The 136,871-nt window shown below is 40.1% G+C and overlaps 4 protein-coding genes and 1 pseudogene across 4 annotated transcripts; 3 read left to right on the forward strand and 2 right to left on the reverse strand.

Annotated features, from left to right (window-relative positions):
* Positions 1 to 1,287: 1,287 nt before the first annotated feature.
* On the forward strand, positions 1,288 to 78,128 carry LOC139454938 (A disintegrin and metalloproteinase with thrombospondin motifs adt-1-like). Its single transcript, XM_071236535.1, has 18 exons — positions 1,288 to 1,360; positions 3,652 to 3,881; positions 4,553 to 4,646; positions 5,958 to 6,119; positions 7,082 to 7,243; positions 7,686 to 7,856; positions 8,215 to 8,385; positions 8,863 to 9,033; positions 9,476 to 9,646; positions 10,089 to 10,259; positions 64,042 to 64,212; positions 65,093 to 65,263; positions 66,144 to 66,314; positions 67,195 to 67,365; positions 68,000 to 68,164; positions 68,834 to 69,075; positions 76,673 to 76,770; positions 78,044 to 78,128. Exons 1-18 carry the CDS (start codon positions 1,288 to 1,290, stop codon positions 78,126 to 78,128), a joined length of 2,850 nt encoding a protein of 949 aa, XP_071092636.1.
* Positions 49,308 to 61,653, forward strand: LOC139455963 (uncharacterized). Its single transcript, XM_071237498.1, has 6 exons — positions 49,308 to 49,380; positions 51,504 to 51,733; positions 52,905 to 52,998; positions 57,016 to 57,183; positions 60,255 to 60,590; positions 61,412 to 61,653. The coding sequence occupies exons 1-6, from the start codon at positions 49,308 to 49,310 to the stop codon at positions 61,651 to 61,653; spliced, it is 1,143 nt and encodes a 380-aa protein (XP_071093599.1).
* Positions 78,129 to 85,293: 7,165 nt separating the features above from the next.
* On the forward strand, positions 85,294 to 87,673 carry LOC139454939 (glutamine-rich protein 2-like; annotated as a pseudogene).
* A 35-nt stretch (positions 87,674 to 87,708) lies between these two features.
* LOC139454940 (uncharacterized) lies at positions 87,709 to 89,596 on the reverse strand. The gene is made up of 3 exons (XM_071236536.1): positions 89,591 to 89,596; positions 87,759 to 88,435; positions 87,709 to 87,724 (listed from the first exon to the last, which is right to left on the reverse strand). The coding sequence occupies exons 1-3, from the start codon at positions 89,594 to 89,596 to the stop codon at positions 87,709 to 87,711; spliced, it is 699 nt and encodes a 232-aa protein (XP_071092637.1).
* A 4,796-nt stretch (positions 89,597 to 94,392) lies between these two features.
* LOC139454941 (uncharacterized) lies at positions 94,393 to 95,406 on the reverse strand. The gene is made up of 2 exons (XM_071236538.1): positions 95,368 to 95,406; positions 94,393 to 95,247 (listed from the first exon to the last, which is right to left on the reverse strand). The coding sequence occupies exons 1-2, from the start codon at positions 95,404 to 95,406 to the stop codon at positions 94,393 to 94,395; spliced, it is 894 nt and encodes a 297-aa protein (XP_071092639.1).
* Positions 95,407 to 136,871: the final 41,465 nt, after the last annotated feature.

Consider the following 136,871-nt stretch of genomic DNA (forward strand, 5'->3'; position numbering starts at 1 on the left):
GTGACCGCGGTCTGTAAATAATCGAGCCTGTACCACACAATCCAGTGATCCACACAATTGGGATACGATGACGTGCATCAACCAAGTCAGCGAGCCTGACCACCCGATCCCGTTAGTCGCCTCTTACGACAAGCATAGTCGCCTTTTACGGCAGCTATGCGTTGCTGAAGACCTATTCTACCCCGGATCTTCACGGGTCGAATGAGTGTACCAGTGTTTAACATTTTTGTAATACACAACAATTTAATTAACTTAACACAAAGATCCAACCCGTGAGTCTCATCATACACCACCTACGGAAATTAGTTTTTTTCAATTAGTCGAATTGTTTCACAATTCTATGATTTGAACAAACATGATGTCATCATCAACTGGCCCAATCAGCTTCCCCAGTCTGTCAATTTTAAAGTAGACATTTGTGGAGCGAAAAAATGTATTTAGAGTCAATTTAAGAGCATTATAATACATTTTGATAATTTACATTTACATCGTTTCAATTTTGCAATTTTGCTATAATCTCTAATCAGCCAAAAACCCTCCCGATCAAGTAAGTCGTCTCCTGTGAGGGATATTTGTTTCTTTGCAAGGACGGATTAATATCAATACATTTTTTCATGATAATCTGTATCTGCCCTAAACAACATGTGATAGCTTTCTAAGAAACGGTGCAAATACTCTCATTGACTTACAACAGACTGAAAATACATTTTGCATAGTGTAAAGATGTGTTTGATTATATGTTACAATATTCAACATTTTGTCAGGGGTGTTACTTATAAGCCAACTAATGCAAATGTTAGTCTTGTCGTGTTTATTTTATCTTCTGGATTATCCACCGAAACAAGTTCAATTTGGTGTACGAGGCTAGATAATATAGTGATGAAACTTATGGGCATTGATCAATGAAAACCAGTGATCAGACCAGCTGTTCCCAAGACAACAAACCCTGTACATTTGCTTCTTGTATGAAAGGTTTGTTTTATTGTTTAACGCTGCACTCAGCAATATTCCAGCTTTATGACGGCGGTCTGTAAATAAATAATCCAGTGATTAATATCATGAGCATCGATCCACGCAATTGGGATCGATGACATGCATCAACCACGTCAGCGAGCCTGACCACCTGATCCTGTTAGTCGCCTCTTACAAGCATAGTCGCCTGTTACGGCAAGCATGGGTCCTGGAGACTATTCTACCCCGGATCTTCACGGACAGCTTGTGTATTAGAGAGATACTTGACACATGCTATAAATCTAAGTGACTGGCATTTTTTTTTATGTTTTAGAGATGTCCGCTGCCACTCTGCTGTCGATCTTTGCGTTACTTGTAATTTGCTGGGTACAACAGACGGAAGCACAAGGTAAAGCACACCACACCACACGGAAAAGTCCATTCTTTGACATGGCACATTTCACAGAATCACCTTTGGTGAGGTTGCCTGTCCCATGACTGTAGACCCGTGAAGATTCCGGGGTAGAATAGGTCTTCAGCAACCCATACTTGCCGCAAAAGGTGACTATGCTTGTCGTAAAAGGCGACTAACGGGATCGGGTGGTTTGGTTCGCTGACTTGGTTGATGCATGTCATCGATCCCAATTGCATGGATCGATGCTCATGATATTAATCACTGGATTGTTTGGTCCAGACTCGATTATTTACAGACCGCCGTCATATAGCTGGAATATTGCTGAGTGCGGCGTCAAACAACAAACCAACCAACAGACTACTTACTTCGCGTACTAATTTTGTCAATAAGATGCAATAAAATTTTCAACAGTATTATGCATATCACTTTCAAAAGAGACGTGATTGTTGTCCTTTCATATGGATAAAGAATTACTCTTTCTGGAAAAGCTCATGTTTCTATGTCTCATGGCCAAAATAGCAGGGGGCGCTGAACGTTTTTCCAGGTGTACATACCCCATTCAAAGTTAGTGAGCACATTGCCCCAAACTCCCGTACAAGCGCACAATCACATTGAGAAGCAGTTTGTTACTTATCTAAAATTTGTTTTGATGTTTGTATTAGTAAATCGCCTCCGTGGTCTAGTGGTAGAGCTTCGATTTCCGGCCCCGTCATACCAAAGGACGTTAAAAGAGGGTACTTGTTGTTACGCTGCCTGGCGTTCGGCATTAAGGGGCTAAAACAAGGAGCGGTTGGCCCGGAGTCAGTATACTGTGTCTGAGCGGAGTATTCATGTTAAAATGCGGCATTGTATCTCAGTTGGCCAGCACTGTGAACTCGGCATTAGTCCGGATTACTACAAACACAAACACACACACACACACACACACACACACACACACACACACACACACATGCATGCACGTCGCTATATATGGCAAATAATCTTGGACGCGACGTTAACCCTTATTTCACCTCTCCATGTCTTAAAATGTTAAAATAATAAAAATCGCCTATTTTTTCAAGTTTTGTTTATTAAATGTTTTTGGTAAATGACGAACATTGCCGAAGCATGTACCTTGATAATTAATATTCACTTTGTAGATATAGCATAATAGATTGTAAAGATAAGAATAAAAAGGGCTTATTTTCCTCTTTTCACCATTTTGACATCAATAGTCTCCACTCTGTATTTATACTCTTCGAAACAAGTAGGGAATCAAATTGCGTTGCATTGTGAAGGTACAGATCACCAAGAAAGACGACAAGGATGTGTACTAAAAACAGGAACGTTTGAGATAAATTCATATTACGATTGGTCAAACATTCGCGTATATGGCGTGGCATGGTTCGAATCAATCTTCCAAGTCGTGTCCACACCTCTTATCATTTCGGTGAAACCCACGAGCACGGGTATGGTGCTGACAAACCTAGAATCTAGAATCATAATCGGGGGGAACCGGAATTCGAACCCACAACCATAGGTTTCTAGCGTTCCCAAGGGACGCAACTCTTTACAGCGAATCGCCGCGCCTTAGATGACTGGGCCACGCGTGCTACCTCCCCCCCAAAAAAACAACGAAACAAACAAATAAAAAACAAAACAAAAACAAAACAAAACAAAATAATAATAAAAAAAATAAAAGAATAAAAAAATAAATATAATATAATAAACGTCATACCAAATCAAATTGTATCTGTTTTAAGAGGTCAAACGAATTAAGTAAGTAGTTTTCCAAAAACGTAAATAACATAATCCAAACTGGAAGTACTAATAACATTATTACAAAATGCGCTAGTACCTCTGATTTAAGGTTTGAATGTGTTTTCTAAAACTGGAAATCAGATAATACAAACCGGAAGAACTGATTACATTGTAATCATGGACAAAAACTCAAATACGGTAAGAACTGATTTTACCAAACAGGAAGTAATGTAATCCAAACTGGAAGCTCTTATAACTTTCCAAGAAAATGAGCTGGAACAATTAGTGAAAATGGTTATAAGTTCGAATAAAGTAAACAAGTGTTTTCCGAAACCGAAAGTGCTTATAGCCAAAGTCATAAAGAATTATGATTCGGTGATTTTCTGCATAGCCAAGAGTGAGATCATGCAAATTGAACATACGTTTCTATCAAACTGGATTAGTCGCCTTTTACGGCAAGCATGGGACACTGTTTGTAGATATATTAACAAAAAGGTGAATGTCAGAGACAGAAAACTAACTTTTTTACGTATTTTTTTCAGCTGGTCAAGTATGCATCGTTCGGGAGGAAAACAACGTTAATGAGGACATGGGTCCAATTGTTTTCGAATTAATTCGAAAAGGAGGTTCAACTGGAACCGTCACTGTCACTTACACCTTAACAGACATATCAACAGAACCTGAAGATATACTTGGGCCAAGGACCGGATCAATCACGTTTTCTGATGGCCAGACAGAGGCGAATATTTCAGTTGCAATCAATGACGACTTGGTGAGGACTTGAGACTTATATTCTTAATCAATGAAAGCGACAAAACCCTCCAACGGCATAAATCTCTGCTAAAAGCACAGTCCGTTGTACGATTACGAAACCTGGGGGTACACTCACATGCATGAGCAAGTCAAGAGTTAACGTGAAAAAAAACCCCGGGAACATATGGCAAAAGTCCAAATTGGGAATTGCATCGAACATTAGCGAGCCTATTTCCTGGGCGTCTGGGTTAATATCTTTGCTGTAGAAACCATCTGACCAATGAAGCTGAAATTTCGTATGCTTGTTTCATATGTCTTCAGCAACCCATGCTTGTCGTAAGAGGCGACTAACGGGATCGGGTGGTCAGGCTCGCTGATTTGGTTGATGCATGTCATCAATCCCAATTGCGTGGATCGATGTTCATGATGTGAATGGCTGGATTGTCTGGTCCAGACTCGATTATTTACAGACCGACGTCATATAGCTGGAATATTGCTGAGTGCGGCGTTGAACAACAAACAAAACACATAAGATATCGGTGTTAGTTTTTAGTTCTCAGAATATATACACAGAATAAATGCAGAGACTATTTAGATATATTTACAGGCTGCCGTCATATAACGAGCAAAACATCTCACTTGCGAGCCTGTCGGATCATATAGTAGTTCGTCTTTCTTCTCTTTTTGCAGATGGGTGAAGATAGCGAACAGTTCTTAGTTTCACTGACTGGTGACATAGGTCCCGAAACGTTTACGGTTGGCATCATCTTTGATAATGACATTTGTAAGTTTCTTTGTTTTTTGTTGTTTAACGCCGCACTCAGCAATATTCCAGCTATATGACGGCGGTCTGTGTATAATCGAGTCTGAACCAGGCAATCCATTTGGTGACATCATTGACATCGATCCACATAACTGGAATACGATGACATGCATCAACCAAGTCAGCAAGCCTGACCACCCGATCCCGTTAGTCGCCTCTTACGACAAGCTTGGGATACTGAAGACCAATTCTAACCCGGAATCTTCACGGTACTGTGTGTAAGTGTGCTGTTTACCTCAATAAGCTACCAAACCTACATAGAATCATTCATATTTTCTCTTGTACTTGGGGTACATTTCTGTTGTACTTGTGACGACAATGACCCAAATAGCATGCGTAAATACCCGAGTCTGGGCAACGCAAACCAGTCACAGAATCTGAAGTTCCATCAATAAGTTGCCTCAAGCTTTTGGTGGTTGGGTGGAGGCTAAATGTAAGATCACATATTGGTAGATTGTCTTCAGAATCTAATAATCCATTTTTGGTTACAAGTTGTTGTCACAATACCAACATCAGAAAAAAATACTGAATTTGATCAGTAGTACATTTCTTCTAAAAGCAGAGTCCGTTGTACGAGTCCGATGATATCATACGAACGTCGTGAAGCAGTGACAGATATAGCTATTCTTCTTCTGGCAAAACACCCTCCGTTAAAAAAATCGAAACGTATATTGAATAAACGCCGCAGTAGTAATACTCCCGATATTTGCTCGGAAACAGTAGAATGGTGAGAAAATTGGTTGTTGAAATAATGATGCGTTGGGATACAACTACACACCATGAACATCGATCCACGTAATTGGGATCGATGACATGCATCAACCAAGTCAGCAAACCTGACCACGCGATCTTGTTATGTCGCCTCTTACGAAAGGCAACTATACTTGTCGTAAGAGGCGACTAACGGGATCGGGTGGTCAGGCTCGCTGACTTGGTTGATGCAGGTCATCGTGTCCTGATTGCGTGGATCGATGCTCATGGTGTCAATCACTTGACTGTCTGGTCAAGACTCGATCATTTACTGATTGCCGTCATATAGCTGGAATATTGCTGAGTGCGGCGTTAAACCAAAAAAGACAAAAAACAACAACCAGAAAAACAACCAACCAAACACACACACACACACACACACACACACACACACACACACACACACACACACACACACACACACACACACACACACACACACACACAAAAGAAAAATAGCTTGAAGGGTGCAATGAAGGTGATATATTGCTGGCTACTTCCTATCTCTTTGTTGCTACTCAGATTCCCCTTGGGGAGAATGGTCCAATGGTGACTGCGGCGTTACGTGTGGTCCAGCGATGAAGACAGAAACGAGAACAAGGACTTGTGTGGCATTCATTCCCGCCCGATGTCAACTACTCAATGAGACCCGAACTGTGGATTGTAATCTACCAGACTGTCCCAGTAAGTTTCATTTATACCATTATTCCCTTGAAGATTCCGGGTTAGAACTGGTCTTCAGCAACACCAAACTTGTCGTAAGAGGCGACTAACGGGATCGGGTGCTCGCTGACTTGGTTGATGCATGTCATCGATCCCAATTGCGTGGATCGATGCTCATGATGTCAATCACTGGATTGTCGGGTCCAGACTATTATTTACAGACCGTCGTCATATAGCTGGACTGTTGCTGAGGGCGGCGTTAAACAACAAAGAAAACACATTAGATATCGGTGTTAGTTTTTAGTTCTCAGAATAAATACACAGAATAAATGCAGAGACTATTTTAATATATTTACAGGCCGCCGTCATATAACGAGCAAAACATCTCACTTGCGAGCCTGTCGGATCATATATTAGTTCGTCTTTCTTCTAGTGCAGCGTTAAACAACAAACAAACAAACAAACAAACAAGCAACAATCTTCAATGCATTACAACAGTTTCCACCCATCGCCAGAAGCATATATTCTTGTGCTATCTTGTGCTATCTATTTCCAAAATACTTGTTCTTGTGTCTGTATCAAATTTGAATACCCACTTCCTTCATGTCACTGCTAGAACATATTAGACACACATACTGCGTAGGTGGACCCGTGAAGATCCAGGGTAGAATAGGTCTTCAGCAACCCATGCTTGCCGTAAAAGGCGACTATGCTTGTCGTAAGAGGCGACTAACGGGATCGGGTGGTTTGGTTCGCTGACTGGGTTGATGCACATCATCGATTACAATCGATACTCATGATGTCAAATACTGGATTGTCTGGTCCAGACTCGATGATTTACAGACCACCCTCATCTAGCTGGAATATTGCTGAGTGCGGCGTTAAACAACAAACCAAACCAAACCTAATCCAATCATGTGTGGAGACCCCTCGTTAATTTCTAATTTCAAATTCTACCTCCTCCAAAATGATCTGTTCTACAGTTATCACTCCGTGGTCCGAATGGAATGATGGAATTTGCTCAACGACCTGTGGGCCTGGCACACAGATGCAGAGGAGGACCCGGAACTGTACCGCTAATTGCCCGACTGACTTGACATTAGTTGAGACGAGAACTGCCATGTGTGAGATTTGTACGTGTCCAGGTAAGTGGAAAAAACAACTTTTGTACTAAATGATCAGCGTGAAACATGCATAATGTATAATGCAACTGAATCAGAATGTCTCAAAATGTTGATTAATAAACCTTTTGTACTAAATGATCAGAGGGAAACATGTATAATGTACAATGCAACTGAATCAGAATGTCTCAAAATGTCGATTAATATGACTAATGTATAAAGTGGAAATAACATCTCATTTAGTTGCTTTTTCAGTTTTGCTTTAAAAATACGATGTTATGATTGAACCATGATCTAGAATATGAAATGCAAAATTGGAATACAGATTTCCTCCAAGTTATTGCTAGAACTTGTGTCATCAACTGAACATATAAAACTATTCTAAGTGCATGACCTATCTAAAGCTTTCTATTTTCATACACTACATCAATGTGTGATTTCATTACGACCTTGATCTCCTTTGCAGTTATCAGCATGTGGTCCGAATGGGCTGATAATGGCGCTTGCTCAACGTCCTGTGGGCCTGGGACAAATACGCAGAGGAGGACCCGGACTTGTACCGGTTCCACCTGTTGCCCGGCTGACTTGACATTAGTTGAGACGAGAACTACCATGTGTGAGATTTGTACGTGTCCAGGTAAGTGGAAACAAAACCTTTTGTACTAAATGATCAGAGGGAAACATGTATAATGTACAATGCAACTGAATCAGAATGTCTCAAAATGTCGATTTATATGACTAATGTATAAAGTGGAAATAACATCTCAATTAGTTGCTCTTTCAGTTTTGCTTTAAAAATATGATGTTCTGATGGAACCATGATCTAGAATATGAAATGCAAAATTGGAATACAGATTTCCTCCAAGTTATTGCTAGAACTTGTGTCATCAACTGAACATATAAAACTATTCTAAGTGCATGACCTATCTAAAGCTTTCTATTTTCATACACTACATCAATGTGTGATTTCATTACGACCTTGATCTCCTTTGCAGTTATCAGCATGTGGTCCGAATGGGCTGATAATGGCGCTTGCTCAACGTCCTGTGGGCCTGGGACAAATACGCAGAGGAGGACCCGGACTTGTACCGGTTCCACCTGTTGCCCGGCTGACTTGACATTAGTTGAGACGAGAACTGTCATGTGTGAGATTTGTACGTGTCCAGGTAAGTGGAAAAAACAACTTTTGTACTAAATGATCAGCGTGAAACATGCATAATGTATAATGCAACTGAATCAGAATGTCTCAAAATGTTGATTAATAAACCTTTTGTACTAAATGATGGAAAGTGGAAACAAAACCTTTTGTACTAAATGATCAGAGGGAAACATGTATAATGTACAATGCAACTGAATCAGAATGTCTCAAAATGTCGATTTATATGACTAATGTATAAAGTGGAAATAACATCTCATTTAGTTGCTCTTTCAGTTTTGCTTTAAAAATATGATGTTCTGATGGAACCATGATCTAGAATATGAAATGCAAAATTGGAATACAGATTTCCTCCAAGTTATTGCTAGAACTTGTGTCATCAACTGAACATATAAAACTATTCTAAGTGCATGACCTATCTAAAGCTTTCTATTTTCATACACTACATCAATGTGTGATTTCATTACGACCTTGATCTCCTTTGCAGTTATCAGCATGTGGTCCGAATGGGCTGATAATGGCGCTTGCTCAACGTCCTGTGGGCCTGGGACAAATACGCAGAGGAGGACCCGGACTTGTACCGGTTCCACCTGTTGCCCGGCTGACTTGACATTAGTTGAGACGAGAACTGCCATGTGTGAGATTTGTACGTGTCCAGGTAAGTGGAAACAAAACCTTTTGTACTAAATGATCAGCGTGAAACATGCATAATGTATAATGCAACTGAATCAGAATGTCTCAAAATGTTGATTAATAAACCTTTTGTACTAAATGATCAGAGGGAAACATGTATAATGTACAATGCAACTGAATCAGAATGTCTCAAAATGTCGATTAATATGACTAATGTATAAAGTGGAAATAACATCTCATTTAGTTGCTTTTTCAGTTTTGCTTTAAAAATACGATGTTATGATTGAACCATGATCTAGAATATGAAATGCAAAATTGGAATACAGATTCCCTCCAAGTTATTGCTAGAACTTGTGTCATCAAATGAACATATAAAACTATTCTAAGTGCATGACCTATCTAAAGCTTTCTATTTTCATACGCTACATCAATGTGTGATTTCATTACGACCTTGATCTCCTTTGCAGTTATCAGCATGTGGTCCGAATGGGCTGATAATGGCGCTTGCTCAACGTCCTGTGGGCCTGGGACAAATACGCAGAGGAGGACCCGGACTTGTACCGGTTCCACCTGTTGCCCGGCTGACTTGACATTAGTTGAGACGAGAACTGCCATGTGTGAGATTTGTACGTGTCCAGGTAAGTGGAAACAAAACCTTTTGTACTAAATGATCAGCGTGAAACATGCATAATGTATAATGCAACTGAATCAGAATGTCTCAAAATGATGATTAATAAACTTTTTGTACTAAATGATCAGAGGGAAACATGTATAATGTACAATGCAACTGAATCAGAATGTCTCAAAATGTCGATTAATATGACTAATGTATAAAGTGGAAATAACATCTCATTTAGTTGCTTTTTCAGTTTTGCTTTAAAAATACGATGTTATGATTGAACCATGATCTAGAATATGAAATGCAAAATTGGAATACAGATTTCCTCCAAGTTATTGCTAGAACTTGTGTCATCAAATGAACATATAAAACTATTCTAAGTGCAAGACCTATCTAAAGCTTTCTATTTTCATACACTACATCAATGTGTGATTTCATTACGACCTTGATCTCCTTTGCAGTTATCAGCATGTGGTCCGAATGGGCTGATAATGGCGCTTGCTCAACGTCCTGTGGGCCTGGGACAAATACGCAGAGGAGGACCCGGACTTGTACCGGTTCCACCTGTTGCCCGGCTGACTTGACATTAGTTGAGACGAGAACTACCATGTGTGAGATCTGTACATGTCCAGGTGAGTAGAAAAAAACTTTTGTACTGAGAAATAATAGCGAAACATGTATACTGTACAATGCAACTAAACCACAGTCTCAACATCTCGATTTAGATGTCCAGGTAAGTAGGAAAACACTTTTGTGACAATTAATAAGGGAAAATCATGTGTAGTTCAACTTAAAGACAGTGTGGATTATTAACTAAAAAGCAACGAGGAGAGATATGCCTGAGATGTCCTCTATTTGATATTGATTTGCAGAGAGCTACCAGAAACAACTGCATGTGCAGAGTATAGAAATGTAGCACATCTGAGCATTATGTCAACATGTCGGCCGGAAACATTGTAAATGGCTCTCGTGTTGTTTCCACCTACAACTTTACAGTCACAAACCAATGGGAAATATTTTTAAAAATCTCAAGAAAATTTGAAGGGTAGTCGGGCACCATAACCTGAATGGAATTCATGAAGGTGATGTCCTCAGCCATAACGGCAAGAAAATGGTGTCTGTAATCCATCGTCAGAAGTTATGATTCGAACTTTCCAATCGACCAGAACTTGCTGCATGAACGCTCCAAACAGACTTTTCATTTTCAAGTAATTTTTATTTCATATTCAGTGATCGGCCCCTGGTGCCCGTGGGGTAATACTGGTCTGTGTTCTGTGACGTGTGGAAGTGGGACACAGATGCAGGCTCGCAGTCGAATCTGTGTTAATACTTGCACGCCCCCTGACTGTATTACACGTGAGGAGAGAACGGGCACTTGCTATATTGCGTGTCGTAAGTATTAGAAAAACCTTTAAGGGATACTTTTTTTAGTCACTGGTTCAATTTCTTACTACATTGTTTCGTTTAGTTTTTTTGCTTTAACGCCAGACTCAGCAATTTTCTATCTATATGACGGCGGTCTGTGAATAATCGAGTCTGAACCAGACAATCCATTGAGTGACATCATTTACATCGATCCACATAATTGTGATACGATGACATGCTTCAACCAAGTCAACGAGCCTGACCACCTGATCCCGTTAGTCGCCTCTTACGGCAAGCATAGTAGCTTTTTACAGCAAGCATGGGTTGGTGAAGACATATTCTTCTTGAAAGGAGCGAAATTATATTTTGTTCTCAGGAGAATGCCAAATTAATTAGTATTGTAAAGCAAAAGGACAAATCATATTACGTCACGGTCACACACTACCCCGGTCCTTGCGTATATGGTTAAGTATCATCTAAAGCCGTCTTAACACTCTGAAGTCATTCTGCAAGATAAAGAAGTTAACAGTGAACTGCCATATTTGTCGCTTACTTGAAATCCCACTTGCTACGACAGTATGTAACTGTCTATAGATAAACCCACTGTCAACAGTTTGTACATGGATAAAGTGAAAAATTGCCACTTTCATTGGAATAATTTCAAAACAACCGAAGTCAGTCACAATAAGTCTTTCTGATCTGATATCATACGAATGTTAACAGGAGCATTGTGTTCATATAAAGAAAAGCATGTTTCTGTACTAATGCATTTAGTATCCCCCCTCGTATCCCCTGTGAAGAATCGGGTTAGATTGGGTCTTCAGCAACCTATTCGTCCTGTAAGAGGCGACTAACAAGATCGGGTGGTCAGGCTCGCTGACTTGGTTGATTCATGTCATCGTATCACAATTATGTGGATCGATGTCAATGGTGTCAGTCAATGTATTGTCTGGTTCAGACTCGATTATTCACAGACCGCCGTCATATAGATGGAAAATTGCTGAGTGCGGCGTTCAACAAAAAATGTTAGATTGGGTCTTCAGCAACCCATTCTTCCTGTAAGAGGTGACTTTGCTTGTGGTAAGAGGCGACTAACAAGATCGGGTGGTCAAGTTCGTTTAGTTGGTTGATGCATGTCATCGTATCCCAATTGCGTGGATCGATGCACATGACACCAGTCACTGGATTATTTACATACCGCCGTCATATAGCTGGAATATTGCTGAATTCGGCATTAAACAACAAACAAACAAAACAAACAAATAATTTAGAATGGAATCCTTGGGGAGCCCGGATACAAATATAGGTCCCCAACAATATGTGCTTTTTGTGAATTACATTCATTGCGTAGGCAGGATCGGTGACATGGTTGACTTCAAGTCAATGTATCGCATCACAACTAATTGGATCGATGTAAATCATCAGATTGTCTGAGCCCAACTGGATTACTATGGCCTGCAGCCATATACCTGAAATATTGCAGGGTGCGACGTTAAACAACATACCCTTTACTATTTCAGCTATTGCGTGGACGGCATGGAACAGATGGTCAGGAGGATCGAGATGGAACAGTTGGTCAGGACGGTCGAGATGGAACAGATGGTCAGGAGGGTCGGCATGGAACAGAGGGTCAGGGTGGACTGGACGGAGATATGGGTTTGGGGGTCGTTACCGTTTCGGTAAGTAGAAAAATATATGATATCTTCCTCTTGAGCTTTTCAATAAGTGTAATCGCGGTCCGTTCTTCTGTGCCACCCCCTGCATATATACAATGTGCTTGCATGTATATCTGTCGATGACGAGGGTCAAACTGATGGTCGTGATGAGGACTGTGCGATCAAGACATATGATTTCTTATACATTTCGACCCGTCAAGATTTCAGGTAAAATATCGGTAAACATGCAACCTATGCTTGTTAAAAAAGACCAAATGGCTCGGCTAGTCAGGCTGGGTGACTTGGTTAATTACATGTCGCATTTCAATTACGTGGATCACTGTACTATTTAACTATTGCTGAATGCGGCGTTAATAATCAAACATACATATCTATGTTTGAGCCACAAGTAGCAGCCGCGTCAAACGAGATTTTTGAAGATTTTGTTGGAATTAGACTTGGAGTGTTGGAGGGATATCTCGATGATATGACGTCAGTCAGACAACAATGCTTGTCGTAAGAGGCGACTAAAGAGATCGGGTGGTCAGGCTCACAGACTTGGTTGATTCATCTCAGTTGCGTGGATCGATGGTCATTATATCACTCACTGGATTGTCTGGTCCAGACTCGATTATTTACAGACCGTCGTCATACAGCTGGAATATTGCTGAGTGCAGCGTTAAACAACAAACACACAAATATATCTTTAAGTAAGAACCTGCTTTGGAAAGGTTTTGGTAAAAATGAGTCAAAGATCAAAACCTGCGTGCAGGCTTTGGGAAAAGCAATTTATCATTGTCATGTTTTTGGCATAGTCATCTCAACAGGCCTGAGAGTATATATTTGTGAAACATGGTTGCACTATTTATTGTCAGTTTCTGTTGCACTTTAAATTGAAAGTCCTGTGACTGGGCATACTTGTTGGATCTTGTGAATTGTCTTGACTCAGCTCAAGCTCTGGACTTCAAATCTACGGACTGGATGTACATGCAGTGATAATATTTTTGCAGCTTTGACGAAAAGGCGATGAAAGAGCTTGCAACATCTCCAATTTAAAACCTTAAAAGGTTACCTCTCATCGTGTCTGATTGTGAAAACAACATACACCATGACAAAAACAACACAGAATGATGCCAGAATTTGTATGTGTTATTTCGTAGTTATGTATACAATACATCACCTCTTATTTGTTTGCAGGTCGCTAGACGCAACCATACCGAAGCAACTATTCTGACACACATTTAAAACTCGCTCAAACAATCCAAATAAAATGTGCTCATTAAATTACAAAGTGTCAAGTTATTAATATTCTCTAACACCAATCGAATGAGGGTGTGGGGGTGGGGGGTGGGGGGGGGGGGGGATGGGGGGGGGGGATGGGGGGGGGGGGGATGTTGTTATGACATTGGAAAAAAACTGCATCGCATTAGATGTTGTCGTGATGTTGTCTTGGACAAAACGCTTAACTGTCTCTGTTCATCTGTAAAACGGGTACCAGAGCGAACTCGGATGTCTGGCTACCTTAAATATACACAACACAACATAAGAATACTCTTCTTAAAGCAGAATCCTTTGTCCGATAACATGAGAATGTGTTTTTGAATCACTATCACTGTCGGGTGTTCGTGAAAAAGTGAGCGTATCCTGCCCAATCGGTGGAACCTTTCACATACACATGGCAAGGCTGTCTATTGTTCACCTGAAAAATGACGGAAACTTGGTGCTGTATCTTCTTAAGTATTCTATTCAATATTCAATGTCAGGGCGGCATGGTATCCTTGTGGTGAAAGTATTCGTTCGCCGACAGGACCACCTGATCAATTTATTCGCTTCTTACCAGGAATCCTCAAAGGGGTCAAATTAAAGATGCAACTTGTATGCACGTCTTTTTGATCTGTAAACCCAAAATGATGTTTGTATGACGTTTTTCATTGTTGAACACGGCCATGTGGCAGCTACATGAAAAAATAAACTGACGTCCAAAAGAAACATTACCAACTGAAAATATAAATTTCAGACAAAGTATAAATTCTTTTTCGATGAAGTCTATCTAAAACACATAACCTAAATACAACAATAGTGTCTGCAGAAAATGTGAATCGTCTGATACATGTTTGCGAGATAATACGCGAAAAAGTGAAAAACACGTGCACCACGGACAACTGCAAATGCACGTGCGGGTAAGGGCATAAAACGATTGCAACGGCAAGTCAGACATCCACAGTGATAAAAAAACACAAAAGAAATGCCACGACTCACAGTCGAACAACGTGAACGAGCCTTGGGTATTGTACAGATGGGAGCCACCCACGCCCATATTGCACGAACCTTCGGTTGCTCCCATGTTGCCGTTACCAACTTGATGCAACGTTACAGACAGACAGGGCGGACCGCTGACAGGCCAAGAACAGGCATACCCAGGGTGACCACGCCCCATGATGACCGGTACTTGCGTACCTTGCACCTCCGAAATCGCTTCCTGACAGTGACGTCATCGGCGACAAATGCCTTAGGTCACAGGGTTAGTCGACAGACAGTGGCCAGGAGACTCAGGGCTCATGGAATCAGGGCTTTTAGACCATACAGAGGACAGCTATTGACAGCGCAACATCGTCGTCTGCGATTGAGATGGGCCTGGACTGTACGACGTTGGCAACGACGTGACTGGCAGGGGGTTGTCTTCACTGTCGATTCTGTATGTTTAGGGCTGATGGATGACGTGACCTTATTGACGACTGACTTTTTCTGTGCGTCGAAGAGTGATTGCGTGTATTTAGGCATTTGGTGGTCACACACTCTACTTATGACTTGTTATTGAACGTGAGCGATTGTTTATGGACCATGATTCTGAAAGCTCGAGTTTTGTACCACACCAAACTTTGGGGGCCTCTGACGTCATTCTCGGTCGCGGTATGACTTTCATTTTCAGTGTTGATTATGTTGATATATTGATCTCCTCAATACACTTTACTTCATGCATGTATGTTTTGTTGTTTTTGAGCAAGAGCTATTTCAAACTCTGGTAAAGTTTCTTTTGGACGTCAGTCTACATAGAGTCCCATTGATCATTGGCTCATTGAATAATCACATCATGTCCATCGTCACACGCCATCTTGGTACCTAAATGCGCAATGAAAGTCAACAAACATGTCTATCGGATCTATTTAGCCACCTTGTTCGACAAAGACAGGTTGCTGGGGATAAACTCCAACCCATAACCTCCAGAGAGGTCCCTTTACAGGCCAAAACGGCGACCACGAGGTGAATTTGACCTGTCAATATATGATGATCTTGCCATGGAACTGAACGATCCCCGTCTAAACTTCCGAGGGAACTAGGTATCTGACGGTTGTCGAGCGGCCTACGCAATTTTGATGCACTTGCTGACCGCTTGGTATATGAGTAATTGAAATATTGCTGAATGTGGTAATGTGTTTGAAGCACTCCCTGAAACTACACGAGAATATACTTAACTTAAAACACATATAAAAAAGGTCAACGCCAGAGAATTATCTGCCGAAAAATATTTCATTGGACGTAAATGACCGCATATTAGAGAAAGTTATATGAATGGATAAAAACTGAAAATCAAGTGAGGACACCATGTGTTCGTGAAAAGGGTAAGGATTTACTGCCCTGTTGTAAGCAACAGCCAATCTCATAGTTTGCTTGAAAAAGTTAGTGGTTGTTGCCTGAGGCCTCACTACTCCTGCTACATGATCACAGCACTACTCCTGCCACATGATCACATCACTACTCCTGCCACATGATCACAGGACTACTCCTGCCACATGATGATCGGCCGTGAACAATCGAACCAGATGAGATGATCCTTTGTTTACAAACATTTTGTCTATAAAAAGCGACAAACAAATTTTATAATTAAAGGAAACCTCTGCAAAAAGCATTGTACGATTCCGACAATGTCATGTATTTATGAATCACTACAAATTAATGATGATACCAGATGTTAGCGCAAAGGTGATACTCACCAACATTAGTTAAACGTAGTGTCAGTTACTGTGAATTAAAAGAAGCTCACTGGATGAGTGAGGGAGTATGATTTTATGCCGCTTTCAGCAATATTCATGTTATATCACGGCGGGGGCCACCAGAACACGGCTTCACACATTGTACCCACGTCAGGAATCGAACCAGGGTCTTCGGCGTGACGAGCGAACGCTTTAACCACTAGGCTACCCGACCGTCCCTAATCTTCTCCGAGGTTACCCTGCACGCTCCCTATACTACGCCTGATATCTGGAAAGCTACACCCACTCTCAATGAACCGTGTCTATGCCCTTGCTGCAACAACTCAACCATGGATTTTCCTCATAATCAGCAGATGTGACTCTTTCCTGCTGTACCCAAAACCCTAGTACAGGCTGCAAGAAGGTGGGATCATGGGAAACTTTCACGTCAATAAACCAGTTTAGCTTTTATTACCCATTTGGATTAGTTACATTAATCGACACACCCTAACAAAGCTTAAACGCATGACTATAATCAATACATTGCACTGTCTATAAGCTCTCATAGACCATGACCATACTCTGCCTTCAGAAGCGTTGAACAGCGAAGCTGACTTGACAACTACCGTCGAGTGAGGGAGGTGTGGTTTACGCCGCCTTGAAAAGTATTTCTGTTTATCACTGCCTACTGTTGAACCGATGCTGGTCGTGGACTATTAAAGTTAGGTAGGGCAGCCTTGTATTCAGAGCGGTGACATGACTGCAATATGTGAAGAGCAGTTCGGGTGTACTGAAGGGATAATGTTTGGACTTTGCAGAAGCAGGATAAAAAAATCGTATCTTATCGTATCTCATCTCAGGTAAATGGTAAAGAGAACATCTGAAGTACTATTATGCTTTCTAAATATTTCAGAATGACTTTAACTGATATTGACTTGAACCATAATTAGCATATGCAAGAAAGATGTTTGACAGAGATTCCATACACAATCGCCCTTGTGCTGGGTTCAGATTGGAACTTAAATTTTATTCCTTCATATGTGCTTTACAACAAAATTACTGAAAGAAGTTTATCTTTCGTTTGCAAGAATCAAGATTACAGGATTTGGGTACTTTGAACTATTCGTAGCTTGATTTTCAGGATGATCAGTGAACCGTTGATGCAAAAATCAGAGTGATGGGACCTGTCCGTTTAGATATGTGAGGTTATAGAGTTTTAGAAGAGTTTGGGTGGTAGTTGTTTAATTAATTATCTGGTATGAAGTAAGGTCTAAGATTTAGATAGGTTTCTGATTTTATTTGTTCCTGGAATTTTTGGTTGAAGTTGCTGTTGCTACTGACGGCCGAGAAGTGATTTGCTAGGTTATTAGCTTTTTGAGTGGGTTTTGTTGAATTGTTTATGTTGGGAGTTTTTTTTATGACGTTTAATGCTCCTAATGGCGTGGATTTTGCGCCAAACTGTTCTGGCGTCTGTATGATGGTTAATTTCTTCGCAAAATATGCACGGTAGGATATCGGCGGAAATATTTTTCAGCTTTTTTCTTATTTTTTTCTAGCTTGTCTAGCACTGAGCAGGACATGATTAGAATATCATACCACCGCAGCCTGCACACTTCGCATCCTTCCTGTAGTCAGTAGTCTTGTACCTGTCACAAGAGCGGTAAGAAGCAGCAGGACTTGAATCCATGTCCAAACGCTTGGCAGGTGTAGCACCGGACCAGATTGGAGATGTACACCTCTACTCCAACGTTACAATAACCATCTTTGATAGATTGAGGGATAGACGTTCAGGCAAATGTGAACAGATAGGCGTTGGTCAGTTCAGTCCCACCATCCTTCTTTATGGTAAATTGTTTGACAACTGTGACAGATTGTTGTTCAGGTTCCTTGTCTTCTATGGTCACGCGAGCTCTGTCACTTACGATTTCCTTACATGAGGTCAGTGTCTTGTGCACCGACACAGCAACCTTGATATTGACAATCCCTTTTAATTTGAGCAGATTGACAGATTGACAGATCTCGGTTTCAGTGCACATTCTACAAGGAGAGAACCAGATTGAAGCTTTGTGACATGTATCTTCGCAAATAAAAATGAGACCTTTGAAAATGGTTTAATTTGATTGGTTCTTTGTCTAAAGCTTCAATAACCAAGACTGCATCCGTGGTCTAGTGGAATAGCCTCTGCCCAGAGAGCAGAAGGTCCGGGGTTCGATCCTTGTCGGGTTATCCAAAAAGATGTTAAAAGATGGCACTTGTTATTACTCTGTCTGTCGCTCGGCATTAAGGGGCTTAAAACAGGGACTCGTCTGCTCGGAATCAGTATACAGTGTTTGAGTGGGGTGTTCATGTTAAAACTGCGGCATCGTATCTCAATGGGCTAGCACTATAAACCGGCATCATTCCGGACTAGTACAAGCAGACACACACGCACACGTGTGTGCACGGTACAATATAAGTGCAATGATCTTGGACTTGATGTTAAGCCCCATTTCACCTCACCAAGTCAGATCGATTGAGCGTATGAGTATCGCCGGATTCTACATGTAGTCTTTTTTGACCAGGGTGTTGGGAGGCCATGTCAAAAGGAACAAGCGTATAGTCAACGAAGTCATCTATATACCCCGCCCATTTTAACACGTTATGGTCCCAAACCAGGTAACTGATCCAACATTTCTCTAAGCCCATGTCAAAATAGCTGCAATCGAAATTCTAAAATTAACATTTCTAAAATTCCTTAATGTCAAATGGCACCAGTTCAGTATGTGTTATATATATAGACATAGAATGTTTGCAAAGATTTAACAATTTATTTGTTATACTCCAAAAGTGAACCTGCTCTATATCAAAACTTAAATCCAACTTGTTACCATGGAAACAATGAAATTTGATTAAATTCATAAAAAGCAAAAGGCATCAGTTCACTATGTGCCTGGTAGACATGCAAAGACGTGTAAGAAAGTATTTAAAAGTTTTTGAGCTACGCTCCGGAAACGAACACCACCCTTATAGAACCTAAGTCCAACTTGTTGTCATGGAAACGTAAAAAATACAAAAAATGATAAAATTCCTGAATAGCGAAAGGCACCAGTTCAGTATTTGCCTGGTAGACATGCACAGTTTTGTAAAAAAGTGTTTAATAGGTTTTGAGTTACGCTCCGGAAACGCCACTGAAACGAACACCACCCTTATGGAACCTAAGTCATAATCGCTGCCATGGAAACGTCAAAAATAAGAATTTCTAAAATTCCTAAATAGCAAAAGGCACCAGTTTAGCATGAGTCTGAACGACAAAGTTTCGTAGAGAAATATTTAACGGTTTATGCTCCGGAAACGATTCCGGGATGCACGCGCACACGCACTGACGGACGGAACCTATTTCAATGATTGAGAGTCCCTTTCAGCAAGGGGTGTTATACTCCCTCAAATTTGACACTAAAAACTATAGATATCTTCTGAATAAAAAGAACAGTTGGAGACGTACAGAATTCGGATTCACCAGATACGCTTTCTAGGCACAGGGCTCTAAGCAAGTTCATAAATCGATACACATATATTACGAATGGGACTTCTCTCAGGAAGCACTGACTAGTCGAACCCACCCAGAAGGTTTTTGGAGAATGTGAAGATTCCCTAACTGGGAGGGGATTCCCCAACAGGGCTGTATGTCTGGCAGCAAACCTGGGTATTTCTCCCGATGTATGTTCACAGTTTTTGGCGGTAACAAACCTAAAGCACCGAGAACAATGAGAAACTTGGTACTTGGGATGCAAGCTTGACATTTCGAAAGTGAGGCCCATATAATTGCCATGTTTTTCCTGAATATTGTCAATTACATCAGTGTCTTAAGGACAGATCATTCAATGATATATGATTTCATTGCATTTATCAAAAAGGACAAGATCAAGTTTGTATGCCTGGATAGGTCTGAGGTTAATGAAACCACGCCCTCCCATTATAATTAATAAAAAAAGCGATTGGGAGAAGAGCGAGGGTGGTAGGTCTGACATGATTCTTCGCGTGAGGGTGTCAATACCTTGTTTCGTCCAAACAACAACACGAAATGATTACCAAAGGATGGGTAAAGCATAGGTTTTTGTGGCTTTGACTTTATTGCGAGCGTTCAGCTTTGAACGGCAAGCATGGGTTGCCTATTCTACACCGGATCTTCATGGGTCCGTTATATGTGGTTCATACACCTAAGAGAATGTGAAACATTATTTTGCATGTTTAGAGCATTTAGAAACGTTCTGAAATATTGTTACAGTTTATGTTTAAAGAACATTGTTATGGAGGTAGTGTAATGTTTATCAATATACGTCTGATCGTAAATCTATAGTAAATATCACATTTCTTTAAAACAAAGTTCAGTGTGTATCAACATACTTGGACCCGTGAAGATCCGGGGTAGAATAGGTCTTCAGCAACCCAAGACTGCCGTAAAAGGCGACAATGCTTGTCGTAAGAGGCGACTAATGCATGTCATAGTATCCCAGTTGCGAGGATCGATGCTTATAAATCAAAGTCTTGTTGATCCACGCAATTGAGATGCAAAGACATGCATCAAACAAGTCAGCGAGCCTGACCACCTGATCCCGTTAGTCGCCTCTTACGACAAACACAGTTGCCTTTTTATTAGAAAATTAACTTCGAACTACAGGGTTGTCATCACAATGTGAGAAGGTATTTGGTTTCTCAATGCCAAGTGTTTTGAAATATTTTTCATAGCTTGTATGATACCAAAGTATCAAGTAGAGTCTACTTTTACATCAGATTTTTCCTCGGATTCTGCAAGTGTTACATAATCTCCATCTTGATTCATAAATCAATAATTCGAGTTATTGCCCCTATCAAACCAGATGTAGTAAAACCATGATCTCCTCTAACAGACATATTGCTATTGTAGATTGATCATTGATAATTTAATCATAGGATTTTTGCAACTCTAAAGTGAAAATTGGACTTGTATTGTTGCTGGATTTTTCTGGCACTCGAGAATTTCATCATAGGTAATAGGACTTTCAATAGATTTGCTTTCTTCAAAAGAGAGTTTACATAAATCCTCATTCGACAACAGTGTTTCTCAATCACAGTCTTCAATAAAATCTTCTTTTGACTTAAAGTTTCTCATAAAAAGGCTGAGCTACAGAGGCAATCTATGCTGTCTTGTACACACATGTACCTTTCTCATTGTCAATATAGGACATGTCTTTGCTGATTAAATATCTATTTTTTAAGTTACAAAAGTATCAGGAAACTTTTTCACCTTCATCCACCCAGTTAGCCCTGGATCTTATAATAAGTCTTTGCATTTTTTTTTCAAGTAATTTGTCCAATACCTTTTCTTACTTTCCAATATCTCAAAATAATATATTTTTAAATTATTACCATGTTCCAAAATCTCTTTGTTGCATTAATTCCTTTTCTTTCTTACTTTCTTACACGGATGTCCATCAATAAATTTTAACAAAATAGCTTGTCATTAATAGAAAGGCTAAGTTGAGAATCCTCTAACCCAGAGGATTCTCACCGTCATATTGCTGCAATATTGCTGAGTACGGCGTTAAACAACAAACTAACAAACTACTGAACAAAATGATGAATTGAGTGATTGATGGATTGATTGAAGACAAAATCTCCTCCCTATTCAATTAGGATGCTAAGCTCTCTTTGATTTCATAAATTAATAATTAAGCTGAATATATTTTTGTCCTTAAAAATCAAATATATGCTTCCGTTTATAATAGTCAATAAGGCCCCTACAATTGACTGAACCTATTGCTAAATCAGATTTATGACAAAATGATAATGACGAATGGTAAAACATGATGGCTGATAGACACAAAAAATTCAAAGGTAGTACATATTGATGATGCTGACTGATAGATCAGTTTAATGTATAAAAAAATTGTATTAGACTAATACTTAGACATCTTGGTAATAGTGACTAAATTCCACTCGTTCATTAAACAATAGCTTGCAAGAACATTACAGACCCATCCATTTTGTGAATTTGAAGACAGTTTTGGTGTTTGGATTGGTCAAAGTAGGGTTGTAGAAACTCTACCTGTTAAAGGTGTAGACTTGCAAATTTGAAATGATTTGACAGGGAGGGGGAGATGCTTGGCTGAATTTGTCTTTGAGCACTTCAGAAAGTCCTGAAAATCTTCTGAGAATGATTCCAGTTGTGATTTGGCTGGCACTTTAATGGATCATTCTCTTGACCTGTCTAAATTTTCAAGCAAGAGAGTACTCAAAATTCTGACAGTTTGGTTGTTGAGAAACCAGTTCAGGGTAAGGAGCAGAACTCAAAGTTCTTGTCAACAGGGCACTTTCTTTGGAAGAAGCCCTCAAGGTTCAAGTTTACTATCATTTCAAGGATGGCATTTTGATGAGGAAATGGAGGCTACAAGATATACCTGCTGATACTGAATCCATCAAATTGTTCTTCCAAATTCATATTGAAAGCATGTTTTGAGTTTGGCACATGAAACTCCTTTGGCAGGTCATTTGGGTGCAAACAAAACTTGTGACAAAATTCTGTCCAACTTCATTTGGTATATTTTGAGGCATGACGTGGCTGAATTTTGCAAAACATTCCATGTGTGTCGACCTGTGAAGATTCGGGGTAGAATAGGTTTTCAGCAACCCATGCTTGCCGTAAAAGGCGACTATGCTTGTAGTAAAAGGCGACTATGCTTGTAGTAAAAGGCGACTAACGGGATCGGGTGGTCAGACTCGCTGACTGGGTTGATGCATGTCATCGATCCCAATTGCGTGGATTTTCTGATTAGGTTTGACAACCATTTGACACATATGGATGGAAGGAGGGATGGTTTGTTGTTTAACGCCGCACTCAGCAATATGACGGCGGTCTGTAAATAATCGAGTTTGGATCAGAATCAAAACTGTAAAATTGTCTGGTCCAGACTCGATTATTTACAGACCGCCGTCATATTGCTGAGTGCGGCGTTAAACAACAAACCATCCCTCCTTCCATCCATATGTGTCAAATGGTTGTCAAACCTAATCAGAAAATCCCAGCTGCTCATTGAAACACATTCCACATTTTGTAGAACCTTTCAGCAGGGTCATCATTGATTGTGCTATTTTTTTTGCCTTAAACTAAGCATGGAAATCAGCACATTCTTGCTATCATAGAACTAGGTTTCCAGAAAGGAGCTTGATTGAGTATGGCTCATCATTTCGGAATAGGCTTCCAAATGCGTGTGAAGTTTCTAGGCATAACTGGAAAGATTCCCATGTCAAACTGAAAGTACATTGTGACTAAAAGAGAGATCTTTCGTTCCTGGCGTTAAAGCATCAGTGTTTTGGCCCTGGTCATCCATTATGTGCCACGATCCGCATGTTATTGACAGAAAAGTCTGTGATGCTAACTATGTTACGCAAACGCCAGGCTGTCGTACAAAGAAACAGCTATGTCATGACAACATGATTAGAAAGTATCAGGAAAGAAATGACAATGTACCTACTCAGTGTGTTGTCACTGTTCCTCCTGTGAATATTGTATCAGATTATGATACTGATGAGAATTGTGACTTTGTCAAGATTGATAGCATTGTTGACTATGCTTGCCCAAAGGTAAAAAAATTATGAAGTTTTAGCTAACTTGGATGCTAAGTCATTTGTCAACTGAGCAAAAGGGTTTAAGTGTCTGTGTTTATTCAAGGTTTTGCTCACTTGTTCACGGATGTCTCTGGTCGTACAGATTTAGCGTGTCATGATGCAGAGGTAGATGACAATGTGCTTCTAAGCCAACATCCCTACGGGTTGAATCCAAATCAAGCTTGAACCCCTGAAGTAGGAAATGCAATACAATGCTTGACAATGACTTTATTGAACCAAGTCATAGTGACGGGGCTTCACCTTGCATTCTTGTGCCGAGGCCTGATGGTAGTTACAGATGCTGTACAGGCATGAAACGTGTGAACGCTATTTTTAAAACGGCCTTTTACCAAATATTAAGAATCAATAATTGGTCAAGCAAAGTACATGTACGTCAGCTAGTTTGACCTATTGAAGAGGTATTGGCAGATTCTACTGACTGAGTATGGCACATATACTTTATCAATGCAAACTGATGCCATTTGGGCTCTAGCATCCCATCAATGACACTGTAGACTCGGTTACTAGGGTAGTTTTGAACAGTGTTCGTATTTCGCCAAGTAGATCAGTCTTGTCGTTTGTGATGCACTATTTTACTAGATTTCGTCTTCATGAGTACACCAGTTTTGAAGAGTTTGTGGTTTAACATGTTGATCTCGCCCTTGAGACGTTTTTCGATGGTAGTTATCTACTCTGAAACCCTGTCGAATTCTTGACTGTTAAACAGTATCAAATTTCCCATGCCGTCATCATGTTAAGAAAGAGCTGACATAAGAGTGACAGTGCCGATTCTAAGATATACCCAGCTAACACACTACATTGTCTGAACGTTGTGGTAAGGTTGACAATTGGTACGGCAAATGCAACGCTGTTACATCACACAACGCTTTGGAACTACGTTTCTGAAATTTAGGTGAAACGTTATATGGTTTGCTTCTTGATGGTCATTTAGGAATAGAACTGCTTCATCAAAATGAACTTTGATTTCATCAGAATACCAAGGCAGTAAAGCAGTACTTTTTTATATATTTGGCATTTTGATTTTCATCTCTTAATACTAAAACCTCCGGAACGTAGTTGCGTCTCTCTATGATAACGTTATTATAAAGTTACATTGTAACGTTATTCCACAACGTAACAACGTTGCAAATTAACATTGTGATAACGTTGTGCACTGGACATCACTGAAAGTTTTTGTAAGTAATGTTTAGGAAACCACTTGCAGATCTACCATCCCTTAGTTTTAGTTTATTTAAAGATAGTAACATGCATACTAAATGTCTAATAAAAATAAATATTACATGAGAAAGATAAAATTCCACATGTTTTGTTAGTCGCTGTTTTGTCATATAGTGTCTTAAGCAATATTACAGTCAAACACTTGGCGCGCATTTTATGTGGCGTGAGAGCGACTGCTAAAAAATGAAGCCTTGTTGTCTTGTGAAGTGACGTCAGAGTGACGTAATATTATATTGCTAACATATTAAATACAGCAGAGGATTGGAAAGGATAACGATGCCCCTTAACAAAATTAATTTCTTTGGCACAGATAAAACAATGAATATAAAAGAAAACATTTCGGTTTTCGCAAACCCTTGTTGCTGTTTGACATCTGGCAGTGGACTGACTTTTGATAGCTTAGGAAATGTTTTTGTTCGATGTGTATGTATTTTGGCAACTCTAAAGTACAAGATAGTCATTATTCACAGTAATTCGAGTGTGAATGTTATCATCTCATTTCGTAAATACTGCAATAAACGTTCCCATGGAGACAGTTTGACATTAGCTTTGTCAGCACAAAACAGGACACAGCAGTAACGGATATCGTTTAGAATGAAGACAATATATATGATTGGTCTTGACTATAAAATTAATCTCACATAGTCACTCAAAGTAAATCAACAACTAAGTATCAAAGTACTTTCTCAAAGGTTACATTTTACCAAAATAGTATGCCATTTAACAAATACCATGTGTATTGTATCAGGATTGCATCTTGAAAATGTGTTAATAAAGTATCCGCACCATCCCAAAATCACATGGGATACAAAAAGAAGAAATGTCAAAAGCACGCTTAAGAAAATGAGCATAGCTTCCGTGTGATTGACATCACGAGGATCGTTCCAGACAAATATTCTTTATAATTGTGTTTCTTTATTAATTTAAAAAAATATCATACAAGTAGAAAAAAAATACATACACCACTATTCATTTTAAATGGTAAATTTGCGAAGCAAGTACAATGTTATTTTATTCGGACTGACATGGGGGCCGTAACTTTGTAAATGTAAATTTGCTTCTGGAACAAAAATAATGTACATTTATGGTGTCAAATTCTGTATACTATTTCATAAGTAATATTGAAAGACAGACGCTTTCAAAAGTTCATGCGTGGCCCCAGATAGTTCAAGGAGTGTAAAACGTTCGGTACTATAGCGGCCTGTAACGTCGGGGAGCATATGGTGGGAACGCTAGGGAGAATGATACTAAATAATAAAGTGTATAATATATAACTGTGTCTTTGTATTAATTATAAAAGATAACATATAGCTAGAAAAAAAAATTACACTGACGTTTTCAAAAGCTCATGCATGGCCCCAGATGGTTCACAGAGTGTAAAACGTCCGGTACTATGACGTCTAAGACAGCTTTGAGGGGTGATTCAAATAACTGTCAGGCGTCGATTTGGGGAATAAGCTATTGGGAACTAGCCTTGAAACAAGAGAGAAGGGAGCTGTGAAGTCCTTAGGGTTTATTCAAGCTAGTGTGTTATATCATTCAAGTTGCATTAATTAATATATAATAGTGACGTACAATGATGATAATGATAATAATAAACAGTTTCAATCTAAATTTGAAAAAAGCAATGTATTTTGTATTGCAGTATGTACGGTAACATTATACAACGGATGCAATATTTAGTAGAGTAACAACGGTAATGCCAAATAACATTTCTTAACAGCTAAATTGAGTTGTCGTAACATTTTAATAGAGCATGTACGGTAAAACCTACATGTCAATTCTATGTGTGGTATGTCGCGCCTTTGTGGGTAACTACGGTAAACCATTTATGGCTGTTAACATTAAATGAAAATAATTACGTAGAGCTTATACTGTAGACTGCGCCAACTGTTTAGATGAGGAACATGACATTTCCTTATGAAAAGACGGTAAACATTAATATTTGCAGGTTCAGTAATAATTATCACACCATAATAATTTCGGTAAATACGGAAAGTAAATACTTGATCCATTTAAAGATACGAATGTTCGCGGTAGAAGATATAGCTCGGTTTTGGTACATGTAAGTGTAATTATTAGTTTTAGTAGTGAATATTTTGGTGACTACGGTAATGAATCACTGCAGATATGCTATTGACTACGCGCATTTCCAAAATATATATGGGAGCTAGATAAGAGCTAATGGAGTGAATACGGTAATTGTATACTTAAACGATACTTAAACGAAGAGCGTTTGAATGCACGTTGTTATGTAGTATAAAGAATGGCTATAATTATATTTAGATGACTACGGTAATGAAATTGTTGTATAGGCTGTGTTGTACCGTATACAACTGTATCAGGGACGGGTCTAGCTACAATATATTCAAATAATTACTTCACGAGGATAAAACCTAAGAAATATGGAATGCGTCGTTTTAACCTATTCTGTAAGAGTGCATGGAAGGTAAAGCTGCTCATATAACCTTTGATCGGTGGACTGTTGGAAAGAATGGAATAACTGACCTAGGTATAAAATAAATCTTGCTTGAAATGGTTGTGTTAACCTTAGGCACCATTTTTTGTGACTAAGCTACATGTACGCTACGCTACTGCATGAAAACATAATAAACTGTATATGCATTTGGCATGTTGAACTGATAATGATAGACATAGAAGGCGACTAGAATCATGGATGTCGAAATATAGGAGAAATATTGGTTTCGCACATAAATGACACATAAACTGGGGGAGCCCACGACGCATTACACTTAAAACATTACTGGACAGTGCCTGAGTATTAAACGATAAATACTATATAATGAGCAGTCATTTAGAACGAGTACATAGTTGATTGATTGAGTGAGTGAGTGAGTATGGTTTTACGACGCTTTTAGCAATATTCCAGCAACATCACGGCGGGGTACACCAGAAATGGGCTTCACACATTGTACCCATGTCGGGAATCGAACCCGGGTCTTCAGCGTGACGAGCGAACGCTTTAACCACTAGGCTACAATACTAAAGCGTTACAATACGGCAGTACTGATTCAACTTAACACTAACATGTTTTGGATGATATTAACAATAAAATAAGAAGTTTAGTCATAAAATGGGAATATCTAAATGTTTCTTACCTTGAAACAAGAGAAAAGAGGGCTGTGGGGTCCTTAGGGTTCATTCAAGCAAGTGTGCTGAGGACCAACACCCAAGGAGTCTTTTCGGTCTTTGGTATCTTCCATAGGCTGTCAAAGTTGACTACACAAAAGCAGGTGGTAATAGAATAGTCTCAGTATTGCCTAATAAGAATTGATTTTAATTATAGTTTTAGATGACGGTCAAATCTGCGCCAGCTGGGAACAAATCATTATCAAGAAAAGCAAGGCTGGTGCGGACGTACCTGCCGACTTTATCTATGATTACGTAATTTACTGTTGTCAAGGAGCAGCCATCATGGCCGACCAGTGGCGATAAAAACGAGAAATACTGGTCCAGCGAATTTTAGAATTTCCAAGGTTAAGTTTAATTTGTGAAAAATATTAAAAAGAATGATAAAATACATGCACTGTAATAGCGTCCATGTAGGCAACACCAGGGAGCTTCCGGGCAACGTCGGGGAACATCTGGTTGGAGTGTCTGGGTTCTTGTTTTGTATTAATTATGATAAAGTGCCGTTAATGAGGGTGCCAATCCCCTCCTCCATTGAATCACGAATACCGTCTAATTTTTCACATTGCTTACCTCTGAATATACTACTGAGTTCTACCCCTCGACACTGTCGAGCAGATAAGAGAAGAGGTGAAGACACAGCCTGCACGAGATGTATACAACAAGCACCCGCAGCAGGGACAACAATTAGCTTACATATATCCTACAAATGGTAGGATCAAATGGAACTTCATCGTGAAGTTCGGTGCTGTTTGAAAGTAATGAGACTGCTAATATAAATTCTGGGTAAGGTGTCAAAAAGTATTCCCTGGGTCTCACATTGACATTCAGAAAAAATAAATTGTCATTGAAAGAGAAGAACCAGTCCAGATTACACACCGAAATAGATACAGATTTGACGTTAAGGGCAAAATAGCTTCGAAAATGAAAACCAAGGTTTTTCTTTTTAACAAATAATCCTGCATACACACATGCAATAATGCAATCCGTGCTTCATCAAATTACCAGGAATTATTTCAACTATTAGTCACAGGTTTAAGTAGATATTACACATTTCATCATCGATATAGGTAATGTCCTTACCAACAAACCTTTGCAACAGTCGCTGAAACACCCAATTATGTACTGTATGATCGCATTTTCTATGCTTTTATTCATTTGATCAAGTGAAAACTTGTCCCTTTTTGATGCGTGCATGAACTTTATATCAAATGCCACAATATCCTGAAATGCATCGTGTCCTGAGCATAGAGGAGGGAAGCACATGTCACTGTTCAACACTGATTTTGTCTTCACGCCCAACACATGAAAACACTGATTCTGCCATTTTCGGCGTACACATCGACTCTGCTTTTAGCAGAGATTTTACCATAAGAATCTACAGCTAACTGGCTCACAGTGAAATTGGGGATTATACATTTATTGGGCCAAATGGGGATTAGATTATATGATTGCATCTGCAGCAATGTTTGAGCTTGGCAATGACTTTTCTATCCAATCACGAGCAGAGTGACCGCATCTCCCGCTCCAACACTGGTTTCAATCAAAATGCATTTAGATTTAAATGGAACTCTAAAATGTTAGAATTATTTAGAGAAAACATGCTGTCCGATCATATACAAGCATTTCTTGATCAATCTGTTGATATGATTTTTAATGACATTGATAGAAGTATAGAGTATATTGCATAATGTGTCGCAGCAAATGACACGAAGAAGCCAGCTGGAAGAAGTATATACAACAATGAATGGTTTGATACTGAATGTGAAAAGTTGAAACGAAAAAGTTGTAGAGCATGGAATAGTTTTAGAAAATATAACGATAGTCACTCATTGAAGGATTACAACTACATCAGAAACAAATATAGTGATGTCTGCAGGCATAAAAAGAATGAATATTTTGAATACAAAAAGCAATATATAGAGAATCTCACCCGAGTGTCTTTTGATATCAAATATATCAACACGAGTTGATAAAAGTGGAAAAACTCAGAGGCTTGCCGAGGATTTTTTACCACTTATCAAAAGACACGAGGGAGAGATTTTATTTATCATCCAACATCATTCTTTCAACTTTTACAGTTTGTAGAAAGTAATGAGCAGTATCTTAAGCGTAAAACGTACTGCTAACAGCTTCAGTAGCAGAGCCATTAGTGATGTCATTTGATTGTGACGTCATGGTAACCAATGACGTCACAATGGTCTGCAAAGCATTGTAACATTAAGAGCTCAAAGAATTCCTGGTCTGTGATTAAAAGTTTGAATTGTAAGCATTATGTACAAAATAATATTAAGAATGCTGACTTTATTACAGAGGACATTCTCAATAAGTTTGGTATGAACAACCTGTACAATCTGAAAAAGTATTTATCAATTCTTTTTTACGGAGGCTAAAAGATATTTATCCGCAATCGTGGTCATTTTCGTTGACATTTTCGAACAAATTTTGATATTATAAAATGTTTAAAGCTCTCATTCTCTGACCAGTATCTGTTTTATGTAAATATAAAGTAATACCGTAATTCATTGGCCTGATTTCGATGTTCACCCTATGATCTATGCATCGAGAATGGGAGATAAACAAAAACTCCAAGCTCGGAACGATTATGTAAAATGGGTAATAGTCAAGATAGAGGGGATGGACATAACTTTTTACTTGTATGTCCATTGTACTCCACTGTGAGAAAAAAATAAAAATATTCCTACATACTATTATAATGATCAAAATATTGTGAAATTCCAACAGTAGTTAAATTAATAATGCAAAACTTAGTCATGTATATATTCCACGCACTGTTATACAGAACCAAATTTGAAAATAATAGTTAAAATTGTTTGCAACACCTCTGTCATATGGACTTTAGGCCCATGGCCTCTTAAGTGCTTGATGAATGATGTCCGATGCAATTTCCTATTTTGACTTTTACGATACGTTCACGTGTTTTCCTGTGAACACTTGACTTGCCTTTGCATGTGTTTGTGACGGGTGCCACCAGAGCGGCAGGATACGCTCGCCTTTTCGCGAACACCTGGTAACGTTACTATTTGATAGTAATCCATAAACACATGCTCATGATATAGTTGGAATCGTTTATTCGACTCTGCTTCCTATTGGATATGGAAAGGGTTTTATGCGTTATTGAGTAAAGATTGATTGATTGAACTGACATACATGTGTGTAGTTTATTTCTGGGTTCCTTGGTAAGCCTCTAAGAGGAGTCTGTTATCTGTCGGTTAGAGAGGCCAAACATTCTTTGCAATAATGCGAGCCCGAAAAAACATTCACTGAGCAATCTCCTACCACATGGGATCTCAGATTGTCCCCAACAATGCAGATCTAATTATCTGTTATTTTCCTCCCATCAGGAAAATCAGTAGAACATATGATCATTTATCCTTCGTTACTAAATGTATATCTTCTTATATCTATTCTTCTTGAATATGATGTCATGTACATGTATTTTTATGTTGTCTTGGCGATGCTAATAAGTTGTGACTGATGATTTAGTAAATATTTGTTGTTTTGAACTACACTTGTCATGACTGACTAATGATTTAAGACGAGTTGTAACATTTGGTGGCAGCAGCGGGATCTACGTTTTTTCAATGGTTTGGATGATACAGAGAAGAGTGACTGGTATGCTTTGAGTGAGTGAGTGAGTGAGTGAGTGAGTGAGTTGGGTTTAACGCCGCTTTTAACAGTGTTCCAGTCATATCACGGCGTGTCAGCTTAATGTGGGAGGAAAGCCCGAAGTGATGCAGGTCTCAGACGTTTATCACTTCGGTGAAACCCACGAGCACGGGTATGGTGCTGACAAACCTAGAAACATAATCGGGGCGAACCGGGATTCGAACCCACAATCATAGGTTTCCGGCGTGACCAAGGGACGCAACTCTGCACAGCGAATCGCGGCGCCTTAGACGACTGGGCCACCCGTGCCCCCCTAGCAGAATAACTTCTACTGGAAAGCCTAAACAATAAAGAACAGACTTAACCAGTTACAGTTCAATATGATTCGCGTTATGGGTTTCATATGGGAGGTTATATTTTGTGTTGAGATGATGATAACATTGAGACGATGTGTGTTTATCCGCCAGTCGAAGACGGGAATGTTGTCCAAGTATCTTCCCCAAAACGTGTTAGGAGAAAGCGGCATGGACAAAAGATTTCATTAATGTTAATGGAAATGGATACATCTGAAGTGTTCATCGTAGTGAAGAATGGAACTATGTTGTAATGGAATTTATTACTTGCCCGTGAAGAATCCACCCGTTTAATAAACATACAGCTGTATTACCGATTGTGTAATAACAAAACGCGTGCTTATTCTTATAAGGAAAACGTTAATTTTGTAGCATGTATGTCGACATGTTGGTATATTTGAAATTTCAAGCCACGTATTTACGGAAACAAAACATACAAAGCATGTGCGTGGAATGTTGATGCTGTTTTTTTTTCCAGCAATAAGAGATACTTCAAAATCGTCTTTATGTAGTTAATCGATGCATCTGACCGTTACAGGTCATTATCTGACATTATTAAACCATTCATGTGTAATCCGATGTCCCTTTTTCCTCAAGGACTAATTTTCTGATTTTCACGGTGCATACAAAAGAAAAACTGTACTCCGGAGATAGTAAATAACAGCATAATATAAAACATGTTCTGAATAAGCTTATTCATGAACAACGACGACATCTCAATTTAAATGTAATATGGCTGAATTCCACATTCTACATACCACACTTTTGATTCTTTGGATGCTAATGTTCACTGGAAATATTTAGCATAGTTATATTCCGTATTTTGAATTAACCCAGTCCCCCGTGGTTTTTATAATCAGTGCACCGCACATAGCCACATGTGAAACGTTTGGTAGCAAAGTCAAAGCAAAATCGGAGTAGTGTGTCGGCGAATTTGCACCAAGGCTGTAGTATTTTTCAACCGTTTAATGGAATTCAATGTACAGCCGTAGCTCTGGTCGCTATCATATATTTTGTGTCCCATGGCTCAAATCTATTTGCGTCTGTACCTTGTTCCACTGACCTCGATAATCTGTTGGATGAAGGCACAGCTCTCTACAGTCACATAGTTAACACTGAAGGCTGGGTGGAGTAATTAGGTCATAATCAGCTCCCAGCAGCCACTCCCTCAAGCGATATTGTCTACATAACAGGTCAGTTTTATGGCCCCGTCACAGGTGAACACATTGAAGCAGGGAAAACAAATTTCATGGAATCATTTCAACAAGCAATATTTATATCCCAGAAACTGTTGGTATCTTTTAATGATGTCTCTATTGCAATTTTTACGGACTTTGATTCGTATGCATTATTTGACTCTCATCAGCGGAATAGTTTGGGTCAGACTGATCCGAATGGACAGGCAGTTTTACTTCTGTTAAGTAGTATGGATGAATTGTTATGTTACATCTTAACGTATATCAAGCGACTATGCTTGTCGTAAGAGGCGACTAATGGAATCGGGTGGTCAGGCTTTGGTTGATGCATGGCATCGATCCCAATTGCGTGGATCGATGCTCATGATATTAATCACTGGAGTGTCTGGTCCAGACTCGATTATTTACAGAACGCCGTGATATAGCTGGAATATTGCTGAGTTCGGCGTTTAACGACAAACCAATCAATCATCAATATATGAACTCAAACCAGTAATTGTTACAAGTAAATCACAATCCACAACAGTTACTGACACTGGATAAAAACAGTACATAGAAAAAGACCAAGTAACTCAACTCATCATGATCACAATTACTATTCTTTGAAAGAAATACAAAAAACAAACTGACCAAAAAACGTAAAACAAGAGACGAGGAATCTCCGTTATTGGTCCCGGTATTGAAATGTTCTCCAACTACGTGATAATATTTTGAGTATGTGCATCTGTGGTTGTGACAAAAAGACCTTATCTAGTATGACTTTTTTGCCATATGGAGCCCTTAGTATTTTCATTTACATTATTATATCCAAATGCCAAGTGTAAAATGAATGTGATCTATTACTTGAGTATGTGCATCTGCCCATGTTGTTGGCAGTTTTGATGCTATTTCTACATGTTTACATTTGTGCCTGGGTAGTCAGGCTCGCCGATTTGGTCGATGCATAACATCATATTCCAATTGCGTAGTTCAATGCTCTTGGTGTCAATCACTGGATTATCTGGTCCAGACTCAAGCCGTCATATGGCTTGAATACTGCTGAGTGCGGCGTTAAACAAGAAACTATTTTTAAATAGACCTACCCTATGCAAATGTATCAACTGTATTGCCCAATACTCAAAATAGATAATATGCTATTTGTGGTTAATATAATTATGCTCCTTCATGCCTTTCAGTAACATCATAATTATGCGTTTGTGAGGCATCACATATGGCGGGGAACTTTGATGCTCTGCATCAATGTTTTCTTGTGTACTCTCGGAACACGTTTCACGAACAAATATCGAAAGCTCCCAACATCCCTTGGCTTATTCAACGACATTGCGTGTGGAGTTGATAGATCACTGAGAGGAGCGTATGCACACTCGATAACCCCAGTAACCTTGTTGCTAGGGTGACGCCGATGGATCTTGCAACAATATTCCACAAAATTCGACGTTATTCTAAACTTTGAGGTGCCAGGCCCGTTCCACAAGGCGATTGTACTGTAGCGCAACAACAGTCGTTAGTCTAAGTTAAAGTATGTGAGTTGCGATAGTCTTAGCCCTACGATAATTTTGTGAATTCTAAGGGTGGACCGTTGTATGGTATTAAATTCATACGTTTCAACTTTTGACGTTTTGACGAAGTATTATTCAGTTAAACTCATTTAGACTATGCCATGGATCGTGTAGGTGTCAGCCTATTCATACTCAACAGTATAATTCTAAAAACGTTATAAATGGCAAGTAATAAATAAAATACTTAACTCGCTCTCGTGTAAAACCAATTTTATGAAACTCGTGAATAGTTGTGGTATTACACGCGAGCGAGTTTAGTATTCTATATATGTGTAACATGTTTTCAGTTTGTGATGAGCTTAATGTTTAAATGATGAATAAATATAAGGACATATTTTTACAGGAGGTGGGTAATGTTATGAGGTTACCCTATTATTGGTGCTATGCAAGAAAGGCTGCACGAGTTATGCCCCTTTGTGAACAGACAGTTTGTTATGTCTCACACATTGTAGTGAGTGAGTGAGCGAGTGAGTTTGGTTTTACGCCGCTTTTAGCAATATGACGGCGGGGGACACCAGAAATGGGCTTCACGTTTTAACCACTAGGCTACCCGACCGCCCACACACATTGTAGAATGTATGATCATGTATCCTTAGCTACGGTGTGTATGTATGATCTTCTTAACTGTGATGTCATGTACATGTGTTAGTGTCATGAAAATGCCAGTTTGGCAGGGGAGTGAGTTGCGACTAATGATTCAGATAATAGATCACGTTTTGAGTCATTTTCTTGCATATGGGTCTTTAAGCCATGGACCCGTGAAGATTCCGGGGTAGAATAGGTCTACAGCAACCCATACGTGCCGTAAAAGGCGACTATGCTTGTCGTAAAAGGCGACTAACGGGATCGGGTGGTCAGGCTGGCTGACTTGGCTGATACATGTCATCGATCCCAATTGCGTGGATCGATGTTCATGATATTAATCACTGGGTTGTCTGGTCCAGACTCGATTATTTACAGACTGCCGTCATATATAGCTGGAATATTGCTGAGTGCGGCGTTAAACAACCAACCAACCAACCAACCAACCAAATCTACACCAAAGACCAAGTTCAGTACGACCCTCAGGGTGTCCCTGTGGAGACACATCCTATGGCATCATAGAGTGACGTCATCATGCTGCTGTTTAACACTCCTATAAAGAAGTGGGGTACCAGCGACATCATTCATCATCGTCATTGTTTTCGCTCTACATGGTGGCTACTAACATGGAAGAAAGACGATTCTTAGAACTGTTTACCGAAGCAGTACACCCGTTTTGATATTGCTATAAAACACAGGGCCGGGCAGTCAAGGCATTCAGTTGCAGCTCTATCCTGGACTTGAGCACATCATTGAACACTCCTCTCTAGTTTGAACAACAAACCAACCAACCAACCAACTTTAAGTCATGTGTAATATTATTAATGTTTCCTTTATCAGGACACACTGACATGAATGTCTTGAACCTTTAAGGACTAATCACAAAAACATGTCTCAAGAAAGAACATAAATAACGCATGGGCTTTATCAAATATAGTTCATGTGTTTGTTCGTGAGGAGCACTTTGTAACATGCTGAAAATAAGTCTGATTTGTCAACATCTTCCACTGTATCTAATGATGAAGCATCTTTTCTTTTCCTTTACTTTTTAAAAGAACACATGAAATAACGAAAGCCAAATTCGATGTATTCGATGACAGATTGCTGTTATAAATATTTGCTTCTAATATCCAATAAAACACTGTAAGTCATCGTTGGAATAGTGATGCATTTCGAGTGCGATTCATTTCAGTATCAACTTCAAAGCGTTCATCAGCAGCTGGGTCTAATCATCGCTGCTTTCGTTTAATTTGTACTACTGTTTCATTGATGTAATTATCGTTGACAACATTACTAGTAGACTTATCACTAGTTTGCGTCAGCCACCATTAATGTTTATGTTTTAATCACACGTTTACACATTGTCCTTAACATAAAACACCTAGTTAGCATTCAGACGTTGGCAGTGGCTGGTAATGTCGCGGTCGGATTTCTTACGTTGGCCCAGCGTTGTTACAACGTCGGGTAACTTTTCGGAAAATTTATTCAAGGGACGCTACTCATAATTGACAGCTTCTACCAAAGGGCTCTCTGTTTTTGCAGATGACGCGACACAGCACTATAGTGTTTAATCCCCCGGATGCAAGAGGGACATACATGTCCCTCCTCTTCAATCCTTACTTTGAAGTCGAATAAAGTTCAGTGGGAAATTCCCTGTCCTGTGATATCATTCACTGTCATTTTTAGTAAAGCAAAATTACTCAAAATGACCTCTTGAATTAGGAACATCGTAAGTATCGCCATGTTTTCACATTACTAAATCATCTTTCACGTAGTTATTTACAGCATGTTTTGAAATCATTGTTTCGGATATATATTCGGAGAAATGATTTAAAAAAAACATATATAAGTGATAACGTTTTTTTTTTTATCGAATCACCAATGATCATTCCAAAACGTCGCCGGTAACCCTAGAATCGTTTAGAATGTTTTGGGAAACACGAACGCCCATTGTCAACATTTTTCAAGTTCGAAAATGCCGAGACAGCGCTGCCGATCGGAACATCGCCATAGGACGTATCCAATGAAGGGAATCGCAGTCTTCTTCTGTACACTACATTTCAGTGATATCATTCACTGTCATTTTTAGTAAAGCAAAATTACTCAAAATTACCTCTTGAATTAGGAACATCGTAAGTATCGCCATGTTTTCACATTACTAAATCATCTTTCACGTAGTTATTTACAGCATGTTTTGAAATCATTGTTTCGGATATATATTCGGAGAAATGATTTAAAAAAAAACATATATAAGTGATAACGTTTTTTTTCTTATCGAATCACCAATGATCATTCCAAAACGTCGCCGGTAACCCTAGAATCGTTTAGAATGTTTTTGGAAACACGAACGCCCATTGTCAACATTTTTCAAGTTCGAAAATGCCAAGACAGCGCTGCCGATCGGAACATCGCCATAGGACGTATCCAAAGAAGGGAATCGCAGTCTTCTTCTGTACACTACATTTCATAAGTAACTTCCCCTATTTTCGCGAAATGTTCTCGCCACTATTGTGGCACTAACGCCACTTTTGAGACATTAACGCGAAACTACGTACGTATTTCTTTTGAGTGTAATAGTCAATATTGTAATTTCATATGAGCAGGTTAATGAGTAGACGTTTAATTTTACTGAAACTGAATATTTTACAAAACAGATAATATTTTTGTTTAACTATATGCACATTTTTGTAGAAGAATTGCCTTGGTCTTTGAATTGATTTTTATGTCGTTTGAACAGAACGGTGATGGCTAACGATTCATCTAAGAATGAAAAACTCAACTAAAATGGTCAACTTCGCTTGTGAAGGGTAAAGCATGAAATTAATAGCAGTAAAACTGAACAATTCAAAACGAAGCTTTCTGAAACTCTAAGCAATCCGTGTACATGTTTTCTCAGTGGCATACATACTCCTACTGATGATGTGCAGAGCCTCACTGCATTCCGCAACATTGTGAGTTCAGTTTTCGATCACCAAACAGTGGACTAGGGATTGTCATGCTTTTATTTGAGAGGGATGGATGACATAGTGCCTTTGAATTGTTCGTATATGTTTAGCATTATGAACTATAGCATGCTGCTACTGTTGCCGTGAAGAGTACGTATTGGATTATTTAGACTGGGTAAGAAATGGTCATGCAATCATTTCCGGTTGTGAATATATATACTGAACCAAATTAAAAACTTCACGATCCTAAAATTTTAACATTTAGACCAGTTATCATTGTGGGACCTAATTGTGCATTTAAACGGTAATGGCCACGTATTGTCTTCAGATAACACCCGTTTTTGTGCAGGTGAATCGATCAAAATCATGTGCACAGCACTATAGTTGCAAAATTGTTTTTTCAACGTGCAACTGGTCACGTGGCCATAATACCGCACGTGTTTTCAGCCATACTTGTTAGCAGTCATTAACAAAAAAACACAAGAAAACAAAAGTCTTTACGGCCATTTGTCATGCCACGCCTTTCAAATGTGCAACGTGAACGTGCCATCGGCATGTTGCAGACGGGAACGTCCGTAGCTGAAGTCGCAAGCACGATGGGTTGTAGTCGACGGACTGTTTATGATTTACAGACGCGTCTACAGCAAACGGGTACCACCGCTGATCGCCCTCGTCCAGGTCAACCACGTGTGACGTCACATGCAGAGGATCGTCAGATTGTCTTACGTCACCTCCGTAACCGATTTTTGACGGCTACATAAACCAGAAATGAACTGTTTAGGGGTAGTCTGAGTGCGCAAAACTGTTAGAAAACGTCTGAGAACTGCTCACCTTCAAGCACGACGGCCATACTGCGGGCCGATTCTGACTCAATTACACAGACGTCAACGTCAATTGTGGGCACAGCGACACTTACGATGGACTCAGAGGAATTGGAATCAAGTCGTCTTCAGTGATGAATCCCGATTTAATCTTCGATTTGCTGATGGTAGGGCGAGGGTGTCCAGGCTTCATCATGAACGTTAAGCCCAGTGTTGTGTACAGGAAGTTGACAGATTTCGAGGCCGAAGTGTCATGGTGTGGGGTGCTTTCTGTGGCAATGCACGTTCCAGACTTCTTGTCATCCGTGGCAACCTCAATTCTGCTGCTTACCGCGACCAGGTACTGGCACCAGAACCTCTGCCTTTTATGGCAGCACATGGACCCGGTTTGATCTTCCAACACGACAATGCCTGACCCCACACAGCAATTCTGACAAGGAATTTCCTTCAGAATGCGGGAGTCAACGTCATGGACTGGCCGTCAAGGTCTCCCGACCTCAATCCCATCGAACACGTCTGGGATGCTCCTGGCAGAAGTCTGTGCACTCTCCAGAACCAACCACAGAATTTGCAAGATCTTGGCACCGTTTTGCAGCAACAATGGCGTCGTGTTCCCAATCATGTGTTCACAAGTATCCCAAGGTCCATGCGGAGGCGTTGTGTGGCAGTTGCCAACGCACATGGTGGCCCTACTCGCTACTGAACCAATGTGCCATCAGATTCTCGTGCTTGGGACTTATGATTTAAACTGTTGATGCTATCACCGAATACCGTAGGTGCTTGGAACAAATTATGGTTACCACCGTTAAATAAAATCCTTCTTTGGACATTTATGATTAAAAATTACCTTCTCTGATACATTTGTCCGTTGTATATCATATATGGGATTTTTAATTTGATACAATAATATTATTGACTATAGTTTATGGTCCCATCATAATATCATTGAGAAGATTTAAAACTATCCTGGCATATTAATAAAGAAACTATGAATATTGTTATGTTTAAATACTAAATAATTAAGGATTTTTATGAGATTCCCCAAAGATTTGTCGCTTTTATTCGAAAGTCAATTCATAATACATATTCACCGTTCACACTCCCGCTTCATAATGGTGTAAGAATCTACATTGAAACGTCACTAAAAACAATGAACCAGAAGTTGTTATCCATAAAGCAGGCTTATCATGGACTTTTAACTCTCCCCTGGTCCAAAGCAATGAGATTTTGGGTAGTGTGATGCTAAATTGCCAATTAATATATATATATATATATATATATATATATATATATATATATATATATATCGTGACTCGAATGATGCTGCATTTAATGTTACGAGAGAATATATAGAGGTTATCATGCGAGTGTGTTTGTGGATGGTAAATATCTTGTATTGGGAATAAACATTGTATTTAGCGAGACTTGGCAGTCGTTGTTTTGACAGTTGTAACAGGGACTGTTATCATGCTTTTTGCCGTTGTTCTTTGCTGCTTGTTTCTGTTGGCATCTGTAATATCAACTGACTGAACTCAAGAAAGGCTACTTACCCCACATCTTCAACACGGAAACTCACAAAGGTTATGATGATATCTGCTTATGATCTAGATGGCATCTTTCCTGCTGAACGTAAAGCTTTCTTGACCTGGTATGAAGCACATGTTGCTGAAGGGACTGTCATTGATCTGGATGAGGAATTGTTGGCCTACTGTTAGCGTGATGTGGACATTTTGCATCGAGGGTGTGCTGCATTTTGCAATGTTTTCATCCAAGAGAACAATGTGGACCCTTTTCATGAAGCAGTGACTCTACCCATTGCCTGCATGCAGGCCTTTTCGAAAACAGTTTTTGGAAGCAAAGACCATTGCAATCAGACCCACTCAAGGCTACCCACTGCAGTCTCGCTTCTCCCTTCAGTTTCTGTCTTGGCTCGGGGGCACGGGTGGCGCCGCGATTCGCTGTGCAGAGTTGCGTTTCTTAGGCATGACAGAAACCTATGATTGTTGGTTCGAATTCCGGTTCGCCCCGATTACGTTTCTAGGTTTGTCAACACTGTACCCGTGCTCGTCGGTTTCACCGAAGTGGTAAACGTCTGAGACCTGCATAACTTCGGGCTTGCCTCCCGCATTTAGCTGACACGCCGTGATTTAACTGGAACAATGTTAAAAGCGGCGTTAAACCCAATTCACTCACTCACTGTATTTGCTCAACTGAATCATGCATCAACTCCATGACCTGCATATACTGCAGGTTGGCTTTAACTGGGCTGATGGCAGTCGGTACATGGTAGACGGCTACGACTCCACGACACACATTGTATATGAATTCTTGGCTGCTTCTGGCATGGATGTCCTCACTGTTACAAGAACGACCAATGTGAAAAACACGAAACCTTGGGTACAACGCATGGGAAAAGTGCCATCATACCCTGTACCATCTGGCTGTATTACGGCAACATTTTTACATCAGCCAAGTGGTGATCCAGTGGGCCTGTGATTGTCGGCAAGAACAGAAGGACCAGGCTGACCTGACAGCATGCAATCCTGACTGCACTGCAAGGCCTACATTTTTAGAGGCCTGAGGCGTTGGATCCCAGAGAGGCCTTCTTTTGAGAATGAACGAGTGTCACGAAGTTATTCAACAAAGTCAAACCAGATTCAATATGAAGATGTCTGTTCTCTCTATCCTTACATTTGCAAGTACGGTACCTTCCCCGTGGTACATCCCGTCATCAGAGATCATCCTCCAGTGTCTGCGCTGTTTGAACTTCATAGCCTGATGCCGGTGCCGGGTATCGCCATCCACTGACCTCTGCCACCCTGTTCTGTCTTACCGCGTCCAGGACAAGTTGTTTTTCCCACTGTGTTTCACTTATGCTGAAGGACATCCGCACCTTTGTCTCTGCAGATCCCAAGAACTATTTCACCTTCAATCTGATGACACCAAAATCATTTGCAAAGTTGGTTGATTTACCCCCAAGTACCAGACCAATCAACATCTGAATTGTGACAGTGAAGAACCTCATCTTCCAGGAGGACCAGCACACTATTCCTGTTCCCTGTCCTCACGGCATGGTTCTGCGTCAAAGCAATGAATGCACTCGTTTGCAAGGACACTGTCAAAGTCTATTGCCTGGTCTACACCAAAGACCGAGTTCAGTACGACCCTCAAGGTGTCCCTGTGGAGACACATCATAGAGTGACGTCATCATGCTGCTGTTTGACTCTCCTATAAAGAAGTGGGGTACCAGCGACATCATTCATCATCTTCATTGTTTTCGCTCTACATGGTGGCCACTAACATGGAAGAAAGACGATTCTTAGAACTGTTTACCAAAGCAGTACACCCGTTTTGTTATTGCTATAAACCACAGGGCCGGGCAACTCAAGGCATTCAGTTGCAGCTCTATCCTGGACTTGAGCACATCATTGAACACTCCTCCCTAGTTTGAACTGAAGATGATATACCTTCTGCATATGTCAGTCTAGCTGGGTGTTGTGTGATGTGTCAAGCCACATGGCTGCGAGTTATGACATGAGACTCGTGAACATCTGGAGTAGAATAGGTCGTCAGCCACATAAGCTTGTCGTAAGAGGCGACTAATGGGATCGGGTGGTCAGGCTCGCTGACTTGGTTGATGCATGTCATCGTATCCGAATTGCCTGGGTCGATGCTCATGATGTCAATCACTGGATTTCCTGCTCCCGACTCGATTATTTACCGACACCCGTCATACAGCTGGAAGATTGATGAGTGCGGCGTTAAACAACAAACAAACAAACTATCACTTCATCTTGTACCAGTGAAGATCCGGTGTGGAATGGGTCTTCAGCAACCCATGCTTGCTGAAAAAAGCGACTCTGCTTGTCGTAAGAGGCGACTAACGGGATAAGGTGGTCAAGCTCGCTGAGACTACGCTGAGCTAGAAACCTATGATCATGGGCTCAAATCCTGGCTCGATCTGATTATGTTTCTAGGTTTGACAGCACCATAATTGTGGTCGTTGGTTCCGCCAAAGTGGTGACTGTTTGAAACGGGTCTCACTTCGTACTTCCTTCTAAATCAAACTGCAGGTCCTGATAAAACTCGATTTTGTTCCAACTCTTCGAATTCCCCCACTCTCTCTAAAACTACCACTTAGAATACTTCGTTTGTACTAAGTTTGTATATACGGTTTCCATACTTCCTACACCTAACTATTATCATTGATCGAAAATGTTGCCTACAAATTACGTTGACATCTGATCGATTCTCTCATAAATTTAGCTACAAAATGCATATTTTCCTCGGATAAGGATACAAAACATTGTCACTTTGGACTATGTATTAATATCGTCTTGTGCACAAATTTCTTTCTTGGGTGCCTGTCGACCCCTCAAGATCCGTGAAGATCCGGGATAGAATTTATCTTCGCTGACTTGTTTGATGAATGTCATCGTATCCTAATAGCGTAGATCAATGCTCATGATGTCACTCACTGGATTGTGTGAACCAGACTCGATTATTTACAGACCGCCGTCTTATACCTGGAATTTTGCTGAGTGCAGTGTTAAACAACAAAGAACAATACAATTGATTTACAACAGGAAATATTGGTATTAGTTTATCAATGTTGATTGTAAACTCCCCTTTCCCCGGTGGCTCTCTCTTAAAAAAATAAATATTCCCTAATATATTAACATTAATCCTGATATCATGTATTTTGACAACATAATCCACGACCGTACACTATGAAGGGTGTAACTCAAATGAAACAAAACACTCGACCTGTACTTACTAACCCTTATGTGTCATGCAATACTTTATTTTAACAACGCACATCAATATTCCTACTTCATATTTTCTCGGCCAGATAAAGCATGGTGTCTCAGTCCTTGATCCATACAATTTTCCATTCAGCACAGGTCATACTGTAATGCTATATCACTAAATAAAGCACGTTTTGATTTTCAAATGGTTCTGGTCCCATCTCATCGGGGACTGCAATTTAATTGTAGTTGCTTGTTTCTATCAAAATTATGTGTTTTCAGATACTGAGCGTTAGTCTAGGCATGGTGCCACGGCAGGATTGGGATCCATGTCCAAACGATTGGCAAATGCAGCATCGAAGAAGGATAGGGACATACACCTCAACTTCTTGCAAAACAAACTCTTACCCTTGAAAAGTATTACAATAATCAATCCTACAAAGTGTCTGCATGTGTTATGGTTTGGGCGTTCTTCTCTGTACTGAGGCTGGGTTCGTGCAGGTTTTCAGAAGGTGGGCTCGTTGAAAACTTTAAGTCAATAAACCAGCTTAGTTATTATTACGCAATTGCATTAAGATATTACTGGGCACACCCTAACGAAGCTTAAACGCATTAATGCAAACGAGAGACAGCTACATTGTCTACCCGCCCAAACCCATCCAAGTGTAAAGACATGGGCTATAAAGATGGCCTTATACTGCCTCCAAGGCATATCCAGAGTCGTTGGACTGCAAGGTGAATCTTCAGAGCAGGTAAGATTTCTCATTTAGATTGACATCCATAGTTGAGCATGTGAGTTACCTGTTACGCTATTTTGAACATATGCCAAAAAGATGTTTAACACAGGTTTCACACAGATTATACCCCGGTTCACCGACCCGTGAAGATTCGGGGTAGAATAGGTCTTCAGCAACCCATACTTGCCGTAAAGGTGACTATGCTTGTCGTAAAAGGCGACTAACGGGATCGGGTGGTCAGGCTCGCTGACTTGGTTGATGCATGTCATCGATCCCAATTGCGTGGATCGATGCTCATGATGTCAATCACTGGATTGTCTGGTCCAGACTCGATTATTACAGACCGCCGTCATATAGCTGGAATATTGCTGAGTGCGGCGTTAAACAACAAACCAACCAACCAATCACTCCGATTAAGTTCTGTCACCAAGACCTGCTTCACTTCGGGCTTTTCTCGCACATCAAACTGTGATTTAAGTGAAATACCGTTCAACGCGATGTTACACCCAATTCACTCACTTACTCATTAGCTTACGAAATATTTTCCCTCATGGATACCAGCGGGACATATATGTTCCTCCTCTTCAACACTCGCTTTGAAGTCGAATAAAATTAACAAATATCTCGCACACAAAATAAACTTCACAGTCTTGAATTCTGTGGGGAAGCAATATCACTGCAAATGACCTCTGAAAATTATGTACATCATAAATGTCGCCATTCTTTACACATGTCTAAATCACCATTCAAAGTGTTATTTACAGCATGTTTTGAAATCTAAATTTAAGATATTTACTCTGAGAGGGGAATATAGAAAAGTAACATATCAGTAATCACGCGTGTCTGTCTTTTATCAAATCAGCAAAACTGGAATCGTTTAGAATGTTTTGGAAAAAGCACAAACACGAACGCTGAGGTGAACTCTCCGCCATATTGGATAGTGTGTACAAAATCACGTTTCACGTTATGCTGGTAATGAGACTGCTCTAGCATCAAGTTTATTTTAAACTCAGCTGCGATGTATACATGAATTCTTCATACATTTTAGAATCAAATGACAAATGGTCTTTGTCACCAATACATAGTGTCTAGATGAAATCAAGCAAAATAAATAAGGTGTGAAAAAGAACGCTGAGGTAGGAAAACTGCACTTACTTGAAATGGAAACAAAGAAAATTCAGATTTGACGCGGTGAAGCATTTTTTCCTATTTTGAGCTATCCATTCTTCTATTCATTGCTTACTTTGGCTCAATATTTCAGAATATGCATGGAAAGAGAATCGTAGCAAGAATTATGGCTTAATAAAGGATACATTGCAATGATTTGTTAAATTCAACAGAAATTGTCCAAGCTTCCGTTCAACATGACGCCATGACTGACGCAAAATTATGCGCAACGACAACGTTAGTTATCGGAATTTCTGACTATTTCTCTTGGTTAGTATAAAAAACATAAAAGCAAATAACAGTACACAGATTGTCGGAATGTTTCTGATCACATACATGTCGCATTTATGTATATACGATCACTGTATCAACGGAAGTTCCCCTCGTAAAATCCCGCGTACTGTTGTCAGTGAACACGCCATTTTGTAAATGTCAATTACCGTCAACATATTTGGCAATTTGGTGAAAGTCCTTGAATGAAGGTACACACGATCATTGTATCCCGCTGTTTACAGTTTCAAATATGTTGTAGATTTTGCATATATTTTATACATTTTTTCACACAATTTATTGGATATTTATCAGTGTTCAATAAATATAATATACGTACATGTAGATGTGGGCCACACAATGTACGAACCTTTTGATAATCTACTGTTTGCTTGAACATTGTGTACATAAGAAATTAAAAAAGTTTATAGTGTCGTATTCAATATTTCTTTCCTTTAGACAGGTGTATAAAAGATAAAATGTAACTGCCACATGTACGTATTGATTTGTAGTATAATTTCATAAGATGAGGTTATGAATAACCATTTCAATTATTTAAAAACTAAAACTGAATATATTACTTTACAAAATGGTTGATAGTTTTTTGTTAAAATATATGCACACATTTAAAGAAGAATTGTCTTGGAATTGATTTTTGTGTATCGTTTGATAGAAAGAACGGTGATGTCTAACGATTCGCCAGGTGCGCGTTAGTCACAAACGATTAACGAATTATTCCTTTCGTTTTGTATTATATAATCAATGGGTTCACCTTTTTTGAAATATTATGATAACAGGATATTCAACTTTTTATTTTATTTCTCCAAGAATTGTAGAAAAATAGCATATATGAACCGCGCCATGTACCCAGTTGGTGAAACCTTCTACCAAAGGAGCTTTCTTCGCATCTTCTATTGTATAATTCTGAGACGAGGTGAAGAGAAATAACTACATAATAATGATAATAATACATGTCCAATATCGGATACACGGTAGTACAATTGTCTATCTATTCCAGAAATTATTTACATGGTAAAAGCAGTCATGTTATGTTGTGTTGAAAAAGTACAAATTCCGTATTACTCATCGAGATTTGCCATACCATAACGAAAAGGTTGGTTGGTTGGTTTGTTGTTTAACGCCGCACTCAGCAATATTCCAGCTACATGACGGCTGTCTGTAAATAATCGAGTCTGGACCAGACAATCCAGTGATTAATATCATGAGCATCGATCCACGCAATTTGGATCGATGACATGCATCAACCAAGTCAGCGAGTCTGACCACCCGATCCCGTTTGTCGACTTTTACGACAAGCATAGTCGCCTTTTACGGCAAGCATGGGTTGCTAAAGACCTATTCTATTCCGGAATCTTAACGGGATCATCTAATGTCAAGCTGACAAGATATCACTGAAATATAAGTACTGTTCAAAGCGGTGTTTAGCCAAACTCACTTACTTGTTCAGAGCCATGAACCCGCTGTGAAATGGGGTACATTTCCAGTACAAGCATTCATAGTACACAGAGTTTGATTGATTTTTAAAAAAACATGGTTTGCGGAGACATTTTATTGTTACACTTTATTTTTTTCTAATCGAACTATTTAAGGCATCTCTGTACAATTATTGTCAAAGGGTGCGATTCTCATGCATCATGCGTTTTCAGCTCGGCAACTAGTGTGGAGTATTTCATGAATAAAGTAGGAACACGCATATTAACGTATATCTAGGAACTTGGAGGCAACAGAGAAATGTAAGGCCGAATGTTTTGAAGTCAGGCGGGAGCGGAGGAAATTCTATTAAATAATTTTGTATGACCTAAAGTTGCGGATATGGTGTCGTGTAAAACATCGGACAAGATAATTTTAGCTGAATGCTACAAATTGGTCTGAGAGAATATTGCTTTAAAGAATATGCTAGCCGTGCATAATATTGCCTCATGGAGAAACTCACTGGTCTGTGATTTTATCTGTAACTGACGAATAGCCACGAATAGGCTGCAATACTGCTGATGCGGCTTTTAGCAATATTAACTCACTCACTGACGGTATTATATTTTCCCCTGCTTCCGGCCACTTTCATGTTTTCACTATCTTTGTACATTCATGGACACAATTTCATTTGTTAAATTATATTGAGTATGTTAAGGGTTTTAATGTAAAATACACGGGAAACTGTAACAACGGGAGAGGACTTGTATACACTACATCGGCCTTTGTGTATGTTAATTACATCGCATTTTCAACTACGTCATAATTTTGCTAACTTGTACTTGCAAAATGAGTGAGTGAGTGAGTGAGTGAGTTGGATTTATCGCCGTTTTCAACAGCATTCCAGTTATATCACGGCGTGTCAGCTTAATGTGGGAGGAAAGCCCAAAGTGATGCAGTAGTCAGACGTTTACCACTTCGGTGAAACCCACGAGCACGGGTATATATGGTGCTGACAAACCTAGAAACATAATCGGGGCGAACCGAGATTCGAACCCACAATCATAGGTTTCTGGCGTGCCCATTTGTGTAATGTGGGAAACACAGTAGTTTCTTGGAATATACGCATTTTATTTTTTGCATTTCACAAAGATGAACATTGCCGAGTGCGCTTTAAACAACAAATACAGAGATTGGTAACATGTTATAAAAGTATCATTTCTTTTTACAATTCAGAGATGTCAGCTGCAACTCTTCTGTCAGTCTTTGCATTCCTTCTAATTACCTGCGTGCCACAGACGGAAGCACAAGGTAAGTGAGCGACACTACACTACACAACACTACACTGGGAAAAAAATCCCTTTCCCCGACAGACCGCATCCGTTCTTACCCTGCATGGCGCTCGGCATTAAGGGCAAAAACAAGGACTGGTCGGCTCGGAGTCAGTACACTGTGTCTGAGTGGGGTTTCATGTTAAACTTTGGCATGGTATCTCAGTGGGCTGGCACTATTAAATCGGCATTAGTCCGGACTAGTGCAAGCAGCCATATACACACACACGTGCATGCACGTCACTGTATAGGTGCAATTATCTTGAACGCGATGTTAAACCCCACATCATTTGCTGACACGGCATACACGCCCCACAATCCCCTTTACTTTGGTGAGGTTTCTTTTCCCATTTCTGCAAGCAGAATATTTTGACTGTTCAGGAAAATCTAACGGATGACAGGAGCAGGCGTACAATCCTTGATTTGATCGTTGTACATTTTGATACCTCCCATTCGGGCTACCATTTCGACCACAGCGAGGCTACACCGTTCTTACCCGGTAAAATAAATCCTTCAGCAGAACGTCATCACAACCATCCCCTGACCCACCATGTGTCCAGACAACATCATGCTGGAACACATGTGGGACATCCTGGGGCGCAAGATACCGTAGCTAACTCACCAGTTGCCAGTCCACACGAACTGGCGCAAGAATGGCACCAAGAATGGCACAACCTAGCCCCAGAACGCAGTTGGCTTGGCTTAATGTTATACGCCGCACTCAACAATATTCCAGCTATATGACGGCAGTCGGTAAATAATCGAGTATGGACCAGACAATCCAGTGATTGACATCACGAGCATCGATCCACGCAATATGGATCGATGACATGCATCAACCAAGTCACCCGATCCTGTTAGTCGCCTTTTATTACTTCTTATTTACTTATTTCGCGTGCAAGCTGTGGCAAGATTACACACAATGATTTGTTCGTTTAGCGCAATTGGGATACGATGACATGAATCAACCAAGTCTCCGAGCCTGACCACCCGAATCCGTTAGCCGCCTCCTACGACAAGCATGGAATATAGCTTGAGTGCCGCGTTAAACAACCAACCAACTCATCAATGTTTTATCATAACGAATTCTTTGACGAAACCCATACCGAGTTACAGGAGACAGGCCGACATGCCATAGAAGAGGGTGGTGTAACAACTAAATTAACAATGTCAGTATCCGGTGTGACCATCTTTTGCTTTGATACAGCGGCGGCACATTGAAAACATTAGGTGGTTAAGAACAGCTTGGGGATGTTGTCCCAAGTGTGAATAAAAGATTGGCCAAACTGAGCCGGCGTCACCGGTTGGTTCTGGTCCTGTCGTATGTGTCACTCCACCTCATCCGTGACGTGTTCTGAGGGGATGTCCTGAGATGTCAGGAGACAAAGCAATCCATGGCAGTTCAGCAATGCCATGCTGTCTCAAAAAGAATGTAACAACACGTTTTTACGCCATTCCTGTTTGCAGAATACCCAAGCCGCATAGACATTGACTTCCAGCTAGTCATGGCATTGCGTACGCGTTATTTACGGTTAGACAAAAGTGTTTTTATGACACCTGATAGCTGAACAAGCATTGTGCACTCTTCATAAAAAAACAAAACAAAAAACGTGTGTGAGTATCATGCTCCTGACAAACACGAAAACATCGAAATTCTAGGCCGTGCATTAACATGCACGAGTCGACTTCACGAATATGTATTGAAAGACGCATTATTTAATTTCAGAAGATACTTGTTTTTATTGAACTTTATATGAAGCACAGTTACCTTTTCTGTTAGTACTGGATAATAAACAATAATAGTGAGGCTGCTTGGAGCCTAACATTGCTGAATTGGTGATAGTATTCATTTATTTTCAAGTTCCCTTTAAGTGTAACCTTTCAGAACAATCAATAAACGTATTGTTTGAAGGCTTCAATTTCACTGCGACTAAAATGAAACAGGTGTCTGCGACAGGAAAAGAGAATTGTCTTATCCTTTGCACAACCTTTCACCCACGTAATCTACTTCTAACTACTTTCATATTTACCGTTTGTTGATATATTCCTGAAAGAAAAAGATATGTCTGAGACAGAAAACAGAATCTTCTTCGTCTTCTTCAGCTGGTCAAGTATGCGTCGTTCAAATGACGGACAACGTTGATGAGGACAAGGGTCCCGTCATTTTCCAGTTCGTTCGAAAACAAGGCTCAACTGGAACCATCAGTTTCAGTTACAACTTAGCAGACGTGACAACGGAACCTGAAGACATCATTGGGCCAAGGACCGGAACAATCGTGTTAGCCGATGGCGTGACAGCGGCGAATCTTTCAGTTGAAATCAATGACGATACGGTAAAGATTTAAGGGTTTATTCTTAATAGATAGGGCTGGCCAAGTCATATAAGGCGCCGCGATTCGCTGTGCAGATTTGCTTCCCTTAGGCATGCCAGAAACCTATGATTGTGGGTTCGAATTCCGGTTCGCCCTGACTACGTTTCTAGGTTTGTCAGCACCATACCCGTGCTCGTGGGTTTCACCGAAGTGGTAAACGTCTGAGAACTGCATCACTTTGGGCTTTCCTCCCACATTAAGCTGACACGCCGTGATATAACTGGAATACTGTTAAAAGCGGCGTTAAACCCAACTCACTCACTCTTAATAGATAAAAGCGCCCAAATCCTTCCATATTCATAACAAAACTGTGGGGCGTCCGGCGTCCTTCTCTATAGAAGCCGTTTGTCCAATAAGGCTGACATTTCTCATGATTATTCGATGCCGATTTTTGTGTTTGGTTGTATGTTATTTAACGCCGTACTCGGCAATATACAAGTTATATGACGGCAGTCTGTAAATAATCGAGTCTGAACCGGACACTCTAGTGACTGATATCATGAGCATCGATCTACGCAATTGGGATACGATGACATGCATCAACCAAGTCAGCGAGCCTTAACCACCCAATCCCGTTAGTCGTCTCTAACGGTTGCTGGAGAGGTATTCTAACCCGGATCTTCACGGGTCTGTTTAAATGTGATGCATTTGGCTTAATAAGATAAGTTACATTTAGTGATGGGACACAACACATTTATTACGGTCCTAGATATTTTAGACCCGTAAAGATCAGGGGTAGAATAGGCCCTCAGCAACCAATGCTTGCCGGAAAAGGCGACTATGCTTTTCGTAAAAGGCGACTAACGGGATCGGGTGGTCAGGCTCGCTGAAATGGTGGATGTATGTCATCGTATCCAAGTTGCGTGGAACGATGCTCATGATGTCAATCACTGGATTGTCTGGTCCAGATTCGATTATTTACAGACCGCCGTCATATAGCTGAAATATTGCTGAGTGCGGCGTAAATCAACAAACCAACCATCCAACCTCGGAACTTGTGTAGAAGATATCTGAATATGCTTATAGGCCGCCGTCATAAACAAAACGAGCAAACACATCGAACATAAAAAAACCCATCTCTCCTGCGTGTCTCCCGCGTCATAAATAGGTTCCTTTTTTTCTCTGTTTGCAGGAAGAGGAAGACAGCGAACAGTTCTCCATTACACTGACAGGTGGAACAGGCCCCGAATCGATAGCGACTGCCATCATCTTTGATAATGATGTTTGTGAGTGAGCTGATATCTTTATAACCTACAAACCTTACTTCAGCACCGTTAATATCATCAAGTCCGGGTACATTTGTGCATAAAGAGAGGTATGCGGGATACATGTGTACACAGAGAACGGTACATAGGGTACATTTCTTTTGTCCGCAATGACCGCAACAGCATGAGTAAACAAGAAAGAAGTGAGCAAAGCTCACATACCCCTGTTATCCCCGCTGGTCAACACCAAATAGTAAATAGTTTGTTAATTAATGAAACTGATTTTAACTTCAATATTTTAAAAACTAAGATCGAGTTTCCAGTGACAAGTGTTCACTGCAAGGAAGTAGATCACCATGAACACATTTGAATAAAATTTTGATTGAGGAGTTACATAAGAATAATTATCAAAAGGACCAAAAATTGTTGATATAAAAACACATAAAAAATGGAACAATATCAATAAGTTCATAGTTTTCCATCTAGCCTTAACAGATATGGTAAAGAATTCATAAATTCAAACTAACACAAAGCACAGATACTTATGATGATCTACATGAGTGGAAACAATTTTGGAAAATATATTAGCTATACAAAACCAGTCATCAAAATTTCTAAATTCCATCATGTTTCCATGAAAACTGCAAAAGAGAAAACTTTAAGAATCTTATAAAAACTAAAAAAACAATCATAGTCGTTAATGAAGCAAGTTTGCTGAAGCTAGGATACGCAATATTGTAAACATGGATCGAACAAAAACTCTACCCAAAATTTATGTTTCACAATGATTCCATGGAAACGGCAAAAATAAAAAAAATCAGAATCTTTAAACTAGCAAAAGGCACAAGTACTCATTGTGATAAATGTGTGTAGCAAGCTTGATGAAGCTAGGATGCATAGTAAAAAGGATATGGGCCGTACAAAACACCCACCCTAATAGTTTAAGTTTCTTAATGTGTCCATGGAAACGGCAAAAAATATATAGTTCAGAATCTTCAAACTAGCAAAAGGCACAAGCACTCATTGAGGTAAATGTGTGTAGCACGTTTGGTGAAGCTAGGGTGCATTGTTAAAAAGATATAGGCCGTACAAAACACCCACCCTAAGAGATAAAGTTTCTAATGATTCCATGGAAACGGCAAAAATTAAAAAAATTCAGAATCTTCAAACTAGCAAAAGGCACAAGTACTCAATGAGGTAAATGTGTGTAGCACGATTGGTGAAGCTAGGGTGCATAGTTTAAAAGATATAGGCCGTACAAAACACCCACCCTAAAAGTTTAAGTTTCTTAATGTTTCCATGGAAACGGCAAAAATTAAAAAGTTCAGAATCTTCAAACTAGCAAAAGGCACAAGTACTCATTGTGGTAAATGTGTGTAGCAAGTTTGGTGAAGCTAGGGTGCAGGGTTAAAAAGTTATTGGCTGTACAAAAGCTCGGACGGAAGGACGGACGAACGGAACGCTATATACCCCCGACTTACTTCGTAAACGGGGGTATAATAACCGAGTCTGGGCCACACAAACAAGTGATTGATGTTATGAGCAACATACAAGGGAATACACAGACAGGCAACCAACAAACTCATCGAATCTGACAATCCAGATGCAATATTACGTCGCCTCAAGCAGACTAATTCCCAACCGGAAAAGCTGATCAAAATGATGTATTAGTAAATAGTCTCGTAGACTCTGATAATCGACTTTTGCCATCAATTTCGCATTTTGATGAATATCTTGTTAGGAACATAAAACGTTATATCTAGCTACAGCGTTGATCATTAGATGGCACAAAGTGTGCACGGACAATCTGTTTGTTTGTTTGTTGTTTAACGCCGCACTCAGCAATATCCCAGCTTATGACGGCGGTCTGTAAATGATCGAATCTGGGCCAGACAATCCAGTGATTAACATTATAAACACCGATCTACGCTACTGGTATTCGATGACATGCATCAACCATGTCAGTGAGCCTGACCACCCGATCCCGACAATTTGGAACAATATAAAGAAAATCATTTATAGTATTTACGGCTTTCAAAATAAAGAGCGTTCAACTATAACCCCCCCCCCCCCCCCATTAATATTGGTTCACTGAGAGGATATATCTACCTTCATACCCTTACAATAAGAACACCAGAGAAAAACACAAATACTGAATTTGTCCAGTAGTATTTGAAATAAAAGCGACAAAACTTTTTCAATAATGATATGAAATCTCTTCTAAAAGCACAGAACTATCCCGACTATATACTATGCATCTGCTTACGGATCATTAATCAAATAGTGATGACAACAGGTGTTTGCGAAAAATTGAGGGTATCCTTACCCACCGATGGCATCCGATATATGAAGCAGTCTCGCTTATCAATGCTTGACTACCGAAATTGTATTTAAGAACCAAATTCAATGTGTATCCTGTTGTGAACCGTGAAGATTCCGGGATAGAATAGGTCTTTAGCAACCCATGCTTGCCGTAAAAGGCGACTATGCTTGTCGTAAAAGACGCCTCACGGGATTGGGTGGTCAGGCTCGCTGACTCGGTTAATTAATGTCATCAATCCCAATTGTGTGGATTCATGCTCATGATAATAATCACTGGATTGTCTTGTCAAGACTCGAGTACTTACAGAACCAGAACCAGTGTCCTGTTGTATTTGTAGGTCGTCTTTGTGGGGAAAATATAAAGAGTGTTCGTCCCTCATTTCAATAACAAGTAGTCCACCTGTCTCCTCACTATTGAGAAAAAGTACACCCAATAACATATATTTTTCATTAATAATACCCAAAATAATTGTTCACTGGAATATGATGGATGTCCATCCTCTTGAGGCATGACGGTTAACTGACTGTAAAAGTCCAGTTTCCATTTGGCTGGAATTGCTGTGTTATATTTGCAGATAATGCAAAGCATGTGTACCGTCATCTGGGCGTCGAGATATATTTTCCAAATCATTTCATACTTTCAATCAACTTGCTCAACGTTTTGCTACAATTCAGAAACTGACTATCACGGACTATTTGCCTCCAATGTTGACAGGAACTTCTTTTCCATCCTGCAAATCTGTGAATGATTGGCACCGGGTGTCTGTGGGGCAGGGAATTAAATTTTGTCTTCAACTAACTCGATCAAGTAGCCTTGACTAGGCGCCACAATTTGTTTTTGAAGCAAATGCAAGTGATGTGAGAGGTTGAATCTGATTGGTCAATAGGAGGGACATGGAAGGGACATAACTCGTAAAAGCCACTGGTGGCGCTACGATCGAACCACGAAATTTCAGCCTAGTTTTTGCAAGGGTGAAAACTCGACTTTTATAGCTAGTTAACTCTTTTGCCTCCGGAAGGGGCAATGATGTCTTGAATAAAAAACTGCACAGCAGTGTCCTTAAGACGTTTTGGGACTCCTTCTTTCTGAGTAGATAAGATGGTACGTCGTGAAACCCTGGCGAATAAAACTAATTTTGAAGCGTTAAGAAATGGAAACAATTATTAAATAATGTATATTGTTATACACCGCAATAGCAATCATCAGGCTATTTTCTGGGTAAAAAGCAACTGTGGGTTGGTTTGTTGGTTTGCTGTTTAACGCCGCACTCAGCAATACTACAGCTATATGACGGCGGTCTGTAAATAAACGAGTCTGGACCAGACAATCCAGTGATTGACATCATGAACATCGATCCACGCAATTGGGATACGATGGCGTTAATTAACTGAGTCTGCGAGCCTGACCACCCGATCCTGTTAGTCACCTTTTACGGCGAGCATTGGTTGCTGAAGACCTATTCTACCCCGGAATCTTCACGGATCAGCAATGGTGGGTGAAAGTATGGACTGTCGGGAGAGAACTACACGCAATCAACTAAGTCACCTACCCTGACCACAACATTCAGTTTAATGAATATGTGTGATATTCTGTTCCACCAAGTGTTCCTAAGGTGGCAAAACTCTTCTGTGTTTTTTTGTGCAAAAATAAACCATAAAGCGTGTAATGAAGGTGATCGATTGCTGGCTAATTCCTATCTCTTTGTTGCTTTTCAGATTCCTCTTGGGGAGAATGGGTCGGTGACTGCAGTGGCACTGTGACGTGTGGTCCAGCGAACAAGACAGAAACGAGGAATAGGACTTGTATTGCAGTTGTTCCCCCATTTTGTGTGCAGTCACTCACTGAGAACCGAACTGTGGATTGTAACCTACCAGACTGCCCCAGTAAGCCTCTTTATCTACCATTTCTGCCCGTGAAGATCCGGTGTAGAACAGGTCTACAGCAATCCATGCTTGCCGTAAAAGGCGACTACGCTTGTCGTAAGAGGCGACTAACGGGATCGGGTGGTCAGACTCGCTGATTTGGTTGATGCACGTCATCGTATCCCAATTGCGTGGATCGATGTTCATGATATCAATCACTAGATTGTCAGGTCCAGACTCGATTATTTTCAGGCCGCCGTCATATATCTGGAATATTGCTGAGTGCGGCGTTAAACAGCAAACAACAACATAAATACCATTCCTATTGCAAATTACAGGGAAACCCCTTCAGTTCCGCCGGTATCATTCCAACTGAATTGTCTTGACAATATGCATGATGAAGGAAGCCTTACTTTGTTATAACGGACCTTTCACACAAAATAAATTTAAATGCTTTTAACAGCGATTGTTCTGGAAGCAGGGTTTCCGGTCTAAAGGGGCTCAGTTGCTTTCATTGGCACTATTTATATGCTTCCTTTGTAATGAATGGGGCATCAAGATAAGGCACATACAATACTTGTGATTCAAGTAACATGTTTTATGGGAAGGGTTTTATTGCTTTTATTCAAGGGGTAGGGGGCGGCACAATATTACCTGAAATCACATTTTGGGGCAATACACGCTGTCATAAAGACATGAGTAAGTGAGTAAAGATTCAACAACAGAGTGAAATAACTACCTTGGTCTACATCAATAACATTATAGTTTTCAGGGTAAGATCATGAAAATACTGCAAGGAAACACATAATAAATCGACCATTTAACTTTTCTTGTCAATTAACATGTTTCTCTCATCGACTGGCCCACAAAGATGGTTGCACCTTTCATTAAGATAACAACTTGGCAGGTCACTCAATGAGATAGACACGTTTTTAGACAAGAAAAGCCAAATATATCTTTTATATTTATTGTTTGATTGTCCGAGTAAGCGAGTCAATTGATCCTGCAAACCAGTTTTGCATAATTGGGCCAGAACGTTTCATTATAACATGATATAAACGACACTGAACCAATACCAGTCCAATACAACACATGAGGTAATCTGCAAATACGGGTTAGCTTGTACGCGAGTACCAGGCTAGATGTACCCCTGGCCAGTTCTTCCATGGGAAAGGTTTGACCTAGGCCACTTCTTCACCGGGCACGAAATAACTTATTCTATACCTTCCCTGAGAAAGAAATATCCTGGGCCAGTTCTCAACACCCCTTCTAGATGTTCACCAGCTTCAAAGTTGAACTGACAGAAGCTGGAGATTGGCCGGATTCTCCCGTCTCTGGATTTCAGATATACTGAACATAAGAGGATGATGCTTCAGCCCAGGCTAGATCTTCCCCGTACTGGATGTTAGCTTGAAATTAGAAGGGAAACAATATTTCTTCTAAATTATAATAGTATTAAATTTCCAAAGCAAATATCAATGTAATGATCCAAAACTAAATTAATATATCCGGTAGTAAAGTTATAGTTATTATATAACATACATGGTGATGTAACATTCGATTAAATATTTGAGTCAGTGAAAACAATATAGCATGAGTATTGCTCAGTTACCATCGCATTCAGATATATATTATAAATGCAATTGATCTTTACTTGAAGTAAACAGTTTATATCACGACAGTTTCTTCTTCTATATATCTCTTTTGACAAATGGTGATCTCGTAATTCAGTCTGATACAAGGAGGAGGCTCTTGTAAGATCTTGTTTTTTTTTATTTGCATTTGATTTGTTGAGAATGTCATTATTTCATCACTTTTTGTAGTATTTTTCCTTCGTTTAAACAAGCTACAATTATATATATGCAGTGAATGCCTACCCTTTTTGAGCTACGTCATATTTCCAATTTCATTTTAATTAAACCATTATTGGATAGTACAGAGCAATGAATACAAACATACTTACAAAAACATCATGAATATGTCACTTGCGAATCATCAATTAACAATAACATCTAATTATATAATATTGTGGAACAATATCTGATATATTTTATGATTAATGAACATTTTGCACAATTACGAGCAATATGTAAAGTGTGGTTTTCCTGAAGAAATGCTGGTGGGGCGTGATTTCTTTTCCAAAATCAATTAATGTTGGATGACCTGGAGAATTATTTACCATTTGCCGTCATATGCATTTGTTGTTATCACTGCACTCGGCCTAAGACTGATGTTTTAAATGTTACAATTTTCAGGCATCAAGTACTCAATGCATGGAAACATGAAATGTTTCTCTGTCTTGCAAAATGAATTAAAAGCTTACAAGTAATTTTCCGGACCTCTCGCGATATTTGGGATAGAGAACCAATCATATTGACTTTCGTGTTACAATGTTAATTTGAGATTTGAGTGTTAATGAATATTGATTACAGCAAGTCAGGTTATTTGGTATTTTGGTCCCTGTTTTGCTGAAAAAAAGTACATATGCCTCGCATTTTCGGTAAAAAATGTATCCTTCTCTTGCAGACAATGTGTGGACTTTAAGTAATCAAATTCTAATTCATTACTTTTTTTTATGAAACTGTGACCTGACCAAGACTGTTTAAGTGGCAATCTGGTACCTCAAAATCAGATGCTTTGGGAAAAGGGGTCTCGTCAACCTTTGCAGGTTGCTAAGGCAGTATCCTCAAATCCCTCCAGGAAGCTTTTCCGCCATCTCTATACCAAGTAGTATTGGACATTTGTTGCAAGTGGACATCACCATGCTACTCGTACAGTAAACACTCCTTGTCTCCGGCAACAAACCAACCAACCAACCAACCAACCACAAGGAGTCCTGGTAAACCCCTGGACCTCAGCAATGAGTTTGTCACATTTGTGTACCTAAGTGCCGACCATTCCTTGCTCCCCTAAAAAAATCAGATTCCTGCCAAACAGATGCACCACACAAAGCTGGAAGGAAGAGAGTCGTATCATTGTACGAAAAGCCGCGCACAACCATTGGACGGAAGATTGGACAGAACCTCCACAGGGAGATGCCAAGCAAAGGACAGTTCATTAGAGAGACAGTCTGTATGCTGTTTCATATTCAGCCTCTGGGAAGATTTTGGGGAAAACTCACGATTGGCTGGAAGCCTACTCCTGCGAGCTCATCCCTATCACTGAGAAAACGGGTGCAGCTCTAATAGAATGCTACCTTCACAAGAAAACCCTACGAGCTGTCAGAAACAAAACAACGAAAACAGCAATAACATCCGCGAATGACTACTTGCTGCATGTCGGCAAGGGAATTCAATTATTGACTGATAATGTGTACCACAGCATCAAGAAAGACATCATTCCAACTCAAAACAAGACATTGCCCCTGAAATCTGCAACGGGCAAAACAATAAGAGACAGAGACAAAAACAGAGCAGATGGAGAGATGGGTGAATCACTCGACCAAAGGGAAAATAACATATCTGGCTCTGCACTGGAAGCCATTTAGCGTGCTCGGAATAGATGGGGTCCCTCCAGGGGCTGTCAACTGCAGAAAGGGGATCTTGCAAGGCCACCTGTATGAACTTCTGTGTCAGTGTTTGGATGAGGGTGTGGTACCCAAGCACATGAGAAACTTCAGCATCGGCACCTTGTACAATAACATGCAAAGCATCACAAGAAAGCTCCCGCTACAGAAACTTGCTGACAGGGTGTATCTCGAATCTTCTCAATGGACATCAGCAGAAGCCTCAAATCTGTCGCATTTATCAACCCCACTAAAGCCGTTCGACATTGTGTGCCTAGATTGGCTCCTCAATATGATCCAGTCACTACAAACTGACATGAAAGGTACAGTTTGACCGCTCATCCTCTGAGGCTTTCTACATCCACAGTGGAGCATACTAGAACCATCCTTTTTTTAATCTTCTTCACAGTCATACTGAAGCAAACTTTGAAGCCCCGACCATCTACTTCCAAACTATATCAGATGGGAAAGCTAAAGCTAAAGCTCTTTGCTGATAGTCGGATCTTGCAACCTAGTCAACAAAGGCGAACATGTTGGACCATGGCATCGAGCAGCCTACAGTGATCTTCATCAACGTCTATGAGGTGGAGGTGGTAAAACAGTTCGGCTCCACCATCACAGACAACCTGTCTTTGGATGCTGAGACAGACAGATAGGCATAGCATCCACCACCCCCGCCAGACTAACGACGTGAGTTTGGGAGATCAGCAAGGTGACAAGATACACCAAGGTTGTTGTCTGCAGTCTGCGTCTTTGGCAGCTACTCTTGGACCTTCCTTTTCGCGAGACAAGAAAAGAAGTTCAACGCCTTCCACAAGAGCAACCTGCGGCATGTCCTGGTCATTAGCTTGAACTTCAGCATTGACTTCGCTGGCTCCGCCACATTTGTCATGGAGAATGAAATAATGAAGGAGCTCCTATACTGCAAGCTCACATCCAGCAAAAGAACACCTTCAAATACGTCTGCAAGCAGGACTAGATGCTGAGGTGGGTGGAACTCACAAAAAAAAAACCCCAACGCACAACGTTCTTAAGATTAAGGTTAAGTTTTTTTAAATATTTATTTAAAAAAGGTAATTGAACACCAGTTCATGGTGAACCGGATAATTGAGCTCCTAATCTCGGTCACGTTGACATTGATTAAAATATTGCAAAACTGGATAGTTCGGTCCAGATTCTATTATTTACAGGCCGCTGCCATATAGATGTGATATTGCTCTGTTAAACGACATATCAAATTGAAGTACATACTTCCTCCAAGTCATCGCCAGAAGGTGCCAAAAACAGAACATACGAGGACTAACTTTCAACTATGGGCCATAACAAAGTGAACTAGTCAATGAAGTACATTGTTTATGTAGTTCATGGCAAGTGTATTTGGTCTGTTAAGGCCGTTTGGATGTAAGTGTCAGCCAGCTGAACGTAATAGGGGTCCAAATGGACACAGAAATGGAAAAGAACTAGTACCAAGCAGTCATCAAGTTTTTGAGTTCAGAGAAAAGTACTCCCCCAAAGAAATTCATGACCCATATGACAAGTGTTATTATTCATGAACGTTTACAGGTGAATAGGACATCTGCTCGTTGGGTGCCAAAGTGTCTAAATTCTCATCTTAAGGAAAAATAACTGACATTGTCAGAGACAAATTGAGTAGGATTTCTTCAAATTCAAAAAGAGATTGGTAACGTGTGATTAAACATTGGTCTACCACTATGATCCCGAGGCAAAACGTCAATTCATGGAATGGCACCATTTCACTTCTCCGGCATCAAAGACATTCCAATCTTTAAGATCAGCGAAGAAAGTTATGGCCTCTGTATACTTGGATGCAAAGGGTGAGATCCTTGTTAATCCTTGACGATTACTGGTGCCTAGTATGCTGATTTGCTTCATTGCCTGAGAGATTCTATCAAAGAAAGAGGAATGCTGATTGGTGGAGTTTTATTTTTTCATGACAATGCCTCTTCTCACACCTCTCAACTTGCAACAGCTGCTGTGCAACAATGTGGGTTCGAAGAGCTTCCTGACTCTCAATACTCGCCATACCTTGCACCAAGTGATTTCCACCTGTTTCCTAAGCTGAAAGAACACTTTCGTTGAAAGCGTTATGACGAATGGGTTTTTTCAGGGTGGCTTCAGAAAACTTCTTCCTGACTGCAATTGAAAAGCTTCACTATCGATATTGAAAAAGCATGGAGATTATGTTGTAAAATAAAATTAAAATCACTTTCACAATTGTTGGTGTTGTTTGTATTCCATTTATTTCTTGAGACACATTATAAGCTTTGCAATTTCAAATACTATATACTACAAAATCATATATTTCGCAGTTATCACTCCTTGGTCCGAATGGACTGATAATGGAACTTGCTCAACGACCTGTGGCCCTGGCACACGGATGCAGTTTCGGAACCGAACCTGTACCGCTAATTGCCCGCCTGACTTCACATCAGTTGAGACAAGAACTGTCGATTGTCAGATTTGTACATGTCCAGGTAAGTACAAAATCCTTTATAATAAAAAATAAAGGAAAATCATGTATAGTTTGTAATGTAAATTATTCCAACATGTCGAATTATAGGACAAATGTACAAAGTGGACAAAACTTCCTATTTAGTTTGTTTCTAAACAAAAACGTACATAACACCCTTGTTAAGTGAGAGGAAATAATACATTTCTGCTGTGGCTTCCTTGACAAAATCAAACTAAAGAACTGAGGCAAACATTAAAGATATCTATATGAATGATCATTTAGGCACACAATTGCAAATATACTTTATAAATGGTGTAGACAACTCAGTTGTACTGCAGAGTCCTGAACAAGAATTATTAAGAAGTGTCAGAATTGGAAATTTCTGCTGTGGTGTCCTTGAAAAAACTGAAACGCTGAGGCAAACATCAATGATATGTGTATAACTGACCATTTGGGCACACAATTGCAAATATACTTTATTAATGCCATTCTTGACACCCACCCACTGTATTAAAGGAAATACGTCTCGCAGGTGACTGCCAAGTTTCGTAGTGATTGCTAACGCACAAAGCAGAAAGAACATGACTTTTAGTTTGTTTCTGACGAAAAATATGGACTCACGACACTTCCCATTCCATTGCAAGAAAGGCATAAAGTCTTATATTATCTGCGTGACATTTCTGTTTCTGTTATTTTCTTAAATGTTAGATGTCATGATGAAATCTTGATCTACAATATGGACTACAGAACTAGAATACAGACTGCCTCCAAGTCATCGACAGAACATGTGTCATCAACCGAACACATATTCCTATTCTCAGTGCGTGAACCCTCTATTGCTTTCTATTTTCATACACTACATCGATGTGTGATTTCATTACGACCTCGATCTCTTTTGCAGTTATCAGCATGTGGTCCGAATGGGCTGATAATGGCGCTTGCTCAACGTCCTGTGGGCCTGGGACAAATACGCAGATGAGGACCCGGACTTGTACCGATTCCACCTGTTGCCCGGCTGACTTGACATTAGTTGAGACGAGAACAGTCGATTGTCAGATTTGTACCTGTCCAGGTAAGTACAAAATCCTTTATAATAAAAAATAAAGGAAAATCATGTATAGTTTGTAATGTAAATTATTCCAACATGTCGAATTATAGGACAAATGTACAAAGTGGACAAAACTTCCTATTTAGTTTGTTTCTAAACAAAAACGTACATAACACCCTTGTTAAGTGAGAGGAAATAATACATTTCTGCTGTGTTTTCCTTGACAAAATCAAACTAAAGAACTGAGGCAAACATCAAAGATATCTATATGAATGATCATTTAGGCACACAATTGCAAATATACTTTATAAATGGTGTAGACAACTCAGTTGTACTGCAGAGTCCTGAACAAGAATTATTAAGAAGTGTCAGAATTGGAAATTTCTGCTGTGGTGTCCTTGAAAAAACTGAAACGCTGAGGCAAACATCAATGATATGTGTATAACTGACCATTTGGGCACACAATTGCAAAATATACTTTATTAATGCCATTCTTGACACCCACCCACTGTATTAAAGGAAATACGTCTCGCAGGTGACTGCCAAGTTTCGTAGTGATTGCTAACGCACAAAGCAGAAAGAACATGACTTTTAGTTTGTTTCTGACGAAAAATATGGACTCACGACACTTCCCATTCCATTGCAAGAAAGGCATAAAGTCTTATATTATCTGCGTGACATTTCTGTTTCTGTTCTTTTCTTAAATGTTAGATGTCATGATGAAATATTGATCTACAATATCGACTACAGAACTAGAATACAGACTGCCTCCAAGTCATCGACAGAACATGTGTCAACAACCAAACACATATTCCTATTCTCAGTGCATGAACCATCTATTGCTTTCTATTTTCATACACTACATCGATGTGTGATTTCATTACGACCTCGATCTCCTTTGCAGTTATCAGCATGTGGTCCGAATGGGCTGATAATGGCGCTTGCTCAACGTCCTGTGGGCCTGGGACAAATACGCAGATGAGGACCCGAACTTGTACCGATTCCACCTGTTGCCCGGCTGACTTGACATTAGTTGAGACGAGAACAGTCGATTGTCAGATTTGTACCTGTCCAGGTAAGTACAAAATCCTTTATAATAAAAAATAAAGGAAAATCATGTATAGTTTGTAATGTAAATTATTCCAACATGTCGAATTATAGGACAAATGTACAAAGTGGACAAAACTTCCTATTTAGTTTGTTTCTAAACAAAAACGTACATAACACCCTTGTTAAGTGAGAGGAAATAATACATTTCTGCTGTGTTTTCCTTGACAAAATCAAACTAAAGAACTGAGGCAAACATCAAAGATATCTATATGAATGATCATTTAGGCACACAATTGCAAATATACTTTATAAATGGTGTAGACAACTCAGTTGTACTGCAGAGTCCTGAACAAGAATTATTAAGAAGTGTCAGAATTGGAAATTTCTGCTGTGGTGTCCTTGAAAAAACTGAAACGCTGAGGCAAACATCGATGATATGTGTATAACTGACCATTTGGGCACACAATGGCAAAATATACTTTATTAATGCCATTCTTGACACCCACCCACTGTATTAAAGGAAATACGTCTCGCAGGTGACTGCCAAGTTTCGTAGTGATTGCTAACGCACAAAGCAGAAAGAACATGACTTTTAGTTTGTTTCTGACGAAAAATATGGACTCACGACACTTCCCATTCCATTGCAAGAAAGGCATAAAGTCTTATATTATCCGAGTGACATTTCTGTTTCTGTTCTTTTCTTAAATGTTAGATGTCATGATGAAATATTGATCTACAATATGGACTACAGAACTAGAATACAGACTGCCTCCAAGTCATCGACAGAACATGTGTCAACAACCAAACACATATTCCTATTCTCAGTGCGTGAACCCTCTATTGCTTTCTATTTTCATACACTACATCGGTGTGTGATTTCATTACGACCTCGATCTCCTTTGCAGTTATCAGCATGTGGTCCGAATGGGCTGATAATGGCGCTTGCTCAACGTCCTGTGGGCCTGGGACAAATACGCAGATGAGGACCCGGACTTGTACCGATTCCACCTGTTGCCCGGCTGACTTGACATTAGTTGAGACGAGAACAGTCGATTGTCAGATTTGTACCTGTCCAGGTAAGTACAAAATCCTTTATAATAAAAAATAAAGGAAAATCATGTATAGTTTGTAATGTAAATTATTCCAACATGTCGAATTATAGGACAAATGTACAAAGTGGACAAAACTTCCTATTTAGTTTGTTTCTAAACAAAAACGTACATAACACCCTTGTTAAGTGAGAGGAAATAATACATTTCTGCTGTGTTTTCCTTGACAAAATCAAACTAAAGAACTGAGGCAAACATCAAAGATATCTATATGAATGATCATTTAGGCACACAATTGCAAATATACTTTATAAATGGTGTAGACAACTCAGTTGTACTGCAGAGTCCTGAACAAGAATTATTAAGAAGTGTCAGAATTGGAAATTTCTGCTGTGGTGTCCTTGAAAAAACTGAAACGCTGAGGCAAACATCGATGATATGTGTATAACTGACCATTTGGGCACACAATGGCAAAATATACTTTATTAATGCCATTCTTGACACCCACCCACTGTATTAAAGGAAATACGTCTCGCAGGTGACTGCCAAGTTTCGTAATAATTTCTAACGCACAAAGCAGAAAGAACATGACTTTTAGTTTGTTTCTGACGAAAAATATGGACTCACGACACTTCCCATTCCATTGCAAGAAAGGCATAAAGTCTTATATTATCTGCGTGACATTTCTGTTTCTGTTCTTTTCTTAAATGTTAGATGTCATGATGAAATATTGACCTACAATATCGACTATAGAACTAGAATACAGACTGCCTCCAAGTCATCGACAGAACATGTGTCAACAACCGAACACATATTCCTATTCTCAGTGCGTGAACCCTCTATTGCTTTCTATATTCATACACTACATCGATGTGTGATTTCATTACGACCTTGATCTCCTTTGCAGTTATCAGCATGTGGTCCGAATGGGCTGATAATGGCGCTTGCTCAACGTCCTGTGGGCCTGGGACAAATACTCAGATGAGGACCCGGACTTGTACCGATTCCACCTGTTGCCCGGCTGACTTGACATTGGTTGAGACAAGAACAGTCAATTGTCAGATTTGTACCTGTCCAGGTATGCAGAAAAAGCCTTTGCGATAAGTGATAAGTAAAACATGTAGCATGTTTAATGCAACTAAGACACATTGTATAAACGTGTTGATGTTAAACCAATAACCAACGAGGCGAGAACTGTCCGTGTGCTTTCCACCATGGACTACCTATTTCATTGGTGTCAGGGAGATTCATCTATACAGCAGAGGAAAACATCTACAAAAACAGACCTAGAAATCTAGCGCATGCTTGCACCATATCAAAATGTCGGCAACTGTTGAAACACATATTGAACGGCTCCCGGGCTGTTTCTACCTGCATTTGTAGTAATAACATTATGCGAGATCCGTGTATAGATAGAACAATAGCGATAACAACTTTTCAGTCACAGAGCAAAGGTAAATAGTTTTAAAAAACTCAAGAAAATACGGGGTTGTAACGGACACCACAATGTGAACGCGATTTATGAAGGTTGCGTCTTCGGCCATGCAAGGTCATGTCGCGATTGTCTGCAAAAAAATTTGTATGTGTATAAGTGTATGTAACTTATCGTCAGAAGTCACGATTCGAGTTTTGCTATCGGTCAGTAATTGATGCACGAAGGGTCCAAATAGACTTTAGATTTTCAAAGATTCTTGTCTTGATTTCATATTCAGTGATCGGCCCCTGGTGCCCGTGGGGTAATACTGGTCTGTGTTCTGTGACATGTGGATGTGGGACACAGATGCAGGCTCGCAATCGGGTCTGTGTTAATCCTTGCACGCCCCCTGACTGTATTACACGTGAGGAGAGAACGGTCAATTGCAGCCATGCCCCTTGTCGTAAGTACAAAAATCCTTTGTGGGATATTTTCTTCAGTCACTTCGTCATTGAAAGGAAGAGCCAAAATATAGTTTGTTTAAAAACAGGACATTTCACATTTCCACTGGACAAGATATTATTGAAAGGCCAAAGAACAAATGACAAATGGTCGGTCCTGGAGTATACGGTTCGTTTTATATCTCTTATTCTGCAAGATTTAGAAATAAACAGTGAATGTTCATTTATCGTTTAATCGAAAGCTGACTTGCTTCGAAGATATATGGCTTGTTTGAAACTAATTACACCAAAACCCTTTTACATGTATAAAAGCAAAATGTACCACTCTCTCCGAATAATTTCAAACAACCGGAAGCAGTCACGCTTTTTTATTTGATATCGTGAGAAGGTAAACAGGAACATTCTGATTAAAATGAAAAACAATTACGTATCTGTATAAAGACATTTAGAATCAAACCCTTGGATCCCCAGCAACCTGTGCTTTACGTAAGCGACGACTAAATGAATCGGTGGTCAGGATGGGTAATGTATGACATAGTTAATTGCCTGTCAACGAATCGCATTAAAATTGATTGTATCTGTGCTCATCATGTCAATTACTGAATTGTCTGGTCCAGATGGGAATGATAATGATGGGTGCGGCGTTGAACAACAAACCTTGTCTATTGCAGCTACTGCGTGGACGACATGGAACAGATGGTCTGGGTCAGGTTCGACGACATGGAACAGATGGTCAGGTTCGAGGACATGGAACAGATGGTCAGGACCGTCGACATGGAACAGGTGGTCAGGAGCGTCGACATGGAACAGATGGTCAGGAGCGTCGACATGGAACAGATGGTCAGGAGCGTCGACATGGAACAGATGGTCAGGAGCGTCGACATGGAACAGATGGCCGACATGGCACAGAAGGGCAGGATCAGGACGAAATAGGTGGAGATTTTATCGTAAGTAGATAATATGATATTTCGGCCCGTTCTTTTGTGCCACCACCTGCACAAATGCAATGTTCATAAAAGTAAGTGACGATGATGAGGGTACAATAATTGATGATCGTCATGATGAGGACATTGACATCAAGGGATATAATTTCTCATACATTTCGACCCGTCGGGATCTCAGGTAAAAGCAAAGGACCCCAGTAACATGTATTTGTTGTGAAAAACGACTAAATGGATCGGTAGTCAGGCTCGCGGACTTTGTTGTCAATCACGGGTGTCCACCGGAGTTCACCTCGATGCGGCGTTAATCATCGGGCATGCATATCTATGTTTGAGCCATAATTTGCAGCCGCGTGAAACGAGACTACTTTAAACTTTTGTTGGAATTTGACTGCTGCGGCCCCGGTGATTTTGCTACAGCCTACTACACTAAGATGCCGACCTAAGATATTATTCTTTCATGGACGTATTATTGCTCTGGGTACAACGATTAAGGTCACCTTATGTAATGAACTTGTCAGTTGCAATTATGGTAAAGGTCAATATCTACGTTCAGATCGTTGTGAAATACAGTTGTTTTGTTTGTTTGTTGTTTAACGCCGCACTAAGAAATATTCCAGCTATATGATTACAGTCTGTTTATAATCGAGTCTGGACCAGACAATCCAGTGACTGATATCATGAGCATCGATCCACGCAATTTAGATACGATGACATGCATCAACCGACTCAGCGCGCCTGACCACCCGATCCCTCTTATACATCTGTTGAATATGGCACTGAAGAATATCCTGCACTTCACCTGGGGAATTCTTTTGCCACATGATGTGAGGTCAAAGGTTGTCGCGAGACAAGAAAAATAACATCAAAAACGTTTTTTGTTACACTTTGTCAAATACTGTCTATGCATTCATTATTAAGGTAAGTGGATTCAAGGTTATGATAGGTCCCTAGTGGACTATGCTGGTCGTAAGAGGCGACCAAGTGGAGCGATTGGTCAGGTTCGGTGACTTGGTTCATTGTGTGTCATCATGCCCTGACGTCGTGGATCGTTGCTCATTATATCGATCTCAAGGTTGTCTGGTCCGGACACGAACATTTTCACGCCCTTGTCATATATCTAGAATAGTGCCGAGTGATGTGATAAGCAACAGTCAAGAAGTTAAAAATCAGGGTCAGTGAACAGGCTTTTGTGAAACATGGTTGCATCATCACTTACGCTTGTAAAATCCTGACACTTGGATAATTGTTGGACCTTGCAAGTTGACTATACAGCGGTCAAGCACTGGACTTACTCCTTACGGATGTGTAGCACATTGCATGATAATATTATTGCAGCTTTAACGAAATAGCGATGAAAGGGTCTCGAGTACCACAGGAGGGTGAGATACCCTGATAATAATCCTTATATTGTCCACACGCCTACCCTAAAGTTGTATGTTATCGTGTGTGGTTGTCATATTCACCTTGACAAATACAACAACGATGGTGAGAGCATTGACATTTTTGTGTGTCATTACGTTGTCATGTTTACAATACAAACAAACTCTTATCTTTTGCAGGTGGCTAGGTACAACCATGCAGAAGCAACAATTCTGACACGCGTGTAAAACCCACTCAAGCGATCCAAATAAAAGGTGTAACTTACTAAGTGTCACGTTATTAATATTCTCCAACACCAAACGCGTGAGGGCGGTGTGGTTGACAGAGGCTCTTGACACTTGGAAAACGGCATCGAATTCGATGTTTTTTCGTGTTGTGTTCTTGAACCTTAACTGTCTCAGTTCATCTATCTGTAAAATGGATACCCGAGCGAACTAGAATGTCTGGCTACCTTAAATGTAAGCGACAACATTCATTTAGTGAAAAATCTCCACTGAAACCAGAGTCCATTATACGATATCATAAGCATGTGTTTATGAATCTTTATGACGATCAAGTGTTTGCATAGCGGTTGTAAATCTTTGTTAGACCTAAATGGATACAAACCAATTGTCACGTAGGTAGCCAATACCAACGTGCAAGAACCAATGGCTGTATAACCCTTGGTGAATAAACTTAGTGCCATGACTGTGTGAAGGACCCTGTGAGTGCCACTAATGCGATCCGGAAGGGCAACATTTTTTAACATTTGAAATATTAACAAGAAGCCCTTTTCATGGCCACAAGAAATATCTGCTCAAATCAGAGTCAAGTACACGATTCTGACGGTATCCTAAACTTCAAACAGGGATGAAATCGGGTGTTCGCGAAAACGAGAACGTAACCTGCACCCCCCCCCCCCCCTTCCCCCCATAAAAAACCTTCACAAACACATACAAAGGCAAGTCAATTTTTCACCTGAAAAGTCACGCAAATTGAGGGGCTGTATCTTCTTTAATAACGTTGTTTTGTCTGAAGGAATTGTTTAGGATGTTTAGGACATAACCTCTTCTTTTGGATTAAAAACTATGTGTGTGTATGTGTGTGTATGTGTGTGTGTTTAACGGTGTGTGTGTGTGTTTAACGGTGTGTGTGTGTGTGTGTGTGTGTGTGTGTGTGTGTGTTAAACGCCAGAGCCAGTGTAGTGGAGTCTCATATTGTGACCAAGGAGCCACATCATCGGGTTACAATCGACCAAGCCTGACCACCCGCTCCATCAGGTCACTACCTACGACTAACATAGGCTGCATCGGACCGATTCTAACAAGGAACCCTCACGGGTATAAATTGAGAATACAACTAGTATGCAGATCTGTTCACGTGACAGTGAAAAGAAATCGTGTCCCATTGATCATAGGCTCTATTGTCTAATAGACGGTATGTGCAACGTTAACTGGATACCTTAACACTCAAGGACATTCACTGAACTTGCCCTTCAGATCTATGTAGCCACCTTGTATGACACACAGGCTGCTAGAGATAAGCTATGAGCCGGAGCCATCGCAGGGTCTCTTAACAGGGTCAAACAGTGACCATGAGATGCATTAGACCTTCACATCAATATAATTATGATGATCTTTCCCTGAGACTGAAGGATCCCCGCCGATATTCCGGGGGACACAGGTATCTGGCTACAATGTATGAACATACTGACAGCTTGGTATATTAGTAACTGAAAAAATGCTTCAGGTTGCAATGCCCTTCAATCACTCACCGAAACTAAATAAGGATAATTAGCTCCTAATTTAAAACGCTTATAAACCGTCAACGCCAATGTGCTGAAACATATGACATTTGGGGTAAAAGCAAAATAGCGGTGAACATTATATGAATAGATAAACAAAAATCAGCGACGACACCAGGTGGAGGTAGATGCTTTTATTTTGAATTAGGTGAAGTTTTCCAAACGAATACAACCTCAGAACTTGACTGTAAACATTACAGACAGCATGGACTTCATAAAACATTCCACATCCAATCATTGAGAGTTATCATTCCCTGAAGCGTCGTAAAATTATTAATGAATAAATTACACTGAGAGCTACGAAATTCAACAACAATTCAAATGTTTTTATGGAATGATATTCAGCTGTAATTCCAAGACACCGGAAGGACCAGCGTCGATGTAATCAGTGTCGTTCCCATGATTCAAAATAAACTGAACCCGTTTTATCACAATATAGATTTTGATTATTGATCAGCTCGTCTTGACTGGCCGCCGCCATTTTGTTTGAAGCGAATGTAAGTGCCCAGAAAGTCCAGCATAGTTAGGCAAGTGTGAAAACTGGACTTTTATAGTAAGTTTATTCCCTTACCTCAGGAAGATGACATACAAGTATAAATAAAACTGTTGATGAAGACTTTTGTTTTGAATTCGGGTTTCGATGATACTTTCCTTGAATACGAAGGGGTCTCTAGTGATCTCATTACGATACACACATGATCTTGTGTGTTTTATTTAGATATTTATCCATTTGATCATATTGTGCCCAAAGCCACCTTTTTCTAATACCTGCAATATAAATAATTTTGAAACAGTGTCAAATACCTTTTCGAGGTCGATCACCAAAGATGTCCAGGTTCGTTTAATGTTCTAGTTCCATACAACATATCATACAGCATATTTTGACAAATACATCTTTCTTGGATAAGCCCCCTTTGGTTTTCATGCATAAGTATGTATGATGTTGTTTCCAATCTATTTGCAATGCATGTATTCAATATTTTGTATGATGAATTGTGGAAGGATATTGGGCTCCAGTTGTTAAGTAAGTTTGTGTCTTTATTGGGTTTAGGATTGCATGTTATAATATCCCCATTCATTGTTTAAGTTAATTTCTTTGATATATCTCTGAATCCATTTGCCTAAGTCGTTCCAGCCAAAAAATGAAGATTTCTATTGGGTATCAATCTATTCCGGGGCTTTTATTGTTTTTCATTGATCTTACAGCTTTTGAAATTTCTTCAATAGTTACATCCTTTTCAAAGTTATCAACCTGTTGTTTAGGGATTAGTTCTTCAGCAACCCATTTTCCATAAAAGGCGACTATGCTTGTCGTAAGAGGCGAATAACGGGATCGGGTGGTCAGGTTCGCTGACTTGGTTGATGCATGTCTTCGATCCCATTGCGTGGATCGATGCTCACGATGTCAATCACTTGACTGTTTCGTCCAGACTTGATTATTTACAGACAGCCGTCATATAGCTGAATATTGCTGAGTGCGGCGTTGAACAGCAAATAAATAAACAATCAAAGCCACTTTTAAATATGTTATATCAATATCTTGGTCCATGAATTCGTCAGACAGTGATTATTTGTCAGATAATGGAGGGTGAGTGCAATCATCACACACGTGGCAACAGGCAATACATTTAATCAAATCTTGAATTTAAATCTTAACTTTACAGATGTAACATTGTGCACAAACCCTTTTATAGACCTGTCGTGTCAAACTAAATACCTATAGCATGTCCAGAGAAAGGAATATTTGATTCAACTGCTATGGATGCAAAGACAAAATATTAGACATTTTATTTTTCAACTGTATACATCACTATCCTACACGGCAAATTTTCTATGGGACATTTGACATCAACCAGGACTGATCATAGATATAGTCTTTATCTTCAACAGTTCAGTAGAAATGAAATGAAAATGAAAACTATAAAAGCAAATGTCACTGAAAGTTTAATGAGTGGATGAGTTCAGTTTAGGGTTGCTAAAAGTTCTATCAGGGCGTGTCTGCCGAATGTGGGAGGAAACCTTGATGTGATGCAGGTATCAGACGTTTACCACTTGAGCACGAGTGTGGTGCTGACAAACCTAGAAAAACAATCGGGTTTAAATAGGTTTGCGGCGTGCCCAAGGGACCTAACTCTGTAGGAATTAGATATACAGGTAGGATATAAGCATCCCTGTGGACATCAATTGTGATCCTCCTCTTGCGGATGTGTTTCTTGATTCGCATTAATCGGAATTTCTGATCGGACTGGCAAAATCAAAACAACGGAGTTTGGCCAAGAAGAAGAACAACTTTAGCTTTATGTATATCGATGTTCTGAAATCTTTCAATAACAGTCAAGTAAGTCTCTATCACAAGCAAGGGAAATTCACCTTTGAAACACATTATGGAGCCAGTCTAGTGGACTAGATGATTGCTTCTTCGTCATATTATCCTCCTATTTCTGATGTTGGTGTGGGTACTGGAGATGAATCCAATCTTTTCATAATCTATTTCACTTTTAACGTGGACACAAATGATCCTAATAGGTCAACATTGTGTGTTGAGGACCAGTTGTTTTCAGAAAAGGATGTATCTGTTGTACCAAAACCAAATGAAAAGACAATACTAGATGCTGGTTTACATATCTGTTGAATGAAGATAATAAGTAGCTCTTAATTGATATATTCACTGCATTTGCACAAGATAAGGGTGAAATAGTTCATTTGAGACCAGCTGATGTGACTATGGTTTATCTCTACTTAACTAACAAACGGCTGATGTGAGATATCCTATCGTGCATTTCCTCCCTGAATTCAAGCAGAGCTTGAAGCCCCAAAGATTCCAAAGTTATAAGGCTTTAAGAGTACATAGAGATGATGGATCAGAGTTTCAGGTCTTTAGACTGTAATGCTCAAGGGTTAAGAAAATAGAACATGTTATCACAGAAAAGATATTTATATAAGAAACAACACAGACAATAATTGGTGAAGGGTAAACCGAGTAACCTGCAAAGAGTGGGCAGACCATATTCTGTAAAGATATGCGCCCTTCATCTCATGCCGCTTCTGATGAGTGTCATTGTTCTGAAATCATTGAAGATATTGAATATTAAAAAAAGTAATATTTGTCCACTATTCACATCTGGTGATGGTCCCGTGAAGATCCGGGGTAGAATAGGTCTTCAGCAACCAATGTTTGCCGTAAAAAGCGAGTATGCTTGTCTTAAAAGGCGACTAACAGGATCGGGTTGTCATGCTCGCTGACTTGGTTGATGCATGTCATCATATCCAAATTGCGTGGATCGATGCTCATGATGTCAATCACTGGATTGCCTTGTCCGGACTCCATTATTTACAGACCGCCGGTATATATCTGGAATATTGCTGAGTGCGGCGTTAAGCAACAAACAAGCAAACAAACAAAAACCTCTGGTGATGAGAATACTACATGTGACTGCAGAGGTATGTCAATATGTGACAAAGTTTTTAGTCACATATCAAAGGGAGATAACTTTCATTTACTTTCAACTCTTGCCAGGTGTGCTCTCATTGGCAGGATAGTGAAAGACCGATCCAGTCTGTGAATCAAAATTGGCACATGCGTCAGTTTGAGCCAATCCGAAGGCCGAGCGCTCGTTGCAGTTTTTTCAGACTTTTTTCCGGGATCAACAATGCCGGTGAAGCGCTGTGCACACGGTTTGTGCAACTCTGGCTCCAGATATCCGTTGCATATCGCTGGGGTTCGATTTATACCATTCCCCAAACCAAAACAGTCGTGAGAAATTGTTTGCGATGGATCAAGGCGTACGGCAGGCCTCGTGATCTGGATTAATGTCAACACAATCTTCCACGAAAATAACGTCTGCTGGAAGGTGAGAATATGCACGATTTCCCGCATTTTTGAACATATAAATTATTCTATACAAGGGCATAACAACAAGTAGCAAGTTAAGATTTCGTATCGGTTATTAACAAGGATTGTGACAAAACAACAAAATTATTCCTGTATACCGTGTTTGTGCCAATATCGGGCTTTGAGTTAGTAGCATATGTGGTAACGAAGCAGGAAAAGCGAGTTGTCCGGGACCAGTTGGTGACGTATTGAAAACAAACATAAAAGACATGAATTCGGTCAGTGCAGATCGAACTTGTCCCATTATCTAAATTCTGGTACAATTAAGTGGACACTTGTCAACAGTGTTCTTCGATTTCTAGAATATTATTAATTTTGTAAACCTTCAGTTAAATATGGTTATGCATACGTAGTTTCAAGTCATAAAAATTCCCAACATGCCTTGGCCTATAAAATCGCGAACTACACATGTATCCAAGGGAATGTAGTCATTGTCAAGGTTTTCTTTCATGCAAAATCTTTCAGTGTAACTGAAATAAGTTCTCGTTCAACCATGCCTTGAACATTTCAGCATTTCTATGAAGTGACGGGGGGCACTGATGAATTCCCTGACCAACTTGCGGTGGATGGAAGCACCCCCTTCAAGGCAAGGAAGACGAGGAAAACTACGTAAGAATAGTAGATTGACAGGATATTTTGACAGATTGAAATAAGAGCTTTGCAGATGCATGTGGTAAATATTAAATTAAGCATAGACAATAAATTGGTATATGGTCTCTGATTACAGACAATGTGTCAAGCAATTCACCCTGAAACTTTACACCATCCCCCTGGCTCTATCTGTTGTCATTCTTGAATTTCAGTACTAAGGCGTTAGATGCCACTGTTGCAAGTGTAGGGGTCTCTGTCCCAGCTCACAACATTCTGCCTGTCCACGACTCAAGAGGGTCTGTCTGCAGTACTTCTACTCAGTGTGAACCAGCTGCAACAAGTGCCATTTCCTCTCAGACTCAGGAAACTGGTCATGTTACTGTGAACTTCCTTTTGATGCTATTAATATGTACAATGAATACATTCAACAATATAGAAACAACAGCGTGAACATTCAATAGTTAGTTGGTTGGTTTGTTGTTTAACACCGCACTCAGCAATATTCCAGCTATATGACAGCGGTCTGTAAATAATCGAGTCTTGACCAGACAATCCAGTGATTCATATCATGAGCATCAATCCACCCAATTGGGATCGATGACATGCATCAACCAAGTCAGCGAGCCTGACCACCCGATCCCGTTAGTCACCTTTTACGGCAAGCATGAGTTGCTGAAGACCAATTCTACCCCGGAATCATCACGGGTCAAACATTCAATAGTACTTGATTGAACTGTTTGTCTTGAGTGTCAGTAATAGTAATGCAGTGGACAACCTAAACTTACAAGTCTTACATGCCATCATATTTTGGTCAAACAAGATCTTAGGCCCTGCTAAAAATTCACTTTTTAATTCATAGAGAAGCAATACATAATTATCATACCATCAGTGCAAAACACATTCACCTTTATTCAGTTACAGTTTCAAAGATGTAGTCAAAGTTTCTAACGTACATGAACTGAGCACCTATATTTTGACCATACATAATTTTCTGCCAATCATAAAATGGATTGACTCATCTGCTGGAGTTTCACGTATCTTGTATTTGTCCACGTGAAATTATTCAGAAACATGTTTATAATTTCAGCATCTTTAGCAGTATACTTTTAATTAAGATAATTTTAATCATTATTACGGATAAAATTAACAGGACATAATCAAAATGTTTTGGCAAAAGATAACACTGAAGGATATATTAAAAAATAGTATAGATGTTTTATCTGGAAATTTATCAGCAATTCACTTCACGTGTATTTATTTATGTTTTAACAAATATGAAATGCTGTTTCAGTGTATTCCTGTTTGATAATGATGACAGATCTATCAAGATGCCAGCAGGAGGAGGAGGACAAACAAAGACTGAAAACCGAGATTGACCATCAAGGTACCAAAAGAACGATTCACGCCAGATATTGTCAACGTCAAAGATAAAGAATTTGTTTAGATATTATGCTGGGTTATCGTTTACAACCTTTCTAGTGCTTCTTACATGTCTGTTTCCCACAGATGCCAACCCTGTTCACTACACTGAGAAAAGGGAAGACATAAAGGACTTCTGGCTCCAGACGCAATTATTCCTTGTGCTCTGTAGACTGGGAAATGGTTTTCATTTGAAAGTTATTGCCTGTAGGTTTCCATTGTCAGTTCAGTCTGCAAGTGTCATGTTCAACAGTGTTGCATCATATTTATTTAAGATTTGCATATTTATCTTTCTGGTCCCACAGGAGTGCCATAATAGAACAGATGCCAGCTGATTACGAAAGAGATTTTTCCACTTCAATAGCCATAATTGACTGTACAGAAATTATGACACAGAAACCATCATCCTTTGAGGCACAGTCCACGTGCTATTCACAGTATAAAACAAATACAACCTTAAAATGTTTTGTAGCAATTTATCCTTGAGGTTCGATTATGTTTGTATCAATGATGTTTTCTGATTCTATTTCTGACAATGAAATATGTAATGACGGTGGATTTTACACATTGCTTGGACAATTAAAGGAAAATGTATATCTCCAGGATGGTGATTCAATTATGGCTGATAAGAGTTTCCGTATTGCATCTAAACTATCAGAATTGAATATAAATTCCTCCTCTTGCATCTTCTACTGCACAGATGGCTGCTGGTGATGTTGCAGACTTAGACGGATTGCTAACCATATAATACATGTGGAGAAAGAGCTATCAATAGAATTAAGAACTTTAAACTTGCCAGTAGATGAATATGTGTCAGTTTGTTTCATGAGGTCAATGAAATTTGCTTTGTTTGAGCAATGCTCACCAAACTTTCTGCCAATACTAGTGAAGAAATGAAAAGTACCTTACTGATTTTTTGAGAGGTTTATGAGCAAATACTAAAGATATTAATGCCCCTAGAAATGTAAAGATTTCAATGTAAAAAAGTTAAGAATTTATGACTTCAACCTGATGTAAGGTATGTCAGCTAAACAGTTTTTTTAGAACAATGAGAAGTTATAAGTTATTAGGATATATGAATGTTGTGAATGAAGACATACTATATAGGCGTGTCAATTAGATATTACGTGCACTGTATGATCTCCAAGCAATAAATTTATAGGGGTATTGCTGTTACCAATATACCGGTAATATTATTACAACTGTTGACATAGGTTTTTGGTTACTTGTTAAAAAAACAAATACATATTCTCTATTAAAACTTTCATTCTGCTGTGAGCTATATCTTAAATTTATCAATATTGCCAAATTTAGGAATGATACCATAACAAACCAGTGGTGTTAAGAACTTTGTAATTTGTCCTGCTTTGAAGATTAATATCACTTAATGTTCATTTGCAATCACTCATTTGTTATAAGAGGAAAACACATTACAAATACCCAACTAGAAATAAATTGTGTATTATGTTGTGATCTGCAAATGAGATTTCAATACAAGAGATTCCGATGTATGTTTGTTCATCATCGAATGTACAAATGAAGTACAGCTGTTTCTGAGTGTGAACCATCTCTAAAATCCTCTGCCTTATGAAATTCATTAATTTTTTTTATAAAAATATCATTTAATTTCGCTCTCTGTGTGTGTGTGTCTCTCTCTCTCTCCATGTAATCATTGTGTGAACCATCTCTCTGTCACATGATATGTTAAAGAAGATCCTATCTGAACTGGACCAAGAGTGGTAATTTCCTTGGGTGCTTTGTCTGTCAAGATGTAAGGCACTGGTATACTTGTCAAGGTCTGTAGACTTTTTATGGATCCTGGGTCAGTTGGTGGCAGTCTGAAATTGTGCATGAATGTTTTGCAGGATGTGAGGAAAACATATATTCCTGAAAAATATTACAAATGACCAACTAGAAATAAATTGTGTATTATTTTTGTGATCTGCAAATGATATTTCAATAAAAAAGATTGCAATGTATTTTTGTTCATCATGGAATGTACAAATGAGGTACAGCTGTTTCTGAGTGTGAACCATCTCGAAAATCTTGGCCTTATGAAATTCAAATAAATTTTATCACACTTTGTAAAATATTTAATTTTCAAATAAGGTTGCCACGGACAGAGACCAGAACCTTTTTAACGATAGATCTGCCATCACAGATTTCCTTTTTCTCACCGATGGATCGGATGGTTTATGGTTTAGCCATAACCATGGAAACTACAGGTGAGGGCTCTATCTTTGGTCCTCTTGGCTTTTGCCACTGTTTGGTTTTGGTTTAGTTTTTTGTTTAACGCCGCACTCAGCAATATTCCACCTACATGACGGCGGACTGTAAATAAGCGAGTCTTGACCGGACAATCCAGTGATTAATATCATAAGCATCGATACACGCACTTGGTATTGATGACATGCATCAACCCCAACAGCGAGCCTGTCACCCGATCCCTTTAGTCGCCTTTTACGACAAGCATAGTCGCCTTTAACGACAAGCATAGTCGCCTTTTACGGCAAGCATGGATTGCTGAAGACCTATTCTACACCGGATCTTCACGGGTCTGTTGGTTTGTCACAGACACATCTGCAGGCACCACATAAAGACCGATCTTCTTGAAATGTGACACGCTGTGAACAAACCCAATCACATGGGCACATGTTCCAGAAGACCTTCTGAAACATAATAGGTTGTTATGTCAATATTAATGAAACTGTAACAGAGAGGAAAAATATTTTACTGCATTCGTTATATTAACGATTGTGTCATTTTCATTAATTAAAGAAATATATGTGCAGATCATAGGTTTGAATCAATGCCTGCACAGACAGGTGCATTTTCATTGGCACTAACTGATATTCATCCAAAAGACATGTTTCATTTTTGGTTATGACATTGAAGAGTGTCTTATTAAAAGTGGATATATTGATCAAAACGCCCTTTTGTCCTTGGTATCCTGCAAAATCACTGCTATCAAACGTAGGCCTTGTTGAAGCAGTTTATAATGACAATCTATTTTTAGACCACCAAACGACCTTGACTTGTCAAAAATATACAAATTGCCCTTGTGCTTGTGTTTACTGTTCCGAGAACATTACAATGGAAAGTAAATTCAAAAGGTCAAGACAAAATGAAAAAGTTACCCTGCCTGACATGTAGAGTGGTTCACTGTGATGCTGTTCGCAGCCTCCTCTATAGTGATGTTGACTGTATGTGGCGACTCCCACTTCCACATTGACCGGTATGATTTACATCGTACATTTACCTCATTTCCATCCCCACATACAATTTGACATAAAAATATAACCCAAAACAAAATCTGTTTTACCCCTCTCTTTAGATCCTTTTGAAAAGCGACTGGTAACGAAATAATCCAAGCCAAAATCATAACACACCCAATCAAGTTTCACGGGTTGTGACGCCAGAGCGATCAGTGAGTGGTTGTCCCCTCTAACGTTAAAACCGAAAGCGGAAGCTTGGGGGCGGGGCTAAACGGTCGGGACTGGATGGGTCTATTGTCGAGAAGAGACAAGCAATGAATTCACAGCAGTGCAGCAATCAGAATTATTACATGCTATTGAACATATTTGTTGTGAACTGAAAGACTTTAAAATAAATACGTACAGAAGGTATCAGGTTATTGAATTGGAGTTTGATAATTTGCAATGGCGACCAGCAACGTGGCACCATGGCTATGCTGCGCAGGTGCATCAATGACCAAGGCAGTGACTACACAAAGGCGACCTCAACTAGCAAACAAACATGACCGACATGTAAAAATGACGACCAAAATAAAGTTTACCACTTTAAAAACAAACAAACAAAATCAATGCAAAACTCATCATCCAAATACAACAATCCTCCTTGCAAAGAGTGATACACGTGCAATGAGTGTATAAAAGTGATACGGACGGCATGTCAGGCACTCACATAGATGAAAAATAACACCACAAACATGCCACTACTGACAACTGATCAACACGAACAGGCCTTGGGTTTGATACAGATGGAACTCAGTGGTTGCTCCCGTGCTGCTTAAACTAACATGATGCAATGTTACAGACCGCTCGGTCAGACATCGGACAATCCAAGAACAAGCAGACCCGTAACTACTGGTAACTATGCCCAATGAAGACTGGTACTTGCACACAGTAAACTGCGTTCATAACGAACACGCCTGTAACGAACTGAACGATATAACAAACTTCTATTTTAGTCCCGACCATTTGTTGTATAAATGCTGTTTATGTGCTTAAAGGAACTACGGTTATAACGAACTAAAATTAGTGGTCTCTTCGAGTTCGTCATAACCGTAGTTTACTGAAATTTGCATCTCCGGAATCGATTCTTGAAAGTAACGTCATCAGTGACAAATGGCATAGTTGACAGACAGTGGCTAGGCGAGCCGGGGCTCAAGGAATGTGGGCTTACAGACCTTACAGCGGAAAGTTATTGACAGCGCAACATCATTGTTGGATATTGGGATGGGCCCCGACTGTACGTCGTTGGCAGCGACTTAATTGGCAGAGGGTCGTCTTCACTTATGACTCCGGTTCTGTTTTTTTCAGAGCTGATGGAAGACAGCGTGTTAACTGCTCAAGGGGAGAATGAACGGTGACATGTTGTGTTCAGGAGGTCTTTCCGTATGGTGGAGGGGGTGTTATAGTGTTGGGAGGAATTTCATATTTGGATGGACTCTCTTTATATACACAGAAAGTATTTGAGACAGATGGAATAAATCCCATGTGGAATCTCAAAAACACATATGATTTGCTTGACGCTTTGCAATCTAAGAAAAGAACCAAGTTCCATTCTGACAAAACTTTTGATTTTTCAACTTCGTACACGACTATCCCACATGATACACTTAAGGAAAAACTTCTTTCCTTGATCCATGGGTCTTTTGTTACTAAACGTGGTGAACACAGGTACAGTTACGTATCTATATTCAAAGGTTCAGGACAAAAAATGAAACCAAATGCCATCAGAAATTTACTGAGAAAACAATATGTGAAATGCTGGACTTCCTCATTGATTTACGTAGATGCGGGTTAGACAATTAGGGAAGAAGTAGGCATCCCCATGGTGGCCAGACATGCGCCCCATCTTGCGGATCTGTTTCATTATGCATATGAATCGGAATTTCTGTTCGGATTGGCAAAGTAATAACAATGTAATTTGACAAAGAAGTTAAACTTAAGCTTCAGGTATATCGATAATCTGACATCGTTCAATAACAATCAATTCCCTTCAACTGATTTACCCACCTGATCTAGAAATAAATGAGACCAGTGAGACCGCCTTATCTGTTTTATTTCTAGATCTATGCATAAAGATTCAGAGTGACAAAACTCTCTCCACCAGACTGTATGACCAGAGGGATGACTCCAACTTTTCAATAGTCACCTTTCCCTTCATTTCGAGCAATGTTCCAGCAGCTCCATCCTTTGGTGTTTTCATTTCACAACTTTGAGATACAATCGAACATGCTCTTTCTACCAAGATTTCAAAAAGCGTCATACGACTCTTGCTCAAGATAACAACATTCAAGGCCTCGGTAAAGCTTTCAAAACGTTTTATGGTAGACATGTAGAGGACAAACTGAACGTATCAGTGACAAAAATGATGACCGACGCAATTCCCTATTTTGACTGGTATCATATGTTCCGGTAATTTTTCAGGTTAACAATTTACTTGCCTTTGCATGTGTTTGTGACGGGTGCCGTCGGGGAACAGGATACACTCACCCAATCTCATTAAAAGCAGATCTTAGTTCATGCTACTGCTAAACAAAGATCTTCGGACATCCCATTAGGGGTCCCGAAAGTGACAATCGGAATGTGATTTCTGATCATGCAACCTCGAAAACACGGGGTATCCCGAACGATAGTTACAGGCTTAACCACTGAATCCATACAATCTAGACCATCTATTAGCCATTCCAGAATGTTCTTTTGTTCAGGTTTCAAATTTGTAATCAAGAATTTGTCAAAATTTGTTTCAAAGGGTAGTCGCCAATTTGAAATTAGTGCCGTAAAGCACGAGAAAGCTGCCTTCTGATTGGCTAATGCCGACTTCTTGTCAGTCAATCCATTGGTTGGTCAAAGTTCGCGCAAGGTCGGTCTGAGATCTTTGTTTGGCTGAAGTGAGAACTAAGATCTGATTGACGCTCACCTTTTCGCAAACACCTGGTATCGTTACTATTTGGAAGTGATTCATAAACACATGATCATAATATAGTCGGAATCGTACAATCGACTCAGCTTTATGCAGATATTTCTGTCGGATATGGAACGGGTTTTGTTGCTGTATTATTATCAATAACGGAAATTTGACAGTCAGATTGTCCTACCATTTCTACCACAGCTGTCACAAGATGTCCTTTGTCAGTATGACAATGCCAGATCCCATACAGCCCACATCATACAAAACCTCCTAGCAGGCAACAACATCAGTGTGTTGCAGTGGCCTGCATGCTTTCCAGATGAGGCCCCTATAGAACACCTCCCAGATGCAATGGATCGTCATGTTCGACAGGGACACATCCGCCAAGAACTGATCCAGGCGCTCCAAGAAAATTGGCGATGTATCTAACGTGGCGTCATCACACGACTGATTTTTTCTGTGCGGCCAGAGAGCTTTGGCGTGTCTTGAAGTGGTCCTGCTATTAATGTGGCGTGTCATTGAACTTTGTCCATTACATTGACATCTTGTCTTTGATACCCCACCTCAATTCGGCCAACAGTCATGGCAACTTTATTCAAGCTGTTTTGAAACACGAAAATCGTCGTCAACAATGTAAACAATGACCCACACCCGATTTTCAACAGAGATATGTGTGTGTGTGTAAATATTTCCTGTCTCCTCGGTATTGTTACAAATCTCAAATTAAACTAAAAGGTCTTGATACACAACGCCTGAGTGATCTAATCTTTGTTAGATGCTTGAGAAAGGATGAATGACGATTCCCTGCACACCATAGGCCTATATAACCAGCAAGCGGACAATGTGAGAAGGAAAATGGACACAACCAAGGACCATGCACCTTACATCTCGGCCCTCTCAAAGATGGCTGCCGCCTAGCCAAGCATGCAAGGAGAGTGACATCATTATGTCTTCCCAGCCACTATGCCCAAGTGTGCAGAAACTTCTACAATAGGTGGCTACAGCGGCAGGTACAACGTCAGCTGCCCCTCCAAACCCCATTAAACTAACTCACCTGCGTTTCTAATTAATAATGATATATAATAATATTATATAAGGATTAAAGCCCAGACAAAATAAGAAAATGCGAGGCACATGACAGACATGCTTTAGCCTCCCGACTTAGGCGCTGGACCAGATAATCCAGTCACTAACATTATGAGCATCGATCCACGCAATTGGGATAGGATGACATGGTATAGGTTGCTGATCTAACTCAGATCTTCACGGGTTACTGAAATAGGGTCTCTCTGTGTAAGGAGTCACGCCGGTTCCTCCTCTGTATAATAGTAATAAATGCCTGCAAAGGATGAGTGGCCACATGCCTCTCCGAGTCAGGCTTTCTCTGGACTACTTTCATGCAGACGGAACATAACAAGAGATTGTGCCTAGGTCTATGTGTCTCTCGAGTCTCTTTATAGTGCATGTCCTCTTCAGGTCCTCTTCAGGCCATATAGGTCCCTCTGACTGAAAAGAACCTGCCAGTTCCTGTTCGTCTGCATGCATTTGAAACGCCACCTGAAAGCAAAAACCTCTTACAAAAGGGGTAATCTTCCCAGAGCGACAAAAATGAAACATGAAGGCTCTATGTACAATTTTTTTATTTATCTTTAATTATACCACCCCCCTCCTATCTAACCCGGACTAAACCTTACTAATGGTTTTATGGACTTGTGATGAAAGAATCGCGGTCAACCATGTCTTGCTTGACTGTATTTATTTTTCAAGGGATAAGTATTTCAAAGTTTCATCCATCTTTTAATCAGGTAAGTTCGCATTAAATCCTTGTGTTTTTTTAAAAAGAAAATTGAATTGATTTATAAATTTTGATTGCTGTATTCTGTAAATAAATAAATAAACCTTTTACTATTGGTAGTATGAATCAGTAACTGAGATTGTTAGTGGTTATATCCTCGAAGGGGGTTACAGTAGTGTAAAATTATTGTCCCCCTGAGATGGTATGTAAGACCACGTCTTTCAAAGTAAATTTATTTCTACTATGTTTTTAACCGTAGCATATGTGTTATTTTAATGTTTGGCTAAATGTGTCAGCCATCATAAATATCTGAAGGGATGATGTAAATCCTGCTGGGGTCCATGCAGGTAGCAATAGTACTGTAAGTATCCATGGTCCCTAGTCTGGGGATCTACCTTCAGTAGCTGGCGATCTATAGCCTGTGTTTATATTGTGTTGTTGAATTGTAATTTATTTCCACATGCTCTCAGACTAGTTTTACCTAAATCTGTGGTATTCTTATTATTATACTGGCCTTCGATGACAGAATTCTATACAGTTTAAATATATATTCTTAATATCAAATTTTGTCTCGTCGTGATATAGCTGAAATATTGCCCATGTGACGTTGAACTTAACTCATTCACTCACCCGCACGGGTTTGAGTAGCCACTGGCACTTGTATTCTCCCCTTGTCCATAAGCATGGTTTCTTATTCTTCTGCAGCAGCGGGTTCACCTTCTTGAGACTTCCGCAGCAGCGGCTTCACCTTAATGGACTCCTGCAGTAGCGGCTGCACCTTCTTGGACTTCTGCAGCAGCAGGTGCCCCTTCATGGACTCCTGCAGCAGCGGGCTCACCTTCTTGGACTCCTGCAACAGCGCGCTCACCTTCTTGGACTCCTGCAGCAGCGGGTGCACTTTCTTGGGGCATCCTGCAGCAGCGGGCTCACCTTCATGGACTCGTGCAGCAGCGGGTGCACCTTCATGGACTCCTGCAGCAGCGGGCTCGCCTTCTTGGACTCCTGCAGCAGCTGGTTCGCCTTCTTGGACTCCTGCAGCAGCTTGTGCACCCTCTTGGACTCCTGCAGCAGCGGATGCACCTTCTTGGACTCCTGCAGCAGCGGGTGCACCTTCTTGGACTCCTGCAGCAGCGGGCTCACCTTCTTGGACTCCTGCAGCAGCGGGCTCACCTTCTTGGACTCCTGCAGCAGATGGTGCACCTTCTTGGACTCCTGCAGCAGCTGGTGCACCTTCTTGGACTGCTGCAGCAGTGGGTGCACCTTCTTGGACTCCTGCAGAAGCGGGCTCACCTTCTTGGACTCCTGCAGCAGCGGGCTCACCTTGGACTCCTGCAGCAGCGGGCTCACCTTCTTGGATTCCTGCAGCAGCGGGTGCACCTTCTTGGACTCCTGCAGCAGTGGGCTCACCTTCTTGGACTCCTGCAGCAGCAGGTGCACCTTCTTGGACTCCTGCAGCAGCGGGTGCACCTTCATGGACTCCTGCAGCAGCGGGTGCACCTTCATGGACTCCTGCAGCAGCGGGCTCACCTTCATGGACTCCTGCAGTAGCGGGTGCACCTTCTTGGACTCCTGCAGCAGCGGGCTCATCTTCTTGGACTCCTGCAGCAGGGGGCTCACCTTCATGGACTCGTGCAGCAGCGGGCTCACCTTCATGGACTCCTGCAGCAGCGGGTGCACCTTCATGGACTCCTGCAGCAGCGGGCTCACCTTGGACTCCTGCAGCAGTGGGTGCACCTTCTTGGACTCCTGCAGAAGCGGGCTCACCTTCTTCGACTCCTGCAGCAGCGGGCTCACCTTGGACTCCTGCAGCAGCGGGCTCACCTTCTTGGATTCCTGCAGCAGCGGGTGCACCTTCTTGGACTCCTGCAGCAGTGGGCTCACCTTCTTGGACTCCTGCAGCAGCAGGTGCACCTTCTTGGACTCCTGCAGCAGCGGGTGCACCTTCATGGACTCCTGCAGCAGCGGGTGCACCTTCATGGACTCCTGCAGCAGCGGGCTCACCTTCTTGGACTCCTGCAGTAGCGGGTGCACCTTCTTGGACTCCTGCAGCAGCGGGCTCATCTTCTTGGACTCCTGCAACAGCGGGCTCACCTTCATGGACTCGTGCAGCAGCGGGCTCACTTTCATGGACTCCTGCAGCAGCGGGTGCACCTTCATGGACTCCTGCAGCAGCGGGCTCACCTTGGACTCCTGCAGCAGCGGGCTCACCTTCTTGGACTCCTGCAGCAGCGGGTGCACCTTCTTGGACTCCTGCAGCAGCGGGCTCACCTTCTTGGACTCCTGCAGCAGCAGGCTCACCTTCTTGGACTCCTGGAGCAGCGGGTGCACCTTCTTCGAATTTCCCCAGCAGTGTGTTCACCTTCTTCGACTTCTGCATCCTCTCATTGATACAACCAGTTCCTGGGACATTGTTTACTCTCAAAATGTTTTAGCTGATCTACATGTATGCTTATGATTGGCTTCTCTTAACTCCTCTGGATCCTGCGAGGGGACAGATGTGGGATCCATTTCACCATAATACTGTAATAGGCGCCCTCTGGCGGGCTGCCCAGTGACAGGATTGTAATCGGAGAGTACTAAGTTCGAACCCTGTTCATATTATTTCGGTCTTTGCGTTGTGTTCTACTGTGATCAGTCATGAACAGGGTACTCTCTCGAGGTTCTATGGTTGGTCAGGTTCTCAATTTTGCTAAAACAAAACTAAGACAAAATCATAAATTAAATGATTAATTAAACTTAACAAAATGTACAAATTAACAGTAAATCAGAAAATTACAAAAAGAAAGCACTCACACACAGTTAAACTTTTACTATTAGCCTACATGTCTTTATCGTTAACTGCCTAATTTACTGCCTATTTTCTCCTACACCTACTTCTCCCCCACACCACTATTCCAATAACTATACTAAATAAATACCTTACAAAACCTACATTTTAACTTATTTCTTACTCTCCAATCTATGTAAATCCTTATTTCTACATGTTTTTCCTACAACTACTTTTCCCCCACCCGACTACCACATAAACTAAACCTACACCTAAAACTAGTCGTAAAGAAAACCTTATTGCCTAGAGGGATGTTCCACCGTAGTGGGTGTTGTGGACTTACTTGTCGGGATACCCGAAACTTCAGACGACTAATCTCGGTCGTATCAGGCTTTTATACCCACGGAGCTAACCATATTCATAGGTCACGGGTCATACAATCTTCTAAACTTTCCATTGGTCAAATGATAATTCCTAACATAGCATGCTCGGCGACACCTATAGCACCGGAAACACGCTACGGCAGGAAGACATGCGGACCTCGCAACCGTCACAGGGAATTCCAATGGAATTTTACTGCCAAACGTGAGTAATAAATAGATTAATTGACTACAAGATAACGACTTCCACCAGTCCTGCTGAAGCACTACAAACCCCTATAATTTACAACCCTTACCGTACATGAAAATTAAACTTGCCGCCATACTACCCGATAAATTACGATCTATTTTTAGCCCAACTACCACATACCTCCCCCCTTAAGATCAAAATTACCCAATTTTGTCCCAAAAATACTGCTTTCCTAACACAACGCTTTCATTCTTACAGATAAATAACAGATGAACAGAAAAACAGCAAAAGGAAACATCGACAACAACAGCTTCAGTCTGAGTCCAGGTTGTTGATGGCTTCCAGCTCCTCTTCTTCCCGTTCTTCCCTCGATCTCCTCCTAGACGGCAGCCGGTGTCTCCTACGCTGTGCAGCTTCTTTGAGTGCTTTCCGGCTGGTTGATAAACATGCTGATTCTTGAGATGAAGATGATCCAGAAACGGAGATCGGGGTTCCTGTCGTCCTTCGCCGTGGCAACATCACTGAGCCAGGACTCAAAAAACTAGTATTCGGTAAACGGACTGGCTGCACTTCGCCCGAAGGATGGGTCTTGAGGTGCCGTCTACAGGAACTGGATTTGTTGAACACCCTCTTACAGATGCTGCACTGGTGGCGGAGGATGTCCTCCTTATGCCGGGCCAACCAGTGATCTAAATAGTCCCCATACTTCTTAAAGACTCTGCTGATGCAGCCTGGGACCTTACACCGCATCCCCTCCTCTGTCCATAATGGTCGCTCCTGATCCATAAACTCTTTCCACTCCTCTGGGTTGACATTGACTTCGAACGTTTCCATCCTAAAACAAGTGGAAGATAACTTCCAAGGAATCGATGTCGCCCTACAAACATTCTTTTTATTACTTATGCTTAAAACCAACACCCAACTTAAAAAAACAACAAATACAACATAAATTAAGAGATATAATTTATTTTGGAAATAACCAATCATAACGACGAAACTTATTAAAATCGGACGCGATAATCGGAGATTTTACAAATCTCCTAGCACTACGGGGAAAACATTTTCCTTGGCTTTACAGCCCTCCCTACTCTAGTTCTAACTGGTGATGGAGATAGACTACACTCAACACCATCCCACTCTTCCTGCACAATAGATTCATCTGTTGACTCTGGAGCAGATTCAGTAGACAAAGATAACTCTGTCCTTGGCCTATCAGAATGTAACCAATTCTGGGGTGTATCAGTACCCTGGAAAGGTTTAAGATGATCCACATGTACATTGACAATACGACTACTACTGCTTTTCTGAATTTGATAGGTTAAGTCTGAAACGTAACCAACTACAAGATAAGGACCATCCCAACCTAATCCCAACTTTTGATTTGCCTTTGGTGGGTACCACCGCCAGACAAACTCCCCAATTTAAAAAAGCCTAGTCTTTAAGCCCTGTTCATAATTTCGTTTTTGAGCTGCAGCCGCAACTCCTAACCATTCAGAGGCAAATTGGAAGACTTTCTGCATGGTTTCCTGTAACCACTTGACATAAGCAACTGAACATTGTTGAACCTGAACTCCAGGTGGATTCTCCACCATGACATCTATCGGTACCCTTATCTCACGACCTAACATCATCAGATTTGGAGAACAATGTGTGCTTTTATGTTCGCTGCAACGGTATGCCATGAGAAGATATGGAAGGTGATCATCCCAATCCAAAGGTTCTTGTTGGACATAAATGGATAGCATTTGCTTAAGCGTACGATTAAAACGTTCTATCATCCCATCAGATTGGGGTCGGTACAGTGTAGTTCTGGTCTTCTTTATTCCCAACAATGCAAAGATTTCTGCAAATAGATTGGACTCAAACTCCCTTCCCTGATCGGTATGCACCTGTAAAGGGCAGCCTTATACGACAGAATACTTCTGAGACCAGCTTATCAGCAACAGTAATGGCAGTATGGTTTGGGTTTGCAAAGGCCTCTTTCCACTTTGTGAAATAATCCCCAACAACCATAATTTATTCATTGCCCTGTCGACTGATTGGTAAAGGACCCATAATATCAATGGCAATGCATTTAACGGGAGAGCGAACTTGAAACTGTCTCAATCGAAGTAAGGATAAGAATTTATGGATGAACAACTTCTTTATTACAATTAAGAGCGACGTTTCGGTGTAGGTTCTAACACCGTTATCAAGCAAGTGATTTACAGAGTGCAGTAAGCAAGTATATATACACGTAAGAGGCAATGTTTATACAGTAGGGTAGATATACTGGAGTAGCAAAGACTGCTGTGTACACACAAGGGCAGTGATGATGACCATGGGTGAAGTCAGTGCCGTGATACAAAGGATGAAACCAGTAATCTAAACAACGGGATTATGGCTGATTGGGGTCTTTGATGAGTTGATGGTATGCCAGGGGTATGTAATAGCCTTGGTCACGGTTGATTGAGGGCTGAAGTCTTTTGATGTTGATGGCTTCTTGTAGTTTCCTGATCTTGAAGTCTTTGAGGTTGGTGGCGAGGGTTGTGACTCTCTCCCACTGGATGTTGTGGCTTGGGTTGTCACGGATGTGGTCTGATAGAGCTGATTTAGAGTCATCTTTGGAGACTGAGCTTTGATGTTCTTTAATTCAGGCGGAACGATCACTACAATTAGCCGTTGCACTATCGCTAACGGAAAGTGGAGAAATTCTGGTGGAGTCCATGACCTGAGAGTGGGAACCATCATTTTTAGAAATACTGTCCACCACTCCAGTGTGTAACATCTGACTAGTTTTAACTGATGACTGATGACAGTCATTTGAAAAGCATGCAGCACATTCCAAACATTCCTCAAACCCACACTTTCTAACTGGTTTACGTGACAAGCTATCAGCATTTTGATGTTTGGTGCCCGCTTGATACTGGATTTCAAAACTATATGTCTCAATGATACTTAACCATCTTGCTAGAATTCCTTCAGGATCCCTGAAGTTTTTCAACCATATTAGTGGAGCATGATCTGTTCATATCAGGAATATTTGACCATACAAGTAGTGTCGAAATGATTTCAGAAAAGTGACTACTGCTAACAATTCTCGCTTGGTGGTGCAATAATTTCTTTGTGCCGGACCAAGAGTTTTACTAGCATAAGCTAAGACCTTTTCTTTCCCATACTGCACTTGTGAGAGAACAGCTCCCATACCGTATGCTCTAGCATCCGTATCAAGTATAAACAGACCTTCATCCTGTGGAAATGCCAGTACTGGAGCATCAAAGGAAAAGCTATCTCCGAGAACTTTGAGTACAAAGTGTCGATAATAACCAACGGGTCCTAGAAAGCTACGGACCTCTGTTCGGTTTTCAGGTTTTGGCCAGGTATTGACAGAACTAGTCTTTTCAGGATTACATCTTATCCCTTCTGCTGAAACTATATGTCCCAAAAATGAAACTTCAGTTTGAAAGAGTGTACAATTCTTGGGTTTGAGTTTCAAATTTGCTAGCCGTAACTGCGTAAATACCATCTTTAGATTTTCCAATGCACTACTAAAATCTGGGCCAAAGATGATCACGTCATCCAGATAGCAAAGACATTTCTTCCACCTTAATTTTCCTAACACTCTATCCATAAGCCTTTCAAATGTAGCCGTTGCATTTGTTAACCCAAAAGGCATGACATTGAAATGGTATAATCCTACATGTGTAGCAAAAGCAGTTCTGTGTTTATCTCTAGGATCTATCTTTACCTGCCAATATCCGCTTGCTAAATCCAAAGTGCTGAACCACTTAGCACCCCCTAAAATTTCCAATGTTTCATCGGTACGAGGTAACGGATAAGCATCCCTCTTACTGACAGAGTTCAGTTTCCTAAAGTCAACACAAAATCTACAGGAACCATCTTTCTTGGTCACTAAACACACTGGCGCTGACCATGGACTGTCGCTAGCCTCTATGACACCATGAGCCATCATCTTATCAACTTCTTCTTTAATCACTTGTTTCCTACTTAAAGGTACCCTTCTAGCTGGAAGTTTGATGGGAATCGCCCCAGATGTATCTATTGTGTGGGTAACCACATTTGTTTGTCCTAAAGATCCATCTTCTCCTACAAAAACATCCTCATACTCTAACACAAACTGAGTCAATGCTTGTTTCTGCTCAGCGGTAAGCTCATTAGAACTACTGTCTACCAAAGGCTGCAAATGAGGAGGTAACTCCTTTTTGACAGAGTTCTGCTGCGGATCTCCACAACACTCAACTACCTGAGTGACACTACTAACAGTACCTATTAGTGATGAACTGTTCAAAGAAACTCCCTTATTACTAAGGTTTAAGACTGACACTATGACCTTGTCATCTTTAGGCTTGACTAAACTTTTAGCCACGAAAATGCCTCTACTGCGTAACTGGTCATTTGGCACAATCAAACCATACTCTGAAGAAAAGGGACCTTGTGAAGATTGCCTTGTGAAGAATCTTACGCCTAATCATAATGTCACAATCATAGGTCTCTAGGAAATCCAAGCCAATAATACTACTCAAATGTCCTAGGTCTGCAACAACAAACTCTTGCACAAACTGTGCACTACCAACAGTAAACTCAAATGTTGCACAACCATACACATTCACCGGACTACCAGTAGCTGTGAAAAATTCCTTATCAACCTTGCTGAATGTAACACCTTCTAGGCCTAACCTCAGAAAATCTTGGTATGACAACAATGAAACAGGAGAACCTGTATCTACCAATAGTTTACAAGGTACCTGCCTTAATTCAACATCTAGAAAAAGACAAGATTTCCCATTGGTATCAGCGTGTAACACTACCTGTTCTCGTACATCAGAACTAATAATGTCATGTTGTGAGGATAACACTGTCGTACTTCCTTCAGTAGGCCTAACATTTTGTTTTAACCCGGCTGAAATCTCAGCCCCGATCCCAGCCTGACTCAGTTTCCCAAGTTAGTCTTAGCCCCTACAGATCCTTTAGATCCCGTGGATACAGAAGATCCAGGTAAACCCAACTTAGCCAAATATGGACATTTGTCCCTTGGATGTCCAGGATCTTGACAAATGAAACAATTATATTTCCTAGATTTCTGTGGGACTCTAGTACACTTTTCCAACCGCTGATCTATCAATTTGCTTATTGCATCTACAGTTAAACCTTCGTCAGTACTTGTCTGAGATACTACAGCAACCCTATCGGACATTTCTGGCTTTTTGCTTCTATTTCCCTCAACTGCATCGTATTCAACACCGTGTGCTATTGCTTCCTCTAAAGTTTGCGGATGAGCGAAAGCAATATGCTTCTTCATAGTGAAGTTTGTCAATCCTGTCAGAAATTGATCAATCTCGTGCAACTCCAGTGAGGCAAAGGTGGCTTCCGGATATGCCAGAAGTGCTAATCTGCGTAACTGATATCCAAAGTCAGTTACTGACTCGTCCCTTCCTTGCCTACGGTTTCTAAACTCAGATCTGAAAGCTACACTTCTTTCCTTTGGATTAAATCTCTGTGTAAGCACACTTTTTATGGCATTGTAATCACTCAACTGCATTAGTGTAAGGCTACTGAGCAACTTTTGTGCACTTCCTCGTATACACATGGTCAATTGCTGTGCTTTCTCACCACTAGTCCACTCATTCCATGCAGCAACTTGTTCAAAATGAACTAAAAAATCTTGCCAATCACACGTTTTGCCATCAAAAACATCTGGTCTAACTTCCCGATGGATGGGTTTAGTCAAATATGGTTGAACAAACGGAGAACTAGTGTCACTTTGTATCACCTGCCAAACTGGAATCTAGCAAAGAACCATTACCAGACGGGCCAAAAACAACTCCAGCTGCAGAGGATGACCTCTGCTTGTGCCGGGAAAAATCTACTGGGACCCTTGGTTTGTCTACGTTTTGATTAGGTGTACCAAAATGTACTGAACGATTTTCCTGTCTACTGCCCCCATCGTAAGCAAACCCATGGTTTAATCTATAATTTGTTTCTTCTGGGTTTAGGCCTAACGTTTCAGTACCTATTGGCCAATCAAGAATTGACTGTGTAGTAACACTATGCAGTTGTTACTGTGAATCAACATTTCCAGTAGTTGGACACGGTGTTGATGTTACAACTCCTGTGTGATGTGTTTCAGACAAATCCATAAGATCAGTATCCAAACCGGATGTTTGCTCACCCTGACTTGCTGATAGGGAAAATAATGCACGAGTTTCCTCAGTGCATTATTTGTTCAGAAGAAAAAAAATCAAATCTACAAGTTTATCTGGCAAAAAAACAACAACAAAAACAAAACTAGACTATTTCATTTCAGCATTGTCAAGATCACATGCCAAATCCGCGTCACGGCACCAAATCTGTAATAGGCGCCCTCTGGCGGGCTGCCCAGTGACAGGTTTGTAATCGGAGAGTACTAAGTTCGAACCCTGTTCATATTATTTCGGTCTTTGCGTTGTGTTCTACTGTGATCAGTCATGAACAGTGTACTCTCTCGAGGTTCTATGGTTGGTCAGGTTCTCAATTTTGCTAAAACAAAACTAAGACAAAATCATAAATTAAATGATTTATTAAACTTAACAAAATGTACAAATTAACAGTAAATCAGAAAAATACAAAAAGAAAGCACTCACACACAGTTAAACTTTTACTATTAGCCTACATGTCTTTATCGTTAACTGCCTAATTTACTGCCTATTTTCTCCTACACCTACTTCTCCCCCACACCACTATTCCAATAACTATACTAAATAAATACCTTACAAAACCTACATTTTAACTTATTTCTTACTCTCCAATCTATGTAAATCCTTATTTCTACATGTTTTTCCTACAACTACTTTTCCCCCACCCGACTACCACACAAACTAAACCTACACCTAAAACTAGTCGTAAAGAAAACCTTATTGCCTAGAGGGATGTTCCACCGTAGTGGGTGTTGTGGACTTACTTGTCGGGATACCCGAAACTTCAGACGACTAATCTCGGTCGTATCAGGCTTTTATACCCACGGAGCTAACCATATTCATAGGTCACGGGTCATACAATCTTCTAAACTTTCCATTGGTCAAATGATAATTCCTAACATAGCGTGCTCGGCGACACCTATAGAACCGGAAACACGCTACGGCAGGAAGACATGCGTACCTCGCAACCGTCACAGGGAATTCCAATGGAATTTTACTGCCAAACGTGAGTAATAAATAGATTAATTGATTACAAGATAACGACTTCCACCAGTCCTGCTGAAGCACTACAAAGCCCTATAATTTACAACCCTTACCATACATGAAAATTAAACTTGCCGCCATACTACCCGATAAATTACGATCTATTTTTAGCCCAACTACCAAAATACTAATTTCTGGTTGACTTTGGCAGATACCACCTCCAAACAAAGAGCCTGCTTCAAAAGATCTGGCCCTGCATATAGCCATTTAGTTTTTCTGTTTTAGTTTAGCAGCTCTACCTTGTTGATAAATGCCTTCCTCAACCATTTAACATACCATTTGGCAACGGTCACAATCAGTTGTACCACCATGAGATCTATAGAAAGAAACTTCTCTACATAACATCATTAGGTTAGGAGAACAGTGAATGCGCTTGTGCTCAGAATCTGTGTAAGCCATGTGTAAGTATGGTAGATGATCATCTCCATCTTACTGTTCCTGATGAGGGTAAATGCAAGGTATCTGCTTTTAGGTCCTATTAGACCGTTCAACTAAACTATCTTTACAACTTTATCCCCGAGGTTACACAGGTAGTTCTGGCAAACGCAAACGGCAAATTTCTGTAAATATATGGGACTGGAACTCTCTCCTCTGATCATCATGGATCTGTGTTAAGTCACAAGATTTTAACCATTGTTTAATGTCTTCAGACATTCCTGGCCATTAACATAAATGTCATAGTTTTATCTCGACCGAAGTTCCCAGCTGTATGTGAAATAATGCAAGTAGGTACAGTTGTGGGCGCTACTAAGATTCTACCTTGCAAATACAATAGCCTAGTTGTATGACACCCGCCCATCCAAATCCAATTAGACTAACAACTTCAATACGTTCCTAATTATATAAATGTACACCAAATTCCCCAGTGGATCACATACACATTGCAGCCGTGTTGATTAAAATTGTAAGAAAATATTCTAATCACCTGTCAAAGCCTTTTTCTTATGGTAACTTCATATTGTGTCCGCCATGTTTGCAAGGGTGCAATGCGAGAACGGGAGATGCGGTGAAACGGACATAAAAGGTCTGTACACAACACCATAACCCTGCCTCAAAATACTCCCGCCAATTCTGAATGTCCTGTGATGATCATTTAATAATTTGGAGTGCGAGGTGTTGAAGGGGATGGATGGGGTTTTGACACTGGGATTTTTATTTAAGAAATATCTGGTTTTACAGCTGCAGCTACAAAACATCTGGTTTTCCCTGCCGTGTTATTGCTGGAATATTGCTAAAGGCAGCGTAACATCATACTCACTACCTACAGGTGCACAAAATGGCGTTCAGTCTGTCTCGTACATATGTTGCATATCTGGTGTTTTGTTCGAAATTAATTCTTAACCAGAAAATTGTATTTGTTCTAACCGGACAGTGGATATTTGTAGATGCAGAGATATAGAAAATAGTCAAATCAGGTGCTAAAGGGAAATATAAAACGTTTGGGGACGCTTGGTTTATATTTCATCCAAGTTGTATTTCTTATAATACATACAATGTACTACCATTGTAATTTTACCATTTTGTCAGCAGTACCGTAAATGTCTTTATTAAGGGTATTTGTGTTATAATAAAGTTATCCTTTGCAAAGCTGAAAGCATTAAACTGTAGTCACAAGTCAAAGGGAGATAACTCATTTACTTTTGAGTCATGCTAGTGTGCTGTTTTGTATTTTTCAAATTGTATAATTAATTATTATGTTGAACATTTAATGTATATTATAAACATGTTGCATTGCTGTCTTGATGGCCTCCTTTACACAAAGGGCATTTAGGTTGTAATAAAGTTATTCTTTGCGAACTGGCGGAAGTTTAATTATAATTTAGACCCTAGGCGTTACTGGGTTACGTCAGAATCGGCTTGTTCATCATCCTGCTAATCAAGCTTTTCGGTAAACCTACACTACCCTCTGGATCTATTCCTGTGGTCCCACGATATCAAATTTCCAACAATTTGAATTAGCCAATTTGATTGCTACGCTTCTCAGTTCAGCGAACAAATGGATCCAGGGGTTAGTGTAGGTTTACCAAAATGCGAGCCTTGGAGATACATTGGATGTGTGTTTAACCACCCGACGGGAACACGACAAGTGGCGCTGCACAGAGAGTACTCGCCCTTCATGTCTGGGACATGTTATACTGCTCATTTGCACTATTGCAATACATCTTTCTGTATCATTCGCCGTACTCAATCATCTCAAAAGCATGAAAATAGATACTTCTGTGTATAATGTGATGTCAGTGCGCAGGACTCTGACCCGATTTTGTCTATTCTTCCCTGCATGGCTTGCACGTGAAAGGTGTCCTGTCGGTGTTGACGTGCTGCCCATGGGGATTATCACACATGTCCTGATGTGTTCAAACGACGTTGAAACTAACCCAGGACCTATTTCTCAAGAAGTAAGATATGCTATATTGGATTAGCAACGCGACGTCAAATCGGAATTAAGCTAACAAATTACAACTTCAAAAAGTAAAGTGAACGTAATCAGCTCTTGAAGTGGTCAACTTGACGTAACAGTAACCATAATCAAAGCTGATATTCACGACTTGAAAGATTATGACGATATTGATGCTGTTTCAGAAAAAATTGACACTCTCTTGGCGCATCCATCCTAGAATGGTGACAATATGGACAAACTGGAATCCTTCTTTCGACGTGATAATGCTCTTTGTCATGGTGTACTAGAAGTAGAAAGAGAACAATCGATGGCTTCTAAGGAAACGGTGAAGTAGTTTTTTAATTAAAACTTAACATTGTGTAGGAATACAACAAAACAAACAAACAATAAAACGTCGAAAAGAAACGATAAAACTGTCAAGTTTAAGATATCAGGCGACAAGGTTCGACCACTGAAAGCTAGACCCATGCTTAGTACAGAAATCAGACTTTAACCATCGTCAGCAAGTAAAGGGACTAAAAGAGGCAGGGAATTATGGTTACTCTAATGCAAAACCTAGTAAATAATACCTCTCATACTCAACAGGATCCACCCAATGTATGCGAGTCAGGATAATTTTCATTTATTTTTTCAAGAATATTCTAGGACAGCTGGTTGTATGGTTCTGATGTCTTCTCCAGCCTCATAACTAAATCATTGGATTATGCTCGACTCTCAGGTGGTGTTTGCATATGCATCCATCGTTCAGTTAGTATGTTTTGCAAGTTACTAAATCAAACATTGATAATTTACTCTGCATTGAAAACATTTGATATGTACTCACGTCCAACCACCTGGTTTGCCATGCTATAACAAAAGTACCTAAAAAATGTAACATTGAACTGCTTGATCAGATCATTTTATTACCAAACCTTACAGACCCGTGAAGATCCGGGGTAGAGTAGGTCTTCAATAACCCATGCTTGACGTAAAAGGCGACTATACTAGTCGTAAGAGCTGACGACTAACGGGACTTGGTGGTCAGGCTCGCTGACTTGATTGAAGCATATCATTGATCCCTATTGCGTGGATCAATGCTCATGATATGAATCACTGGATTGTCTGGTCCAGACTGGGATATTCTTATATATGCGTATAATATACATTGCATGTGTAGTAACATCAACGTGGCATGATACATTTACTATCATGTATTTAATGCAGTCAAAACTAAATAAAAAAAACTCCCAAAAATATATATTTGATCCTGTCACATACTTCCCTGCCTTGAATAATGACGTCCAAACAATTCCGGTTCTTTATCAACAAGGGAAACAATGCCTTGGAGATGCTGATGGGTTGATGTATCCAAAAATGCCAATTGCGAAAGGGTTTGCATCAAGAGGAGCAGGAAAACGTAGATCTTCTGACTACGTCTTTCGGCTCCTTATCAGTGTTCTCTAATGGTTGCACTGCTTCAGGATGTGCTTCTATGTGGTCGTCACCCCCAGAAGCATCACCTGCTACTACTGTAGCACGTCACCTGTTGTCTCTGAAGTAGCCTAACTCCCTTACAAAATGTCTTCACTGAAGATAATAGGTAATATCCTCGGCAACTGCCGGACCAAGGAATAGAGCATCATACTCAATTATTATCCTCATGGTTATCCTTTTGTAGTCTTCTTCACTGTCTTTCTTGGTCTTGGAATTTGCTTCTTGGCTGCTGGTATGCTTATCCACGATAGCTGGTACTGATCCAATGGACAGGGGGTTGTTTCTATGCAGCATCCTCTTCATTCTCTCGCCAGAATCTTTTTGCACTACAAACCCAGTGATATCCTTGTTTGGTTTCAGCAACATAAGGGTCTTCCTCCAAGCGCTCTGCCAACATGTGCTTAACAGCAAAGGATAATGCTTTCACCAGAACTCGATCAGCTGTCTGTTGAGTAGTGGTGTAACGATACATCAAACTATCGATTTATTGCGATTGCTTGTCTCACGATAGAACACTATCGATTGCAACTTGAAACAATCGATACTATTGGCGATCGTTTCGATAGTTAATTTGTTTGGTACATTTACTTTCTTAAAAACATAGAAACAACTGCTACGATCATCTAAACTCTGTCGTGCTTTCGTTTGGATTGCACTACTTTGTCTGCTTGATTTAGAGTTACATCCCTTAGCTACTCGTCGCTAGGCAACATTGACAAGATGGCGGACGCCACATGTCAGTTTGAAATTGTCGCCAATAAGGCAGGCAAATCGTGGGTATGGGACCATTTTGGCTTTGTCAAAACGCAAAACGAGACAGACAAGCAAAAAGTAAGTTGTAGAATCTGTCGGATAATTCTAAAGTATTCAGGAAATACAACTAATCTGTCCGACCACTTGACAAGACGGCCCCCAGATATTCATCCACGTGAAAAAAGGGGGATCCTGGTCTTCAGTCAGTGGTAGTACCAGTACATCGACACCTATGATGAGTCTGTCTACTTTTATGCACTTTTTGTCAACTTTGTTTCCTAATTGATATGTTGAATCGCATTTAGTCATTCAGTGAATGCCAATGTGACAATTAAAGAGTTTGACAGTTTGTATTGTCAAATACTAGTCATTCAATCACATTCATTCACATTGGTGCTTACACACTGCAGTAACCTAAGACTTTACCAGTTACATGAAACTTTGTATTAAAATGTTTTTGAGAAGTCAATTTGAACTTTTCATTTCTTGTTTTCTTTACAAATAGTATCAGAAAGTTATAATTATTTTGATGGTGTCAGTCAAAATGCTGAAATATATTCCGCTAAAGCCTGCTATAATTGCAAGTGAAAACTATCGCAATAGTATCACAATAGTAGGGCCACTATAGCAATAGTATCGCAATAGTTGTTTTAACTATTGCAATAGTATCGCAATCGTCAAAAATGCCTCAATAGTCACCCCTACTGTTGAGTGTCTTCAGGTCGTAGCTGGCTTTCTGCTTGACTTGGGATGTCTTTGATGCCAGGACATAGTATCTTGGAGTTTCTTTTTCGGAGACTCTAAATAAGCCATAAGAGATCGAAGGTTCATGTTGGTCTCTATCCCAAAAGCAAGGTCTATGGGAAATATATGAGGCTCACGACCAAACATAAGTGTGGTTGGGAGGATTCATGTGGGAACTTCATAGTTCTTCAAATCTGCTTTCTTGTCTGGTTGCAGTGTTCCTAATATCTTAAGCAGTGTCCAGTTGAAGCGTTCAACCATACTGTTGTCCATGAGGTGATGAGGTGTTTTGCAGCTTTTCACCATACCCAAGAAGCAGCATCCTTGTCAGGATAGCTTGTCCATATCTCGTAAAGTGGTCTGTGATGAGAACTTTCTTGTGACCTCCCTTTGCTGCTTCCATGGACAGTAGGTAGGACAGACGAGCTCTTCGGGCTGGGTGGTGGTGATGTTGATCAGAGTAGCACGTGCATTTGTGGGGGACTTCCTATACAAACATCTGCCACATCTCTGGATCCAATCTTCAACGTCTATGCTCATGCCTGGACAAAACAATGGATCTCTAATGAGCGACGGATTTCGTTCTCTTCCAGGGTATTCCACATGAAGTCTTCTTAGAGCATCTTCAATTAAGGCTGAGGGTAAAACAGGCTGCTGTCGTTCTTGTCCGCTGGCCTAAGCTTTCATGTAAAGGATACCATCTTGAAGAACCAGGTTGTCAAAGTTCCTATGCATAGCAGTGTTGGTTTGACAAGGGGAATAATACTGTCTTGGCTTCGTGTTACTTCTAACCAAGTTAATTCATACATATGGTATGGCAGGTCCTGTAGTTGATTGTGTCATCGCACATGTATCCCAGTTTGCAAGAGGCTAGTAAATATAACCCTCAAAAATAGTGTTAGGTGGTACAATGAGTCGTTGTGTCTCAGCACTTCTAATTTTTCCAAGTCAGAAGTTGTTTCTTGCCAGTTCCTTCTCCTGTAGCATCGTGTTCCCGAAAGCCATGTTCCAGGCTGTATCAATATCTGCCTGTTGGAGAAACCGAATTCCATGCTGTTGTTTACAGGTTGCCATACGCGTGAACTAGATGTTGGTACCTCATAACACAGTAACTGTTCAGTAGTATACATAGGGCGTATGTGGAACGAATGGTAAGATACATGGCAATGAAGATATGGCTCCTGAATCTTGCAACTAAAATGTGCACAATCAGTCTATAAAAAATCAAAAGGTTTAATGGGAAGATCAAAAACAAACTTTGTATAACGACTGTATGAAACAATTGACACTGTGGAACCTGTATCAAAGTGAGCAGTGGCATCATTGATGAAAACTGTTTCTTCATTTGTTCCTTCGCAACTTGCTGTTTACTGATGTTACGCCTCCTCCTATACTCTATCGACGCTGTTTACTACCTTCGCCGTATGTCGGCAATATGAGGAAAGCTGTAACTCGTAACTTGTAGTCAAAGCAATTGGAAACGTTGTTTGAGCTCGATTTCGTGGAGCCTGGTTTTGGATCAATCGATCCTGTACGCTTGTCGTTGACCTGGGAAACGCCCTAATTAAGAAAGAAGCTTTTAACAAACCAGACAACTATAGGGGAATATCTTTCGTAAGTATTTAGTATTATTGGGGAGATTTTTACATCAGTACTAGATAAGATTCCCGAGGCTGGTGTTTTAAAAGAATATTCAAGGTCAGGTCATGTATTTACAATATGTGCAATAATAAAACTTTTTTGTCAATCACGTCTTAAACACAAACTGTATGTAGCCTTTGTCGATTTTAAAGGCTTTAAACTCCATTGATCGTTTTAAACTATGGCACTCTTTAAGAATTGCTAGTCCACATGGGAAATTGTACTAAATAGTGAGTGAAACAGTATTCCAGTTATATCACGGCGTGTCAGCTTAATGTGGGAGGAAAACCCGATGTGATGCAGGTCTCAGACCTTTACCGCTTCAGTGAAACCCACGAGCACGGGTATGGTGCTGACAAACCTAGAAACATAATCGGGGCGAACTGGGATTCGAACCCACAATCATGGGTTTCTGGGGCGCCCAAGGGACACCAACTCTGCATGCCGAATCGTGGCGCCTTAGACAACTGGGCCACCCGTGCCCCCTGTACTAAATAAACTTATGTATTCAAATACCAAATGTACGCTAAGGAGATGATGTAACCGATTTATTTCACTGCCATATTGGTCTACGACAGAGAGTTTCTTGAGCGAGATATTGTTCTCATTTTGGATCAGTGAATCATGGCTAATCGAAAACATGGCATTTAAATGATCCCAGATTATAAAAATTTTGATACTTCTAATTTCCGATGATGTCATTATCATATCCCTTCTGTTGTTGGACAAGATAAAGAACTTACTATTTCATGATGTTACGCCAAAGAGTGGAAATTATTCCAAGAAAACAGATATTGTAATTTTCGGAAGAGAGAGAGTCAGATGGCATTGAATGGAAGATGGTTTCTCGAATGATCTGAATCATTATACATATCTTGAATTATTACAATGAACTTCAAGGCTAGTGTTCGGATTTTGCATCTTGTAATGACTGTTTCACAGAAAGTGGGAGCTTTTACACCGGATATAGTGTTTAGGTTGCTAAAATTCAGGCAATTATGTTGCATTGATCAGATGAACGGGGATATCAACCATACGATTGTCTCATCTTTTAGCCAGTAAAAAATCTTTTGGGCCATTAACACCCAGCTATGGCAAATGTAGCAGATACCCATTACATATCAAATTTTAGATGTTTGAAATACTAATTATAGTTTGACATTCTTGGAAGGCATGGAATCCAAATTCATACACCTGCAATATGCTTGTTTTTTCTCTTTTGTTGTTTAACGATCAACAAAAAATCAAAGCACGCACGGAAATTGCTTACAGAAAACGTTTCCACCACAATGCACGTGCAAAATGTTGGAAACAAGAGTAGAGACACTGACTATGAAAGACCGTACAAATTTCACCAGTTCACTACGAAATTTCTGACGTGAACGGAGATCGAAAAATGCCAAGATTAACTGCAGCTGACCGAAATATCGACATCGGCCGTTTGGAAGCAGGGGAGTCCCAGTCTGCCGTTGCAAGACACTTCCACGTTCACCAGAGCACCATATCTCGACTATAGGCTTGATATACGCGCACTAATTCGACTCAAGATCATCCCAGAAGTGGAAGACCAAGGGTGACCACCCATGCTCAGGATCGGTACATCCGGTTGCATCACCTTCGGAATCGATTTGCTACAGCAACGGACACTGCAGGACAAGTGCCTGGTATGCGAAGAATTTCCGACCAAACCATCAGAAATCGTCTGAGGGAAGTGTAATTCGAGCGAGACGACCAAAACTTGGACCTGTCTTGCGACGTCAACACCGTCAGCGACGTGTCCGGTGGTGCAACAGAGTACAGGCATGGCATCTCAGGAACTGGCGACGCGTTTGTTTCAGCGATGAGTCACGTTTTCTTCTTCAACGCCGGGATACAACGTGTATACCGACGTCGACATGAACGTTTTGCGCCGAACTGCGTTCGACAGGTGGACCGATTTGGTGGAGGGAGTGTCATGGTGTGGGAAGCCATATCTTACACGGGTAGATCACAGTTAGTGGTTGTCCAGGGCAATCTTACAGCAAACCTACACATAGACCAAATTCTGCGTCCACACCTCCTCCCAACTTTGGACCACCAGAGGGAGGTGTTCCAACATGACAACGCTCGGCCCCACACAGCGCGTGCAACAGTTAATTTCCTTGTTAATGAGAACATCAATGTTCTTCCATAGCCGTCCAAATCGCCTGATCTCAACCCGATTGAACATTTGTGGGACGAACTTGATCGACGCGTCCATCAACGTCACCAGCCTCCCCACACACTGGCACAACTCGCCAACGCTTTAAAGGAGGAATGGCGAAGAATTCACCACGAAAAAATCCGACGACTTGTGCAATCTGTGCCAAGGAGGTGTCGGGCAGTGACGGCGATCACTGTGTCGATCACTGTCGATCACTGTCGATCACTGTGTCTAATTTCATTTGATTGTGTTCATGGATATTCTGTGTAGATACTTTTACATCCGCTGAATAAATATCCTTATTTTTTAACTATGCGTTTCTGTTTTTGAAGAGTGTATCACTGTCGATCACTGTGTCCATTTTCATTTCATTGTGTTCATGGATATTCTGTGTAGATACTTTTACATCCGCTGAATAAATATCCTTCTTTTTTAACTATGCGTTTCTGTTTTTGAAGAGTGTATTTCACAAATTCATCTGATAGCAAACGTTATTTATTGAACCTGTCTGTAGTTCATTAATGGAAAGAAGATCCGGGGTAGAATAGATTATCAGCAACCCATGCTTACCGTAAAAGGTGACTATGCTTGTCGTCAGAGGTGACTAACGGGATCGGGTGGCCAGGCTCGCTGACTTGGTTGATGCATGTCATCGTATCCCGATTGCGTGGATCGATGCTCATGATGTTAATCACTGGATTGCGGCGGCGTTAAACAACAAACAAACAAACAAACATTAATGCAAAATTAACAGCTCGGAATCGCTTCTGTTGTCTCGCATTAACCTCTGGAACCATGAAAGCGGCTCTAGGCCTAACCATGAACGCCAGTTTTGTTTCAAAGATAACCAAGGTGTTAAGTATTTAACGGAGGTCGGGAGGTGTGTTAATTTTAACGGGGGTTTAACCAGTCGTTAAAGATAACCATGCTTTGAGAAACAACATAACCATTTGGTTATATTTAACGGCGAGTAAACACTGACTTAACGGCTGGTTAAGAGTTAACCAAGTTCTGAGCAACCGGGCCCAGATCGCTATCTGTCAAGTTATCATGTCCCTGCTTTCATTGATCTTCTCTTTTCAAAAAACGAAATGGCATATTAAAAAAACTGTCCAATTTCTCTCAGAAAGAAGTGTTTAAAATTACATTCTATTCGAATTTTGTAAAAAGGCCACCAGTAACCAAAGCAGGCCACCTCGCTGGGGACCATGGGGACTTACAGTACCTCTGCTTCCTGCATGATATCCCAGCAGTATTTACGTCATCCCTTTAGCTACTGGTGGTTTTGCACAATAAAAGTCAATATTAAAAAATACTCAGCAATGAGTTGGCTTTTTCACTGGTTGGTGATAGTTACATCGATTATGATAGGATTACGTGTCACACAGCGGGGACATTTTTTTTACGATACTTTAACCCCCTGGACAGAGCCTTCAATAATGTCAGTTGATAATAGCATCTCACCAAATTTAAAAACAATCCTTTAATTTTCCACATACACATTTCAAATTTATTATACAGACCAATTTCTTTCAAGAAGCTGATAATGATATACCCGCTGACACGGGAAAAGAGATCTTTCAGATTTACACTTTGATAATGTGAATCCCTTGCGATTGCAATGTCCACATAGAAAAGCAATATATGCTTGACGGTGAACCTTTCATCACAAGGGATACACTTAGGAGGTTCGTCCACATCTGTCTTAAGCAGATATTCGAGGGTAAACTGATTGTGGCCAATACGATTGGTTGGTTTGTTGTTTAACGCCCCAGCCAGCAATATTCCAGCTATATGACGATGGTCTGTAAATAATCGAGTCTGGACCAGACAATTCATTGCTTGATATCACGATCATCGATCCACGCAATTGGGATCGATGACATGCATCAACCAAGTCACATCATCGTAAAACGACCTCGTCATTGTCTTGACTGACAACCCAAGTAGGTATGACCGATTGTTGGTTTTAATTCGTGAAGTTTATTGTTTCCTTCCTGGGTGTCCCGGCTATTTTGATGAGATCCCGAATATAACTCTTGATGGTTGGTTTGAAATCACTGTACGGGATCAGTAGTGGAGATAACGGTTTGTCAAGAGCTGCTTCAGCTGCAGCATCGGCCTTTGAGTTACCTGTTATGCATACATGACCTGGTAACCAGCAACAGACGATGTCACATGGGCCAGTAGAAAGATCATTAAAAAGTTTTAAAATGTCAAGGATTATGGGATGATTTGATGAGACACTTTTAAGTGCTTGATTTGAGGAGACACCTTTAAATGCCTCTAGGAAATATACTTTCAATGTGCGCCAAATGCGATTTCCTTTATGAAGCTGCATGGTGCTTTGATATTTCAGGGATATCAATAACATATGTATCGCCTTTGTCCTGGAAAATAATTTTAGGACATTGATAGGGTCATGGGTCAATGTCACAACTTAAACAACTTCATTCCAAAATCATGCAGGATTTAGTGACCGAAAATGAAACATGGAATCTGCCATCCTTGATGAGGGGCCCAGATCTGAAAAGGTCGTAAGTTACCTAATAGTATGCTTATAAGTTCAAGGTCATAGTTAAGGTAACCCGTGCTTGCCATAAAAGGCGACTCTTGTAAGATGCGACTAACGGGATCGGGTGGTTAGGCTCGCTGATTTGGTTGATGCATGTCATCGATCCAAATTGCGTGCATCGATGCTCATGATGTCATTCACTAGGTTCTCTGGTCCAGACTCGATTATTTACAGACCGCCGTCATATAGCTGGAATATTGCTGAGTGCGGCGTTAAACAACAAACCATCAACCATGCGACCAGTCAGGCGGTACCCCGTGTCTCCACGGGTCCATCATATTGTATGTTACGGATACCCAAAACATTATTTCCTTGACATATGTTCAACTGCCTCTCTCTGAATTAAAAACAAATCCCTACCATCTGACTCAATTTTAAGTGAAACATCCCCCCATTTCATGACAGTGTGGGGTTTGACACTGCGGAACCCAACATGAGTGGCATTGTTCGACCACATGGTGTTTAAAGTGGATTCAGGACCAAGTTGGTTTGTTTCAATGAGTATATTAATGTCATCGTTAATGAGAAATTCAGCACATTAAACGTTAGTAGGGGTCCATGAATGCAAGTGGCGACACACGTCCTATCGAATCCAGCACGCCTGCAGTTTTTTTTATGACATTTTGTGTACATTTTTTATTCACCCGTGATGGTCCGGGTTAGAAGGGGTCTTCAGCAACGTATAGGATCGGGTGGTCAGGCTCTCTGACTTCGTTGATTCATCCCAATTGCGTTGATCGAGACTCGTGAAGATTCCGGGGTAGAATAGGTCTTCAGCAACCCAAGCTTGCCGTAAAAGTTGACTATGCTTGTCGTAAAAGGCGACTAACTTGATCGGGTGGTCAGGCTCGCTGACTTGGTTGATGCATGTCATCGTATCCCAATTACGTGGAGTGCGGCGTTAAAGTACAAAGAAAGAAAACAGATGTACGCCATTAAATATCGTTTTGATCATATCAAAACCACCCTCGACAATAAATTAGTTTATAGATCAACATTATTGAGTATAGATAATGCTCAGTAAATATTTATTTCTTTTCAACACGATTATTCCATTTATACAGACAGATCATGCAATTTGTTGCATCAATTAACACCTGTTAACAAATCTTCTGGATTAAGATAACTTGCCACACCCTAACGAAGCTTAAACACATTTAACAATCAATATTTGTTGCATTTGCTAACGCCCTAAATCATAACAATGCATGGCAAATTAAAGATTGTCTTGCCCTGTTGTTTTTAGAGATCCAGAAGACAGCAAGGGCGACTTTTCACACAAGGTACATGTAAACGTTTTACAATCCCCCACGGTGACTTCAGGTTGTATTAGTTCATTTCTTACTTGTTTAACGCCGCACTCCGAAATATTCCTGATATGTGACGGCAGCCTGTGAAGGAAACCAAGCCAGGACCAGAACATCCAGTGACTGATGTTGTGAGGAACAATCTACACTGTCGGGGTACGATGACACACTATCAACCATCAATTCACCACCAAGCCATGTAGTCTCCTGTTTTGGCCAGTATAGTTTGTGTGGGACCAGTTCTATCCCAAATCCACCACGGATTTTCTATCAGGTATCCAGCAGATTCAGCCTTTTGGGTTTACACTGCGCACCTTTTGAGGTACTTTCGAGCATTCTCTTTCTAAAAAAAATTCAGGGGCGTCATACGACCACTGCACATTTTTGGATCAGGGTTGCAACTTTATTGGACTCAGCAAAGTTTTTTTATGGTAGACATACAGAGGACATTTCCTGAACAGAGTTGACGCATCACTGACAAGAATTATATCCGGTGCAATGCCCTATTTTAACTTGTGCCATATGGCCCCCGTACTGATGAACACGTGGTATTATCACTATTTGATTCCGGGGTAGAATAGCCGTGTATACAGAATCTAGACAGAAGTTAGCAATACCAACGCCATGTATACAGAGTCTTGACAGAAGTTAGCAATACCAACGCCAGGTATACAGAATCTAGACAGAAGTTAGCAATACCAACGCCATGTATACAGAATCTAGACAGAAGTTTTTATAACTTCTTTCACACATAATTTTTTTCTTTTGATAAAGAGTTGAATTTCTAATAAGCTTTCTAACGTTGAATTTAAACTTTAAATCAATGTGTGAGTGGTCACTCTCATAACCTCCAGGGATACTAGGATTACAGATGAAAGAGCATAAACTCCAAACTTAGATATTATATATGGAAAAGGTCCAGTCTTGTCTGCTTTATTGGAGACCTCCTTCTCTAAGTAAAACTTTTACGGTTTGGTTTGTTGGCTGGTTTGTTGTTTAACGCCGCACTTAGCAATATACCAGCTTTCTGACGGCGGTCTGTAAATAATCGAGTCTGGACCAGACAATTTTACGGTTTGGATTCTGATCACTTGATACATCGATAAAATCAAGTTCCACAATCATAACTATATCTGACCTGTTTTCTGGCAATGGGATTATTAAAATGCTGATAGTTAAGTGTATCAGATGTAAAATGAGATTAAAATCACAAGCAATGATATAAGGTTCATTACCAAATGAGACCAAATCTTGTCTTCGATCAAGACATAACAATCAGGATCCTCATTCTTTGGACCACATAGATTGATAAGAGACATTCCTTTTGCACCAAATGTGATATCTGATACTAAGTTAAACAATCGTTCTGAAACATATCTGTTAAACATAAATTCAAGAGATGCATGGTGTTGAATTACTTTGTTAACATTACGCATCTACTACGCATTTACTTAAATATCGGTAGATGTGATGGTATTCCATATAATGGTCGTTTTTATCAATTATGTAATTTAAACAACGCAGACGAAGAATTTCACTTTCTTTATTAATGTCCACTATATCATGATCTTCGTCAAAAACATTTTCAAAATCTTCCTTCGCACATAAACAATGACTTCCTAATTCATTTCTTACAATGTATTTATCTGTCTCGTTTATTGTCTTACTCAGATTATATTATGAATGCCTTAATATGCAGTTCCTTTCTACAGTAACATTGTTATTTTTCTGCAGCTCTTGTTTTTGTATTTTCAAAAAAATATTATGTACGTGGGTCTAAGGCCTTACTACTGAACAGATCAGAATAGGTCTTCAGCAAACCATGCTTGCCATGAAAAAAGCGACCATGCTTGTCGTAAGACGCGACTAACATGGTCGGGTGGTCAGCCTCGCTGACTTAGTTGATAGATGAATGTCATCGATCCAAATTGCGTGAATCGATGCTCATGTTTTCAAACACTGGTCTGGTCCAGACTCGATTACCAACAGACCACCGTCATATTGATGCAATATTGCTGAGTACGGCGTTAAACAACAAACAAACAAACTACTGAACAAAATGATGAATTGTGTGATTGATGGATTGATTGAAGACAAAATCTCCTCCCTATTCAATTAGGATGCTAAGCTCTCTTTGATTTCATAAATCAATAATGAGGCTGAATATATTTTGTCCTTAAAAATCAAATATATGCTTCCGTTTATAATAGTCAATAAGGCCCCTACAATTGACTGAACCTATTGCTAAATCAGATTTCACTTCCACTCACAAAATGATAATGACGAATGGTAAAACATGATGGCTGATAGACACAAAAAATTCAAAGGTAGTACATATTGATGATGTTGACTGATAGATTATTTTATTTTGAGGCATGACGTGGCTGAATTTTGCAAAACATACCATGTGTGTCGACCCGTGAAGATTCCGGGGTAGAATAGGTTTTCAGCAACACATGCTTGCCGTAAAAGGCGACTATGCTTGTAGTAAAAGGCGACTAACGGGATCGGGTGGTCAGGCTCCCTCACTAGGTTGATGCATGTCATCGATCACAATTGCGTGGATCGATGCTCATGATATTAATCACTGGATTGTCTGGTCCAGACTCGATTATTTACAGACCGCCCTCATATTGCTGAGTGCGGAGATAAACAACAAACCATTTCTCCTTCCATCCATATGTGTCAAATGGTTGTCAAACCTAATCAGAAAATCCCAGCTGCTCATTGAAACACATTCCAGATTTTGTAGAACCTTTCAGCAGGGTCATCATTGATTGTGCTATTTTTTTTGCCTTAAACTAAGTATGGAAATCAGCACTTTCCTGCTACCATAGAACTAGGTTTCCAGAAAGGAGCTTGATTGAGTATGGCTCATCATTTCGGAATAGGCTTTCAAAAGCGTGTGAAGTTTCTAGGCATAACTGGAAAGATTCCCATGTCAAACTGAAAGTACATTGTGACTAAAAGAGATATCTTTCGTTCCTGGCGTTAAAGCATCAGTGTTTTTGCCCTGGTCATCCATTATGTGCCACGATCCGCATGTTATTGACAGAAAAGTCTGTGATGCTAACTATGTTACGCAAACGCCAGGCTGTCGTACAAAGAAACAGGTATGTCATGACAACATGATTAGAAAGTATCAGGAAAGAAATGACAATGTACCTACTCAGTGTGTTGCCACTGTTCCTCCTGTGAATATGTCATGACAACATGATTAGAAAGTATCAGGAAAGAAATGACAATGTACCTACTCAGTGTGTTGCCACTGTTCCTCCTGTGAATATTGTATCAGATTATGATACTGATGAGAATTGTGACTTTGTCAAGATTGATAGCATTGTTGACTATGCTTGCCCGAAGCTAAAAAAATAATGAAGTTTTAGCTAACTTGGATGCTAAGTCATTTGTCAACTGAGCAAAAGGGTTTAAGTGTCAGTGTTTATTCAAGGGTTTGCTCACTTGTTCACGGATGTCTCTGGTCGTACAGATTTAGCGTGTCATGATGCAGAAGTAGATGACAATGTGCTTTTAAGCCAACATCCCTACCGGTTGAATCAAAATCAAGCTTGAACCTCTGAAGTAGGAAATGCAATACAATGCTGGACAATGACTTTATTGAACCAAGTCATAGTGACGGGGCTTCACCTTGCATTCTTGTGCCGAGGCCTGATGGTAGTTACAGATGCTGTACAGGCATGAAACGTGTGAACGCTATTTTTAAAACAGACTTTTACCAAATATTAAGAATCAATAATTGGTCAAGCAAAGTACATGTACGTCAGCTAGTTTGACCTATTGAAGGGGTATTGGCAGATTCTACTGACTGAGCATGGCACATATACTTTATCAATGCAAACTGATGCCATTTGGGCTCTAGCATTTCATCAATGACACTGTAGACTCGAATCCTAAGGTAGTTTTGAACAGTGTTCGTATTTCGCCAAGTAGATCAATCTTGTCGTTTGTGATGCCCTATTTTACTAGATTTCGTCTTCATGAGTACACCAGTTTTGAAGAGTTTGTGGTTTAACATGTTGATCTCGCCCTTGAGACGTTTTTCGATGGTAGTTATCTACTCTGAAACCCTGTCGAATTCTTGACTGTTAAACAGTATCAAATTTCCCATGCTGTCATCATGTTAAGAAAGAGCTGACATAAGAGTGACAGGGCCGATTCTAAGATATACCCAGCTAACACACTACATTGTCAGAACGTTGTGGTAAGGTTGACAATTGGTACGGCGTGTTGCAACGCTGTTACATCACACAACGTTTTGGAACTACGTTTCTGAAATTTAGGTGAAACGTTATATGGTTTGCTTCTTGATAGTCATTTAGGAATAGAACTGCTTCATCAAAATGAACTTGATTTCATCAGAATACCAAGGCAGTAACGCAGTACTTTCTTATATATTTGGCATTTTGTTTTTCATCTCTTAATATTAAAACCTCCAGAACGTAATTGCGTCTCTCTATGATAACGTTATTATAACGTTACATTCCACAATGTCACAACGTTGCAAATTAACTGGACATCACTGAAAGTTTTTGTAAGTAATGTTTAGGAAACCACTTGCAGATCTACCATCTCTTAGTTTTATTTTATTTAAAAATAGAGATCTATTTACGAAGTAACATGCATACTAAATGTCTAATAAAAATAAATGTTACATGAGAAAGATAAAATTCCACATTTTTTGTTAGTCGCTGTTTTGTCACAAAGTGTCTTAAGCAATATTACAGTCAAACACTTGGCGCGCATTTTATTTGGCGTGAGAGCGACTGCTAAAAAATGGAGCCTTGCTGTCTCGTGAGGTGACGTCAGAGTGACTAATATTATATTGCTAACATACTAAATACAGCAGAGGATTGCAAAGGATAACGATGCCCCTTAACAAAATTAATTTCTTTGGCACAGATAAAACAATGAATATAAAAGTAAACATTTCGGTTTTCGCAAACCCTTGTTGCTGTTTGACATCTGGCAGTGGACTGACTTTTGATAGCTTAGGAAATGTTTTTGTTCGCTGTATATGTATTTTGGCAACTCTCAAGTACAAGATAGTCATTATTCACAGTAATTCGAGTGTGAATGTTATCATCTCATTTCGTAAATACTGCAATAAACGTTCCCATGGAGACAGTTTGACATTAGCTTTGTCAGCACAAAACAGGACACAGCAGTAACGGATATCGTTTAGAATGAAGACAATATATATGATTGGTCTTGACTATAAAATTAATCTCACATAGTCACTCAAAGTAAATCAACAACTAAGTATCAAAGTACTTTCTCAAAGGTTACATTTTACCAAAATAGTATGCCATTTAACAAATACCATGTGTATTGTATCAGGATTGCATCTTGAAAATGTGTTAATAAAGTATCCGCACCATCCCAAAATCACATGGGATACAAAAAGAGGAAATGTCAAAAGCACTCTTAAGAAAATGGGCATAGCTTCCGTGTGATTGACATCACGAGGATCGTTCCAGACAAATATTCTTTATAATTGTGTTTCTTTATTAATTAAAAAAAATAACATACAAGTAGAAAAAAAATACATACACCACTATTCTTTTTAAATGGTAAATTTGCGAAGCAAATACAATCTTATTTTATTCGGACTGACGTGGGGGCCGTAACTTTGTAAATGTAAATTTGCTTATGGACCAAAAATAATGTACATTTATAGTGTCAAATTCTGTATACTATTTCATAAGTAATATTGAAAGACAGACGTTTTCAAAAGTTCATGCGTGGCCCCAGATGGTTCACGGAGTGTAAAACGTCCGGTACTATAGCGGCCTGTAACGTCGGGGAGCATTTGGTGGGAACGCCAGGGAGAAAGATACTAAATAATAAAGTGTATAATATATAACTGTCTCTTTGTATTAATTATAAAAGATAACATATAGCTAGAAAAAAAATTACACTGACGTTTTCAAAAGTTCATGCATGGCCCCAGATGGTTCATGGAGTGTAAAACGTCCAGTACTATAGCGTCTAATACAGCTTTGAGGGGTGATTCAAATAACTGTCAGGCCTCGATTTGGGGAATTAGCTATTGGGAACTAGCCTTGAAACAAGAGTGAAGGGAGCTGTGAAGTCCTTAGGGTTTATTCAAGTAAGGGTGTTATATCATTCAAGTTGCATTAATTAATATATAATAGTGAAGTACAATGATGATAATGATAATAATATCCTAACAGTTTCAATCTAAATCTGAAAAAAGCAATGGATTTTGTATTGGAGTATGTACGGTAACATTATACAACGGATGCAATATTTAGTAGAGTAATAACGATAATGCCAAATAACATTTCTTAACAGCTAAATTGAGTAGTCGTAACATTTTGATAGAGCATGTACGGTAAAACCTACATGTCAATTCTATGTGTGGTATGTCGCGCGTTGTGGGTAACTACGGTAAACCATTTATGGCTGTTAACATCAAATGAAGATAATTACGTAGAGCTTATACGGTAGACTGCGCCAACTGTTTAGATGAGGAACATGACATTTCCTTATGAAAAGACGGTAAACATTAATATTTGTAGGTTCAGTAATAATTATCACACCATAATAATTTCGGTAAATACGGAAAGTAAATATTTGATCCATATAAAGTTACGAATGTACGCGGTAGAAGATAAAGCTCGGTTTTAGTAAGTGTAATTATTAGTTTTAGTAGTGAATATTTTGGTGACTATGGTAATGAATCACTGCGGATATGTTGCTATTGACTATGCGCATTTCCTAAATATATAAGGGAGCTAGATAAGAGCTAATTGAGTATATACGGTAATTGTATACTTAAACGATACTTAAACGAAGTGCGTGTGAATGCACGTTATTATGTAGTATAAAGAATGGCTATAACTATATTTAAATGACTACGGTAATGAAATTGTTGTATAGGCTGTGTTGTACCGTATACAACTGTATCAGGAACGGGTCTAGTTACAATATATTCAAATAATTACTTCACGAGGATAAAACCTAAGAAATATGGAATGCGTCGTTTTAACCTATTCTGTAAGAGTACATGGAAGGTTAAGCTGCTCATATAACCTTTGATCGGTGGACTGTTGGAAAGAATGGAATAGCTGACCTACGTATAAAATAAATCTTGCTTGAAACGGTTGTGTTAACTCTAAGAACCATTTTTTGTGACTAAGCTACATGTACGCTACGCTACTGCATGAAAACATAATAAACTGTATATGCATCTGGCATGTTGAACTGATAATGATAGACATAGAAGGCGACTAGAATCATGGATGTCGAAATATAGGCGAAATATTGGTTTTGCACATAAATGACACATAAACTGGAGGAGCCCACGACACATTACACTTAAAACATTACTGGACAGTGCCTGAGTATTAAACGATAAATACTATATAATGAGCACTCATTTAGAACGAGTACATAGTTGACTGATTGATTGAGTGAGTATGGTTTTACGTCGCATTTAGCAATATTCCAGCAACATCACGGCGGGGGACACCAGAAATGGGCTTTACACATTGTACCCATGTCGGGAATCGAACCCGGGTCTTCAGCCTGACGAGCGAACGCTTTAACCACTAGGCTACCCAACCGCCCCCATAGTAGATTGAGCGTTACAATACGGCAGTACTGATTCAACTGAACACTTACATGTTTTAGATGATATTAACAATAAAATGAGAAGTTTAGTCATAAAATGGGAATATCTAAATGTTTCTTACCTTGAAACAAGAGAAAAGAGGGCTGTGGGGTCCTTAGGGTTCATTCAAGCAAGTGTGCTGAGGACCAACACCCAAGGAGTCTTTTCGGTCTTTGGTATCTTCCATAGGCTGTCAAAGTTGACTACACAAAAGCAGGTGGTAATAGAATAGTCTCAGTATTGCCTAATAAGAATTGATTTTAATTATAGTTTTAGATGACGGTCAAATCTGCGCCAGCTGGTAACAAATCATTATCAAGAAAAGCAAGGCTGATGCGGACGTACCTGCCGACTTTATCTATGATTACGTAATTTACTGTTGTCTAGGAGCAGACATCATGGCCGACCACTGGCGATAAAAACGAGAAATACTGGTCCAGCGAATTTTAGAATTTCCAAGGTTAAGTTTAATTTGTGAAAAATATTAAAAAGTATAATAAAATACATGCACTGTAATAGCGTCCATGTAGGCAACACCAGGGAGCTTCCGGGCAATGTCGGGGAACATCTGGTTTGAGTGTCCGGGTTCTTGTTTTTATATTAATTATGATAAAGTGCCGTTAATGAGGGTGCCAACCCCCTCCTCCATTGAATCACGAATACCGTCTAATTTTTCACATTGCTTACCTCTGAATATACTGCTGAGTTCTACCCCTCGACACTGTCGAGCAGATAAGAGAAGAGGTGAAGACACAACCTGCACGAGATGTATACAACAAGCACCCGCAGCAGGGACAACAATTAGCTTACATATATCCTACAAATAGTAGGATCAAATGGAACTTCATCGTGAAGTTCGGTGCTGTTTGAAATTAATGAGACTGTGTAGGGGTAGCACTGGCACATCTGATGCCTTTGTGCATATCAATATCAATATGATCATGATTACACTGCTTGAAGAGTGTACTTTCACATAACATGGCACAAAGTCTGATAAAGGACCATAAGCTAATATAAATTCTGGGTAAGGTGTCAAAAAGCGTTCCCTGGGTCTCACATTGGCATTCAGAAAATATAAATTGTCATTGAAAGAGAAGAACCAGTCCAGATTACACACCGAAATAGATACAGATTTGACGTTAAGGGCAAAATAGCTTCGAAAATGAAAACCAAGGTTTTCCTTTTTAACAAATAATCCTGCATACATACATGCAATAATGCAATCTGTGCTCCATCAAATTACCAGAAATTATTTCAACTATTAGTCACAGGTTTAAGTTGATATTACACATTTCATCATCGACATAGGTAATGTCCTTACCAACAAACTTTTGCAACAGTCGCTGAAACACCCAATTGTGTACTGTATGATCGCCAATCTGCTCGCATTTTCTATGCTTTTATTTATTTGATCAAGTGAAAACTTGTCCCTTTTTGATGCGTGCATGAGCTTTATATCAAATGCCACAATATCCTGAAATGCATCGTGTCCTGAGCATAGAGGAGGGAAGCACATGTCAATGTTCAACACTGATTTTGTCTTCACGCCCAACACATGCCTTGACAAAACACTGATTCTGCCATTTTCGGCGTACACATCGACTCTGCTTTTAGCTGAGATTTTACCATAAGAATCTACACTGGCTTACCTTGAAATTGGGGATTATACATTCACTGGGCCAAATGGGGCAAGCGTAATAGATTATATGATTGCATCTGCAGCAAGGTTTGAGCTTGCCAATGACTTTTCTATCCAATCACGAGAAGAGTTACCGCATCTCCCGCTCCAACACTGGTTTCAATCAAAATGCATTTAGATTTAAATGGGACTCTAAAAAGTTGGAATTATTTAGCAGAAACGTGCTGTCCGATCATATACAAGAATTACTTGATCAATCTGCTTATATCATTTTTAATGACATTGATAGAAGTATAGAGTGTATTGCATAATGTGTCGCAGCAAATGACACGAAGAAACCAGCTGGAAGAAGTAAATACAATAATGAATGGTTTGATACTGAATGTGAACATTTTAAATTAAAAAGTTGTAGAGCATTGAATAGTTTGAGAAAATATAACGATAGTCACTCATTGAAGGATTACAACTACATAAGAATAAAAATATAGTGATGTCTGCAGGCATAAAAGGACTGAATATTTTGAACACAAAAAGCAATATATGGAGTATAACATTAAGAGCTCAAAGAATTCCTGGTCTGTGATTAAAAGTTTGAATTGTAAGCATTATGTTCAAAATAATATTAAGATTGCTGACTTTATTGTACATTTAAGAGATCTGTTTGCTGGGGAGCAAACATCAGCTGTGCTGGACAAGATGACTGTACCAATGATGATTTCAGGAAAGATATTACAGAGGACATTCTAAATAAGTTTGGTATGAACAATCTCTAAAATCTGAAAAAGTATTTATCAATTCTTTTCTACGGAGGCTAAAAGATATTTATCCGCAATCGTGGTCATTTTCGGTGAATGTTCGAACAAATTTTGATATTATAAAATGTTGAAAGCTCTCATACACTGACCAGTATCTGTTTTATGTAAATATAAAGTAATACCGTAATGCATTGGCAAGATTTCGATGTTCATCCCATGATCTATGCATCGAGAATGGGAGATATACAAAAAAACCAAGCTCGGAACGATTATGTAAAATGTGTAATAGTCAACATATAGGGGATGAACATCACTTTTTACTTGTATGTCCATTGTACTCCACTGTGAGAAAAATATAATATTCCTGTATACTATTATAATGATCAAAATATTGTGAAATTCCAACAGTTGTTAAACAGTCTAGATAAATTAATAATGCAAAACTTAGTCATGTATATATTCCACGCACTGTTATACAGAACCAAATTTGAAAATGATAGTTAAAATTGTTTCCAACACCTCTGTCATATGTACTTTAGGCCCATGGCCTCTGAAGTGCTTGATGAATGATGTCCGATGCAATTTCCTATGTTGACTTTTACGATACGTTCACGTGTTTTTTCCTGTGAACACTTGACTTGTCTTTGCATGTGTTTGTGACGGGTGCCACCAGAGCGCGGCAGGATACGCTCGCCTTTTCGCGAACACCTGGTAACATTACTATTTGGTAGTTATTCATAAACACATGCTCATGATATAGTCGGAATCATTCAAACGACCCTGCTTTCTATTGGATATGGAAAGGGTTTTATGCGTTATTGAGTAAAGATTTATTGATTGAACTGACACGACATGTGTATATTGTATTTCTTGGTTCCTTTGTAAGCCTCTAAGAGGAGTCTGTTATTTGTCGGTTAGAGAGGCCAAACATTCTTAGCAATAATGCGAGCCCCAAAAAACATTCACTGAGCAATCTCCTACCACATGGGATTTCAGATTGTCCCCAACAATGCAGATCTAATTATCTGTTATTTTCCTCCAATCAGGAAAATCAATCCCATTTATTTACACATCTATTTTTATGAGGTTACTATGTTAATTGTGGCATGCAAAAAGGACTACAAGAGTTATGTAAACAGAATTTGTTACATGTCACGCAGTAGAACCTATGATCATTTATCCTTCGTTACTATATGTATATATAGTGGTAAACGAGGTGGGTGTGCCCATAGAGAAAATTGCCAGAACGCGTTAAGTGTTGGAAATATGGACATAAGCAATACATGTTTTGATAGATCAACTGTGTAAAATTTAAACTAGAAGGTGATGAGGCTAGGTAAAGGGTCATACCTGAGCTGAATGTGTGGGTGGAACGGGCCCGATAGTTTACGTGGTTAAGGACCGCAATGAATCGTATGGTGAAGCTGGTCCACGTGATTGTTCTTCTACAAACGGGACAGATATAAAGGGGATAATAGATAATGGATCAGCATTTATCTTGTTGCTTTAAGACATTTGGAAGAAAATATCATCAGATCAAAACTGTGAATTGATTCAGAACTTAGCTCAAGATTGTTGCTGATCTACTGTCACAATTACAAATCGGCATTACTATAGACAATTTGGGATTGAGGACTAGAAGATGAAAGGCATTAAGACAAAATCTACAAAGAAGACTGTGTTGAGGGTGTCTTTAGCTGAAATAATTATTGCAGGACAACTGAAATCTACTTTATGTGGGTCACTAGCTCTCAAGGGAAGAGGCATTTTTTAACAAAACTTAAAGTTTCCAAAATGATATTCTTGTTGCACATAGTTAAGTTTCGTCAAACGGTAATGAAATGCCAGTGCGTTTGGTAAATACTTCAAGACCGCCACTCAATGTAAAGAATTCTACTTTAGGAACACTAGAAAATGATGATGACTTTTCCGTGACATCTGAACTCAATATATTGAACACGTTGAATGGAGATCACTCAAGTTTGGGTTTCAATATTGTAGTACATGTATGGAATCAAGTCAACTGCTACAGAAAAGCATGCATTCCATGCAAAAGTTGACTTTGATGCAAGCCCCATGCATTTCACAACCCAAGAATGGGTATAAAAACATGTGTGTTAACGGAATTCCATATGCATTGTTTAGCATCGTGCTGACAACAACCACTCAGAAAAAACAAATAAAATTACGCAATTATTCAACATTACGAAATGCCACGCCTGTCGGAAAATGAGCGTCTGCGAGCCATCGGTATGCTTGAAGCAGGCTCAAGTCAATATGATGTTGCAAGACAATTTAACGTCCACAAAACTCATTTGGTGTTTAAGGCAACGTTGGCAACAGGCGGATCCAGTCAGAGACCATCCACGGAGAGGCAGTCCACGCGTAACCATTAATCGACAAGACAACTGGATTCGAACAACTCACCTACGAAATCGATGCCAGCCAGGAACAGTGACCGCAAGAAGCATCCCTGGCCTTCGACGAATATCTTCACAAACCATACGTCGTCGACCAAGATGTGCAGGGATTGAACCCAGAAGACCTACCAGACGTCCCATTTTGACAGGAAACCACCGTCAAGCACGTCTGCAGTGGTGCAGACAGCGTCTACGCTGGACGGCCATGCAGTGGGGACAAGTTCTATTCACTGACGAGTCTCGTTTTCACCTCAGCCACTACCGTTTTTGTGTCGTCATGGCCCAGGCATTACCTTTCAACATGACAACGCCCGGCCTCATATTGCTCCACTTGTTCAGGATTCTCTTCAACAAAACTACGTGAATGTCATCCCCTGGCTGGCTCGCTCCCCTGATCTCTCACCAATCGAGCACATGTGGGATGAGATGGATCGGCGCCTTCGACGTCAACCACGTGTTCCACAGACACTCCAGGAACTTTAAAACATGCTCCAGCAATTATGGACAGATATCCCACAGGACTTTGTGCGACGCCTGGTCCATTCCATGAGACAAAGATGTGTTGCTTGCATCGAAACCAGAGGTGGACACACACGCTATTGATTTGTAAAATCATTTTGGCATGTTCATGTTTTTATGAAATCAAGCATTTTCTGAAGTCAGTATGGCAAATTAAACCATTAGAACACTTACAGGAGTCTTTTATCTGTTGCAAACCGAAATTGTTTCAGATTTGGTAAAAAACATAACTTTGCATCAAATCTTATTCAATGTCACGGGAACTTTTGTTGTTCAGTATACATTCAGTAAGTATGTGGCAGAGGATAAACAAGACTGGGATGTGCAGTTGCCCAAAGTGATGATGGCATATCGGTCAAGTGTTAACGAGGCAACAAAGTTAACCCCTACAATGTTGACAAAGAGCCATGACATCAACCTGCTGGAACCAACAACTGATGACAACTTTGATCTACAACACTTTGAAGACAATGTCAAGGCCAGATTACAGGATGCCTTTGATAAGACTAGAAAGATTCTGGATATTGCTCATACAACATATACGACAAATCAGTTCTTGGTGGCCCTTACAAGATACATGTAGGTGATCGGGTCTGGTTGCACCAGCCTAGTCATAAAAAGGAACAAGTTACATCTACCATAGGATGGACCAAATATTGTAAAGAAGCAACTCACTAAATGTGTCTACAGGATTAATATAGCTTATTCTAAGAACAATAAAGTTGTTCACTACAGCAGACCAAAACGGTGCCTAGGTGAAGGAGGGATGAAGACTTCTTTAAAGAAAAATACATACAAGGAGGTACAGGGTCAAACTAACATTTAGAAATTCGGTCGAACAAAGCAGAATAACTTCGACTGGAAAGCCTAAACAATAAAGAACAGACTAAACCAGTTACAGTTCAATATGATTCGAATGATGGGTTTGATATGGGAGGTTATATTTTTTGTTGATATGATGATAATATTGAGACGATGTGCGTTTATCCGCCAGGCGAAGACGGGAAAGTTGTCCAAGTATCTTCCCCAAAACGTGTAAGGGGAAAGCGGCATGGACAAAAGATTTCATTATGACCTGAACGGTGCTAATGTGTAATGGAAATAGATACATCTGAAGTGTTCATCGTAGTGAAGAATGGAACTATGTTGTAATGGAACGTATTACTTGCCCATGAAGAATCCACCCGTTTAATAAACATACAGCTGTATTACACATTGTGTAATACCAAAACGAGTGCTTATGTACTCTCGGAACACGTTTCACGAACAAATATTAAAAGCTCTCAACATCCCTTGGCTTATTCAGCGACATTGCGTGTGGAGAGGAGCTTATGCTCACTCGATAACCCCAGTAACCTTGTTGCTAGGGTGACGCCGATGGATCTAGCGCAACAACAGTCGTTAGTCTAAATTAAAGTGTGTGAGTTGCGATAGTCTTAGCCATAAGATAATTTTGTGAATTCTAAAGGTGGACCGTTGTATGGTATTAAATTCATACGTTTCAACTTTTGACGTGTTTGAAGTATTATTCTGTTAAACTCAATAGGACTATGCAGTGGATCGTGTAGGTGTCAGCCTATTCATACTCAACAGTATAATTCTAAAAACGTTATAAATGGCAAGTAATAAATAAAATACTAAACTCGCTCTCGTGTAAAACCAATTTTATGAGACTCGTGAATAGTTGTGGTATTACACGCGAGCGAGTTTAGTATTCTATATATGTGTAACATGTTTTCAGTTTGTGATGAGCTTAATGTTTAAATGATGAATAAATTTAAGGGCATATTTTTACAGGAGGTGGGTAATGTTATGAGGTTACCCTATTATCGGTGCTATGCAAGAAAGGCTGCACGAGTTATGCCCCTTTGTGAACAGACAGTTTGTTATGTCTCACACATTGTAGAGTGAGTGAGTGAGTTTGGTTTTACGCCGCTTTTAGCAATATTCCAGCAATATGACGGCGGGGGACACCAGAAGTGGCCTTCACACATTGTACCCAGGTCGGGAATCGAACCCGGGTCTTCGGCGTGACGAGCGAACGTTTTAACCACTAGGCTACCCGACCGCCCACACACATTGTAGAATGTATGATCATGTATCCTTAGCTACGGTGTGTATGTATGATCTTCTTAACTGTGATGTCATGTACATGTGTCAGTGTCATGAAAATGCCAGTTTGGCAGGGGAGTGAGTTGCGACTAATGGTTCAGATAATAGATCACGTTTTGAACTAGAGTCATTTTCTTGCATATGGGTCTTTAAGCCATGGACCCGTGAAGATTCCGGGGTAGAATAGGTCTTCAGCAACCCATGCTTGCTGTAAAAGGCGACTATGCTTGTCGTAAAAGGCGACTGTTGGTTGATACATGTCATCGATCCCAATTGCGTGGATCGATGTTCATGATATGAATCACTGGATTGTCTGGCCCAGACTCGATTATTTACAACCGCCGTCATATATAGCTGGAATATTGCTGAGTGCGGCGTTAAACAACAAACCAACCAACCAACCAACCAAATCTACACCAAAGACCGAGTTCAGTACGACCCTCAGGGTGTCCCTGTGGAAACACATCCTATGGCATCATAGAGTGACGTCATCATGCTGCTGTTTAACACTCCTATAAAGAAGTGGGGTACCAGCGACATCATTCATCATCGTCATTGTTTTCGCTCTACATGGTGGCCACTAACATGGAAGAAAGACGATTCTTAGAACTGTTTACCGAAGTAGTACACTCGTTTTGTTATTGCTATAAAACACAGGTCCGGGCAGTCAAGGCATTCAGTTGCAGCTCTATCCTGGCCTTGAGCACATCATTGAACACTCCTCTCTAGTTTGAACAACAAACCAACCAACCAACCAACTTTAAGTCATGTGTAATATTATTAATGTTTCCTTTATCAGGACACACTGACATGAATGTCTTGAACCTTTATGGCCTCATCCCAAAAAATGTCTCAAGAAAGAACATAAGTAACGCATGGGCTTTATTAAATCTATTTCATGTGTGTGTTCGTGAGGAGCACTTTGTAACATGCTGAAAATAAGTCTGATTTGTCAACATCTTCCACTGTATCTAATGATTTCCCCTAAAATGAAGCATCTTTTCTTTTCCTTTACTTTTATAAGAACACATGAAATAACGAAAGCCAAATCCGATGTATTCGATGACAGATTGCTGTAATAAATATTTGCTTCTATTTTCAAATAAAACACTGTAAGTCATCGTTGGAATAGTGATGCATTTCGAGTGCGATTCATTTCAGTATCAACTTCAAGGCGTTCATCAGCAGCTGGGTCTAATCATCGCTGCTTTCGTTTAATTTGTACTACTGTTTTCATTGATGTAATTATCGTTGCCAACATTACTAGTAGACTTATGACTAGTTTGCGTCAGCACACATTTATGTTCATGTTTTCATCACACGTTTACACATTGTCCTTAACATAGAACACCCAGTTAGCATTCAGACGTTGGCCCAACTTTGGCAGTGGCTGGTAATGTCGCGGTCGGATTTCTTACGTTGGCCCAGCGTTGTTACAACGTCGGGTAACTTTTCGGAAAATTTATTCAAGGGACGCTACTCATAATTGATAGCTTCTACCAAAGGGCGCTCTGTTTTTTTGGAGATGACGCGACACAGCACTATAGTGTTTAATCCCCCGGATGCAAGAGGGACATACATGTCCCTCCTCTTCAATCCTTGATTTGAAGTCGAATAAAGTTCAGTGGGAAATTCCCTGTTCTGTGATATCATTCACTGTCATTTTTAGTAAAGCAAAATTACTCAAAATGACCTCTTGAATTAGGAACATCGTAAGTATCGCCATGTTTTCACGTTACTAAATCTCCTTTCACGTAGTTATTTACAGCATGTTTTGAAATCATAATTTCGGATATATATTCGGAGAAATGATTTCAAAAATAGCATATATAAGTGATAACGGGTTTCTTTTATCGAATCACCAATGATCATTCCAAAACGTCGCCGGTAACCCTAGAATCGTTTAGAATGTTTTGGGAAACACGAACGCCCATTGTCAACATTTTTCAAGTTCGAAAATGCTGAGACAGCGCTGTCGATCGGAACACCGCCATAGGCCGTATCCAAAGAAGGGAATCGCAATCTTCTTCTGTACACTACATTTCATAAGTAACTTCCCCTATTTTCGCGAAATGTTCTCGCCACTATTGTGGCACTAACGCCACTTTTGAGACATTAACGCGAAACTACGTACGTATTTCTTTTGAGTGTAATAGTCAATATTGTAATTTCATATGAGCAGGTTAATGAGTAGCCGTTTCATTTTACTGAAACTGAATATATTACAAAACGGATAATATTTTTGTTTAACTATATGCACATTTTTGTAGAAGAATTGCCTTGGTCTTTGAATTGATTTTTATGTCGTTTGATATACAGAACGGTGATGGCTAACGATTCATCTAAGAATGAAAAACTCAACTAAAATGGTCAACTTAGCTTGTGAAGGGTAAAGCATGAAATAAATAGCAGTAAAACTGAACAATTCAAAACGAAGCTTTCTGAAACTCTAAGCAATCCGTGTACATGTTTTCTCAGTGGCATACATACTCCTACAGATGATGTGCAGAGCCTCACTGCATTCCGCAACATTGTGAGTTCAGTTTTCGATCACCAAACAGTGGACTAGGGATTGTCATGCTTTTATTTGAGAGGGATTGATAACATAGTGCCTTTGCATTGTTCGTATATGTTTAGCATTATGAACTATAGCATGCTGCTACTGTTGCCGTTAAGAGTACGTATTGGATTATTTAGACTGGGTAAGAAATGGTCATGCAATCATTTCCGGTTGTGAATATATATACGGAACCAAATTAAAAACTTCACAATCCTAACATTTTAACATTTAGACTAGTTATCATTGTGGACCCTAATTGTGTATTTAAACAGTAATGGCCACGTATTGTCTTCAGATAACACCCGTTTTTGTGCAGGTGAATCGATCAAAATCATGTGCACACCACTGTAGTTGGAAAAGTGTTTTTTCAACGTGCAACTGGTCACGTGACCATAATACCGCACGTGTTTTCAGCCATACTTGTTAGCAGTCATTAACAAGAAATGAAAACCACAAGAAAACAAAAGTCTTTACGGCAATTTGTCATGCCACGCCTTTCAAATGTGCAACGTGAACGTGCCATCGGCATGTTGCAGACGGGAACGTCCGTAGCTGAAGTCGCAAGCACGATGGGTTGTAGTCGACGGACTGTTTATGATTTACAGACGCGTCTACAGCAAACGGGTACCACCGCTGATCGCCCTCGTCCAGGTCGACCACGTGTGACGTCACATGCAGAGGATCGTCAGATTGTCTTACGTCACCTCCGTGACCGATTTTTGACGGCTACATAAACCAGAAATGAACTGTTTAGGGGTAGTCTGAGTGCGCAAAACTGTTAGAAACCGTCTGAGAACTGCTCACCTTCAAGCACGACGGCCATACTGCGGGCCGATTCTGACTCAATTACACAGACGTCAACGTCAATTGTGGGCACAGCGACACTTACGATGGACTCAGAGGAATTGGAATCAAGTCGTCTTCAGTGATGAATCCCGATTTAATCTTCGATTTGCTGATGGTAGGGCGAGGGTGTCCAGGCGCCGTCATGAACGTTACGCCAAGTGTTGTGTACAGGAAGTTGACAGATTTTGAGGCCGAAGTGTCATGGTGTGGGGTGCTTTCTGTGGCAATGCACATTCCAGACTTCTTGTCATCCGTGGCAACCTCAATTCTGCTGCTTACCGCGACCAGATACTAGCACCAGAACCTCTGCCTTTTATGGCAGCACATGGACCCGGTTTGATCTACCAACACGACAATGCCTGACACCACTCAGCAATTCTGACAAGGAATTTCCTTCAGAATGCGGGAGTCAACGTCATGGACTGGCCGTCAAGATCTCCCGACCTAAATCCCATCGAACACGTCTGGGATGCTCTTGGCAGAAGTCTGTGCACTCTCCAGAACCAACCACAGAATTTGCAAGATCTTGGCACCGTTTTGCAGCAACAATGGCGTCGTCTTCCCAATCATGTGTTCACAAGTATCACAAGGTCCATTCAAAGGCGTTGTGTGGCAGTTGGCAACGCACATGGTGGCCCTACTCGCTACTGAACCTATGTGCCATCAGATTCTCGTGCTTGGGACTTATGATTTAAACTGTTGATGTTATTACCGAATACCGTAGGTGCTTGGAACAAATTATGGTTACCACCGTTAAATAAAATCCTTCTTTGGACATTTATGATTAAAAATTACCTTCTCTGATACATTTGTCCGTTGTATATCATATATGGGATTACTTTTAAAAATGTATAGTTTTTAATTTGACTCAATAATATTATTGACTATAGTTTATGGTCCCATCAATCATATCATTGAGAAGATTTAAAACTATCCTGGCATATTAATACAGAAACTATGAATATTGTTATGTTTAAATACTAAATAATTAAGGATTTTTATGAGATTCCCCAAAGATTTGTCGCTTTCATTCGAAAGTCAATTCATAATACATATTCACCGTTCACACTCCCGCTTCATAATGGTGTAAGAATCTACATTGAAACGTCACTAAAAACAATGAACCAGAAGTTGTTATCCATAAAGCAGGCTTATCATGGACTTTTAACTCTCCCGTGGTCCAAAGCAATGAGATTTTGGGTAGTGTGATGCTATATTGCCAATTATGATATATATATATATATATATATATATATATATATATATATCGTGACTCGAATGATGCTGCATTTAATGTTACGAGAGAATATATAGAGGTTATCATGCGAGTGTGTTTGTGGATGGTAAATATCTTGTATTGGGAATAAACATTTAGCGAGACTTGGCAATCGTTGTTTTGACAGTTGTAACAGGGACTGTTATCATGCTTTTTGCCGTTGTTCTTTGCTGCTTGTTTCTGTTGGCATCTGTAATATCAACTGACTGAACTCAAGAAAGGCTACTTACCCCACATCTTCAACACGGAAACTCACAAAGGTTATGGTGATATCTGCTTATGATCTAGATGGCATCTTTCCTGCTGAACGTAAAGCTTTCTTGACCTGGTATGAAGCACATGTTGCTGAAGGGACTGTCTTTGATCTGAATGAGGAATTGTTGGCCTACTGTTAGCGTGATGTGGACATTTTGCATCGAGGGTGTGCTGCATTTTGCAATGTTTTCATCCAAGAGAACAATGTGGACCCTTTTCATGAAGCAGTTACTATACCCATAGCATGCATGCAGGCCTTTTCGAAAACAGTTTTTGGAAGCAAAGACCATTGCAATCAGACCCACTCAAGGCTACCCACTGCAGTCTCGCTTCTCCCTTCAGTTTCTGTCTTGGCTCGGGGGCACGGGTGGCGCCGCGATTCGCTGTGCAGAGTTGCGTCCCTTAGGCACGACAGAAACCTATGATTGTTGGTTCGAATTCCGGTTCGCCCCGATTACGTTTCTAGGTTTGTCAACACTATACCCGTGCTCGTCGGTTTCACCGAAGTGGTAAACGTCTGAGACCTGCATAACTTCGAGCTTTCCTCCCGCATTAAGCTGACACGCCGTGATTTAACTGGAACAATGTTAAAAGCGGCGTTAAACCCAACTCACTCACTCACTGTATTTGCTCACCTGAATCATGCATCAACTCCATGACCTGCATATACTGCAGGTTGGCTTTAACTGGGCTGATGGCAGTCGGTACATGGTAGACGGCTACGACTCCACGACACACAGTGTATATGAATTCTTGGCTGCTTCTGGCATGGATGTCCTCGCTGTTACAAGAAAGACGAATGTGAAAATCACGAAACCTTGGCTACAACGCATGGGAAAAGTGCCATCATACCCTGTACCATCTGGCTGTATTACGGCAACATTTTTACATCAGCCAAGTGGTGATCCAGTGGGCATGTGATTTTCGGCAAGAACAGAAGGACCAGGCTGACCTGACAGCATGCAATCCTGACTGCACTGCAAGGCCTACATTTTTAGAGGCCTGAGGCGTTGGATTCCAGAGAGGCCTTCTTTTGAGAATGAACGAGTGTCACGAAGTTGTTCTACAAAGTCAAACCAGATTCAATATGAAGATGTCTGTTCTCTCTATCCTTACATTTGCAAGTTCGGTACCTTCCCCGTGGGACATCCCGTCATCAGAGATCATCCTCCAGTGTCTGCGCTGTTTGAACTTCATGGCCTGATGCTGGTGCTGGGTATTGACACCCACTGACCTCTGCCACCCTGTTCTGCCTTGCCGCGTCCAGGACAAGTTGTTTTTCCCACTGTGTTTCACTTGTGCTGAAGGACATCCGCACCTTTGTCTCTGCAGATCCCAAGAACTATTTCACCTTCAATCTGATGACACCAAGATCATTTGCAAAGTCGGTAGATTTACCCCCAAGTACCAGACCAATCAACATGTGAATTGTGACACAGTGAAGAACCTCATCTACCAGGAGGACCAGCACACTATTCCTGTTCCCTGTCCTCACGGCATGGTTCTGCGCCAAAGCAATGAATGCACTCGTTTGCAAGGACACTGTCAAAGTCTATTGCCTGGTCTACACCAAAGACCGAGTTCAGTACGACCCTCAAGGTGTCCCTGTGGAGACACATCATAGAGTGACGTCATCATGCTGCTGTTTGACTCTCTTATAAAGAAGTGGGGTACCAGCGACATCATTCATCATCGTCATTGTTTTCGCTCTACATGGTGGCCACTAACATGGAAGAAAGACGATTCTTAGAACTGTTTACCGAAGCAGTACACCCGTTTTGTTATTGCTATAAACCACAGGGCCGGGCAACTCAAGGCATTCAGTTGCAGCTCTATCCTGGACTTGAGCACATCATTGAACACTCCTCCCTAGTTTGAACTGAAGATGATATACCTTCTGCATATGTCTATGTCTATGTCTAGCCGGGTGTTGTGTGATGTGTCAAGCCACATGGCTGCGAGTTATGACATGAGACTCGTGAACATCTGGAGTAGAATAGGTCGTCAGCCACATATGCTTGTCGTAAGAGGCGACTAACGGGATCTGGTGGTCAGGCTCGCTGACTTGGTTGATGCAAGTCATCGTATCCCAATTGCCTGGGTCGATGCTCATGATGTCAATCATTGGATTTCCTGCTCCCGACTCGATTATTTACCGACACCCGTCATACAGCTGGAAGATTGATGAGTGCGGCGTTAAACAACAAACAAACAAACTATCACTTCATCTTGTACCAGTGAAGATCCAGGGTAGATAGGTCTTCAGCAACCCATGTTTGCTGTAAAAAGCGACTCTGCTTGTCGTAAGAGGCGACTAATTGGATAAGGTGGTCAAGCTCGCTGAGACTACGAGTTGTGTACCTATTAGGGCACGCTAGAAACCTATGATCATGGGCTCGAATCCTGGTTCGATCTGATTATGTTTCTAGGTTTGACAGCACCATAATCGCGGTCGTTGGTTCCGCCAAAGTGGTGACTGATTGAAACGGGTCTCACTTCGTACTTCCTTCTAAATCAAACTGCAGGTCCTGATAAAACTCGATTATTGTTCCAACTCTTCCCCCCACTATCTCTAAAACTACCACTTAGAATACTTCCAAAGTTTGTATATACGGTTTCCATACTTCCTACACCTAACTATTATCATTGATCGAAAATGTGGCCTACAAATTACGTTGACATCTGATCGATTCTCTCATAAATTTAGCTACAAAATGCATATTTTGCTCGGATAAGCATACAAAACATTGTCACTTTGGACTATGTATTAATATCGTCTTGTGCACATATTTCTTTCTTGGGTGCCTGTCGACCCCTCAAGATCCGTGAAGATCCGAGATAAAATTTATCTTCGCTGACTTGTTTGATGAATGTCATCGTATCCTAATAGCGTAGATCAATGCTCATGATGTCAATCACTGGATTGTGTGAACCAGACTCGATTATTTACAGACCGCCGTCTTATACCTGGAATTTTGCTGAGTGCAGTGTTAAATAACAAACAAAGAACAATACAATTGATTTACAACAGGAAATATTGGTATTAGTTTATCAATGTTGATTGTAAACTCCCCTTTCCCCGGTGGCTCTCTCTTAAACAATTAAATATTCCCTAATATATTAACATTAATCCTGATATCATGTATTTTGACAACATAATCCACGACCGTACACTATGAAAGGTGTAACTCAAATGAAACAAAACACTCGACCCGTACTTACTAAGCCGTATGTGTCATGCAATACTTTATTTTAACAACGCACATCAATAGTCCTACTTCATATTTTCTCGGCCAGATAAGGCATGGTGTCTCAGTCCTTGATCCATACAGTTTTCTGCACAGGTCATACTGTAATGCTATATCACTAAATAAAGCACGTTTTGATTTTCAAATGCTTCTGGTCCCATCTCATCGGGGACTCCTTTGCAATTTAATTGTAGTTGCTTGTTTCTATCAAAATTATGTGTTTTCAGATACTGAGCGTTAGTCTAGGCATGGTGCCATGGCAGGATTGGGATCCATGTCCAAACGATTGGCAAATGCAGCATCGAAGAAGGATAGGGACATACACCTCAACTCCTTGCAAAACAAACTCTTACCCTTGAAAAGTATTACAATAATCAATCCTACAAAGTGTCTGCATGTGTTATGGTTGGGGCGTTCTTCTCTGTACTGAGGCTGAACCCTTCGTGCAGGTTTTCAGAAGGTGGGCTCGTTGAAAACTTTAAGTCAATAAACCAGCTTAGTTATTATTACGCAATTGGATTAAGATATTATTGGGCACACCCTAACGAAGCTTAAACGCATTAATGCAAACGAGAGACAGCTAAATTGTCTACGCGCCCAAACCCATCCAAGTGTAACGACATGTGCTATAAAGATGGCCTTATACTGCCTCCAGGGCATATCCAAAATCGTTGGACTGCAAGGTGAATCTTCAGAGCAGGTAAGCTTTCTCATTTAGATTGACATCCATACTTGAGCATGTGAGTTACCTGTTATGCTGTTATGAACATACGCCAAAAAGATGTTTAACACAGGTTTCACACAGATTATACCCCAGTTCACCGACCCGTGAAGATTCGGGGTAGAATAGGTCTTCAGCAACCCATACTTGCCGTAAAAGGTGACTATGCTTGTCATAAAAGGCGACTAACAGGATCGGGTGGTCAGGCTCGCTGACTTGGTTGATGCATGTCATCGATCCCAATTGCCTGGATCGATGCTCATGATGTCAATCACTGGATTGTCTGGTCCGGACTCCTCGATTATTTACAGACCGCCGTCATATAGCTGGAATATTGTTGAGTGCGGCGTTAAACAACCAACCAACCAACCAATCACTCCGATTAAGTTCTGTTACCAAGGTGGTAAATGTCCAAGACCTGCTTCACTTCGGGCTTTTCTCGCACATCAAACTGTGATATAAGTGAAATACCGTTCAATGCGATGTTAAACCCAATTCACTCACTTACTCACTAGCTTACGAAATATTTTCCTTAACCACATGGATACCAGCGGGACATATATGTTCCTCCTCTTCATCACTCGCTTTGAAGTCGATTGAAATTAACAAATATCACGCACACAAAATAAACTTCACAATCTTGAATTCTGTGGGGAAGCAACATCACTGCAAATGACCTCTGAAAATTATGTACATCGTAAATGTCGCCATTCTTTACACATGTCTAAATCACCATTCACAGAGTTATTTACAGCATGTTTTGAAATCTAAATTTAAGATATTTACTCTGAGAGGGGAATATAGAAAAATAACATATCAGTAATCACGCGTGTCTGTCTTTTATCAAATCAGCAAAACTGGAATCGTTTAGAATGTTTTGGAAAAAGCACAAACACGAACGCCGAGGTGAACTCTCCGCCATATTGGATAGTGTGTACAAAATCACGTTTCACGTTATGCTGGTAATGAGACTGCTCTAGCATCAAGTAAATTTTAAACTCAGCTGCGATGTATACATGAATTCTTCATACATTTTAGAATCAAATGACAAATGGTCTTTGTCACCAATACATAGTGTCTAGATGAAATCAAGCAAAATAAATTAGGTGTGAAAAAGAACGCTGAGGTAGGAAAACTGCACTTACTTGAAATGGAAACAAAGCAAAATTCAGATTTTACGGGGTGAAGCATTTTTTCCTATTTTGAGCTATCCATTCTTCTATTCATTGCTTACTTTGGCTCAATATTTCAGGAAGAGAATCGTAGCAAGAATTATGGCTTAATAAAGGATACATTGCCATCATTTGTTAAATTTAACAGAAATTGTCCAAGCTTCCGTTCAGCATGACGCCATGACTGACGCAAAATTATGCGCAACGACAACGTTTGTTATCGGAATTTCTGACTATTTCTCTTGGTTAATATAAAAAAACATAAAAACAAATAACAGTACACATAATGTCGGAATGTTTCTGATCACATACATGTCGCATTTATGTATATACGATCACTGTATCAACCGAAGTTCCCTCGTAAAATCCCGCGTACTGTTGTCAGTGAACACACAATTTTGTAAATGTCAATAACCGTCAACATATTTGGCAATTTGGTGAAAGTCCTTGAATGAAGGTACACACGATCCTTGCATCCCGCTGTTTACAGTTTCAAATATGATGTAGATTTTGCATACATCTTTTCACACAATTTATTGGATATTTATCAGTGTTGAATAAATATAATATACGTACATGTAGATGTGGGCCACACAATGTACGAACCTTTGATAATCTACTGTTTGCTTGAACATTGTGTACATAAGAAATTAAAAAAGTTTATAGTGTCGTATTCCATATTTCTTTCCTTTAGACAGGTGTATAGAAGATAAAATGTAACTGCCACATGTACGTATTGATTTGTAGTATAATTTCATAAGATGAGGTTAATGAATAACCATTTCAATTATTTAAAAACTAAAACTGAATATATTACTTTACAAAATGGATGATAGTTTTTGTTAAAATATATGCACACATTTAAAGAAGAATTGTCTTGGAATTGATTTTTGTGTGTCGTTTGATAGAAAGAACGGTGATGTCTAACGATTCGCCAGGTGCGCGTTAGTCACAAATGATTAACGAATTATTCCTTTCTTTTTGTATTATATAATCAATGGGTTCACCTTTTTTTAAATATTATGATCACAGAATATTCAACTGTTTACTTTATTTCTCCAAGAATTGTAAAAAAAATAGCATATAGGAACCGCGCCATGTACCCAGTTGGTGAAACCTTCTACCAAAGGAGCTTTCTTCGCATCTTTTATTGTATAATTCTGAGACGAGGTAAAGAGAAATAACTACATAATAATGATAATAATACATGTCCAATATCGATTACACGGTAGTAAAATTGTCTATCTATTCCAGACATTATTTACATGGTAAAAGCAGTCATGTTATGTTGTGTTGAAAAAACACAAATTCCGTATTACTCATCGAGATTTGCCATACCATAACGAAAAGGTTGGTTGGTTGGTTTGTTGTTAAACGCCGCACTCAGCAATATTCCAGCTACATGAGGGCGGTCTTTAAATAATCGAGTCTGGACCAGACAATCCAGTAATTAATATCATGAGCATCGATCCACGCAATTGGGATCGATGACATGCATCAACCAAGTCAGCGAGTCTGACCACCCGATTCCGTCTGTCGCCTTTTACGACAAGCATAGTCGCCTTTTACGGCAAGCATGGGTTGCTAAATACCTATTCTATCCCGGAATCTTCACGGGATCATCTAATGTCAAGCTGACAAGATATCACTGAAATATAAGTACTGTTCAAAACGGTGTTAAGCCAAACTCACTTACTTGTTCAGAGCCATGAACCCGCCTCAGGCTGTGAAATGGGGTACATTTCCAGTACAAGCATTCATTGTACACAGAGTTTGATTGATTTTTAAACAAACATGGTTTGCGGAGACATTTTATTGTTACACTTTATTTTTTTCTAATCGAACTATTTATGGTGTCGTGTAAAACATCGGACACGATAATTTTAGCTGAATGCTACAAATTGGTCTGAGAGAATATTGCTTTAAAGAATATGCTAGC

This window comes from Haliotis cracherodii, unplaced genomic scaffold (genome assembly GCF_022045235.1).
Source record: "Haliotis cracherodii isolate W230 unplaced genomic scaffold, xgHalCrac1.p SCAF_11, whole genome shotgun sequence".
NCBI classification, from domain to species: Eukaryota; Metazoa; Mollusca; class Gastropoda; order Lepetellida; family Haliotidae; genus Haliotis; species Haliotis cracherodii.

What these genes read in the sequence shown, in the direction of transcription:
- LOC139454938 (XM_071236535.1), top strand. Translation starts at nt 1,288, where the DNA reads ATGTCCGCTGCCACTCTGCTGTCGATCTTTGCGTTACTTGTAATTTGC. An exon ending in TTGCAGCCATGCCCCTTGTC is followed by an intron (nt 68,165 to 68,833) that starts GTAAGTACAAAA and finishes TGTCTATTGCAG; the next exon opens with CTACTGCGTGGACGACATGG. An exon ending in AGGAAGACGAGGAAAACTAC is followed by an intron (nt 76,771 to 78,043) that starts GTAAGAATAGTA and finishes ATGCTGTTTCAG; the next exon opens with TGTATTCCTGTTTGATAATG.
- LOC139455963 (XM_071237498.1), top strand. Translation starts at nt 49,308, where the DNA reads ATGTCAGCTGCAACTCTTCTGTCAGTCTTTGCATTCCTTCTAATTACC. An exon ending in TTGAAATCAATGACGATACG is followed by an intron (nt 51,734 to 52,904) that starts GTAAAGATTTAA and finishes CTCTGTTTGCAG; the next exon opens with GAAGAGGAAGACAGCGAACA. An exon ending in CATCTTTGATAATGATGTTT is followed by an intron (nt 52,999 to 57,015) that starts GTGAGTGAGCTG and finishes GTTGCTTTTCAG; the next exon opens with ATTCCTCTTGGGGAGAATGG.
- LOC139454941 (XM_071236538.1), bottom strand. Translation starts at nt 95,406, where the DNA reads ATGGGGGCAGTAGACAGGAAAATCGTTCAGTACATTTTG. An exon ending in AAATCGTTCAGTACATTTTG is followed by an intron (nt 95,248 to 95,367) that starts GTACACCTAATC and finishes GTTCTTTGCTAG; the next exon opens with ATTCCAGTTTGGCAGGTGAT.